A 139,787-nucleotide genomic window follows, 5' to 3' on the forward strand; every position below is an offset into this window, starting at 1 on the left:
ATGCGGGAGTCTGTCTGACTGTCTCTCCCCGTTTCCAGCTTCAGAAAAATACAAAAAAAAAAAAAAAAAAAAATCCCACTGGTTTGGGGCAAGACTTAGTCCTGACTGCCTCTTCCTAACCGGGCTGTCCTGTCCAAGTAGGACGCTCCCTTCCTCAGGCAGTTATGAGGGTGAAATGAGTTCATGGACAAGACAGTACTTTGTAAGTCATAAAATGCAATGCAAGCAAGATATAAAATAAAGCCTGCTTTTACTTCTCTCCTGCCACCCTTTTACATATATACTGCTGTCTACCCGAACCCCTGGTTTGGGAAAACGTGAATGCTACAGACACAAGCGCCAGAGACCAGAGGCGCCCAACAGGTCATGAGAACGAGTGGGAAACAGCAGAGGGAGAGGGCCAGCTCGGCCAGAGACACGGCCCAGCCATGAGCGCCGGCTCCTGCTGCTCAGGAGCAGATGAGGAGAGGCGACAACGCGGACTCCAGCTCCATCCAAAGGGGACAGCTTCTTCCAGCTCCCGCCAGCTGTGATTTTGTGGGAGTTTAGGTAGTTGCCAAATCTTTGGCTTTCTCAAGGGAAGTCAGAAACCTATGGTTTTGTGTGAAATCTTAACCAATAATTTGTAACATTTTAAAATTCTGATTAGGCCCCCAAAATAAGAGAGCTGCAGGCCCGATTCAGTACATGGCCATCAGTTATTAACTTCCGCAGTAAAAAGACAACGGGTAAAATAAGGTTCCCTTCTACCTCAATCCTCTTAACACACCTAAGCTGCGAAACAGCTTTTTCTTCTCACAGCAGACATCTACTGGGAGTTCTGACCTCAGCCCTAACTCAGCAAAGAGGGCTTCTAGAGTCTAGGACAGGAGAAAGTGAGGTGTCAGCATATCAAGCTAGTAATGGCCTAAAATAAGATGGCCTCGTCCCCCTGGTCCAACTCTTACAAAGAATTCTCGGGCCTCCCTGGAGCCCCCAGAGGCTCGGCACTGATGTCAGCCTGGGCCCCGGGGAATGTTCAGACCTGCACCCTTTGTCGTTTCTCCTTTGAGGCGTCACCCACACTCCTGGAATATCTCTGGGTAGTGCTGGAAGCCCACAGGGGGGTCCAGGCCTCCTCGGCTAGGGGCCAGCGGCACAGGCGACGCACTGCCACCTTGGCCCTTGCGTCCCCCGGCACCAGGCCTATGGACCCACTGGTGCTTGGCCATGGCTGACTTCTGGCCAAAGCACCTGCCGCACTGAGGGCAGGGGTAGGGGCGTTCCCCGCTGTGAGTGCGCCGGTGGGCTGCCATTTCGGAGCTCTGTCGGAAGCAGCGCCCGCAGTCTGGGCACGGGTAGGGCTTCTCGCCTGTGTGGGTGCGCACGTGGCGCCGTAGGTCCGAGGCATGGGCAAAGGCGCGGCCGCAGTCGGGGCAGGGGAAGGGGGTCTCGCCGCTGTGCACCCGCTGGTGCTGGTAGAGGGCGGAGCTCTGGCTGAAGCAGTGGCCGCAGGCAGCACAGCGGTAAGGCTTCTCACCCGTGTGGACCCGCAGGTGGGTGGTGAGGGCAGAGCGCTGGGTGAAGGCGCGGCCACAGTCGGGGCAGCGGTGGGGCCGCTCCCCACGGTGGATGGCGCGGTGCTTGCTCAGGGAGGAGGCCTGGCCGAAGCCCTTGCCACAGTCAGGGCAAGAGAAGGGCTTCTCACCCGTGTGGGTATACAGGTGCTCCACCAGCGTGGAGCGCCAGGCAAAACTCTTCCCACACAGGTAGCAACCGTGACGCTGGTCTGCCCTTGGGACAGGCGGGTGGGCAAAGAGTGGGGGGCGACCCCGGCGGGGCACCTTGGACTGCTGCTCCAAACTGTAAAGGGTCCCAGCAGAAGGGGGTCTGAGAGCCTTCGGCCCAAGAGGCTGAGCAGCCCAAGAAAGGATCTTCTCCAGTGCCCCCGGGCCTTCTCTTTGTCCTTTCCCTTCCTTGTTTCTGGAATCTGCTGGGAAATAAGGGAAGAGCTCAGACCCTGGCTTAGTATCCTGGTCCTTGAATTCCACACCCCATATGGTGACAGAGAAGCCACTTCTGGACCCACAGCTGCCTCTGGGACTCAGCTCAGTACACACAGGGTCCCAGCAGGGAAGCCTGGAGCGACACCTCTTCTTCAGCTGCGAAGGACAGAAAGAAAAGCGACAGGGAGAGTACGAAGCAACAGTAGACTCTAGCTCGGGGCTGGGGAAATGCAGAGGGTGGGGTAGGCGGAAAAGATTCTAGCTGGATAAGTGGATGCTTCAGGATGATGCCTCAGGCAGCAGGAGCAGCATCAGCAGAGACCTGACCCGGGCTGAACCAAGTTCAGGGGGCTGGGATGGTGCAACACGTTGCCAGGATGAAGTACTAGAAACAGTGAAAGCCAAGAGCAAGGGAGCTGCTGTGAAAATAGCACAAAAGAAAGCGAACTAAAACACAGGAGGGGCCGAGGAGCCAGATGCAGGCAAACAGGAGGGATGAGGTGGAACTGGACAGAGCTCAGCGACCAGCTGGATGAGAGGGCTCAGATCTGCGCCGAGGCCCCACGCCCCAGCGGAGCCTGGTCACACTCAGCCCCTTTCCAGGCTGAATCCTGAAGCTAGGCGGCGGCCAGGCCTAACCTCCTTAGCTGGGAAAGCACTTCAGGGAAGAAACTAAAGCGCAGGATAAGGAGTTGGCAGAGGGTAGCAGGATGGGTCAGGTCCCAAGCAGGTCCCCGGGAGACGGAGTCCCCAGTACTTCACCTGGGTCTTCTGTCAGACACTCTCCCGACACTGGATCTCGGGCATCTGGACCCCAGAGTTCGGCCTCTTCCTCCACCCAGGAGATGAGGGCGGGTTTGGTGCCTCGAAATCCTGGGGGAGAAGAACGCAAACCCACGCTGCCGGTTGGCCGCCGCCCAGCCCGCGGTCCCGACGTCGGGGCCTAGGATCTCACACTCCCGCGCGGGGCCCGGAGGCTGGGCCGGGCGCCCGAGGATGCGAGGCCCCGAGGCTGGGCCGGGCGCACGAGGATGCGGGGGCCGGGCGAGCGGTGGGGCTCTCACCGAGCGCGCCCAGGTGGCCGTAGGTCTCCCGCATCACGTCCCGGTACAGGGCCCTCTGCGCGGGCCGCAGACACCCCCACTCCTCGGGGGAGAAGTACACGGCCACGTCCGCGAAGCTCACGGGCTCGGGGCTTCTCCCCTCGCGCGCGGCCTCCCCTTGTTCCCGGGCGCAGAGCGGGGCCGGAGGCGGCGCCATGGGAAGCGCCGGCCCCCGGGTCCGCGGGGCCCCACGTGCTCGGGAGCGCCGGTCCGAAGGTCGGGCCGCGGGCCGCAGGAAGCGGCCTCCCCGGGGACCACCAGGGTGGCTAGAAGCTAAGAGGTGGTGACTGAAGGGACACAATCAGGACCGGAGGACGCCTTCCTGAGAAATGGCGGAATCGCGGCCTCGCAGACCTGGCTCCAACGCAGTTTGGTCCAGATGACGCCATCCCGGGGCCTCCGGGTGGCTCGGTCGCCAGCCCTCCACCGAAACGGCCGTCGGCTACCAGTGCGGGAGCAGGCGCCACGCCACGCCCGGGAGCCACCGGGCCACCATGTCCCCGCGCCGCTCCCCGCCCCGCCGCGCGGGGAAGCGCAGCCTGGGCGGGGTTGGAGGACTGACCCGGCGAGGCGGGTGGTCGGAGCTGGGCCACCGCCGGTTCCAAGCCCTGACCCAGCCCGCCCTGCCTTTGGGAACTCGGACGTGATTTCTCCTGGCTGGGCCGTTTATAATTGGGCTTTGGCCCATCACTGGGTGACAGCAGCCTTTTCCCAAATGTTGAGGATAAAAAAAAAAAAAAAAAAAAAAAAGTGGGTAAAAGAGAACGTTCTCTATTGGAAGGTTGTTCCAGCCTGAAATTCTGGGAGCTTTTATTTCAGGAGATGGAGAGGGCAGCTAGGGGAGAGGAGGGTGAGATCTGAATAAAGGTCCGAAGGACCCTCTGCGATCTTCCCCTCCCCCAGAGGCCGCCTCCCCAACATAGCTACACCATTTGCCTCTAGCCTGGCTCTTTACTGCTCTTGACCAGGGAACTATCTGCCCCTTCGTCTCTGCATGGATGTCCCACAGGGACTTCAGACTTGACGTGGCTCAGAATGCACTCACCCCTTTCTTCAACCTCCCCCATTTGAGGGTCTTTAACTCAGCAAATGGCACCGACTCCCCCCATCATTTCCATCTCTAGATCTCCCTCTCAAAATAAACAAGCTAACCAACCTCTCTCATTGTGCATATTTATTGACTGTGCCCCCACATCGCTCCATAAACACCCTGCCCTAAGAAGGCTTGATCCTTTTCCTTGGCCCAGCCTCATCAGTCACGGCACGTCACACATTTCTTGGAAATTTCTTGCACATCATCTTGAGCAGGCTCAGGCTGGTCTGGATGTAGTAGGGTTAGGCGTGAGCAGAATAGGGACGATTATCCAGGGGCAGAGCATACCCAGGGCAAGAGTCCCAGGTGCCTAGCAATGGGCAAAATTAAGCATTAACCCCCGGAGATGACATCTAGGCCTCAGCTGTGTTTCTGCTCCAGGCCCAGAGAAGCAGCAAAATCAGACAGAGCAACTGGTACGGCTGGCATCGGGACCAGCTGCACTGACTACTGATTCCCTGCCCTGGCGCCAACCAATAGGTGGAGACCATGACCCTGAGGGGCCCACCCGAAAAGCTGATAGTCTATTGGGGTCCTCTTTGGAGACCTTGTGATAAAAGCCCTTACGACAGGGACCCTGTGTGTGTTCTCTTCCCAGAAAGGAGCACACCTGCACCTTTCCGCCCTCTTTCCCATTTCTCAAGGCGTTTCTCTCTCTTTCTCCCCCTACCTCCCCTAAGCTCCGAGGGCCCTTCTTCTGTGTCTGTAACTCATTTCCTGAGCCCATTTCTCCTACGGCTCCCTTCTAACTCTATGACTTTCTAAAGAAACTTTCTCTTGTAGTTTGAATCTTGACTCCGAATTCTTTCTTAGCTAGAACTCAAGTACCAAGGTTGCTGAACTGATGTCTAACACCTGGTGTCATTTTGCCACCAACACTTCCAAAGGCCTTCCTGAGGCTTCTGCCTGACACCCTGGATCTAGTGCGTGCTTCCCCCACAGCAGCAGGCTGGCGGGCCTCTGGCCGAAGCCCCCCCCCCCCAGCAGGGACAGGGGTTAGGGTCGCTTGCCTGAGTCAGCATGTAGCATGAAAGGTACTAGCTGAGGTGGAGGCAAGTGTCACACTAGCTGCAAAGGGTCCCTCTCCATAGCGTGCACTGGGCAGAGGGGATGGCAGAGCACGACTGCACTTGGGACAGGGACGAGGGTGCTGCATTAGTGCCAGGCGATAAGGCTGGGTGCAGATAGGGTGGGCTGGGGCACTGGGAAAGTCTTGGTCACAGGTTTATAGACCAGGTGTTTCTGATTCCAGGGGCTCCTGACAACTACTAGACTCCTTCTCCTGACCCTTCCCAAATATATATATATATTTTTAAATTTTATTTACTGGCCCTGGCTGGTTAGCTCAGCGGTAGAGCGTCGGCTTGGCGTGCGGGGGACCCGGGTTCGATTCCCGGCCAGGGCACATAGGAGAAGCGCCCATTTGCTTCTCCACCCCCCCTCCTTCCTCTCTGTCTCTCTCTTCCCCTCCCGCAGCTGAGGCTCCATTGGAGCAAAGATGGCCCGGGCGCTGGGGATGGCTCCTTGGCCTCTGCCCCAGGCACTAGAGTGGCTCTGGTCGCGGCAGAGCATCGCCCCTGGTGGGCGTGCCGGGTGGATCCCGGTCGGGCGCATGCGGGAGTCTGTCTGTCTCTCCCCGTTTCCAGCTTCAGAAAAATACAAAAAAAAAATTTATTTACTGATTTTAGACTGAGAAGGGAGGGAAGCGGGATGCATCAACTTGTAGTAGTTGCTTCTCATACGTGCTTTGACTAGGCGAGTCCAGGTTTTCGAACCTGCAACCTCAGCATTCCAGGTAAATGCTCTATCCACTGCGCCACCACAGGTCAAGCCAAACGTATTGTTTTTCTGAGTGGCTTCTGTGAAACATAGCAGATTCAAAACTTGCCAGTTACTTCTCCAAGGTCTACTTATGTTCAGGTGACAGAACCAACCTTCCCAATGGCAGCATTCAGATGGATACCTAGCCCCTGGAAGCTCCCCCTAGACTGTGCTGGCCAATTGAAGGGCTCATGAGTCAGGAATATTCCCACCTACCTCAGGATCAACCAGAGGAGTAGCTGTTACAGGGCCCAGGCACCTGGAGACAGAAAGGTGAACTGCCTTCATCCTAAGCTTGAATTCACACTGCAACTGACAGAGTTTTGACTCATACAGCATGACCTGATCATGGGACCATTAGATGCCTCAAAGTCAACTGAGAAAGAGGTTAAGATGGTTGGTTTGTTCACTGGATAGAGCATTGGCCCAGCAGGAAGATGTCCTGGGTTCAATCCCTAGCCAGGGCACACATGAGAAGCAACCATCTGCTTCTCTTCCCCTTTCTCAGCCAGTGGCTTGATTAGTTTGGGCATTGGCCCCAGGCACTGAGGATGGGTTGGGTGGTCTGAGTGTGTCATCCTAAAAATAGCTTGGTGGATTCAAGCACTGGCCACAGACAGGTTGCCAGGTAGATCCTGGTCAGGGTGCATGCGGGAGTCTGTCTCACTACCTCCCCTCCTCTCACATTATAAAAAAAAAAAAAAATTCAGTCTCCAGTGGGTATGATAAATTCGGGTCAAGCCCTGGCCAAATAGCTCAGTTGGTTCGAGTATCATCCCGAAGCACAGAGGTGGAGGTTCAATCCACTGTCAGGACACAAACAGGTACAGACCGATGTTCCTGTCTCTCTCTCCCCCCTTCCTTTCTCTTTGCTAAGATCAATCAACAAAAGCCATTTTTTAATTACTAAGGAACATGTAGATGATGTTTCTTGTGAACAAAACATTTTCCCGTCCAGCTTCTCACCTTGGCCCCCACTTCTCACCTTTCAGTCTTTCCCAGGCTTCCTCCCTCCTGGGGGTCTTGAGCATCTGCACCCCACAGCTGGGTCTCCTGCTCTATCCAGGAGGGCTGTTTTAGGGCTGGGAATCCTGGGGAAGAACCCTAACCACTCAGGAAATTTTTTCTTGCCAGGCACCAAGATCTTCCAGGTGTTGGAGGCATTGATAAACCAAGATCACGTTCCTGCCCTAAGTTATACACTAAACCCCACCTGACCTGTGGTGGCGCAGTGTATAGAATGTCGACCGGGAATGCTGAGGTCGCTGGTTGAGACCCTGGGCTTGCCTGGTCAAGGCACATATGGGAGCTGATACTTCCTGCTCCTCTCCTACTTCTCTCTCTCTCTCTCTGCCTCCTCTTTCTCTAAAAATGAATTTTTAAAAAAATCTAAGTTTTACACTAAACTCTACATTTACACTGAGGGAGAGCGATGTCAAGTAAGAGCTCTGCTGGCACAGGTATGGGGACATTTGGGCCGACGCTGCTAAGGTTTATACAGCCACAGAGCCACAATTCTACTTTCAGCATGGGGCAGAAGAGCTCCAGGAGGAATCTCTTGGAAACAGCATATGAGAAGGGCATTGAGGGATATTAGACTTGGAGGTGTAGTGTATAGAGAGCAGAACAGCAAGAGCATAGGCTCACTGAGCTAACAGCACGTCCAAAAACCAAAGATCCAATTTAGCTGGAGCCAACTGGGACCGCTTTGCCTGTAGGAAGAAATTTGGTTTGAACTGGAAGTTAGCGTGCCATGGGCCTTCGCGTCGTGGCACAGGTTCTGAATTCTTTTGCAGAAAATCCTGGAGAAGTGTGTCGGGGCGCTCGGTTATGAATTTCAGTTTAGGGTGATCTGGGGGGAATCACAGGAGCAGTCTCCTGGGGCAGCAGTGGAGGCAAGTCAGGCACCTGCCCATCCCACCCGCCCCCTTCCCTTTTCAAAGACCAGGGTCGGCCGGCTCTCACGGAGCGCGCCCAGGTGCATCACGTCCGGGGCCCGGGAACTCTAGGCGGGCAGCAGACAACCCCACTCCTCGGAGAAGAAACACACGGCCTCCTCCACGTAGCTCACGGCTTCTGGTTTTTCCACCCTCGTCTTCCTTCCGGCCGGGCCTTCGCGGGCGCCTCTGCGGAAAGCCAGGAGCAGGCGCCGGGAGAGAGCCCGGCCCGGCCCGGCCCCACTCCATGGAGGAATACTGCTGGAAATCCGGTTTCCGGAGACCCTGTGCCTCTGAACCTAGGAGACCGGAACTATCTCTGGATGGGGCCGCTCTAGGACGCTGAGCACTGGTTACGCGAACTCGGTGGTCTTCGGACCGAGAAACTCTGGGCGCCCTTAGAAAAGATAGTGGTACTCTAGCGTCTTTCCCTTTTACAGAAAGACATTTAACAGTTTCACTGTCGGCCGGCTGTTGATGACCTGGTTTATTAACCCCTTCGGGTTAGAACGCTTCCTGTTCCGGAAGCAGCCTTGACAACACTCTTGCCCATAGTTAAGATGGCCGCAGCCACTTCGCCCTCCCTTGTCCGGCGCGCGAAAGGTGGGCCTGGGGTGCGTGAGTGAGGGAGGCGACAGGGGTCTAGCGGAGAGAGAAACGCGGCCACCGTTCTGGGGGTTGCTGGCCAGACGTCCACTTCCTAATCCCCGCAAGGGGAACCACTCCTTGGCCGGCGTTCATAAAATATATATATATTATTATATATATTTTTGGCCCTGGCCGGTTGGCTCAGCGGTAGAGCGTCGGCCTGGAGTGAGGGGGACCCGGGTTCGTATTCCCGGCCAGGGCACATAGGAGAAGCGCCCATCTGTTTCTCCACCCCCCACCCCCCCTTCCTCTCTGTCTCTCTCTTCCCCTCCCGCAGCCAAGGCTCCACTGGAGCAAAGATGGCCCGGGCGCTGGGGATGGCTCCTTGGCCTCTGCCCCAGGCGCTAGAGTGGCTCTGGTCGCGGCAGAGCGACGCCCAGGATGGGCAGAGCATCGCCCCCTGGTGGGCAGAGCGTCGCCCCTGGTGGGCGTGCCGGGTGGATCCCGGTCGGGCGCATGCGGGAGTCTGACTGTCTCTCCCCGTTTTCAGCTTCAGAAAAATACAAAAAAAAAAAAAAAAATTTTTTTTTAGCAAACCGTTTCTCAGCTTTTTTTATTTAATAGGTATGAATAATATTCTGTGAAGTCTTACTCCTCTTTTAAGTTTCCTAAATATCCCTCCAGAAATTGTCAGTTGATGTTTCTATGTATCTCTGTACATGTCTATTACCTAGATCTGGAATTTCCACAGGTTGACTAGATCTTTGAGGATACTGGGCCCAATACCTCTCTGCTGTCCAGTCCATTTTTCTCAGAGGACGAAACGAAGACTCCGTTGTTACCCAAGGTCAGGCAGCCCATTAGAGACTCCAGGTCTTCACACCTAAATTCGGGCCTTTTCCACCACCTCCCGCCTCTTCCTCCAGGCCGATTGCAGAAAAGCAACATTAATATTTTGAATTTACTAGAGCCCTGGCTGGGTAGCTCAGTTGATTAGCGTCGTCCTGATAACATCAAGGTTGCAGGTTCAATCCCCAGTCAAGGGCACATATAAGAATCAGCCAGTGAATATATAAATAAGTGGAACAACAAATCAATGTTTTTCTCTCAAATCAATAAAGAAAACTTTTTAAAAAATATTTTTACTTGCCTGACCAGGTGGTGGCGCAGTGGGTAGAGGGTCGGACTGGGACATGGAGGACCCAGGTTCGAGACCCCGAGGTCGCCAGCTTGAGCGCAGACACATCTGGTTTGAGCAAAGCTCACCAGCTTGGACCCAAGGTCTCTGGCTCGAGCAAGGGGTTACTCGGACTGCGGCGGCCCCTGGGTCAAGGCACATATGAGAAAGCAATCAATGAACAACTAAGGTGTTGCAATGAAAAACTAATGATTGATGCTTCTCATCTCTCTCCCTTCCTGTCTGTCCCTATCTATTCCTCTCTCTGACTCTGTCTCTGTAAAAAAAAAAATTAATTACTTTACTGACCACTGTTGACCTTAAAGTTAGCTGAATTCTTAATTCATTAAAATATGATTGCATAAACATTTTTTTCTTGTTTTCCAAATTTTAATGGCTGATTGCATTAAAAAATTAGATGAGTTACGGATGACAGGACTCATTGTTTTAATATTCCACTTATATGTGCACCCTGATTTCCCAGTTCTAAGCTCTCCTGACAGAACAATGGCTGACTATGCAAGAGCTGTAATTGGTTCCTTGCTATGACGGAGACTAATGATCATCGCTCACCTTGCTTGATCACTTACTATATGCCAGACTCTGTTCTAAGTGTTTTTGCTTGTTAACTCATCTAAGCGTCATGACACTTCAGGAAGTGGAATGGTCGTTGCCAGGAGCTGGGGGAGAGGACAAGGGGCATTATTGTTTAATGGCTGCAAAGTTTCAGCTGGGGAAGATGAAAAGTCCTGGAGAGGGATGGTGGTGATGGTTGCACAACAGTGTGAATGTACTTAATGCCACTAAACTGTACACCTAAAAATATTTAAAATGGTTCTATTATGTATATATTTTACTGCAAAACAAAACAACCTAGTGACCTCCCAATATATATATGTATATATGTATATATATATATATATTTTTTTTTTTTTTAATTGTATTTTTCTGAAGTTGGAAATGGTGAGGCAGTCAGACTCCCGCATGCGCCCCACCGGGATCCACCCGGCATGCCCACCAGGGGGCGATGCTCTGCCCATCTGGGCCGTTGCTCTGTTGCAACCAGAGCCATTCTAGCGCCTGAGGCAGAGGCCACGGAGCCGTCCCCAGTGCCCGGGCCAACTTTGCTCCAGTGGAGCCTCGGCTGCAGGAGGGGAAGAGAGAGACAGAGAGGAAGGAGAGGGGGAGGGGTGGAGAAGCAGATGGGTGCTCCTCCTGTGTGCCCTGGCCGAGAATCGAACCTGGGACTCCCGCACGCCAGGCTGACGCTCTACCACTGAGCCAACCGGCCAGGGCCACCTCCCAATATATTTAGAACTAAATTCAAATTTTGCATATGACAAATAAGAGTTCTATGACCCATACCCTCCCCTCACTCCACGCTCATCTGTAAATCTCTGCTCAGTTCCTCAACCCGCCACCGGTGTCCTTTCTGCACCTCACCCACACTCATCCTTACCTAAGGGCCTGGCAGCTGCTGTCTCCTCTGTTCAGAAAGCCCGCCCCGCCCTTCACCCCAGCCTCTGAAACTCTGCCCTCCCCAACTCCCACATCTTGCCTGGCTGACTCGTTTCCCCTCGGCTCCTGTTCATCATTTGTTTTGTTGTTTTCTTAATTCTTTTTAAAGGCTTTATTCACTTTAGAGGGAAGAGAGAGAAAGGGAGAGGAGCAGGAAGCATCAAGTCCCATATGTGCCTTCACCGGGTAAGCCCAGGGGTTCGAACTTGGAATCTCAGCATTCCAGGTCGACGCTTTTATCCACTGCACCACCACAGGCCAGGCCTGTTCATCATTTGGAATTCTGTTCAAACATCTCCTCTGCACCAAGTCCAGCCTAGGTATCCGACTGCAGCAGGCACTTTCAGCACAGTTTCTGTTTTAGTTCCTCTGTAGTGCTTATTATTTGCAATAGAGTACCTTCTCTTATTTATACATATATTGGCTTGTCACCTGTCTCCTCACCCTACTAAAATGTAAGTTCCAAGAGGATTTCTATGTCTGTCTTCCCTGCTATATCATGGCACACAGAATAGTTCCCAGTACATAGTAAATGCTTCCTAGATGTCTGTTAAATACATAAATGAGAAAGAAAGAGCGTACAGCACGCGTCCTGCGCCTCATGCTGACCTTGGTGGGCAGTGCTGTGCTTGACACACTGTGCCTGGTTCCGCTCCCCCTCCTTTCCCCAGCTCTCCTTCTCTCTGCCTCGCCCCTCTCCAGGCCTGGTCAGCCCTTGGCCTCCACACCCTCCCACTCCTGACTGCCCCTTGCCCAGCAGTCAGGCTCCCTGGTCCAGCTCTCCATGCTTGAAACCTCTGGGTCTCCCTTGTTCACAGCTCGTATTGTCCGTGGCTGAGCCGTAGATTCTGTGGCAGAAGTCTCACGGGTATCTTTCTTCCCAGTTCCAAGGTCAGGAAGCAACAACTGCAAGAAAAGGTCTTGCTCTTTAGCTTGGTCCCAGCTCCTGACCAGCTGTCTGGGAGCAGGTGCCCAGCAGGCCTCTAGTGTTGTCTCTTCCCACAGGTCACACTCCAAACTGTTGACATTTCCTGACAGTACCTGTCAAACAGTCCTGCTCCTGCTCAAGAACTTTCTATGGCTCCTCAGTGCCTGACAGTAACCTTTAAGCTCCTCTGCTGGTATCTGTGGCCCTTCCAGCGTGGCACCCACCTCCCTGAGGCATCTGTCCTCCACTATTCATTACATAGTTCCTTATGTTTCAGTCAAGTAGAACTACTGTCATTCCTTATTCCTGTCGTGCCTATCCTGGTTGAAGTCTTTCTCATCATTCCAAGGCCAGCTTGAACCACTTCTTGTTTCAGAAGACCTGCCTAGGTCTCCTCTTGGTCTTCCTCACATCCTGTTTTGTATTGGTTAGAATAATAACAATAACTGGTGCTTATTAAACACTGATGTACAAGGTGCTCTTCCATATTCTCATTTCATCTTTGCAGCAATTTTATGAGGAGGATGCTGTTATTATTCAGGTTTTACAGATGAAGAAACTAAGGCACAGAGAGGTGACTTGGGGTAAGAAGTGACTTGCCTAAGATTGGATAGCTAAAAAGTGACTCAGGATCTTAACCCCGATAGTCTGACTCCAGAGACCACATTTTTACCTCAACACGGGGTCAGTTTTGGGGTGAGGGGGTTGAGAACTATCAGCTTGTAACTGCAGCACTTTAGTTGTTCATTGATTGCTTCTCATATGTGCCCTGACCGGGAGGCTCCAGCAGAGTGAGTGACACCTTGTTCAAGCCAGCGATCTTGGGCTCAAGCCAGTGACCACGGGGTCATGTCACTGATCCCATGTTCAAGCCAGCCACCCCATGCTCAAGCCCCTGTGCTTAAGCAGGATGAGCCCACGCCCAAGCCAGCAACCTCGGGGTTTTGAACCTAGGACCAGTGTCCCAGGTTGATGCTCTGTCCACTGTGCCACCACCAGTCAGGCACACTGTGTCCATTTTTATCCTTTTTATGAGACAAGGATCCCTTGCTGCTCCCTTTGCCTGACAATCTCCCCACACACCAGTTACTACCTACTATTCTCTGGGAGGCGCAACCCTCTCCTGTTCCAAGATGCATCTCCTGGTATATCACCAACCAGGACAGGTTGGCGGTGCCTCTGGACACCTTTGTTTTTTCTTTTCTTTTTTCAAAGACTTTATTCATTTGAGAGAGAAAAGAGAGAGAGGAGAGGGAGGAGCAGGAAGCATCAACTCCCATATGTGCCTTGATCGGGCAAGCCCAGGGTTTTGAACCAGAGACCTCAGCATCCCAGGTCAACACTTTATCCACTGCGCCACCACAGGTCAAGCTGGGCACCCTTCATCACAGCCCCAATCACTCTTTCCTGAGTCAGCATGTCCCCCAGAGGCCTCAGATGTTGTTTGTCGAGTGACAGACCGAAGTCAGCCCTCCTCAGCCTGAAATCCCCTTATTTCCAACAGAAGGTCATTGAATAGTGACGGTCCTTTTCTTAGTGAAGGTCACTGGCTTTGGCGGGGCTCTCAGCTTTCCTGCCGACTCTCCGGGCGGCCGCGCTGAGCCCTGAGCCCAGAGGAGCCACCCTTAGCTCCAAAGGAAGGCCACTCTCTGCTGGGAACTAAGGGCCGGAACCCTGGTTTGGTAGGTGCTGCTGTCTGCTGTCCTGCTGGTTCCTGTCAGCTCCCCGCTCTCGCCTCTCGCCCGCCCGAGCCCCTGACTGTTCTGCTCAGACAGAATGGGAGAAGTATCTGGGCTCTGTGTCAGCTTCCAGCTTTGCTGCTTTAAAGCAGTGAGATGTTGAAAAAAATCACCTCGCCTGACCAGGCGGTAGCGCAGTGGATAGAGTGTCAACTTGGGACACTGTGGACCCAGGTTCAAAGTCCCGAGGTCTCTGGCTTGAGCGCAGGCTCACCAGCTTGAGCTCAGGGTCGCTGGCTTTAGCATGGGATCATAGACATGGCCCCATGGTCATCAGCTTGAAGCCCAAGGTCACCGGCTTGAGCCCAAACGTTGCTGGCTTGAGCCCATGGTTGCTGGCTTGAGCAAGGGGTCACTGGCTCGGCTGGAGCCCCCAGTCAAGGTACATATGAGAAGCAATCAATGAACATCTAAGGTGCCGCAACAACAAGTTAATACTTTTCATCTCTCTTCCTTCATGTCTGTCTGTCTGTCTCTCTCACTTGCTTAAAAAAAAAAGAAAGAAAATCACCTCATCTCTCTGAGCCTCAGTTTACTCGTCTGCAAAACATGGCCACTGCTATCCGCGCCCTGTCTCCTTTGCCTTTCTGAAGTGTAAAATGTCAATAATTCACTCTTTCAACACACGTTTATTGCACATTTGCTAAGTCGTACATACTATTTTGTTAAAGTTTCAGTCTTCACAGTAACCCTTTCTTTTGAGGTAGGTATTAGGAATCCCCACTGTATAGACGAGGGAGTTAGGCTGGGAGGACGCGGGCTTCCCAGCGGTACCCTGTGTAGGCAGACACTAGCTCTGAGCTGGGGCTTCTGTGCTCTGTCCGCCTACTCCACTTCCGGGGCTTCCTGCTGCAGTCCGCCAGCCGGGCTTGCCCACGCCCTCCACCTAGGCCCCTTCCCCAGGCCTTAGTCCTCTCCGCATTTACTTCTCAAGTAGGTAAGCAGCAAGGGAGGGTTTTTTGAGACAGTGGAAAAGATCTTGGTTGCACCTGCTACTGAAATAACATTGAGAAAAGTCTAGCCTCTCACTATCCTCATTTTTTTAGAAAGACTGGGGAGAGGGGTGTCAAGGTTCATCTCTTTGAATCTTTACAGGCACTTTCCTTTTTACATGTTTGAAAACTGGAGGGATCCTCGAGGGAAGCCCAAGGGGTGAATTTGGGTTCCCAAGTCCGTGAGTGAGGAGCCTCCCGCAGGGCCCAGTGGGTCCTTATCGCCGAGGTCAGGCTCTGCCCCACACATGGGAGCCACTCACCCGCACTCCTCAAAGATGTCCGGGTAGTGCCGGAACAGCACGGGCGGGTCGCGGTCACCCCGCACCGGGGCTCGAGGCACAGCCCGGATTCCAGGCCTCCTGCCCCGCCGGCCCCCAGAGCAGGAGCGGTGGATCCACTGGTGCGCTTCCACCGCAAACTTCCTCTTGAAGCGCATGCCACACTCAGGGCAGGGGAAGGGCCGCTCTCCCGAGTGCATGCGCCGGTGGCTGACCAGCAGCGAGGGGTAGGTGAAGCGGCGACCACAGTCCGCGCACACGTGGCGCCGCTGGCTGGCCTGAGAGCCCACGGTGGGCACCGGGACCAGGGGCTGCGCACCTGTGCTCTGGTCCCAGGCAGCGTTCGTCGGGAGCTGTGCTCTGGCTGAGGCCTTGCTGATGGCCGAGTCAGGGTTGTATTTAACCAGCTCCGCAGGCCGAGCCTTCCCAGGAGGTTTTCTGGGTCCCTTGGTTCCTGGTACTTCTTCGGGTTCCTCTTCCTTCTTATTGGGGGCATCTCCTGGGAAACAGGAATCAAGATACATTGGAAAACACCTTTGTTTACACTGTCTCGGGTTTGGGATGCTTTTATTTAAAGAAGTGCCACAAAAGTACTGCCCAGTGATTAAGACACAGGCTTTGAAGGACAGTAAACAAGTTCAAATCTCTTAAGACAACTTGAGTAACTCATCTGGGCCTGGTTCTTCATGTGTCAAATGGGAATTATAACGGTTTCTTTATAGGGTTGTTGCACTAAAATCAGTAGAAGCATGTTAAGCACCTAGTATATGCTCAATAAGCAGTATTATTAGTGTGATTTTTTTCCTTAATTTTCTATAGAGTAAGATGTTTAAAGAGGAGAAAACTTATTTGCTGGAGATCTTTCTGCTAGGGCAGGGGTCCCCAAACTTTTTACACAGGGGGCCAGTTCACTGTCCCTCAGACCATTGGAGGGCCAGACTATAAAAAAAACTATGAACAAATCCCTATGCACACTGCACATATCTTATTTTAAAGTAAAAAAACAAAACGGGAACAAATACAATATTTAAAATAAAGAACAAGTAAATTTAAATCAACAAACTGACCAGTATTTCAATGGGAACTATGTTCCTCTCACTGACCACCAATGAAAGAGGTGCCCCTTCCAGAAGTGTGGCGGCGGAATAAATGGCCTCAGGGGGCCGCATGCGGCCGTGGGCCGTAGTTTGGGGACCCCTGTGCTAGAGGGTGACTAGGGGAGAAGAGCCAAATTGTCAACTATTGGGCATTTTCTCATGTTTTACTGGGCATTTGCTTTGCTTGAGGAATGTGAAAGGCAGATTTGAGGTCACTTCCATTCACAGGGGGTTTTAGTTCTTGAAAAGGGGAGAATGAGTGGTGTTTTCTACAGCCGGGACCTGGAAACCTGTGTGTTGTTGGACTCGGGCTCCTGCTTTTCCTGCTCCGGTCTCAAGTTCTGAAAACTTCGGACCAGGTCTGCCTCCTTTCCTCTACTATCCCACATTGGGTGGCTCTCTCTCACTCCTTCAGGGAAGCTGGGAGTGGGGATCTGAGAAAAAAACACTGCTAGACAGGAAGCCCGGGAGCGCCAGGTGCTAGGTGCGAGGAGAACTGGGACAGTCCCTCACCTCTCCGAGCTCCTCCCACGCTTTCCCCCTCCTCAGGATCCTGGGCGGCTGGGCTCCAAGCCTCATTCTCCTGTTCCATCCAAGAGATGAGGTCTGGTTTGGGGCCTGGGAATCCTGGGAGAGAACAGGGATCACAGTGCTAGCCCCAGAGGCTGCCCTGGGAAGATGGCACCCCTGGCTAGGGTGAGGGCACTTCCTCAGAACTAACGTTCAACGTGGGTCGAGTCTCAATGCTCCCTGCCTGAAGGAAGTGGGTTCCGATGGAAGAACTCCCCAGGGGGTACCTGAAGCCCTGGGAATTGGAGGTGGCTGGTGCTGTTGGAATTAGGGCTCACAGTCCTCGGAGTCCCTCTCTACCATCTCCTCCGTGAACCCCAGTGGAGGAGGGGGGAGCTCTGACCGGGCCTCACCGAGCGCGCCCAGGTGGCCGTAGGTCTCCCGCATCACGTCCCGGTACAGGGCCCTCTGCGAGGGCCGCAGACACCCCCACTCGTCGGGGGAGAAGTACACGGCCACGTCCGCGAAGCTCACGGACCCAGGCTTCTCGCAACCAGGGCGGGTCTCCCCAGCTGTCAGCGCCTGGAGTGGGGCTGGGGGCGGCGCCATGGGGCCTCCCAGCCCCGAGCTGTGGCCGCCTTGTCCCCGGGGCCACCGCCTCCCCGCTCCCGGCTGAGCTTTCGTCGTCCGCGGGAACGGCTTCCCAGGCCGCGGTCCCTGCCAGCCCTGCCGTCCGTACGCAGCCGCAGGGACTGAAGCAGCGGGGACCAGCTGCGAGGGTAGGGATTCGAGGGTTCTGACGGGGACAAACCAACCCCCTGGGTGTTTATTCACTTCTTGGCAGCTTGGCCATAGACACCCGGGTTGAGGGACCCGGAAGGTGCCTTCAGAAAATATGGCGACATCCTGGCTTCAGTTGGCACTGACTGCTCTTTAGGGCGCCGTCCTTGGATCATATCAAACATGGCGCCCGTCTGGCTTCCCGGGTCTCATCGTCCACTTGCCCTCAAATAAAATGGCTGCTGAAGGTGCGTTTTTAGGGGGAAGAAGGAACGCAGGGGAGATCGTGGGGTGCCTTCTTGCCTTCAAAAAAGGTGGGTGGGCCGGCGGTGTCCAGCGCCTCCCTTTGCGGGCACCGCGCAGCGGCCGGTGATTGGCCCCGAGCGCAGGAAGCGGCTGCGCCGCGAGGTCGGGGACGGGCTGGGCGTTGGAGAGGGCGCCCGCGCTGGGTCAGCAACCCGTGGGGGACCTTGGCGTGTGTGTCCGGGATTGTGTTCCTGACGGTCTTCCCTCCAAACCTCCTGACGGCGGAATCCGATCTCCGGTCCCTGCGGGAAGACGCTCGCACTCTGGCCAAACTCTGGCGACAGCCGAGGTAGAAAGCAAGTACGCGTTTCCAGTCGCGACCGCAGCTGTGGAGCCCACCCGACCCCTTGCACACCCCGCTCGGCTCGCTCAGCTTCTGGACTGGAGCAGCGGGCGGAGGAATGTGTTTGGTGAGGTTCGAATTGGAACGGGAAATTTTAAATTACATTTTTTCCTAATTAATTAATTGTGTATGAGTTTTAAAAAGTGCTACAGAAGTTTTGTAATGAATAAAGCAGTCCCCTCTACCCTTTCCCCTGTTCCAAAGGCAACTACATATTTAACCCTTTTTATTAACTTGAATTATATTGTACATACAATAAAAAGCACAGATCTTCATTGTAAAATTCGCCAAGTTTTGACATGTATACAACCGTATTATCAAACAAAATACAGGGCACTGACATTATCCAGAATGTTTCCTTATGCACACTTTCCAGTCAGTACACAATTTTTTATTGTGGTAAAATACACATTCCATAAACCATTACGTACACATCATTTATATTACTATACAACTCAGTGGCAGTTAGTGCATTTACCTTGTACAACCGTCACTACTTTCACCCCCTAAAGGAAACTCCCTACCCACTGAACAGCCACTCCCATTCTTCCCTTTCTGCAGCCCACCGGCAATCACTAATCTGCTTTCTGTCTCTGTGGATTTGCTTCTGGATATTTCATATAAACGGAGTCGTACACTATGTGGCCTTTCCTGTCTGGCTTGTCTTTTTTTTTTTTTTTTTTTTTTTTGAGAGGGAGAGAGAGGGCAGGGCGAAGGGAAGCATTCATTTGTTGTTCCACTCAGTCGTGCGTTTTTTCGTTGCTTCCCGTGTGTGCCCTGACCATTGTGGGTGGGAGGTGGTATCAAACCTTATTTCAGGAGGAGGCTCTTAACCAACCGCGCTAAGGAGAGGGCCTGGTTTGTCATTAATGTAGCGTTTTCAGGGTTTATCCATATAGTGTCAGTTCTTCATTCCTTTCTTTCCTTTTTTTTTTTTTTTAAGCGGAAGAAAAAGGAGACAGACACAGACAGGAAGGGAGAAGGGTAATGAGAAGCATCAACTTGTAGTTGAGTCACTTTGTCATTGATTACACGTGCCTGGTTGGGGGGCCTCCAGCCAAGCCAGGAACCCATTGCTCAAGCCAGCAACCCTGGGATCATGTATATGACCCCATGCTCAAGCAAAGACCCCACACTCAAGCCGCATTCAAAACCTTAGGGTTTTGAACCTGGGTCCTCAGCGTCCCAGGGCAACGCTCTGTCCACTGTGCCATCACCGGTCAGGCACTCTGTTCATTTCTTAACACAGAGCTTTGTTTCCCTTAAATACTCATTTGCTTTCCTTAACCCCAAACACGTAAATCTTGCCTCTTTCCAGAGAAAACTCGACTCATCTCCTGTGAGCTCTATCACCACACTCTTAAAATATGGCCGTAAATTACCAGAAATAAACTGAAGGATCCTGGTCTCCCAAACAGGGAGTGGTTCTGAAAACCCCACTGCAGGCTGCTGCCACCTTGCCAGAGCGACAAGCCCACTGTTGAAGCCTTTCCCACACCTGGGGCAGGAAGGGCCAGCTGTTAGAGTGGATATGCTGATGACTGAGGAGAGGAGTAGGTAAAGCAGAGGCCACATCAGGACAGGCTTCTGGCCAGTGTGTGTGCACACCTGTGGATAGCCAGCAGAAAGGTGTAGGCAGAACGGAGGCAGCGGGGACAGCTGTAAGGCTTCTCACCTGCGTGCTTGTGCTGGTGGAGAGCCGGCAGGTAGGGATAAGTGAAGTAACTTGCAGTCTGGACACTGAGAGGGCTTCCCCCCAGCGTGAGCCTGCCTGTGTATAGCCAGGAATCCCTCGTACTTGTGCTGGGTGAAATGAACTTGATTCTGGTCACAGGGGAAGGGCTACTTGTGGCTGGCCAGGAGGGAGAGATAGCTGAAGCTGCAGCCACAATCCGGGCAAGAGTAGGGTGGTCTGCTGGTTCAGTCTTTATTTTATTTTATTTTTTACAGAAACAGAGAGAGAGTCAAGGAGGGATAAACAGGGATGGAGAGATGAGAAGCATCAATCATTAGTTTTTCATTGCACATTGCGACACCTTAGTTGTTCATTGATTGCTTTCTCATATGTGCCTTGACCATGGGCCTTCAACAGACTGAGCAACCCCTTGCTTGAGCCAGCGACCTTGGGTCCAAGCTGGTGAATTTTTGCTCAAACCAGATGAGCCCACGCTCAAGCTGGTGACCTCGGGGTCTCGAACCTGGGTCTTCCGACGCTCTATCCACTGCGCCACCACCTGGTCAGGTGAGCCCAGTCTTAATGGAGCTCCACCTAGAGTTCTAATAAAGCTCTGGGCAGGCAGCGTTGTGATGGCAGCCCCTCTGAGAGCCACTCCCATGTTCCATCTCTTTGTTTTGACCTCCCAAGGTGCCGCCAAAGTCCATTATCAAGAAGTCTACGCTTGGACTGCTCTCTAGCTTCCACCAAACACCTTCTGGGAATACACATTTATGATACTATAGCTGCCGGAAAAACCAATATTCTTTTTTAAAACGCCTGTGATGAATAGCATTATTCATTACCCTGTGACCCACATAATTAATAACCAAAAGGAATATCTGTCTTCATTATATCAAAGCAAAAATCAAATCACATGTACTTCCCCTTTTCCTTAGCTGCCTTGGAACTCATGCACTATTTTGCATTAAGCTGGGGTTGTCCAGCATGATTAAGTGGCACTGTAAATCCCAGTTTAGTTGGTCCGTTGAGCCATTTTGCAGAGATAGGAACTTTTCTAGAGATGAGGTGCAGGGAGACACGCTGGGGCTTTGTAGGGGACAGTGTGTGTTGAGGATCCGAGTGGAGAAGGGAGAAAGGGTTTTCAAGGTGAAGTATGTGCGACCTTTCCCTCGCCTCTGCTGACAGTTGCCCGGCTGTCACACTCTGGATCCTGGGCCCGTGGCTCCACGCCTCCACCTCATCTTCCACCCAACAGATATAAGCGGGTGTGGGGCCTGAAAACCCTGCGATGGGAAACAGTGGGCTCGGCTGAGAGCCGCGGAGGGGAGGGTGCGGCTGCTTTCTCGGCGCCCCACACTTCCAGGCCACCCGTCTCTAGGTCCATCCACCCTCCTGCCGTAGGTCTCCCGCAGCACGTCCCGGCCCAGGCCGTCTGGACGGGCCGCAGACACCCCCACTCTTCGGGGGAGAAGTGCACGGCCACGAGCTCGGGGCCCCTGGGCTGCTCTCCCTACGCCGCGCCCGGCCTCCCCGGCACATCTGCCGGGCGGCGCCGTGGGAAGCCCCTCGGTACTTCGCAGAGAGAGGCTTCCAGGGTTGTGGAAACGCTAGAGCTTCCCTGACTTCCCTCAGAAAAAGTCCACGAGGGCTTCCAGTCCGGCCCTAAGCCAAGGCGGCACCGCTCCGACCGACACGCCCACTGCTCACCCGCCCTTCCGTACCCGGGCACGCGGACGAGCGGCTGGCCCCGCCCCCGGCCAAGACACCCTAGATGGCGCGCGCTGATTGGACAGCGGGCGGCAAGAAGGGAGGCTGTGATTGGTGCGGCCGGGGCGGCCTGTTTGAAAGCTGACTGTGGAGGAGCGACGGGTCTGCCGGCGACGGGCATTGAGGGCCGGCCGGGTCTCTCAATTTGGCTTTCCTGGACTGGAGATCAGAGAGGGGTTTTTGACTGGTTGAGGCTACTCCCTTCAGCTATTTCCATGAGTCCTCTTACAGGCAGGTCTGGATGTCCGGGGCTTGGAGGGGAAAACTCGGGCGGATGTAGGGGCGGGCGGGCGTTGTGTGGGTGTGTGGCTGGGTGGGTCTGTTCCAGCACCCCGCTCTGGGTGCTCGCGGAGGGCTAACCTCACCCCGGTGGCGGGAGCAGGTCCCCACTGGGTACTGGATTTGACCCATGCCCGGAGGCCACAGATGTCTTCCCCTTTTCAGACGCAGAACCCGGAGGGACAAAAAACTAGGTGTAAATTTGAAGATCTAATTGGCTTTATTAAGCGAGTCATACATCTGGACAGCATCCCGTCCAGTGACTAGAAGGGCGCTCCAAGGGGATGTACAAATGGAAAGATTTTATAAGAAAAAGGTTGGGGCAAGGATTCTATTAGCAAGAAAAGGAAGGATTATTTTGGGGACAGGACACCGCGCGCGCACCTGTGTATGTGTGAAGGGGAAAGTTTTTATTTCCTAGATTGCCTCTGTAGGAGGTGGGAAGGGAAGTGAAGGGATGGAGAGGGGCCCATCTGGTAGATTACCTTACTGGTGGTTGATCAGAAAATTTCGTTTTGGTTGATTGAGATTATGTTTCTGGGAAAGGTTGAAACTGCAATTAGATCAAGTATCAATATTAAAGCTAGGTTTGGCCTGACCTGTGGTGGCGCAGTGGATAAAGCGTCAACCTGGAACGCTGAGGTCGCCTGTTTGAAACCCTGCACTTGTCTGGTCAAGAAACATATGGGAGTTGATGCTTCCTGCCCCAACCCCACTTCTCTCTCCCTCTCTCTCTCTCTCTCTCTCTCTCCTATCTAAAGTGAATTTAAAACGCTAAAAAAAAAAAGCTAGGTTTGGCCCTGGCCGGTCGGCCCAGTGAGTGGAAGTCCTGGGTTCAGTTCCCCGCCAGGGCACACAGGAGAAGCGCCCATCTGCTTCTCCACCCTTCCCCCTCTCCTTCCTCTCTATCTCTCTCTTCCCCTCCTGCAGCCAAGGTTCCATTGGAGCAAAGTTGGCCTGGGCGCTGAGAACGTCTCCATGGCCTCCGCCTCAGGCACTAGAATGGCTCTCGTTGCATCAGAACAAGGGCCAGATGGGCAAAACATCGCCCCCTGGTGGGCATGCCAGGTGTATCCCGGTCGGGCACATGCGGGAGTCTGTCTGACTGCCTCCCAGCTTCTACCTTCGGAAAAATACAAAAATAAAAAATTTTAAAAATTAAAAAAAAAAAGCTAGGTTTGGTATCATGGACTTTTGGCATGAGTATCACCATTTGAGGCCTGTGTTATTTTCTTTAACAAAAGGCATCTTCTGGCCTCCAAATTTAGCTAAGTGCTTAGTGTAGAACCCCGCACGAAGTAAGTACTTAATAAATGTTTTCTTTTTTAGATTTTATTTATTGCTTGACCAGGTGGTGGCGCAGTGGACGCAGGTTAGAAACCCCAAGGTCACTGGCTTGAGCGCTGGATCAATCCGCTTGAGCTCGGGTTCACCAACTTGAGTATAGGGTTGCTGGCCTGAAGCCCAAGGTCGTGGCTGGCTTGAGCAAGCGGTCACTGGCTGAGCTGGAGGCCCCACCCCCATCTAGGCACAAATGAGAAGCAATCAATGAACAACTAACTGCTGCAACTACTAGTTGATGCTTCCCATCTCGCTCCCTTTCTGTCTGTCTGTCTGTCTCTCTCTCTCTCTCTCACACACACACACACACAAATAAATAAATAAATAAATAATCTTTAATAAAAAAATAATAATGCCCTGGCCAGTTGGCTCAGTGGTAGAGCGTCGGCCTGGCGTGCGGAAGTCCCGGGTTTGATTCCCGGCCAGGGCACACAGGAGAAGCGCCCATCTGCTTCTCCACCCCTTCCCCTCTCCTTCCTCTCTGTCTCTCTTCCCCTCCCGTAGCTAAGACTGCATTGGAGCAAAGTTGACCCGGGCGTTGAGAATGGCTCCATGGCCTCTGCCTCAGGCACTAGACTGGCTCTGGTCGCAACAGAGCGACACCCGGATGGGCAGAGCATTGCCCCCTGGTGGGCATGCAGGGTGGATCCTGGTCAGGCACATGCGGGAGTCTGTCTGACTGCCTCCCTGTTTCCAGCTTCAGAAAAATAAAAATTAAAACAAACAAACAAAAAAACAAAATAAAAAAATAATAACGTTAAAATATAAAACATGTATTACAATCCATTCATTTCCTACCACTCATGTTCATGGTTGCAGGTGGCTGGAGCCAATTACAGCTGTCCTCCCGACAACACCAAATTTTTTTTTTTTTTAAAGATTTTATTTATTCATTATAGAGAGGAGAGAGAGAGAGAGAGAGAAGGGGGAGGAGCAGGAAGCATCAACTCCCATATATGCCTTGACTAGGCAAGCCCAGGGTTTTGAACCGGCAACCTCAGTGTTTCCAGGTTGACGCTTTATCCACTGCGCCACCACAGGTCAGGCCAACACCAAATTTTTATTGGATAATGCGTAATGTACACGGGTCGTATGGCTCTCACGGAATTACATTTTAAAGTATGTGGCGTTCATGGCTCTCTCAGCCAAAAAGGTTCCCGACCCCTGTTGTAGACAAATGAGAAAAAGGAGACAGACACAAAATATACTGCTCACAAAAATTAGGGGATATTTCAAAATGAATATGAAGCTATAAAAAGAAGCATTTGATTTTTTTAATTAAACAAGAACATCAGAAAAGCAAACAAGTCAAAGGAAGTTGATTATGCAAATTAGATGCAAAACCAACTTTTATTTCATTGGTGAAAATGCACTACAAAAGGCTGAAAGTACTGGAGTATCTGCACGTTCCCTGATCCCCTAATTTTTGTGAGTATTGTAGTATAGTATATGACTTCATTTAAAGTATAAAAACAAAACTAATCTAAGCTATTCAGAATCAGGGTAACGCATTCCCGTTTGCTTCTAGGGTGTTTGCTAGTGATATTCTGTTTCTTGATCTAGGTGCTGGTTACTCAGATGTGTTCGGTTTTGTTAAAGTTAATTGAGCTGTACACTTAAGATATGTGAACATATCCATGTGTATACATATTATTCTTCAATTAATAAAAATGTCTCCCTCCTCTAGTCCCCTTCCCCTCACTAAACGCAACTTCTGTTACCAGTTTCTTTTGTCCTACTGAGATAGTTCCGTATATAAAAGTATCTTATGTTTTTTCTTTTCACAAGTAGTGTACTAAACACTATCCATATTGTTCCAGTTCAGCACATAGAGACTGCTTCTTTTTTTAATGACTGCGAGTGTTCCATTGTGTGGATGGAACAATTTATTTAGGCTGTGAAAGTGAATAAAGGAAACCTGATCCAAAATGGAGCCAGGAAGCAGTGAAAGGAGGGCGGGTTCTCATTCACGTCCCAACTCACTTTACATACACCAGAAGGAAGCGAGTTTCTCCTTGTCCAGCATCAACCCTGCCACTCAAGCTGCCACAAAAAACTAAGTTTCCTTCTCATGCATATATTAATATATAGCCAGAGACAGACCAACAGACAGGAAGGGAGAGAGATGAGCAATATCAACTCGTAGTTGCAGCGCTTTAGTTGTTCATTAATTGCTTTCTCATATGTGCCTTGACTAGAGGGCTCCAGCCAAGTCAGTGACCCCTTGCTCAATCCAGAGACCTTGGGCTCAGGCTCGTGAGCTTTGCTCAAACCAGATGAGCCCTCGCTCAAGCCGGCAACCTTGGGGTTTCGAACCTGGGTCCTCCGCATCCCAGTCCGATTCTCTATCCACTGCATCACCGCCTGGTCAGGCTAGAGTTACCTCTTTACCAAATACCATTTGTAAAGCCAGAAGCCACGGCCACTATCAAAGCAGCCTGGCCCATGCAGGTTCGCATTGGATTCGGACAGTCGGTAAAGAAACCATGGAGCCAAAAACTGGTGGGCCATAACCTTTAATCCTACCTTGCACCCAGCGGGCAAGTAAAAATACACACTGGGCTCCAAAACCCAGTCACACTCAGTGCTCACAAAGCCACTGACTTATCCGAGTTTCCTAGAATCAAAGGTTTCTAGCTCACCAACCTTATTCTCCTCAGTTCCCCATCTCCTTCCTTATCCCAGATACAAACTCTACACAGACTGGCATCTCACTCAGTACTCCGCCATCTTGGCTGCTTCTCCTGGCCTACTCCACGTGGCCTTTCTCTGCTCTCCTCTGCTCTCTCTTCTAATGATAATCTCAGGAACCAAGAGCCAAGTCCCGTTCTGCCCCTATTTTATAGTGTAGCTTCACAACCTTTAATCCAATATACAAAATAGGGTAGTCTCTAATACAAAGTCACTTCTCTGAGGCATGATTGGATTGTACCGCCCTACAGCAAAAAGGGTGGGAAAAGCTTAATCCCGAAACCAAGCCCCAGGCTAAAGGATTCTGCCTGCCATTAGCCCACCCCAACACACATTAATATCACCTGAGCGACGGCCTCCTCCTGTTATCTTTAACAAAGTGAGCATAATACATTTTATCTGCCCAACACCATTTATAATTTTTTTTAAAAAAATTCATTTTAGAGAGGAGAGAGAGAGAGAGAAGGAAGGAGCAGGAAGCATCAACTCCCATTTGTGCCTTGACCAGACAAGTTCAGGGTTTTGAACCGGCGACCTCAGCATCCCAGGTCGACACTTTATCCACTGCGCCAGCACAGGTCAGGCTCCATTTATAAATTAACTGATGCCAACAAATAATTGAAAGAAAACAGAACAGCTTCTGATGCCTCTTTTCCCCATTCCTCATCCTCTTTATCTCTAGTGCCATCTTCCTCTTTCCTTTCTGTACCGTTTCCTCTCCCTGTCCTGTCTCCTGGTATGCGGCAGCCATCTGTGCTTAGGTCTCCTTACTGCACCACTCACCCTCCCTCTGCCCTCCACTTCCTCATTCTGTTACTTTCACTGGACTTCCCTTTTTCTCTGTCCTCTCGGCACTACTTCCAACCCTGACCCTGTCTGGAGTCAGACCCCCTAAGCCAAAATGCTAAGCCTCTAATATTTTACGTTGCCTGGACTAAATAAAGCTGAGTTGGGAGCCATAGTTAGGGATTTTTCCAAAGTTACTGAGGAGCCCTACAGAATTGCTGAGAAATTTACTGTAGTAATTAATTCAAATTTATCAACCTCTCCTGACCTGTGGTGGCGCAGTGGATAAAGCATCGACCTGGAACGCTGAGGTTGCTGGTTTGAAACCCTGGGCTTGCCTGGTCAAGGCACATATGGAAATTGATGCTTCCTGCTCCTCCCCCCTTTCTCTCTCACTCTCCTCTCTAAAATGAATAAATAAAAATTAAGAAAAAAAAAGAAAGACTATCCATTTCATTAAAAAAAAATTACCGCCTGACTGGGCGGTTGTGCAGTGGATAGAGCATCGGACTGGGATGCGGAAGGACCCAGGTTCGAGACCCCAGGGTTGCCAGCTTGAGCGCGGGCTCATCTGGTTTGGGCAAAGGCTCACTCGCTTGGACCCAGGGCCCCTGGCTCAAGCAGGGGGTTACTCGGTCTGCTGAAGGCCCGCGGTCAAGGCACATATGAGAGGGCAATCAATGAACAACTAAGGTGTCGCGGCAAAAACTGATGATTGATGCTTCTCATCTCTTTCCGTTCCTGTCTGTCTGTCCCTATCTATCCCTCTCTCTCTGACTCTCTCTCTCTGTCTCTGTAGAAAAAATAATAAATAAATAAATAAAAAATTACCAGCCTCATTTCTCTGACTTACATCAGCTGGTTCACATGCCTGCTGCTGAAAGCAGGCCCAGCACTGGATGAAACCTGCGAACTGGTATGATCCCAAGAAGTGTCTTGAGTTACAACCTGGGATAAAAGAAACCACCATTGCCTTATTCGATTTCAGGCGACTTCATTTGGCAATTCCTGGGGCTCTCCTTAAAGCCAGTCAGTTGGGCCTGACCGGTGGTGGCGCAGTGGATAAAGCGTCGACCTGGAAATGCGGAGGTCGCCGGTTCGAAACCCTGGGCTTGCCTGGCACATATGGGAGTTGATGCTTCCAGCTCCTCCCCTCCTTCTCTCTGTCTCTCTCTCCTCTTTAAAATGAATTAAAAAAAAAAAAAAAAAGCCAGTCAGTTGGAATAAGATTCAGGCATGTGTCCAGAAGACCAGTTAGCCTTTGCATGATTATCATAACTGACTCCAAATTATCTTTTTTTTTTTTTTTGTATTTTTTCGAAGCTGGAAACGGGGAGAGACAGTCAGACTCCCGCATGCGCCGGACCGGGATCCACCCGGCACGCCCACCAGGGGGTGATGCTCTGCCCCTCCCAGGCGTAGCTCTGTTGCGACCAGAGCCACTCTAGCGCCTGGGCAGAGGCCAAGGAGCCATCCCCAGCGCCCGGGCCATCTTTGCTCCAATGGAGCCTCTGCTGCGGGAGGGGAAGAGAGAGACAGAGAGGAAGGAGGGGGGGGGTGGAGAAGCAGATGGGCGCCTTTCCTGTGTGCCCTGGCCGGGAATCGAACCCGGGACTTCTGCACGCCAGGCCGACGCTCTACCACTGAGCCAACCGGCCAGGGCAAAATTATCTTTAAGGAAAATTCTGGTCTTTGTTTTTTTGGGTGGTGGGGGGTTGTTTGCTTTTAAGTGAGAGGAGGGGAGATAGTGAGAGACTCCCACACGTGCCCCAACCAGGATCCCCCTGGCAAACCCGGTCTGAGGCTGATGCGCTGTGACCAACGAGCCATTGTTAGTCCCTGGGGTGACACGAGAACCAAATGAGCCACCGGCTGCGGGAGGGAAAGAGGGAGAGAAGGGGAAGAGGGAAAGGAAGAGAAGCAGATGTCTGTTTCTCTTGTGTTCCCTGACTAGGGATTGAACCCAAGACATCCATATGCCAGGCCAACGCTCTATTTACTGAGCCACCCTCCAGGGCCAAACTCTGGTCTTTAAATGTAATGTTGACTCCAACATTCTTTGGATTCAAATAATACCGTCTTTTTTTTTTTTTTTTTGTATTTTTCTGAAGCTGGAAACGGGGAGAGACTATCAGACAGACTCCCGCATGCGCCCGACCGGGATCCACCCGGCATGCCCACTAGGGGCGACGCTCTGCCCCTCCGGGGCGTCGCTCTGCCTCGACCAGAGCCACTCTAGCACCTGGGGCAGAGGCCAAGGAGCCATCCCCAGTGCCCGGGCCATCTTTGCTCCAATGGAGCCTTGGCTGCGGGAGGGGAAGAGAGAGACAGAGAGGAAGGAGGGGGGGGGTGGGGGGTGGAGAAGCAAATGGGCGCCTCTCCCATGTGCCCTGGCCAGGAATCGAACCCGGGTCCCCCGCACGCCAGGCCGACGCTCTACCGCTGAGCCAACCGGCCAGGGCAATACCAAGTCTTTAACTCTGTGTTTATTAACGGGCTGACCTGGGATCTTTGTCCTCAAGCTAAAAGTACTAGAGTGGAATAGGAAACTATATCTACTTTGGATTTAGTTAATTTAGCAAACCAGCTAATTTGTATCCTACATGATGGTTCAACTAAAAGACCACTGGCCCTGGCCGGTTGGCTCAGTGGTAGAGCGTCGGCCTGGCGTGCAGGAGTCCCGGGTTCGATTCCCAGCCAGGGCACACAGGAGAAGCGCCCATCTGCTTCTCCACCCCTCTCCCTCTCCTTCCTCTCTGTCTCTCTCTTCTCCTCCTGCGGCCAAGGCTCCATTGGAGCAAAGTTGGCCCGGGCGCTGAGGATGGCTCCATGGCCTCTGCCTCAGGCGCTAAAATGGCTCTGGTCACAACAGAGCAACGCCCCAGATGGGCAGAGCATCGCCCCCTGGTGGGCATGCAGGTGGATCCCGGTCAGGCGCATGCAGGAATCTGACTGCCTCCCCGTTTCCAACTTCAGAAAATACAAAAAAATAAATAAATAAAAGAAAGACCACTAAAATCCTTGATTTTTTTTTTTTTTTTTTTAAGATTTTACTTATAGATTTGAGAGGAAAGAGAGAGAGAAAGGGAGGGGGAGGAGTGGGAAGCATTAACTCATAGAGTTGCGTCTCTGTGCCTTAACAGGGCAAGCCTGAGGTTTTGAACCAGCGACCTCAGCATTCCAGGTCAACAGTCCATTCAGTACGCCACCACAGGTCAGGCTTGATTTTTTAAAAAAATATTTTATTTATTCATTTTCGAGAAGAGAGAGAGAAATAGAGAGAGAAGGTGGGGAGGAGCAGGAAGCATCAACTCCCATATGTGCCTTGACTGGGCAAGCCCAGGGTTTTGAACTGGCGACCTTAGCATTCCAGGTCGACGCTTGATCCACTGCGCCACCACAGATCAGGCCTTGATTTTTTTTAAAGATGTTATTAATTGATTTTACAGAGAGAGTGACAGGGAGCGAGAAGTATCAAACCATAGTTGCTTCACTTTAGTTGTTCATTGATTGATCACTTTTCGTATGTGCCTTGACTGGGAAAGCCCAGAGTTTCAAACCAAACTGGTGACCTAGCATTCTAGGCCGACACTCTATCCACTGTGCCACCACAGTGGGTTTTCAACTCCAACAAATGGAAGCCCCTAAACAAGACCAAAACCCCCAAGATCTGCCATTATTGCAAAAAGCCCAGACACTGGAAGAAAGACTGTTAACAAGTTTAAGCACTCTAGGCATCTTTAACCCTCCACCTCACTTTTCCAATGCCCTCCTAACCCCTAGTGATGGGATTCCCAAGGAACTCGTTTTTCCCCCCAAATCCTTCCTTTTAATTGACTTGGAATAACCCCTCTCCAGATTGGGAATGCCTGTCCCTCTTTCTCTCCTGACACCAGAGCACACTCTCAGTGCTGAGCCCCAATGTCATTAACTAACCCCTGTCTTGGAGTACTAAAACAGCTCAAATAGGGCTCTCAGATAACCCTTACAGGTCTCTGTCTCTAAATTTCCCCTCTTGGTAAGGCCCTCTAAAAGCTACCTATCCTTTTTTTTTTTTTTTTTTCAGAGAGAGAGAGGGATAGACAGGGACAGACAGACAGGAACGGAGAGAGATGAGAAGCATCAATCATCAGTTTTTCATTGTGTGACACCTTAGTTGTTCATTGATTGCTTTCTCATATGTGCCTTGACCGCGGGCCTTCAGCAGACCAAGTAACCCCCTGCTTGAGCCAGCGCGACCTTGGGTCCAAGCTGGTGAGCTTTTGCTCAAACCAGATGAGCCCACGCTCAAGCTGGCGACCTCGGGGTCTCAAACCTGGATCCTCCACAACCCAGTCCAATGCTCTATCCACTGCGCCACCGCCTGGTCAGGCTACCCTTTTTTTCTTAATTCCTCAGTATTGATTGATTAATTTTAGAGAGAGAGAAAGGGAAAGAGATCATAGTTGCTTCACTTTAGTTGTTCATTGATTGCTTCTCGTGTGTGTCTTGATCGGGACAAGCCCCAGGTTTTGAACCAGCAACCTCAGCATTCCAGGTCGACGCTTATCCATTGCACCACCACAGGTCAGGCTAGCAATTGACTGATTGGGCTATTTCTTAGAAAAATATCTGGCTAGAAATTTTTTCTCCCAAAAGGGGAAAATAATCGTAAAATTTGGTGGCAGTGGCTAGTGTCCAGCTGGATAGATCAGACAGCCCTTCTACAGTTTTTGTTTGCTTCTCTGATAAAAGTGGAGCTGATTCTAAGGCCAACTTTTTTCATGTATAGGGAGAGAGTACCCTCGGCCTGTTGAGTTAGCCCTTTTCTGCTCACACCTGATCTTCAAGAATTAGAATCAGCCCTGGCCTATTAGCTCAGTTGGTTAAAAGCATCATTCTGAAACAAGGTTGGAGATCAGTCCCCATCAGGGCACAAACAGGAAGCAACCAAGAAATGTAGGACTGAGTGGAACAACAAATGCTTCCCTTCCCACTCCCCTCTCTCTCTGTAAAAATCAGTAACTTAAGCCCTGGCTGAATAGCCCTGGAGTGTAATCTTGGAGCATGGAGGTTGCCAGTTCAGTTCTCCGGTCAGGGCACATACAGAAGCAGCTCGATGTTCTTCTCAATCTCTCTCTCTCAAAAAATAATAATAATTAGAATCAATTTAGATCCAGCCTGACCATGCGGTGGCGCAGTAGATAGAGCGTCGGACTGGATGCAGAGGACCAGGTTCAAGACCCCGAGGTTGGCCCTGGCCGGTTGGCTCAGCGGTAGAGCGTCGGCCTGGCGTGCAGGGGACCCGGGTTCGATTCCCGGCCAGGGCACATAGGAGAAGCGCCCATTTGCTTCTCCACCCCCCCCCCCTTCCTCTCTGTCTCTCTCTTCCCCTCCCTCAGCCAAGGCTCCATTGGAGCAGAGATGGCCTGGGCGCTGGGGATGGCTCCTTGGCCTCTGCCGCAGGCGCTAGAGTGGCTCTGGTCGCGGCAGAGCGATGCCCCGGAGGGGCAGAGCATCGCCCCCTGGTGGGCAGAGCTTCGCCCCTGGTGGGCGTGCCAGGTGGATCCCGGTCGGGCGGATGCGGGAGTCTGTCTGACTGTCTCTCCCCGTTTCCAGCTTCAGAAAAATACAAAAAAAAAAAAAAAAAAGACCCCAAGGTCGCCAACTTAAGCGCAGGCTCATCTGGTTTGAGCAAAAGCTCACCAGGTTGGACCCAAGGTCGCTGGCTTGAGCAAGGGGTTACTCGGTCTGCTGAAGGCCCACAGTCAAGGCACATATGAGAAAGCAATCAATGAATACCTAAAGTGTCTCAGCGAAAAACTGATGATTGCTGCTTCTCATCTCTCTCCATTCCTATCTATCTGTCCCTATCTATCTTTCTCTCTTGACTGTGGGCCTTCAGCAGACCGAGTAACCCCCTGCTGGAGCCAGCGACCTTGGGTCCAAGCTGGTGAGCTCTCTGCTCAAGCCAGATGAGCCTGCACTCAAGTTGGCGACCTCGGGGTCCCGAACCTGGGTCCTTCCGCATCCCAGTCCGACGCTCTATCCACTGCGCCACCACCTGGTCAGGCTAGACTTATATTTTACAAATAGTAATTCCACAAGGAACAAAATTCATTCCACAGACATTTTAATGAGACCCAATCTGGTGTGACCCCTCCCTTGGGTAGCTCATCATCCAAGGGAAAACAGTCACAATGCAACTTGCTAAACACCAGAACAGAGGTAATTACAAAAGCTGTGTCCCCAGCTGCTTCCCACTCTGCGGTTGAGATCAGGACCTCTGACGGAAGCCACGGGACTAGGATGACCCCTTCCAGCTGCTGGAATGAGACGAGTCAGGTTTGGAAATTCTGACTGGGTGCATCTCCCCAAGGCAGAGCGGTAGGCCTGTGCATTCAACTCAGTCAGGCTGTACTGAGCACCTGCCTACTTGGTGGGTGGTGCCACGGAGGCATATCGAACACTAGGACACATTGCTGCCTCTGGAGCTCACGTAAGGGCAGGCAGGAACACAACTTGGTTACTGTATACTTTCTCCTTTGTATGCAATGACCTAACTTTCTACCCTTCTTGCATGGCGTCACCTCATTTTATGTAAATAAATTTTGACTCATGGAAGGTTCTGTACTGATGTGGGACATAGGACTTTCCAGCCACTGGCTGCCAGGAACCAATCCAAATCCACCAGATAAAGTACAAACCAGTCCGGTTTTCACTTCTTGCTGGTAGCCCGTAACTCGCTTTTCCTTAAGATCGATCTTTTCCCAAAGTTCACTGACTTAAGTCCCAGACCCTACCAGAACCCACTGCCCAGAGTGCAGAAGACTCAGCTTCACAGCATGTGGCTAAAAAACAAACAAAACCTTAGGTATTTGGGTGTCTGCAACCCAAGAACCCTCTGCTACAGTCTGCCACTCGTCCCAAGTCCAGTGCAACCTAGAACTGTCAGAACAAGTACGGACCAAGGAGGAATACAGTACACAGTGTGATGCTGTCTTATTTTTGTATGACCCTTTAAAAGGAACATTGGAAAAACAGCACCTGTTTGGCGCTCACATCTGGGAACTGAAACCTTACCTTTAAGGAATGATTAACCAAATTAATGCTGTTTAACCTGAAAACATGGGGGCCAACGTAGTTGTGATTAAGTTATTTGAAAGGCTGCCATGTAGAAAAAGTGTTAAACACATTCTGGGCAAGGGAAGGAGAATGTGGCACTTAACCACCTTCTAAAGATCACAGCTATCCCACGATGAAATGACCTGCCTTGTGAGGTAGTGAGCTCCCTGTCACGGGAGGTTTTAAAGCAAGGGTAGGACACCACTTGGCAGGAGTGTTGTAAAAAGGGGGCTGCACCAGGTTTCCCCTGGTGTGGAGGAAGCAGTGTAGGGGAATATCCTGACTGCATGCCAGGGGACAGGGAATCCCGCCACGCAAATCAGTAAGGCAGACAGCCCCTAAAACGTGAACTTTTACCCCGCTGGCTGCACACAGAAATCCTTTTAGGACAGGGTAGCCTGTTAAGCTTTAACCGAATGATGTCACCCCTCCTAGTGGGACTCTGTTCTAGACAGAGGAAAGCAGCCAGTTTGACAAACACACTGAAGCTCAGGTCTGTGTAGCAGGAGACCTGGGTTTTGGTTCTGCATCTGCCTGGGGCTTCTCTTTCCCCTCTATGGGCCCCTCCATGGAATAAAGTGAACTTAAGACAGTCCTTCCCATTCTAAAGAGCTGTGCCCTTCTGACTGGGCCCCTCTGTCGCAGATCTCGGGCTGCGGTTTTGGACCCTGGGGCTACACTTGTGGACAGCCAGAGACCACCTCTGGCGAAAGCAGCGGCCACACTGCAGGCAGGGGAAAGGCTTCTCCCCTGTGTGCAGGAGCTGGTGCTGGGCCAGGTGGCTCCACTGGGCGAAGCGCTTGGAGCACAGGTCGCAAGCATAGGGCCGCTCCCCAGAGTGGACCCGCCGGTGACTGGCCAGGAGGGAGGGGTAGGCAAAGCGGCGGCCACAGTCCTCGCACGCGTGCAGCTTCTCCTCGGTGTGCGTGCTGCGATGGATGGCCAGGGAGCCGCTCCGACGGAAGGCACGGCCGCAGTCCGGGCAGGGGTAGGGCTTCTCCCCCGTGTGCAGGAGCTGGTGCTGGAGCAGCGTGCTGCGCTGGGAGAAGCGAGCCTCGCAGTGCTCGCAGGCGTAGGGCCGCTCCCCTGAGTGGACTCGCCGGTGGCTCACCAGGCGCGAGGAGGAGGAGAAGCGGCGCTCGCAGTCTGGGCATGGGTAGGGCTTCTCGCCCGTGTGGATGCGCTGGTGGATGACAAGGGCCGTGCGCTGGCGGAAGCGGCGGCTGCATTCGAGGCAGGTGTAGGGCTTCTCGCCCGTGTGTGTGCGCTGGTGGATGGCAAGCAGGGACGGGTAGGCAAAGCGCCGCCCACAGCTGGGGCACTGATGGGGCTTTTCGCCTGTATGTGTGGTCCGGTGATTGGCCAAGGACCGGCTCCTACGGAAGCAGCGGCCGCAGTCCGGGCAATGGTAGGGCTTCTCACCTGTATGGATAACCTGGTGCTGGGAGAGGTTCTTACGCTGGGAGAAACGTTTGCCACATTGGTCACAAACGTAGGGACATTCACCAGAGTGTGCCCGCCGGTGACTGACCAAGAGGGATGGGTAGGAAAAGCGGCGTCCACAGTCTGGGCACGGGTAAGGCTTTTTGAGATTCTGGGCACACTTGTGGCTTTTCAGGGCTGGGTGATCAGGAAAGATACAACCACAGTCAGGGCAGATGGGACCCCCAGATGTCTGTCTGGGAATCAGTCGTGGCCTGCTGGGCCTCCGCCCTCTCTTCCCCTTTCGGGGTGCCTCCTTAGGTGGGAATACTTCCTTCTCTCCAGTCTTCTTTCTGGTTCTGGTTTCTACAGGGACACAGGAGAAATTCATTTAACAAATACTGGGTTCCCACTCTTGCCAAACAGTGTTTCAAGTTGTAAGACAAACTCAGCCAGTCTTCAAGGAGAATCAGTGAAACAGACAACCCAGTGTGACACACTGTTCTAAGTGTGAGGGGAGTTACAGGAGCCCCTGGCCCAGCTTGGAGAAGGCTTCTTGGAGGTCAAGCTGACTTTAAAAATTAAAAGTTTCTGAAGAAGTCAGTGTAAGGCAGAGGTGGAAACCAGGTATGAGCTGGCAGTGACAGGTCACAGGGCCCTCCAAGCCAATGGTTCTCAAGTTTTATTGTGATCAGAATCACTTGGAGGGCTTATAGAAACAGACCGTTGGGCCCTACGAATCGGCATTTTTAACATCAGCAGTGATGCTGCTACTGGTCTGAGGGCCACACTGACAACCACTGCTGTAAGGGGACCTTGGCCCATATTTTACCCAATGGTTCTTAAACCTAAATATACATCCAAATCAACTGGGACTATTAAAACACACAAATTCCTAGACAGCTATAAGAGTAAATAAACCACCCTAACTGTGAACTTAAGACAGTCCTAACAGGTGGTGGCACAATGGATATAGCGGCGACCTGGGACACTGAGGTCCCAGGTTCGAAACCCCAAGGTTGCCAGCCTAAGTGCAATCTCATTCGGCTTGAGTGTAGGATCACTGACATGACCCCATCATCGCTGGCTTAGGCCCAAAGACAGCTTGAAGCCCAAGGTCACTTTCTTGCAAGGAGGGGTAACTGACTTGGCTGGGGTCCCCAGTCAAGGCATGTAAAAAAAGCAATCAATGGGCCCTGACCAGTTAGCTCAGTGGACAGACAGCATGCGGACATCCTGGGTTCTATTCCCAGTCAGGACACACATGAGAAGCACCCATCTACTTCTCTTCCCCTCACACTTCCCCTTCTCCCTCTTCCCCTCTTGAAGCCAGTAGCTGGACTAGTTTAAGCGTCAGCCTCAGGCGCTGAGGATGGCTCGGTTGATTCAAGCATTGGCCCCAGGCAGAGGTCTGGGTGGATCCTGGTCTGGGCGCATGCAGGAGTCTTTCTACCCCTCCCCTCCACTTAAAGGGGGGGGGGGGAAGCAATCAATGAACAACTAAAGTGCCCAATAACGAGTTGATGCCTCTCGTCTCTTGCCCTGTCTGTATGTTTGTCTCTCACTTAAAAAAAAAAAAAAGAAATAAAATTGTTCTGGGATAGGGTCCAAGAATCTATTTTTGCCAAGTTCCCCAAGTGACTAGATATAACTGAAGGCCATCTGACAACCCACCTTGGCAAAAACTGAATGGTTTTAAGCAAGGAAATGTCATGGTCAGATCGAAATCTTAGAAAGAAAATCCTGGTTTTAGAGACTCTGGCATAGAAAGTCCAGTCCAGGCCCTGGATAGGTAGCTCAGTTAGTTAGAACTTCATTGGGGAAACAAGGTTGCAGGTTTCATCCCAGAACCAGGCACAAACAAGAATCAACCAATGAATGCATAAATAAACGGAACAACAAACCCATGTTTTTCTCTCTCTCTCTCTCTCTCAAATCAATAAATTAAACAAACACACAAACCCTTCTTTAAGAAACTCCAGCCCAGACAGTTCCATCTGGTTCTGTGGGTGGATCTGGTGGGGCCCTTCTTCCTGAATGGCATTAATCAGAGCCTTGCTTGATCCTGAGGAAAGTGCAGTATGTCCTGCACTGATCTGGGTCCTGCCAGAAGGGCAGAAAGAGGCCGCTGCACCCCAGACAGCTGTTCTCCAGGAGGTCACCTTCCAACCAAAACACAGAAAACTCGGGAGGTAGAGGCTCTCTCAATCAGAGGCCAATTCAAAGGAGGCTGGGATAGGAATCCTGGGGAGGAGGCTGGAGGGTGTAGCTTCTTTTAAAGGCTCAGTTTCATTCATACAGGAGAGAACTGCAGGTGATTGGTCTGCAAACTGATGTGCGAATCTCTGTGGGGTGGACCCACCGAACAACACCATAAAAAGTACCCTGAGATTATGAAAATGAACTCAGGAAATGGAGCACTACAAAATGAGTTAAGAACACCCCTAGCCACCATAACTCTGGACTGAGTCATTAGAAACAGCAGGCCCTCCAAGGGCATTTTTTCCACTCACTTCTTTGGACTGTTAACCCCCTTGGGCACTCCTGTGGATCCAGGGCAGCTGGTTCCCAATCATCGGTATTTCTTTCCAACCAGGAGATGAGGGCTGGTTTGGGACCTGCGCACCCTGGGGAAGGAGAACCAGTCAGAGGTCCAGCGCATACATAACTCTGGGTAAATATTCACCCGGTGACAAATGCTGCACAGCCCCCATCCACCTTCCTTGACACAACCTCCTTGCAGGCCAGGACCCTGGACACTCTACCCCCCAATCGCCAAGCTCCTCCGTCCCTCCAGCCCCGCGGAAGCAGACTGGGCCGGACCTCACCGAGCGCGCCCAGGTGGCTGTAGGTCTCCCGCATCACGTCCCGGTACAGGGCCCTCTGCGCGGGCCGCAGACTCCCCCACTCCTCGGGGGAGAAGTACACGGCCACGTCCGCGAACTTCACCGCCCTTGGCTTCCTTCCCCTTCTCCTGGCAGGTCTGGCTTCTCCTGGTCCCCGTGCGGTCAGCGGAGCCGAAGGCGGTGCCATTGGACCCGAGAAGCCGGCGCCACGACCTTGCCGGTCCCGGCCTCGGACCCCGGGATCTGGGAGCCCCCGCGGGACCGAGACTGAGTTGCCCAGGGCAGGCCAGGAGGGAATCGGGATCAGCTGCCTGCGGGTATAACGGAAACCTCTCGCTGTTATTCAGGAAACTCCTGCACGAACTTGGGGGAAAGGCACCGGAAGATGCCTTCGGGGAAAATGGCGGCGCTACTACTGCGCTGCCTTTGCCTGGAACACGGGCTGCTTCCAGCTATCGATTTTATTGACCAGAGCGCCATGCCGGCTTCCTACCCTCTTTGCCCTTAAGTGTAATGGCGCTGCGATTGGGCTTCACGCCCTTTTTCCTCCCATTCTACGCGCTCATTGGGCGGCGGCCGAAGATTGGGCGTTCTGATTGGGTACTGGCGGAAGCGGCCTGTTTGAACGAAGCCAACGGAAACGTAAGGGCAGGAAGCTGGCCCCCTGATGTCGGGTGACTGAGTGTGCGGCGGGAAGCCGCGACGTGGCCTGGGATTAGTAGTCGGCCCCGGTTTTAGAGCAGGCTCTGCCTACCTGAGGGAGGGACGGATTTGAGCGTGGGAGGCACCGCGGCCAACCCAGGCTGAGATGCCACTGGGTTCCCTCACGTGACTTTCTCAAGCGTAACCTTCGCTTTGGATAATGGGCAAGTTCCTTGTTGCTCGTTTGGGAAGGGAATTAACGTTAGCATTAACTCTCTGCAGGCACCGTCCCTGACATGTTACACATTCTATCTTATTTATTCTTTGCCACCACTGTCTGAGGTGATGGTTATCATTCCAGTTCCACTAATGAGAAAAGATCTCGGAGGGATACTGCTAGTAAACCGAGCGACAGATTTAAACGTGAGGCTGACGGTCTGTCTTTAAGCCCCTGAACTGGGCACTCTTCCCTCCCACTATCTTAATTTGCTTGGTACCTCAAACGACAAATACTGAGGTCGCAGGTTCCAAACCCTGGCCTTGCCCTTGAATACTGAGGTCGCAGGTTCCAAACCCTGGGCTTGCCCATCCAAGGCACGTACAATGAGCAAACAATGAACAATTAAAGTGACACAACAAGAAGTTGGTGCTTCTCATCTCTCTCCCTTTCTCTCTCTAAAAAAAAAGAAAGAAAGAAAGAAAGAAAAATAAAGCCTACATACTATATGATTCTTACTATATTACATTCTAGAAAAGGCAAAACCATGGAGACAGTGAAAAGATCAGTGATTGCCAGAGGTTGGGGATAAGAGAGTAGGTGGCAACTGGATTTTTAGGGTATTGTATATGATGATGGATACTGTGATAGTGTATACATGTCTTTAAACATTTGTCAAAACTCATGGAGCGTGACCAGGTGGTGGCGCAGTGGATAGAGCGTCGGACTGGGATGTGAAGGACCCAGGTTCGAAACCCCGAGGTCGCCAGCTTGAGCGCTGGCTCATCTGGTTTGAGCAAGGCTCACCAGCTTGAGCCCAAGGTAGCTGGCTTGAGTAAGGGGTCACTCAGTCTTCTGTAGCCCCCTCGGTTGGGGCACATATGAGAAAGCAATCAATGAACAACTGGGGTACTGCCACGAAGAATTGATGCTTCTCATCTCCCTTCCTGTCTGTCCTCTCTGTTCCTCTCTCTGTCTCTCTCACGCAAAAAAAAAAAAAAAAGCCTCTCATGGAATGTACACCACCAAAAAAGAACTCTAATGAACACTATGGATTTGGGGTAATAATACTGTTTTAATGTAGGTTTGTGGACTGATGTTGGTAGTGGAGGAGGCTGTGTATGTGTGAAGGCACAGGGAACTTTCTGTACTTTTAGCTCATGTTTACTGCCAACCCTAAAATACTCTAAAAATGAAATCTATTCTACCCTATTTTAAAATACTACATTAAATGAAAGGAGCCATATTCAAAAGACCACATATTTTTTGATTCCACTTATATGAAATATCCAAAATAGGCAAATCTAGAGAGACAGAAAGTAGGTTAGTGGTTGCCAGGGCTGGAGGAGGGGAGAATGAGGGAGTGATGGCTAAAGGGTTTCTTTCTGGGGAGAGTGTTGTAAAGTAGTGTACTTTAATCCGCGAGTTACATAGAGACACCAAGGCAGGTTACAGAAGAAATTTTGAAGAGTTTGTTAATTAGCCAGCTAGCTACACAGGGCACAGTCCCAAATCATGTAGGGCCTCATACAGTTCTGGGCCCGCTTTTATACAGAATCAAGTACTGGTTGGGGTGAGTAAGGAGGGGCTTGTGATCTCTTTGTCCAGAGGTATAAATTACTCTTATAATTTTGGGATGGGAGAGTGAGTCCGAGTATAGGAATTCTTGATTAAGGTACATAAACATTGTTTTCTAAGGTTTTCAGATAAGTTCTATCTTCTTTGCTCTGTGTGACACATGGCCCCAGGCAGCCTTTCAGAGAATTCTAGGAATCAACTAAACTATGACTAGGTGACCCAGTTGTCCTTGTAAGCCAGGAAGCTCCTGCATTCTTCTCTTTTCATTCTCTACAGAAAAGAAGGATAAAGGGACCTGACTTTTCCTTTTAAAAATACTAATTTAGCCTGACCAGGCGGTGGCACAGTGGATAGAGCGTCAGACTGAGATGCAGAGGACCCAGTTTTGAGACCCTGAGGTTGCCAGCTTGAGTGTGGGCTCATCTGGTTTGAGCAAAAGCTCACCAGCTTGGACCCAAGGTCTCTGGCTTGAGCAAGGAGTTACTCGGTGTGCTGAAGGCCCGTGGTCAAGGCACGTATGAGAAGGCAATCAATGAACAACTAAGGTGTCGCAGCGAAAAACTAATAATTGATGCTTCTCATCTCTCTGTTCCTGTCTGTTTATCCCTCTCTCTGACTCTCTGTCTCTGTAAAAAAAATAAATAAAAAATACTAATTTAACAATTTTTGCAATTCCTTGGCACCTTATCACAAGATGAAAATATGCTAGAATTGATTGTAGTAATGATTTCATAACTAAATATACTAAGAATATTTAATTGTACACTTAAAATGGGTGAATTATATAGTTTGTGAATAACATCTCAATAAAGCTGTTAAAATAACTATGCTGTAGTTGTAGAGATGGAAAGATGGTTATGGTAAATTATTAGCGTGCGTGTGCACATGCATACACACATGCGCGCGCGCACACTCACACCCACACACCCACACACACCCACACATACACACACACACAAAACTCCAAAATATACCCAGACCCTCAAGGCTTCCAGGAGACTTTCTGCGACAGTCCTTCCCCAAGCCTCAGCCTGATACCTCCATTTGGTTTCTTCTTTCCCCATCCCTCTAGGCATTTTGCGCTCTGTGGGTAGTCTCAGCGTCTGCAGCTCTCGCCCAAGAATTGGTTTGAGTAGGTTGTGAATGAAGGAATAAATAAATAAATGAGTGAATGAATGAGCCAAACGGGCGGCGCGAGGAGCCCTAAAAGGCTTCACCGAGCGCCCCCAGGTGGCCTTCGGTCTCTGACATCAAATCCCTCTACAGGCCTTCTGCGCCTTAGTTTTCGCCACTCCCCAGGAAGAGATACACAGCCCCTTCCTCCTCGACTCAGGTCCAAGCTCTGGAGTTCCGATGGGGCGCGGGCCCGGGGCGGCGCTTTGTTCTCTTTCAGTCCCCAGGTCTCGGATATTACACCTCCAAGGCCACTGTTTCTTCCGGGCTGAGGAGACACTGCTCCGCTGGATCGGCGCCTGAGCCCGCCTGGACCTGGCTCCGCGTGGAACCAAGCTGCGGCCGGAACAGAGGAATCACGGCGTCGCGTCCTGGGTCACTCTGACGCTCAGAGTAGAACAACGGTACCGGAAAATGCCCTAAGAGACTATGGTTTCGACTCGCCTTCACGATTCATCATTCAGATGCAGTTGGAAGCTTGTCATTCTTTTCCTTCAGTTCATCTTACCAAATAAGAGTCAGCTCCAAATCCCAGCTCCTGCTCTCACAATTCCTGACCCCTCAGGTGGTGCTTGCGGCGACTGGCCTGAGGACATGGCTTCTGACATCGCCAGGTGATCGGATTGCTCCCATCACTAAAATAACTTTGTCTGCGCTGATTGGCCTCTTGGGCATCAGGACGCTGTTGCTAGGTAACGCTTGACAGGAGGCTGGGTTCCGACCTGCAGGATAAAGCTTACCGAGGGGACTAAAGGTAATAATCCCAGTTTATTTAGCGTCATCTGTGCGATTTTACCTTGGCTCCTTCTGTTCCGCGGATCCACAAGGCCTGTGCGAGTGCGTCCTGGCTGCAAAATGAACTGGGTTCCTGTCCTGAGAGAAGCCAATTCTGGGAAGCTGAGTACATTTATGAAATTTCTACATTATGGAATCCTCTAACTCTGAGCAACGGTCCATGTGTAGGCAGTGCGGTCCCCATTTAAGGATAAGAAAATTGGCCCTGGCTGGTTGGCTCAGTGGTAGAGCGTTGGCCTGGTGTGTTCCATTCCTGGTCAGGACGCACAGGAGAAGCACCCATCTGCTTCCCCACACTCCCCCTATTGCTTCTCTCTCTCTCTCTTCCCCTCCCGCAGCCATTGCTCAGTTGGAGTGAGTTGTCTGTCCCCCGCTCCTCCTGCTGAGGATAGCTCCATGGCCTCTGCCTCAAGCGCTAAGAAGAGCTCGTTTGCTGAGCAAGGGAGCAACGCTCCAGATGGGCAGAGTATCGCTGCCTGGTGGGCTTTCCAGGTGCATCCGATCGTGCACATGTAGGAGTCTGTCTCTCTGCCTTGCCTCCTCTCACTGAATAATAATAAAAAAAAGATATACGCACCCTTATGTTTATTGCAGCATTACGTACAATAGCCAAGATATGGAAGCAATCTTAAGTGTCCATCGATAGATGACGAGATGAAGAAGTGGCCACACATAGAGTGGAATACTACACAGCCATAAAAAGAAGAATAAAGTCTTACCATTTGGGACAAAATGGATGGACCTAGTGCGTATATGCTAAGTGAAATAAGTCAGAGAGAGAAAGGCAAATACCATATGATTCCACTTATATGTGGAATATAAAAAACAAAAGAAGTAAACGAAACAGAAACAGACTCATAGATACAGAAAGCAAACTGATAGTTGCCAGAATGTAGGGGGTAAGGGTTGGGAGGCTGGGTGCTAACAGTGAGGGGATCATGAAGTACAAATTAGCAGTTACAAAATAGTCATGAGGACGTTAAAAGCACAGCCTAGGGAATACAGTCAACAATATTGTAATAACTATGTATGGTGTCAGGTGGGTACTAGGCTTATCTGAGAAATCACTTTATAAGTTATATGGATATTTGACCACTATGCTGTATGTCAACTAATTCAGTGGTCCCCAACCCCCGGGCCACAGACCGGTACTGGTCCGTGGGCCATTTGGTACCGGTCCGCAGAGAAAGAATAAATAACTTACATTATTTCCGTTTTATTTATATTTAAGTCTTAATGATGTTTTATTTTTAAAAAATGACCAGATTCCCTCTGTTACATCTAAGACTCACTCTTGACACTTGTCTCGGTCATGTGATACATTTATCCATCCCACCCTAAAGGCCAGTTTGTGACCCAAAAAAGGTTGGGGTTCACTGAACTAATTGATAAATTGAAAAAAAGTAAAAAGAAAAATTGTTCCTTGTCCTCCCCCATTTCTACAATGCCCCATGGACATTCATGGAGGTGAAAACGGGTATTTGAGTGCAGAACGTAAATTCATTTTATACATGAACACACCCTTGTAAATCCAGTTTTAAGCTTTAATCCTGACTTTCCCAGAAAGACAGACACCTGTATAAACTGAAGGAAGATTAGAACTTTACCAAGATTGTTTGGAATTTTACCAAGAATTGTTTGCCATTTTGTAAAATCGTGACACAGATGGCCACACTTGAATTTGAATCACCAAACACAAGCCATCTGTGTCAGTCTGCATTTGTAGCTGCTGTAATCACAAAAATCCTATATATAGGCAAAAAGCATATGACTAATTCCGTATGACCACTTCACTAAACATGATGGCATTTACATATTGAGATATACATTATTTAAATTAAAAAAATAAATGTGATACACAAAAGTGTACAAATTCTATGTGTAAGCTCAATGAATTTTCACAAAGTGAACACACCCACATGATCAGTATCCAAGCCAAGAAACCAAAACATTTCTGATACCCTCGGCTCTCCTCGTGTGCCTTCCAATAACTACCCTTCCCAAGGGTAAGCAATAGTCCAGTATCTAACATCATAGTTTTGCCTCTTTTTGAACATAATACAAATGGAATCACAAGGTATGGGTTTGAGTATGTGTACACTCTTTTGTGTCTGGCTTCTTTTGCTTTAAAATTCATTCATATTGTTGCCTGTAGTTTTAATTTTTATTTATTTTTTATTTTTTACAGAGACAGAGAGTGAGTCAGAGAGAGGGATACACAGGGACAGACAGACAGGAACGGAGAGAGATGAAAAGCATCAATCATTAGTTTTTCATTGCACATTGCAACACCTTAGTCGTTCATTGATTGCTTTCTCATATGTGCCTTGACCGTGGGCCTTCAGCAGACCGAGTAACCCCTTGCTTGAGCCAGCGACCTTGGGTTCAAGCTGGTGGGATTTTGCTCAAACCAGATGAGCCCGCGCTCAAGCTGGTGACCTCGAGGTCTCGAACCTGGGTCCTCTGCATCCCAGTCTGATGCTCTATCCACTGCGTCACCGCCTGGTCAGGCTGTAGTTTTAATTTTTATTCTAAGTTATCTACAGTATACTATTGGATACACACTTTAAAATAAATTTCTTTGTCCTTATAGTAAGAATTATATTGATTAAAAATTTTTTTGATTAAGTTTTAGAAAGAGAGAGAGGAAGGAAGGAGAGAGATGAAAGCATCAACTTGTTGCTTCACTTTAACTATTCTTTGATTTCTTCTTGTAAGTGCCTTGACCAGGGGACTCCAACCATCCAGTGACCCCTTGCTCAAGCCAGAGACCTTAGGCTTCAAGCCAGTGACTGTGGGGTCGTGTCAATGAACCCATGCTCAATATGATGACCCTGAGCCTGCACTCAAGCTGGTGAGCCTGCACTCAAGCCGGCAACCTCGAGGTTTGAACCTGGGACCTCAGCATTCTATCCACTACCCTATCACTGGTCAGGCTATATTGATTTTTAAAAATAGGACTGTAATTGGGTTATTTCTCTATTCATTTATTTCATAATAGTAAAAGTAGCATTCAAAATATTTATTATGAAAGGCAGGAATTAGTTCTGATGGATCAACGGCCAAATTATTTGAAGCCTCCTGAATTCTGCCCTCCGAAGTTTTGCAGTTGTGATGACCTATGCAGTTCCCCTTCTTCACCCCTTTCCCTCAATTCTCAGATGATTCATCACTTTCTCTGGGAAGTCTTCCTCTCTAGCTCTGCTTATGTGCTCTTTTGGGAACCCGTATATATGTTGAGGTTAGCATTTATCTCACTATGTACTTGTCTATCTCTGAAAACACAGACTCTTTTTTTTATTTTAATGGGGTGACATTGATAAATCAGGGTACATATGTTCAGAGAAAACATCTCTAGGTTATTTTGACATCTGATTATGCTGCATTCCCATCACCCAAAGTCCAATTGTCTTCCGTCACCCTCTAACTGGTTATCTTTGTGCCCCTCCCCTCCCCCCCACCCTGTGAAAACAAGGACTTTTTTTTTTTTTTTTTTGTATTTTTCTGAAGCTGGAAACACAGACTCCCGCATGCGCCCGACCGGGATCCACCCGGCACGACCACCAGGGGGCAACGCTCTGCCCACCAGGGGGCGATGCTCTGCCCCTCCGGGGTGTCGCTCTGCCATGACCAGAGCCACTCTAGCACCTGGGGCAGAGGCCAAGGAGCCATCCCCAGTGCCTGGGCCATCTTTGCTCCAATGGAGCCTTGGCTGCGGGAGGGGAAGAGAGAGACAGAGAGGAAGGAGGAGGGGGGTGGAGAAGCAAATGGGTGCTTCTCCTATGTGCCCTGGCTGGGAATCAAACCTGGGTCCCAGGCACACCAGGCCGACGCTCTACTGCTGAGCCAACCGGCCAGGGCCGAAAACAAGGACTCTTAATGTCTTGTTCACCAGAGTACTTTGTGTCTGTCACACGACTGGAGTTCAATAACTGTTGAATAAATAAAATGGACACCTCAGCCTTCTTGAGCACCTGGGGCCTTTGCCATCCACATCTAGGCCTCTGTCTCTGGACAAAAGGTATCTGTGCGTGTGTCGTGGGCCTCCCTGCCCCAGCATTGCCACACTAGCCATGAGTACCCCTGTCCCTCTGCCTTCCCAGCCTATAACATCAGACCAGACACTCCCAGAAACTTCTCCTGGAATTGCTTTCTGAGTGTTATCTAGAGCTGGCCTCCACCTGAAACCATAGGGTGTCAGAATTTGCCTTTGGACAGCATGGCATCTGGGTCCAGCTCAACTTTTTCCACTTCAGTCAAGCCAGCTGTCCTCGTGGGCACCTTCTGCACTTACTTTTTATTATTTTCACAGGTGTGACAGGAGCATTCAAATGCCTTTCAAAAAATATGTCTGTAGTGCAGACTTCATGCCTCTTTCAAAAATGGCCTCTTCTGAAATATCTGCCTAGCAAGTGCGGTAGGGACTTTAAAGATTTAGATATTCCATTTTATTTAATGCTGAAACGCTAAGGTTTTTGTTGTGATGGTATAAGTCTGGGTCCAGTCAGAAGAGAGAGAAACCATGGAGTAATTTCAACAAGGAAAAGTTTAATATAAAGAATTATCAGCCTAACCAGGCGGTGGCGCAGTGGATAGAGCGTCTGACTGGGATGCGGAGGATCCAGGTTCAAGACCCCAAGGTCGCCAGCTTGAGTGTGGGCTCATCTAGTTTGAGGAAAAGTTCACCAGCTTGGACCCAAGGTCGCTGGCTCGAGCAAGGGGTCACTCAGTCTGCTGAAGGCCCACAGTCAAGGCACATATGAGAAAGCAATCAATGAACAACTAAGGTGTCGCAACAAAAAACTGATAATTGATACTTCTCATCTCTCTCCCTTCATCTCTCTCCCTTCCTGTCTGTCTGTCCCTATCTATCCCTCTCTCTCTGTCTCTGTTAAAAAAAAAAAAAAGAATTATCAACTACAATAGAGCATTAGAAAAATGCGGGATTAGATTATGTATTAGTTTCTTAAGGCTGCCATAATAAATTACCACAAATTGGATGGTGCCTTAAGAAAACAAATTTAGCCTGACCAGGCGGTGGTGCAGTGGATAAAGCCTCAAACTCAGACACAGAGGACCCAGGTTTAAAACCCTGAGGTTTCCCACTGGAGTGTGGGCTTATCTGGTTTGAGCATGGCTCACCAGCTTGAACCCAAGGTCGCTGGCTTGAGCCCAAGGTTGCTGGTTTGAGCAAGGGGTCATTTGGTCTGATGTAGCCCCTATAGCCCCTGGTCAAGGCACATATGAGAAAGTAATTTATGAACAACTAAGGTGCTGCAACAAAGAATTGAGGCTTCTCATCTCTCCTTTCCTGTCTGTCTGCCCCTCTATCAGTCTTTCTTTCTGTTTCTATCACAACCCCACCCCACCCCCCGCCACATACAAATTTATATGCTTGCAGTTCTGCAGACTAGAAATCTGAAATCAAGGCATCAGCAGGGCCATGCTCCCTCTGAGGTCCTGGTAGAACTCTCCCTTGCCCCTTCCAGCTTCTGGCGGTTGCTGGCAATCTCTGGTAGTCTTTGGTTTATAGGTGCATCTGCCTTTGTTGCTACATGGCACTCTTCCTGCATGTATCTGTGCTTGTCTTCACATGGCAGTCTCCTTTCCATATGTCTGTGTACAAATTTCCTTTTCATTATAAGAACACCAGTCATTAGATTAAGGCTCATTCTAAACCCAATAACCTCATACATAAAATCTGAAAAGGCTCTCTTTCCAAATAAGGCCACAGTCACAGGAACTGGGGGTTAGGACTTGAACCTATCTTTTAGGGGGACACAATTCTGCCCACTACAGATAGTAAGAGAATTCTAAAGAATACAGGAATAGCAGATATTAAAGAGCAGCAACTACTCTTCCAGTTGAGATATAGCACCCAAGAAAAAGTCTCTGCTTGGGCCTCCCTGGGGCCGAGATTCAGAACGTTTTGGAGAGAGGACAGAAGTCACTGGGGTGCCAGTCCAGTGTAATATGCTGGAAATATTCCCTCGATGGTGTCAGGGAAAACTGTTCATGGGAAGGTGTCTTACTAGAGGTACTCCACTACAAAACTGTCGAAGGGGGCCCTGGCCGGTTGGCTCAGTGGTAGAGCGTCGGCCTGGTGTGCAGGAGTCCCAGGTTCGATTCCCGACCAGGGCACACAAGAGAGGTGCCCATCTGCTTCTCCACCCCTCCCCCTCTCCTTCCTCTTTGTCTCTCTCTTCCCCTCCCGCAGCCAGGGCTCCATTGGAGCAAAGATGGCCCGGGCGCTGAGGATGGCTCTGTGGCCTCTGCCCCCTGGTGGGCGTGCTGGGTGGATCCCGGTCGGGCGCATGTGGGAGTCTGTCTGACTGCCTCCCCGTTTCCAGCTTCGGAAAAATGCAAAAAAAAAAAAAAAGCCTGTCCAAGCAGCATACCAGGGGAAGCTGCAGGCCATCGGGTGCTCTTGTCCACTGCGCCCCGCAGGAGCCTGGCACCATCGGGTGCTCTTGTCCACTGCGCCCCGCAGGAGCCTGGCACCATCGGGTGCTCTTGGCCACTGCGCCCCGCAGGAGCCTGGCACCATCGGGTGCTCTTGGCCACTGCGTCCTGCAGGAGCCTGGCACTGGAGGAGCTGCCTGCACTGCAGGAGCCTGGCACTGGAGACACTGCCTGCACTGCAGGAGCCTGGCACTGGAGGAGCTGCCTGCACTGCAGGAGCCTGGCACTGGAGGAGCTGCCTGCACTGCAGGAGCCTGGCACTGGAGACACTGCCTGCACTGCAGGAGCCTGGCACTGGAGGAGCTGCCTGCACTGCAGGAGCCTGGCACTGGAGGAGCTGCCTGCACTGCAGAAGCTGGGAGCTGGGGAGCTGACTTGCACTGCAGGACCCTGCCAACACTGCTCACTGAAACCAGAAAGCAAAACCCCTTCTTTCTGCAATGTCTCCCCAGCTGACGAAACTTAATGATTCCAGCTGGCAAAGGAAAAACATTTAGTAAGTAAATCAGGAAAGGCTAAGACCTGTATCAGGGGTCGGGAACCTTTTTGGCTGAGAGAGCCATGAACGCCACATATTTTAAAATGTAATTTCGTGAGAGCCATACAATATGTTTAACACTAAATACAAGTAAATGTGTGCATTTTATGTAAGACCAACACTTTTTAAGTACAATAAGTCTCTGAATTCTTTTAATAATGTTGTTATGCTGTTGCTAACCAATGATGAAAAAAGTACTTCTTACCATTAATGTGACTTCTGGTGCTGCATGGTTTTGCTGATGGCTTTGTAGTCTGCTTGATACGTGGTGAGGTTAAGCTTCATCCAGGCGTTGAGACTTCCATCCGTTAAACGTGATCGTAGGTTGGTCTTAACGTTCTTTAGATGTGAGAAAGACTGCTCACATGCATACGTAGAGCCAAACATTGTCAGTACAGCAATACTCACACGCTGCAGTGTGGTATGTGATGGGAAGCACGTTCCAAGTTTTGACAATCAGCTGGTCCGCAGGTTGAATTTTTTTCATTTCTCCCCACTTGTGTTTGCTCGCCAACTCTGCTTGCTGTCGTGCAAGTCTTTCCAAATCTTCATTCAGTGACTTGAACTTATTTACCCACATGTCTGAGGCCTTCAGGTCAGCAGCTTGTAGCTCAAAATCTCTGATGGAGACACCGGGGATGCAACTCAGGTTGGCGCTGTCCACCGCACACTCGTGTGGATGGGTGATGAACTTAAAAAGACGAGTGTGCTCACAGAATTCTCCAAAGCGCGCTTTGAATGACTGCAGGAGATTAGATGTGAAGCCCTCTAGCTGCTGGAGATCAAGATGTTGAGCAGGGTCACTTGCTGTGCATGCATCTCTAAACTCTCCCAGGTTTTCAAAGTGTAGTAAACGACCTGTTTCAATGTCAGTGATGAAGAGTTTCAGCTTGTTTTCAAATGCAAACACTGCTTGTTGAAGGGATAAGACTGTATTTCCAATGCCTTTCATTTTCACATTGAGCTGGTTCAGATGTTCAGTCATGTTTACGAGATAGTAGAACTTCAGGAGCCACTCAGTGTTAGCTAACTCAGGATGCTCGACATTTTTCATTTCAAGAAAAGTCCGGATTTCGCTCAGACAAGCCGTGAAACGGCTGAGCACCTTCCCTCTTGACAACCAATGTATATTGCTGTGCAGAAGCAGACCAGGATAATTATTCCCAACTTCATCCAGCAGTGTTTTAAACTGGCGATCATTTAAAGCTCAGGCAACAATAAAATTGACCACCCGAATGACCAGTGACATCATCTCACCAAGCTGCTTGCCACACATCTGAGCACAAAGTGCCTCCTGATGTAGGATGCAGTGAAAACTTAGGATGGGTCTCTTTTCATGTTCACGAAGAAGCGCTACGAATCCTCTGTTTTTCCCCACCATGCACAGAGCACCATCAGTACACACCGAAATAAGTTTATCCATCGGTAGATTGTTTTCTTTAGCGAACTCAGTGAAAGACTTGAATAAATCCTCCCCTCTTGTTGTCTCTTTCATAGGCAAAATAGCAAGACTTTCCTCACGTGTCACCGACAGCATACCTTGCAATCACGCTGAACTGGGATAAATGGCTTACGTCTGTTGACTCATCCAAAGCGAGAGAAAAGAATGGTGCTGCATTTATGTCCTTCACTTGTTGCCTCAATTTGATTTTTCCTCAAGATAGTATGATCGTGAACAGTTCTTGCTGACAGAGGCATGTCTTTTATTCGTTTGATTATCTTGTCTTTATCTGAAAAGTTGTCAAAAAGTTCATTGGCAACATCAAGCATGAATGTTTTGGCATACTCCCCATCTGTGAATGGCTTTTTGTTTCTCACAATTGCTAAAGCACCAGCAAAGCTAGCTGAACTCCAGTCACCTTGTTGGGTCCAAACACGGAGTTGCTGCTGACTAGCTTGCACTCTGCACAGTAGCTCTTGACATGCTTTCTTCCTGCTGTCCCCCGCTGGATATTTCGATGCAAATGTAGTATGGCGTGTGTCGAAGTGTCGCTTTATTTATTTATTAATTTATTTATTTTTAAATTTTTTATTTATTCATTTTAGAGAGGAGAGGGAGAGACAGAGAGAGAGAGAGAGAGAGAGAGAGAGAGAGAGGAGGAGCTGGAAGCATCAACTCCCATATGTGCCTTGACCAGGCAAGCCCAGGGTTTCGAACCGGCAACCTCAGCATTTCCAGGTGGACGCTTTATCCACTGCACCACCACAGGTCAGGCAGAAGTGCCGCTTTATTTATTTTTTATTTTATTTTTATTTTTTTTGTATTTTTCTGAAGCTGGAAACGGGGAGAGACAGTCAGACAGACTCCCGCATGCGCCCGACCGGGATCCACCCGGCACGCCCACCAGGGGCGATGCTCTGCCCACCAGGGGGCGATGCTCTGCCCCTCCTGGGGCATCACTCTGCCGCGACCAGAGCCACTTCTAGCGCCTGGGGCAGAGGCCAAGGAGCCATCCCCAGAGCCCGGGCCATCTCTGCTCCAATGGAGCCTTGGCTGCGGGAGGGGAAGAGAGAGACAGAGAGGAAGGGGGGGGGGTGAAGAAGCAAATGGGCGCTTCTCCTGGCCAGGAATCGAACTCGGGTCCCCCGCATGCCAGGCCGACGCTCTACCGCTGAGCCAACCGGCCAGGGCCAGAAGTGCCGCTTTATATTTGACCGTTTCATCGATGCAATTTTATCATTGCATATTAGACACACTGCAGAACCTGCTCTCTCCACAACGGCGAATTCCTCTGTCCATTCCTGCTGAAAAGTACGATACTCCTCATCTTTTATTCTTTTAGCCATCTTCTTTGTCAAAAGGGTTTCTGCAATTAGCTAGCTGACTACTTGGTTAAAAGGAGGGAAGTTTACTTCCTGACCTCACAATGACCCGTGTACGTTATGCATTATCCAATAAAAATTTGGTGTTGTCCCAGAGGATAGTTGTGATTGGCTCCAGCCACCCGCAACCATGAACATGAGCGGTAGGAAATGAATGGATTGTAATACATGAGAATGTTTTATATTTTTAATGTTATTATTATTTTTATTAAAGATTTATCTGCGAGCCAGATGCAGCCATCAAAAGAGCCACATCTGGCTCACGAGCTATAGGTTCCTGACCCCTGACCTATATGATCTTACATATAGGTGGGATAGAAAACTGAAACTCACAAGGCCTTGCCTGTGGGGGCGCAGTGGATAAAGTGTCGACTTGGAATACTGAGGTTGCCGGTTCAAAACCCTGGGCTTGCCTGGTCAAGGCACATATGAGAGTTGATGCTTCCTGCTCCTCCCCCTTCTCTCTCTCTCTCTCTCTCTCTCTCTCCTCTCTCTCTCTCCTCTCTCAAATGAATAAATATAATCTTAAAATAGCAAACAAAAACAACTGAGACTCGTGACAGATAAAAGTGGTCACAGGGGGAGGGGAGTCAAGAGGGACAAATATATGGTGACAGATAATGATTTGACTTTGGGTGATGGACACACAACACAATCAACAGTTCAAATGCTTTCAACATGTTTACCTGAAACCTATGTACTCTTATTGGTCAATGTCACCCTATTAAATTGAATTTCTACCTAAAAAAAATAAAGGGCCCAGATCCATTTTCACAGAGCAGGCAAAAAGAATGAATTCAGAACTGTGAGATAATAAACTGATAACAGGCACAGTGGCAGAGCTGCAGATAGGCAGTTCCCTCTACTCTTCCTGACTCTCTCTCCAGTCCTTCAAACCTTCTCCCCTTCCTTGACATTCTCATCATAAGCGCTATTGCTTTATCATTCAGTTCCTCCAAACCTGATCCCTGCCTATTACCATCCCCCCACAATAAAAAAAGAAGGCAAAAATGGAACTGGAGGGGGGGCTCTCTAGACTGGGGAAGAGACAATGTTAGACCATGGGCAGTACTAGCTTTCTCAGATAAATAAAAACTCTAACAACTCATAGTAGCTGACAGAGCGGCAGAGCCCCAGAGGTAGGTCTTCCCCCAGGGGAGTTAAATCAGGCAGGAATGTGCTGACACCAGGCTGGACAGAGTACTTCCGGATGGAGAGGACTACAGCTAAGGGAATCGGCTGAGCCAACGGCACGTTTGTAGACAGGGATATAAACTCCAAACTCTTAGGGACAGGCACCTGCCTATCCCCAGGACACAGTATATAGGAGGCATCGAAATTTTGTTGAATGGTTGATGCAAACCAGAGCAGCAACCCAAACTCATCTCAATACCCTCAAGCCACATCCTAACCCAACCTACTCTGGCTGATCTGGAGCTTAGGCTAGATAGAGGCTTCTGCAGAGAAAGGCACTGAGCAGAGCAGCAGGCTTAGGAACCAGAAGGTACAGGACACTGTGAGAGGAATAAGAGGCAGTTTTTATCATCCTTTTTTTTTTTTTAACCTGTAGCCTGAGGCTTAAGTTATTTGTCAGGCGCATCAGATGTGTCTTCTGCCTTGATCTTGATCTTCCAAGTCTATTTGGAGATAGGCATGGCAGGGTTTATTGTTCTCATATTACAGAAGCCAGGGAACAGTGAAGCAGGTGGAAGACTCAGGGGCCCAGAGTTTCTGAAGAATGATACATTGATGTGTCCTAACAGCCAATCTCCAGCCACATCACCTGCCCTGCTGGAGAGTGTGGGGCCTCTAGCCACATCCTAGAGTGTGGACACAGCTCGGGGGTAAGGTAGTTGTTGAAATGGTAGTCACAAAGAGGGCAGAGGTAAGACCTTAAAGCTCGGAAGGCTTCCAGTTCCTGGCCTGGGCTAGGGACCAAGACACCAGTCTACCTGAGACTTCAATTTGATGAACCCCAATTAGGGGTGCAGGGCTAGGCCCCCTACCAGATTTCTCAGTTCGAGACCCTTTCTTTAAGACTACTTTTTTTGTCCTTGGTGTTGAGCTCTTCAGGAGACCTAGAGAATGAAAACTCAGATCTGGAAGTTTTTCTTGCTTTGGGGCTGGGGAAGCACCAGTGTTTTTCAGCAATTAAGTGAGAGCCTACAGAGGGCCTCTTAACTCACTAAGGTTGACAAGTGTCACTAAGCATCACCACACCCCGCCAGGAACAATCAAGCACTATGCAGCCAGCCCTGACCCATGGGGAGGGAACACTTCTCGCTGAACACTTCTTGCTGCCTACTTTCACCAGAAGCCTCATCACAGAGTTCCCGAGGACCAGCAGACCATTACAGAGTCACTGTAGTCCTGGGGTGAGTCCTTGACTATAGAGTTGGGAGTCTTCACTTTCCACGGCAGCTCTTACTCTGCTTCTCACATACCGTCTTTTCTGTGTCATTACTTTGACCATTTAATCCCACAAGAGAGAATTATGTTGGACTGGGTAGGCACCTTCATCTCAGGCCAAGAATTCTAGGCATAGGCTCTCTTGTATCAAGAAAATATGTGATGGTTTGGACCAGGTGTTGCAGTGCAACATGTGAGAAACTGAGTCAGAGCCCAAATTGACAAATTGATTAAGAATTTGAAGAGCCTTTATTAGCTGGCGTCTGTCCGCTGGCAATCCACACAGGGAAGCAACGAACAGCAGTGAGCTCAGGGGGAGAGAGGTATTTAAGGGCAAAACCCACAAGGTTACAGTTGTTTCAGCACGTCTGCACAATATCTTGCAAAAGTACACATTGTTCTAAAGGCTGAAGAACAAAGAACGCAGCCTGCCTCTGTTAGCAAGATTAGATCTGAGCCTAACTGCTGAGGCTTGTAAAAATTTTCTACTTGCAGCTGTAGCTATAAACTAGTTCCTCCTAAGGCGTTGAGCTAAATTGGGTCAGGGGTCCTTAGCATGGGCTGGCACGCCAGCACACCAGGGAATCCTGGGGAAGGAGAACTGGTGGAAAACGGGCTTTGGTTAGGCAGTGAGAGGGCCCCACAATGCAAGAAGCGGGGACTCACCCACTTTCTCCCTACCAATAGCCTGGCTCCTTAGAAATGTTCCATGATGCAGCTTCTCCAAGCAGCAAGAGTCCCTTCCCGACCCCTTACTACAGAGGACTATTTACACGCATGGGCCAGGCGCTCCTGAAAGAGAGAGAGCTCATGGGAGCCTGGAACAGAAAGGAAAGAGGCTGGACCCCAGCGAGCATGCCACATAGGTGACCAGTCTCTTGCGATGACGCCCCTACACTGAGCCCTGTCTGCCCGGGCGGAAGAAACCACCACTTTTCCTGGAAGAGGAGCACCAGGCTCGGGTAAAGTGAAGCTCAGCGCCCCCAGTCTCCTCCCCACGTTGGCCAAGCTCAGTCTCTCCAGGACACCGCGCGAGCAACGGAGCCGGAAGGGCACCTGCTCTAGTCTCTGGCCCTCGCCACCCACTCCCAAACTCTTCCCTGCGACATGGGAACCCGGCTGCGGTACCCAGGATGGTAACGAATCCAGCCTCAACAGGGCCTCACTAGGAAATTGGGAATTTCACTTATCGTTAGCATTTAGTTCTCGTTGATTGGTCTAAAGGCCAAAGAACCGGAAGATGCCCTTAAAAAACGTGGCGGCACTCTAGCTTCACTACAGTTGTGTCAGTATCTCAAGAAACTTGGCGTAGTCTTCCGCCACGGCCTGGCCATCAGACGGTGACAAAACCATTTCACTTTGGTTCCTGTCAGGCTGCGATATCTGCCCTCAACCACAATGGCGGCGCTGCCCAATTTGGCAGCATGCCCTTAGGGATGATGGCTTCCAGGTGGCTTCACTTAGTTTCTCAACAGCCAGGAAGACGCGGACCGGCGATTGGGCACTGCCGGAGGCTTCGAGAAGAAGGCCCTCCATGGTTGGGCAATGCTGGGTAAAGCTGATTTTAAAGGAGCCGCAGGTGGGAGCCGTCGAAGACCCGGGATCAGCGGGAGGCGGCGGTGAGCAGCGCGCGGTGCAGGGTACTGAGGAGCTGGAGCAAGGGCGGGAGGAGGGAGGAGGGAGGAGGGAGGGAAGGAAACATTTGAACTATCTATTCACCGCCTGGGGAGAATGCTGGGCCGGCACCCCAGGAGTTTGGAAGGGAGGTGGTCTGTGGGCGGGACCTCCCGGGATTGGAGTGGAGGGGTTGTCTGCTGCACATTGGATCCCCGGGGATCCTGCCTGAGTTTGTGATGCTCAAGCTTGGGCCGCCCTACTGTGGAGCTTTGCGGAGCCGAAGCTCGCAGGGAGAGGTGGGTCCTCCCGCCGCGTCTGATTGGAGGAAACGCGCTGTAGGATTCTTTCTGCTGGGATCCAGTCTAGGGGATCTGGTGGGAGGGGGAACCGTCGGTGTGTGAGAGTATTGCTTTGGAGTCCTCGGCCACTCGCTGGGAGTGGACAGGGATCGCGGCGGTATCGGATGGAAACTGAGCCTCTCAGGATCGGGATCCCAGCTGATCCCGGTGTTGGAGGGAGGTTCTCAGGGAGGAATCTACAGGAACAAAGGCCCCAGGAGGTCGTGGGAGAACTGGGGCCGCTGCAATCCAGCTTCCCGCGGCAAGTGTCAAGCTGGGCGCGAGTGACCCTGTGATCGCGGCGGCGGCGGCGGCACTGGGAAGACGCCCGCTGCGGACGGCCGACCGGGGGCGCCCTTTCGCGCCCAGGTCTCCGGCCCTTGGGCTACGGGGAGCAGCGGGCTATCATGAAGGGCGGAGCCCCCGGGAAAGGGCTGGCCTTCACTCCCCACTCCCCCGCTCCCCACCTCCCACCCCAGGCTGCAGCCTGGGATCCCCCAGGGACTCCCCGAAGCCGCCGCTTCCCCCATGGACTTGCCCGGGGACTCCAGGTGAGAGTGCACCCTGCCAGCTTGTCTTGAGCTCGGGAGACGGGGAACCTGGCGACCGTACTGGGGAAACCACAAAGCCAACGATAGGCTCAGGCTACCGTTCTCTGCTTCTGTCATCCCGCAGCCCGCCTGGCCAGCCACGTCTGTGCCGCCAGCCCCTGACTCGAGCATTATGGGGAGCCAGAAGCCCCAAACGGCCGAGGCTGCAGCCCCCTGTGACCCCCTCGTCCTTGGAAAAGGCCTCTCGGCGGGTCCTAGCCGTGATGCTGGAAGATGTCATGGCTGCCCAGATGGTGAGCCCCCTGACACGAGAGGCTCCCTTCTCCCTCAGGTCCCACTTCAGTACCAGTCAGGCCAGATCACGAGTGAGGATAATTGAGGTCCAAACACCTCAATCTCACACACATGGCTCAGTTAGCCTCCCTCTCCACAGTGCTGGGTTTCTGTTTGGCGCTTTCTAATGCCAATCTCAAATTGGGCAGGGTCTCCAGTGCCCATTTCCCACCACCAACCCTGTGTTGGGCTGGAACCACATAGGTACAACTCTTTTTTTTTTTTTAATTATTAATTTTAATGGGGTGACATTAATCAGGGTACATAGGTTCAGAGAAAACATCTCCAGGTTATTTTGACATTTGATTATGTTGCATACCCATCACCCAAAGTCATATAGTCTTCCATCACCTTCTATCTGGTTTTCTTTGTGCCCCTCCTCTCCCCCCACCCCCTCCTTTCCCCCACCCCTGGTAACCACCACACTCTTGTCCATGTCCCTGAGTCTCATTTTTATGTCCCACCTATGTATGAAATCATATAGTTCTTAGTTTTTCGCACTCTTTTTTTTTTTTTTTAATTTAAAAATTTTTTTTTTTTTTTTTTTACAGAGACAGAGTCAGAGAGAGGGATAGAAAGGGACAGACAGACAGGAATGGAGAGATGAGAAGCATCAATCATTAGTTTTTTGTTGCGCATTGCAACACCTTAGTTGTTCATTGATTGCCTTCTCATACATGCCTTGACCACAGGCACCTTCAGCAGACTGAGTAACCCCTTGCTCAAGCCAGCAACCTTGGGCTCAAGCTGGTGAGCTTTTGCTCAAATTAGATGAGCCCTCACTCAAACTGGTGACCTCGGGGCCTCGAACCTGGGTTCTCTGCATCCCAGTCCGATGCTCTATCCAGTGCGCCACCGCCCGGTCAGGCTCATACAACTCTTAAAGTATGAGAAACCCTTCTGCTTTCTTCCCAGCCTAACTTCTAGACCAGGGGTTGGGAACCTATGGCTCGCGAGCCAGATGTGGCTCTTTTGATGGCTGCATCTGGCTCGCAGACAAATCTTTAATAAAAAAAATAATGTTAAAAATATAAAACATTCTCATGTATTACAATCCATTCATTTCCTACCGCTCATGTTCATGGTTGCAGGTGGCTGGAGCCAATCACAGCTGTCCTCCGAGACACCACCAGATTTTTATTGGATAATGTTTAACGTACACAGGTCATTGTATGGCTCTCACGGAATTATATTTAAAAATATGTGGCGTTCATGGCTCTCTCAGCCAAAAAGGTTCCTGGCCCCTGTTCTAGGCAATTCTTAGGAAGTAGGCTGAGGTCATTGGCTCCATTGCACAGAGGAGAGAGGAGGCCCCACACAGGGCAGTAACTCACCCAGGGTCCTCCTCTTCTTCTCATTTCTTCAAATAGCCTGGGTGAGATTGCCCAGACCCCACACCAGCAGCTCAGAACACTGTAACCTGTGGCCTCTAATTCAGTTAGACTCACCTCTTTGGGGATCTTTTTTTTTCTTCTCTCGGGATCTTGAGTAAATCCTAGTTATGACCTCTGTCACTTTTGTGGCACAGGACACTGTTAGGCACAGGGAGGCCCTGTCCAGTCCAACTTCATTCCATCACCTTGCTTTTGACATCTCCTCTCCTAGGTCCCCCTGGTGCCCCAGGAGGAAACCTCCACACCATGGCATTGCAGCAACCATTGGGGTTCTCACCACGACCAGCCACCTGCCACGCCACCCTCACAGGCCATATGGTCATCAGAAGCCAGGTGAGCAAGGCAGGATGAGAGGTAAGCTGGAGACACAGCTGAGCCCCTCTGATCTTCGTGTGCCCTCTCTAGGACTCCCTACCCACTGCACTTATGCCGAGAGCCCTTGAGCCACACCCACCAGCCATCTTCCACCCTGAGATGTCCATCAAGAACAACTCCTGGCCCAGAGGAGGGCCCTTCACAAGAGGCGAACCGGGCCCCCCAGCCCACTCTGGTAGTGATGCTGGAAGACATTGCCCGTCCCAGACCCCCAACTGAGGTATGGAAACTTCCAGTAAAGGATGTCAAGGGTGCAGCTGGGGCAGGCACTCCAGTGGGGGTAGAAGACAGGGGTAGCAGAGTTGAGTCGGTGGTAAATTTTGCTCAGAGCAAAGAGGACAGCATTGTAGGTGGAAGACAGGAAGACACTGCTTGAGTAAAGACCCATCTGAAAAAGTCTTTGGAGTAAACCCAGACAGGCGTCTGGAGACTGAGAGAGTCGGGATGGAGAAGCTAAGGAATCCATAGGGGGCTTCCCTGCCTCACCACAAACATCCCCTGTTTATATCCAGGGCTTCACGGACGAGAGTCCCAACTTCATCATCCCGGCGAGAAGGTGAGAAGACTGGGGAAGGAATTATCAAGATGTCCAGGCAACACCCATTGTCCAGGAAGCCAGAGCTAGAGGCATTAGAATTTTTAAAAAATTGATTTTAGAGAGAGAAAAAGGGAGAGAGAGTAACATCGATTTGTTGTTCCACTTATTTATGCATTCATTTGTTGATTTCTTGTCTGTGCCCTGACTGGGGATTAAAGCCCACAACCTTAGTATGTCGGGACTATGCTCTAACCAACTAGCCACCCAGGCAGGGCTAGAACTTTCTTGTTCAGGAGAGCCATGTAGCACCGTCAGTAGCTTTAAGGGACGAGGGGGGTGCTGGCTCAGGTGGGATCTGGGTCTGAAAGCCCCCCAGTCCTGACCTTGCCTCTTCACCCCAGAGCTGAGTCCATGACGATGGCTGACCAGACAAGGCCTCCATCCAGGGACCTGGAGCCCCCATTCCAGCCATCTGCCCTGCCTGCAGACCCTCTGGAGAACCCACCGTCAGGTAAGGTCTGAGACAGAGGGATGAGCTTTGGGGCTCTGGAAAATCCGAGCTGAGCTTAGAAGGGTCAGATGCAGAGTTGGGGTGGGGCTTAACCCCCTTCTGGGGCAGAGTGTGTGAGATGGGATTTAGACTTCAGAGGCCTGACGCCCAACTCCTCAATTTAGGGCTTAGTTTTTTAAGGAATGGGCTTTTTCTGTGGACAGTTCAGTGTTTGGGGAGGGGCTGGAGCTATTGAAGAGAGGCACAGACACCTGCAGCTGAGGAAGGCCCACCATGCCCCTCTTTCCTCAGCCCCAGATCCGGCTCTGGAAGACCCTTCCACCCCACTGCTGTCCAGCCTTTTACGGCCCCGCCTCAGTCCCTGGAACTTGGCCCCTCTCTTCCGGTCCGTCCGCTCCAAGCTGGAGAGCTTTGCTGACATCTTCCTCACACCCCAGAAAGTCCCTCCGCCCCCGCCCCCATCACCTCCCATGAAGTTGGAGTTGAAGATTGCCATCGCAGAGGCTGAGCAGTTGAGGGCTACAGAGAGTATTGCGTCTGTCAGTCCCCGCCCCCCTATTCGCCAGTGGCGAGCCCAAGTCCACAACCCCCCAGCACCTGTCCCTAAGACATCTCTGGGCCGAAGCCACTCCTGCCCTGACCTGGGACCGCCTGGCTTGGATACCTACAGCTGGCCCCCTGCTCCACACCACTCAAGCCGGCCACGGCCTCGGCGACACACTGTGGGTGGTGGAGAGATGGCCCAAGCCCCACCACCCCCTCGGCCCTGTCTCCGGAAAGAGGTCTTCCCACTTGGAGGAGTGGGAGGCTCTCCTCCCCTTGTCGCATCTTGTTCGTCCACCGCATCCACGTCCTCCTTCTCTGAGCCTGCAGAACCCAGGTAGTGCTCTCAGTAAGCCCTGCATTCACTGGCTACAGTGTGGGCCTAGTCCCCTCCCCTGGTGTCCAGTGGGCAGGAGACTGCTCTGAATGTTGTTTGTCCTGAGCCTTGACCTTCTCTGTAGGTTGGGCTCAACCAAGGGGAAAAAGCCACAGGCCTCCGAGGACCAAGTGCTTTCAGACCCTGAGACCAAGGTAGGTGTACAGACGAGGGGAAGAAGGTAAGTGGGAGCCTGTTCCCACGCCACACTCTTACCCTCTGCCCCATTTCTTGCAGACCGTGGGGAAGGTTTCTCGATTTAGAATACGCAGGAGAGTGGCCCGTCCTCAACTAAACCTAACACCAATGGGGCTGCCTCGACCGATCAGGTGAACGCTTATTGTGTGTGACCTGCGTTGGCCACCAGACAGAGGCGCACGTTCTCTGAAGTGTGCCTTTTCCTCTCAGGGAGCACAGTTGTTTGGACGTGGTTTGTGCTTAGAACTATCCGTCCGCCTCAGGCAGTTCTCCTGGCACCTGGCATGTCCCAGAAACTGAAATGCAGACCAGGCTTTGCTTATCACTTCTCCAGGCACCACTGGCCCCAGGATTTTTCAGTGGCCTCTGCTCTTTGCTCCCAGGTTAAACAAGAAGGAGTTCAGCTTGGAAGAAATTTATACCAACAAGAATTATCAGTCACCTACAACCAGGAGGTGAGCATCTTTGAAGCCTGGGGTTATAGGGGGAAGGCTAGAACTAGGGGCATGCTGGTAACCAGCACCCCTCCCTGCCTGGTCCAGGACCTTTGAGACCATCTTCGAGGAGCCCCGGGAGCGCAATGGGACTCTGATTTTGACCAGCTCAAGGAAGCTGCGGCGGGCTATGGAATTTCGGGACAGCAGTCTACCTCGATCCCGGCGGCCATCTCGTGGGGTCCGGGCTGCGGCTGGCAGGACCCTTACTCCCAACCTGGCCCCGAGGCCAGATGTGGGAGCCCTGCTGCAACAGCGGCTGGAGGAGCTGGATGCCTTCCTGTTAGAAGAGGAGGAGGTGGATTAGGAGCAACCCCATTGGACCTACGAGCTCTAGCTGTTATTTGTACATACATTTTGGAGGAGGGGAAGCCTCTGAGGCTATTTTATTTTTTTCTTTATATTTCTAGTAAAGTTTTCAGTATGTTTCTGATTCTTTTGTATGTTCCTAGCTGAGTTTGAGATTGTCAGTATTGGCTATGTTTCTACTTTGGCCCTCAAAGACTGGGAAGCGGTGGAGGTGTTAGAAGACGATGAGGATTAGGTACACGGATGGAATAGGGGAATGGTCATTGGAGATACTTTATTTACTTGAGAATTTTCCTGTGTGGAGGAATATTTCTGAATCAGCTCTAATTTTTTTTTTAATTTTATTTATTTATTTTTCACAGAGACAGAGAGTGAGAGAGAGGGATAGACAGACAGGAACGGAGAGAGATGAGAAGCATCAATCATTAGTTTTTCATTGCGCATTGCAACACCTTAGTTGTTCACTGATTGCTTTCTCATACGTGCCTTGACCACGGGCCTCCAGCAGACTGAGTAACCCCTTGCTGGAGTCTCGAACCTGGGTCCTCTGCATCCCAGTTCGACGCTCTATCCACTGCGCCACCGCCTGGTCAGGCTGAATCAGCTCTAGAAGGTATACTATGATCCAGGACCCTGGTCAGGGCTCTCCCAATTCACTTAATTCAAAGAGGAGAGGAACTCCCACAGTGGGCCAAAGCCTTGATCAAGATGGCCCTGAATTCCTCCTGCTGCTGCTGGGTGCAAGCTCTATGAGTAATCAACAGTAATTGAACACCTACGACAAACTGTCACGGGTACTTCATTTGCATATAACCCAGTAAGAGGGAGTTATGCCCATTTTATACATAGGGAAGTTATGTGTTGAATGTTATCAGATGTCTACATTAAAAGGGTAACCCAGGCAAATAAATAAATAACCCAGGTGACCAGAGGTCAGAAGTGGCACTCGACAGCATCTTTCATAACTTAGCCGCTGCTCTATTTTGCCTCTAACAGCACAGATCCGAGAGCTAGGCTGGAGTCCAGAGCCTGGTTAGGAAACAGTATTTGCACGTCTACCCGCCGTCCCTCTGTAAAACGGGGCTAGAGCAGAACCTTCCTAAGAGAATTCCTACTCCCCAATGAGTCAACATGTGAGCAAATGCCCAACACACAAGAGCAAGGTGTGTTTTTTCTTGTTAGCACCCAGAGACCACAGGCCAGCACTCTCCTACTGAACAGAGAGGAAACGCGACGCAGCTTCCTGCCCGCGCTGCGTGGTCCGGCCATCCCACTCCGCGGAGCTCATCCTGCTGAGCTGCCCGCCGGGCGACGGCATTCCCACGCGCGTGCGCGAGAAGCCAGGCGGCGCAAAGGCCGAGACGACAGAACCAGTTGTCGACAGGCACCTTCCGTAGCCGCGCGCCGCCCAGCGGCCAACCGCCCCCCAGGACCCGGCGCCCCACATCCCGGCTCCTCGCCTTGACAGCGTCAGCAGATGGACAAGTGATCGAAGGACAGGAAAAGGCGGGGTCATCTGCGAAAACCGCCCAAACACCTACTTCTAACCAGTCGAGTCACGAGAGTTGATGAAGGACGGGGCTAACCTGACGTACACCCAATCCGGAGTTTGAGGGCGGTTACAAGTTAGCCACGCCCCGAGTTTGACCCCGCCCCCGTCCTGACGTACACTTTTCCGCCTATCAAACGACTAAACCTGTGGAGGGGTGAGGGAAAGGGGGCGAAGAGTGGGAGGAGGCAGAGAGAGGAAGGAGGCGTAGGCTGAGGAGGAAGAGGGAGGAGGGGCAGGGAAGTCCTGGCGGAGAAGAGGCCCAAGACTCCCAAGGAGACGACAAGAGGGTGCCCTGGAGCTCCCTCGCTGACCAACGCCGTTTCGGATCTCTTAAGGAGCGAGTCGCACAGAGACGAAGGAAGGAGGAAGAGACTTTTATGTCGGCAGACAGAGACTCTATCCGTCATCGTTGCCTCACATCCGGGGCTTTGGAGGGCTGGCCCCCGCGGCCCCGCCCCCACCTCGCGCCTTTCATGGCGACTGGAGGCGGAGGCTGGAAGAGCTGAGACTGGAGGAGGGCCCTTTAAATCTCCTTAAAGGGGTGGCTTCTGAATTCGGCACACTACAGCGCCAGCCTTAAAGGGGAAGCCACTGAACAGAAGCTGACAAATTGAGAACTGTGCTGTTGGGAGAATTGGAGCAAGTGAGGATTCTTACCTCTTCTCCCCCCCCCCCCCCCCCACTCCAGAAGTCCTTTAAATTCAGCTTAAAGGGGAAGTGGCCGCTTGTGGAGGACTGGAAGCAAGCTCCTGATTCTTGAAAGCTTCGGCCTGCTGTTTTGAGAACCCTGGACTCCTTAAAGGGGTGGCCTCTTTTAGCCGGAGGACTTGAGGCACTTTTAAAGGGGAGGTCTGCGTTTCGGGGCGAGCTTTCGGTCCCTTCTAAAGGGGTGGCCCTTCCTCTTCTTTGGGGAGACTAGTCTCGACCCCTGGCAGGGGGCGGCCACCGCACTAGGCCGGCAGGACATCGTCGGGTCGTCTTAAAGGAGCCAAGAGCTGGACAATTTAAGGTTTCGCCTTAAAGGGACGGCCGCCCCGTTTTCGCCGTATTGGCCCCGCCGGCCCCACTGGTGGGGGGGACCCTCGGGCTTGTCGCCCCGGGGGCGGCGCCGGCTGCCCGGGCCTTGGCGCTAGCTCAGGGCGAGCAGATCCGGCTTTAAAGAGGAATCGGCGGCCCTCTCGTCCCTGTGCCGTCGCCAGCGCCGCGCCTGCGACCCCGGGCCTGTGGACAGGCCGCTTCGGGCCCCGCCGCCTCCGGATGCGGCACTGAGGGCGGTCGCCATGGAGACGGCCGCGGCTCCGGGCCCAGGCTGGGCGGCCGAGGGAGAGCGGCGGCGGCGGCGCTGCTCGCGCCGAGACCGAGACCGGGAGCAGCGGCGCCGCCGCGGTCCTGGCGGCGACGCGCCCCGGGCCCTGCTGGCCGCCCCGCGCGGCTCTTCGTCCTCGTCGTCGCCGCCGCCCCCCGCCAGGCCCTGGTCGTCAGCGTCGTCGGGAGAGCGGCCCGGAGGCCCGAGACGGCGACGGCCCCGGCCCCGGCCTCGGCCGCCGCGGCCCCGAGCTCGGAAGCGCCCTGCCGGCTCCGGCAGTCGGGGAGAGGAAGAGGAGGAGGAGGAGGGGGGTGCCGACGACGGAGAGGCCGAGGAGGAGCCCGAGGAGGAGGAAGAAGAGGAAGAGGACTTGATCGATGGCTTTGCCATCGCCAGCTTCGCCAGCCTCGAGGCCTTGCAGGTGGGGCCTTATAGGGCTTGGGATCTTCACAGGGGCAGAGAGAGGGGTACAGCGCCTGGAGTGGGTGGAGTGGAGGGGGAGTGAGGGCTGGCACCCCAAACCAGAGCAACCGGCTCCTCTGGCCAGGCGCTGCCCCGCCCTGGGGTGGGAGGGGGCAGAGCTGGTCTCCGGGGACCGGCCAGGTTACCGGCCTAGAGCCACTTGGGCAGCCTGGTCACTCCAGTGAGGTCGGAGCCCTCCTTGCTCCATCTGCTTCAGTCCCACCTCCTCCTCCACAGAAGGACGCCTCTCTTCAGCCCCCAGAGAGACTGGAACACCGACTAAAGCATTCTGGGAAGCGAAAGAGGGGGGGCTCCAGTGGGGCCACTGGGGAGCCAGGGGACAGCTCTGATCGGGAGCCTGGCCGGCCCTCTGGAGATCGTGCCCGAAAATGGCCCAATAAGCGGAGAAGGAAAGAGGTGAGTTTGTCCTAGATCGCTGTCCTTTAGGCAGAGCGTCCTTCATGTAGACCCCTTTTCCATCAGCAGTGCCACTACCCATTTTCCACAGCGATCTTAATCTCTAAGAACAGAGACAACAAAGGCAAATTAGAGTTCCTCCTCCCCCAACCAGGTCTGACAAGGACGTGTCCATAGTCAGACTTGCCTGCTTCTAGCTGGCCTAACTCACCCTCAGACATGTCGGTAATTCAGAGAGGTATCAAAGGGACTTAGTGGAATCATGAATGAATTAGGTATGTCTCTGCCCTCCCCCTTGAGGTGTTGACAGTCTAGCAGGAAGGAAGCCATCTATGAGCAGATACCTGTACCCTAACCTGAGACTCTGCACGAGGCAGAGGTCTGGGAGAGATGCTGCAGAAACCCACAGGAGGAAGCCATTCATTCTGCCTGGGGGATGGGAGGAGGGTTGTGGTTAGGGAAAGCCCCCTAGGATATCTTAGTCACGTCTTGAAGAATAGTCATAAGTTTTGCTAAGAAGAGAAACGGGGCAAAGTTGTTTTGGACAAAAGCAGAGATATGAGAGTCTGGTATATTTGGAAAATGGCCAGAGCATTGGGACTAGGGGCAGTCCAGGAGCAGTAGAAGCAGCTGAAAGAGATTGAGAGTAGGTCATGAGGGGCCTTGAGTGCCTTGCTGGGGAGTTTAGACATCCAAAGGCCTCGCCAGTCAACCTCCCTTACTTCTGGACTCTGGTCTTTCTCAGGCCTCCTCCCGTCACTCTCTGGAAGCTGGATACATAGTAAGTGCGCTCCACTTGTACTGGTCCCTCTGCTTACACTCCCTCTCTGAAAGTCCCCTCTTGATTTTGGGCCCACTCCTCTTCCCTTTTGTGACACTTCTGTCTTTCCTTCTTCCCAGTGTGATGCGGAAAGCGATCTTGACGAGAGGGTGAGTGGGGCTAGCATTGTTGGGTGGGCAGCGTCCCAGCCTAGAAAATGCACTGAACTGTAGGGGCTCCTGTGTGCAGCAGACAGCCCCCTCCTGAGGTTGAGTCAGGATTAGATGTTTGCGAGGAGGGGTTGGATTGAGACATTAAATGACTTCTTTTCTCTGTGACTAGAACTAGTTGACCAAAGAATAGAAGGCTCCTGCCGTAGTGTGCCATCCCTTTTAAAGCCCTCAGAGATCCCAGCGTTCTCCATGAAAATTCAGAGTGGCTGTGGGACCAAGCTGGCTCTTTCTGCTGGCCATTAGTCTGTCGCCGATTAGAGTCTGAGCGGACACGTGGTCATGCCATTGATAGTACTAAGCCATTGGAGTCAGTGGAAGAGCAGACGTGTAAAGGTGTCTTTTAGTTTATTAATAGGGCTGATTTGTTTATTTTGAAGTAGTCCTAGCAGCTGGTGCTCTACCCCTGTGCCTAACTAAATTCACGCTCCCTGATGTGTGTCTTGTTTTAGTCTTAGAAGTTGGCTGTACGAGGACTGTGACGAACCATAGAGTTCTTACCCATTTAAAGAGGGTAGCCACCGTCAAGTATTAGCTCACTGTTGCCACGTGAGACGAGGGGCCCATTCTGAAGAGAAGCTGCAAGTCTGAGTTTTAGTGAGGAATCTGGATTTCTAAGAATCAGCCATCAGTTACAGTTTTTGCTAACAGCTGTGGACCAGACCAATGAGCCAGATAGGTCTCTTGGCCAGCAGATAGTGATAGCTGACGTTTTTGCTTTGATTTCCTTGTTCTCTGCTATTTAATGCTGCTGTGATGTAGGCCTCTTGGCCTATCAGGTTCTTAAGCTGAACCATTCCACCCTTTTCCCCCAAGTATAAGCAACCCTAGAGCAGCAGTCTTCGGTGTGCTTCAGCTTAGGTGACGGAATAGATTTGCCACCACTGCCAGTTCCTAGCAGGCTCCAGAGGTTGTTGGCCTTCCTGGGTAAGGGCCTGGCCTAACCGGAACCTGACCCTGTCCCTCCCCTTCTTCCCCAGGTCTCCGATGATGACCTCGACCCATCCTTTACTGTCTCAACCAGCAAAGGTTGGTCCCAAAGGCTGGGGCTGGAGACAAGGGAGGGAACTGGGGTGAGCATGGGTCTTAACTGAGAGTGTCTGCCGTCCTGCCTCCACAGCCTCGGGCCCTCACGGCGCCTTCAATGGGAACTGTGAAGCAAAACTCTCCATAGTCCCTAAAGTGTCGGGCCTGGAGCGGAGCCAGGAACAGCCCCCAGGGCCCGATCCGCTGCTAGTGCCTTTTCCTCCGAAGGAACCGCCACCTCCACCAGCCCCTCGGCCGCCCATCTCACCCCCTGCACCCCTGCCGGTCGCACCCAGTCTGCCTCCTCCGCCCCAGCTGCAGCTCCGGGTCTCGCCCTTTGGCCTCCGCACTTCTCCTTATGGCAGCAGCCTGGACCTCAGCACTGGCAGGTGAGCGGGCTAGGGCTTTGGTCTGATCCGGAAAGACCTGGTCATTGTGGCACTAACCCCTGAATTCTATGGCTGGGACGTGGGATACTACCTTTGCGATGTGACTTGAAAAAGGATTCTGAGACTAAACTGTTTGAAAGACGCTGGGTGAAAGAAATTTAGAGTTGACTGTAGAGCTCCTCAGCGCGCTCTGCATTCGTTCGCAGGGGGTCCAGTCTGTGCCACCCCCCAGTGTTGTTTGCTGGGTAAGACATTTTTGCACGGCACGTCTGCTAGGAGTAGTGGTTTTCAGAACACGCTTTGGGAAATGCTGTTGTGGTGACTAAGTGCTGGCTTTGGTGTCAGTCAGACCTGGATTCGGATTCTTGCTCTGCCACTTACTGGCCATGTGATTTTTGAGAAGTCATTTAGCCTCTCTGAGCCTCAATTGCCTCTTGACATAAAATGAAACAATAAGAGTACCTTCATTCTAGAGCTGTGGGTTGAGGCAGTATTTCCCAAAGTGTATACGTTCATCATTAGTGACATGTGAGATGTTATGTGGGTAAATTTTTTCCAGCCTTTACATGCTTTAGAAAAGTACGACTAGTTCTTCCACTCCTTGATCTCACATGTGATGGCTTGGGTGAGGCTAAGTAAAAAAAGAAAAACTGAGTTATGTTAAAGAAAGGAGTAAGTGAATGGTGCAGGTGGTTACATGGATGCGGCAGCAGTCAGGAAGGTGGTGTGAAATGTCAGCGACTTGGATTAGCATATAAAACAAGTGACAGCACTTGGCCTACAGTAAGTGCGCACTAAAGGGTAAGGATTATTGATACTATTACTATTGGTGCTACCTCTGTTGTTACTGTCATCATTGTCATTTTTTTCTTATTATTGAGAAAACTAAGGCTCAGAGAGGGACAGTGACTTGCTCAAGGTCACCCAGGATCTTAATGCCAAGATGGGTTTAGAACTCCTAGGCCAGGCCAGCGCGGTGCTGCTTCCACTGTCTTAGGGTAGGAACCCAGGTGGCCTGTTGTAAAGCGTCAAAGAGAATGAAACGTTTTGTGTTGTGGCTGAGTCAGAAAAGAGGAAGTCATCCGGCCAGAGACATCAGAGGCAGCTGTGTGGAGGATGAGATTTAGGGAGAGGGGCTTGTTGGGTATGGGCAGCACCTCAGTCTGAGATAGGGACCCCGGGCAGGGGGGGGGTCCTGGGGCCGGGTTCTGCCACCTTCCACATTGGAGACAGGGTCAGGGTAGCGCCTAGGCTTCTGACCCACTCCCGTCAGAGCTGGCACCTCCCAGCCCCTCACTCATCTCCCCACTTCTCTCCCCAGCTCTTCACGGCCGCCCCCCAAGGCCCCGGCCCCTCCCGTGGCTCAGCCTCCCCCCTCATCATCCTCTTCGTCCTCTTCCTCCTCATCTGCCTCCTCCTCGTCCGCGCAGCTCACCCACCGGCCCCCGACGCCCTCACTGGCCCTGCCTCTGTCCAACCACAGCTTCCCCCCCCCTGGGCTGCGGCCCCCACCGCCACCCCACCACCCCTCCTTGTTCTCCCCTGGCCCCACCCTGCCCCCACCCCCGCCCCTGCTGCAGGTGCCAGGGCACCCTGGGGCCTCAGCCGCTAACGCCCTTTCTGGTGAGTTTGGGGTCCTGGCCGGGCGGTGGGGGGCCATGGCCCTGGGCTTGGGCCCAGTTGGCTCTGGGGCATTTGGACCTTAGCAGACTGCAGGGCTTGAGGAGGGAGTGGCTCAAGGCCAGAAGGGAAGGCCAGTCACCCAGGCTCAAGGAGGCTGACATGGTGGCAACAGATATCAAAGCCTTCTCCCCCTCCCTCCCACAGAGCAGGACCTGATCGGCCAGGACCTGAACTCTCGCTACCCCGAGGTGGTAGGGGCAGGGGGCTCAGCCCGGCCCCTGGCCTTCCAGTTCCACCAGCACAACCACCAGCACCAGCATACCCACCAGCACACCCACCAGCACTTCACCCCTTATCCCCCGGGCCTGCTGCCACCCCACGGCCCCCACATGGTGAGCTCCTCATTGGGCCAGTGATGAGGCTCAGAGACTTGGAGGGAGGGTCTGGCTTCCAGGGGAAGGCCCTGCGTCTCTGGCCAGCAGCTTACTCTGCCCTTCTCTTCCCTAGTTTGAGAAATACCCAGGAAAGATGGAAGGCCTTTTCCGGCATAATGTGAGTGCATGTGTGTGGTGTATGGTGTGTGAGCATAGATGCATCAGTGTGTATAACCCTAAATTTTGGGGTCCAGTCTTTAGCTTCAAAAGCAAGAGCCTTGAGCCTGGGAGAGCTCCCTGGGGTGGATTCGGGTGGAGGCCAGAGGACTGATGGGCAGACATGGGCTGTACCACCACCCCCAGCTTGGACTAGTCCCCTTCTCTCCACAGCCGTACACGGCCTTCCCTCCCGCAGTGCCCGGCCTGCCTCCGGGCCTCCCACCGACTGTCTCCTTTGGCTCCTTGCAAGGGGCCTTCCAGCCCAAGGTGAGCTCCCAACTCAGACACCACCGCCACCTCCCGCCCCTTTAAAACCCAGACACCTCCAGGTCCACGCACCTTCTTCCTATTCCCCAAGCCATGCCCATCCTCCTGCCCTCCCGATGCAGACCCAGGTCTCCCTAGAGCCACACTCCCTCCCTGTCCCAGACCCCAGCTTGGTTCTAGACTCCTTTTATGCCTAGTGCCAGCTCTCCTTACTGATCCCTGCACTCCCCTTTCCCAGAGCACGAACCCTGAGCTGCCACCACGACTGGGGCCAGTCCCGAGTGGGCTTCCCCAAAAGGGGACACAGGTGAGGGGGCCAAGGCCGGTTCTGCTGGAGCTAAAAGATCTGCGTAGAGTGGGGTTGACTTGAGAATGAATCACTGCTCCCTCCTTCTGATGTATGTTCGGGGGTGCCCCTGAGAATTTGATGTCAGAGAACTTATATAAATGACAAGATTTCCTAGGCATGAAGAATGGGAATTTCATGAAGTTGCCCAAGAAATAAAAGTAGTAGGGCAGTGGTTTTAGTAGGGGCTTTTCTTTCAAATTTATTTTAAGTCACAAAACCTTTTTCCCCCCAAATGACATCATACCAGGAAGTCCTGTCCATAGAACAGTGAGAAGATAAGCTGTCCCTTTGTAAGTGGCACAGGAGGCCAAGCTTTCCCTCCCACTTAGAGCCCAGGGCTCAGGGAACAGCATGAGAAAACACAGGATGTATTTCCTAGAGGGTAGATTAGACCAGAGGTTTTCCAGCTTCTCTTAGCAGTTATAAAGGCTTTTCTCTAAAGAAGTCTTGAACAGACCCTCGGTATATAGAGCTGTTAATAGGATAGCCTCTCCTGTTGAGAAATGTATCCTGCCTGCCCACTAACCCACTCCCCAGCCTACCAAGCAAAGCATCTTCCTGGAACCTGGTTTAGGAACTCGATGCTGGAGGAGAGAGGCCCAGAGAGGAAGAGGTGGGGGGAGGAGTCTTAGCACAGAAGGATGGAGGGAGCCACACGGGGTCTCCAGGAGATGTTTGGGGGGGATTTGTGGGCTGTGGAGATGAGGTGTCCAGGTCAGTAAATGGTTCTCAATCGCCACCAATCTCTGCTTTGCCATCCCCAGATCCCTGACCATTTCCGGCCACCTTTGAGGGTGAGTGTGGTGAGGACCTCAGGCTGCATGAGGCTGGGGCTGGTGTCGGGATTGTGCTAAGGGGGGCGGGAGGGGGTCTTGCTTGAGAAGGAGTGAAAAGTCTGATGCATGGAGGCAGCCAGGTGCTGGAAGAGCACAAAGCTAAAGGGCAGTGAGCCAGGGACCTCGGTTCAGAGGGAACTGGCCACGGGCACCTTGGGCAAGACAGTTTGTCTCTCTGAGCCTCAGTTTCCTAGGCTATGACATGGACCCAGTCATCCCTCAGTTGTAGGGACGATAAAAGATGTGTGGCAAGTCTGGGCCCAGGCCCAGGCCCGGATTGGGTGACAAGTGAACATTCTTTCCTTCCCTTTCCCTTTGGTCCTCCTGCTGGGGCGGCAGAAACCAGGGAAGTGGTGTGCCATGCACGTGCGCGTGGCTTACATGATCCTGAGACACCAGGAAAAGATGAAGGTACTGGGGCCGGAGGGCTGGGGAGAGCGGGCCGGCCTGCCGAGCTCTGGGCACCCATGTTTATAGAGCTTGGCAGAATCCTGGCCAGAAATGTCCTGTCCCCGGCCACTGCCGGAGCAGTTCCCCAGCTAGCCCTGGGCTCTCTGGCTGTGGAGAGGAGGGCGGGTCTGGTCAGAGAAGGCACCCAGTCCCGATCTTGGCGCCAGGCAGCCCTCGGGGGGGTGTAAGGGTGGGAGAACGCGAGCAGGAGCAGACTGGCCCCTCACTCCCTGCCCCCCCCCCCCCCCCCCCCCGTCCCGTGCAGGGTGACTCCCACAAGCTTGACTTTCGGAGCGACCTCCTGCCCTGCCTTCCGGGGCCCTATGGGGCCCTGCCCACTGGCCAGGAGCTCTCCCACCCGGCCGCCTCCCTCTTCACTGCGACTGGTGAGTGTGGCCAGCCCTCTCGGGGCCTGAGTCTCCCCGTCTAGAACCCGAGGCCCATCTTGCACCCACTCAGCCTCATCAGACTCTCCCACCTCTTTGCCCAGGTGCCGTCCATGCTGCAGCCAACCCTTTCACGGCAGCTCCCGGGCCCCACGGACCCTTTCTGAGCCCCAGCACCCACATTGGTAAGAGCCAAGGACGTGTTGGGCAACTCAGGCCTTGTCTCTGACTTCCAGTAGTTGTCACGCTTGGGGTGGACGTGAGACCTGAGAGGCAGCTGAAACGGGGAGCAGACCTGATTCCACTTGCTTTGTGACCTTGGACAGGTTACCCTGCCCCTCTGAGCCTTGATTTCATTGTCTCTGAAATGGGATAGGAAAGGGCATTCAGAATGAATGCTAATCTCTGCCAGCTCAGACGGTGTCTGAAGTGGCCAGTGCTGAGGGGTAGTGTGCCACCTGGGAGAGGTAAGGGGGGGCGGCTGTGCAGCCCCGGAGAGCCCAGCCCATAGCTCCTCGCCGGCTTTCCTCCCCTCGGTGGGCTTTGGGGGGATCTAACCTGGGCTTGGGTGGACAAGGAGAATGTGAGCCTAATGGCATAGGCAAGGGGTCCCTGGAAGAGGAGATTGTGAGGTCCCACAGTGGAATAGGAGTTGTTCTGACTGGCTGGGACATGTGTCGGAAATGAGGTCAGGCTGGGAAGAGCCCTGCACATCAAGTGGGAAGAAGCCAGCAGTCTTCTGGTGACTGGCTTGCTGTAGAGCTGGTTTGAGTGGCTGGTGTGGGGTAAGAGCTTGACCTCTGGAGTGGGAGACCATGGGTTGGGGGTTCCACGCATTGGTTAGATGACTGTTGGCAAGTCACTTCTCTCTCTGAGCCTGTTTCATCATCTTTAAGCGGGAATGACCCTGTCTGCCTAGTGTGACTGGGGAGGTTAACAGCATGGTGCACGGCAGAGCTTAGCTCCTCCCTGGCCCATGGAGGTGCTCAGCGTCCGGTCACTAGGACAACGTGGCCGAGGGCTCAGCCGGCCTGCTTATCCGCCTCTTCCCTGTGAATCCTTGGTGGCTGCCCAGAGTGGCTGCCTGATGCCCTAACCGTACTCTTCTCTCCCACAGATCCCTTTGGGCGGCCTACAAGCTTCGCCTCCTTGGCCGCTCTTTCCAACGGGGCCTTTGGAGGCCTGGGCAGTCCCACATTCAGTAAGTGCTGAGCAGGGTGGTGGGGTGAGGGCTGTGGCAGTGGATTCATGTTCACGCGGGAGGCGGGAGGGCACCACCGTGAGGCCTTCCACTCTTGGCTCCTGTCACTCTCTACTTTGCCCTCTGTCTAGACTCCGGCGCCGTCTTTGCCCAGAAAGAAAGCCCAGGGGCCCCCCCAGCCTTCGCTTCCCCCCCAGACCCGTGGGGTCGCCTGCACCGCAGTCCTCTGGCCTTTCCTGCCTGGGTCCGGCCCCCTGAGGCCGCCCGGACACCAGGCTCAGACAAGGAGCGGCCTGTGGAGCGGAGGGAGTCTTCTCTCACCAAGGAGGAGAAAGACAGGTATGCCTCCTGCAGACTGCCCCCCGCTCTCCGCCTCCCCTGTCTGCATCTGACTGCTGGAGCACCTTCATTCTCTCCCACACCTGCCCCCAGGGACCTCCCCTTCTCACGGCCCCAGCCCCGAGTCTCTCCTGCTACTCCCAAGGCCCGGGCTGGCGAGGAAGGGGCCAGGCCAGCCAAGGAATCGGTGCGGGTAAAGGAAGAACGGAAAGAGGAGGCCGCCGCCGCCGCTGCTGCTGCTGCTGCTGCAGCCGCCGCCGCTGCTGCTGCCGCGGCAGCCACGGGGCCGCAGGGCCTCCACCTGCTGTTTGAGAGGCCCCGGCCACCCCCTTTCCTGGGCCCCGGGCCTCCAGAGCGCTGTGCTGGCTTCCTGGAGCCAGCCTGGCTGGCAGGGCCGCCTCGCCTCGCAAGGCCACCCCGCTTCTATGAGGCGGGCGAGGAGCTGACTGGGCCAGGGGCAGTGGCTGCTGCCCGCCTCTATGGTCTGGAGCCCGCCCACCCCCTGCTCTACAGCCGCTTGGCTCCTCCACCACCGCCCACTGCGGCCCCAGGGGCCCCACACCTTCTCAGCAAGACCCCACCGGGAGCCCTCTTAGGGGCACCCCCTCCGCTGGTGCCCGCCCCCCGACCCACTTCCCCACCTAGAGCCCCTGGCCCCGCCCGGGCTGATAGGTGAGGGGAGGGAAGGGGCAGGGGCAAAGCTCCATCCCCCTTCCTTTTGACAAGGTCCTTAGAGCTGAGGTTTTAAGCCAGGCTGGAGGGCAAAGGTCATGATCTCACTAGCCACCTCTGAGGTCATGGAACCTGAGAGCAGAGCCCTAACCCCTGTGAGATCAAGCATCAGATGAACCTTGGGGTCATTGGGAGGGCAGAGGTCACAAACCTCTAGAGAGGGGTGTGTGTGAGTGTGTGAGTGTGTGTGAGTGCATCTAGGAGAGTGGAGGTCATTTCCGAGGTCACAGCTCATGATCTCTGAGGTGCACCATCGCCCCTCTGAGGGCCCCTCGGCCTGCCTCCCCAAGGGCTCACTAAGCCAGAGGCCAAAGTGCCCCCTTTCTCGTCACCTACCACCCAAGTCCTCATGCCCTCAGGGCTGGGGGAGCAGGGGCTACAGGAAGGGGGGTTCCATGTACATATTTATCTCCCCTTCCACAGAGCCCCCCATACCTTTTGTACATTTTTACAGGGGCGCCCCGCCCAATAATCCCCCTTCCTGGTTAATTAAATCCTCAGACTGGTGCTGTGTTCCTAGCCTCTGGCCTCTCTGTGGGGGGAAGGGAGACTGCAGGGGGAGAAGCTGGCTGGGGACAGCAGGCCCAGGGTTCATCCCTCGGACTAGGGGGTCCTGCGGGAAGTGGACCAATGGGAAGGGACCTGGGTACCTGGGCTGGAAAGAAAGGCCAACCCTTCCTGCTTGGCTGACAGCCCAGGTTCTCCCCACTTGTTCCTGTTACCTCTTGTGTGTCCCCAGCCCCAGAAGGCCCAACCTTGAAGCTTCAGAGTCTACTTTTTAGTGGCTCAGTGCCCCTACTCCATTTCCAAGTGTCCCGGTACTACTGGGCCCTGCTCTCTGGAGCTCTGTCCCCAGAGCCCTGCCCCGGCTAGGGAGGGCCGGAGAAGGTCACCATGGACCACACACCAAAGAAGGGGGTCAGCTTGGGGGCGGGCCACACAGGCAGCTGCTGCAGCAGCCCCAGCCTTCCCAAAGCAGCAGGTGCCCCAGGCTAGGGCCCAGCCTAGAAGGCAGGGGGCAGTTTAACAAAAACATGTTGATTTTTTTCCCAGGTGGGGCTTATTCTGTAACATGACTTGCGGATATTTATATAAAAATGAGTGTTACAATGAGGCCCCTTGGCTCCTCTTTCAGTGTGTGTGGGTCTCCTGGGGCTGGGGATTGGGCTGGGTCCTGAGGTCAAGGAAGAAGGAAGACAGTCTGTCCATGTCCTGACAAAGGTTTTCCCCTCCCTCCCAACCTGGGAGAGTTGTTCAGCTGGATGAATGGATTGGAGTGTTGGGCGCTGGAGTTTTTCACATTTTTCTCCAACCCAGGAGTACTATAATATTCAAGCACCACAGAAAGACAGCAAAACTAAAATTTCTGTTCACCTACCAAACCACGCAAGCCCACACATCCTTCCCGGAGGTTACCCTTGCCAACCATTTGGTGTATGTTCTTCAGACCCTTGACTGTGCGTTTACCTGCAGTATATGAATGTGCAGTTATGTTAGAAGAGATTTATTAAAAACCTTGTGTTTTCTCTCATACATGATCATTATACAGACAGAAATATCTAGTACAAGGGGAAAGAGCCTCAATCCCACCCCTCAGAGATAACTTAGTTGTCAGCGATACATTCCTCCAGGTTTTTTTCCTAACTATATGCTTAAAATGTAAAAACATGGGATCCTGTGAAATGTACTATTTTGCAGCTATCTTTTTACATTAGCATTGTTCTTTGATGTGTAGTACTTTAGAAAGTGACTACAGTACTAAACTGAGCTAGAGTCTGGCTCCCGTTCAAGCCACCCATAATTGACTTGTTCCGAGGGGTGCCCGTGGCCTTAGGAAGGATATATCCAACCTTCTCTGCCACCTCTGCACATACCCAGGACTTCTAGGGGAGACTTGAGCCTAGATCGTTCCAACAGAAATCAGAAACAGGTGGCCAGGAGACAGACACTTGGTTTGCGGACAAGATTTCACATAACAGTCCTTGTTTGCAGTTTCTGAAAAATCAAAAATCTCTTAACACAGTACCTGCTTTCTTTATGACTATCCCTTGAGATGGGCCATGAACTCTCCAGATGGCCTCTGTCCTCTCTGTTCTGTTGTTTAGGGATGGGCAATTGTCACTATTCAGGGCACTCCCCTTGTTCCTTAAGCACTCCAAAATATTTCCTAGATATTGTGCCCCCCCCCCCCCCCAGGTCTCTCCCACGACTCTCAGAGGCCCCTTAGGCCTGATACTGTGCTCCTCCCACTCCCTTTCATCTCTGTCCCTGCACACAAGGCAGAGCCCTCCCTGTTCCTGCACTTGCTCACTGAACTGCCCTGTTATTCTAACCGCTGTTCATGTCAGGAACTGAACTGGTGGCCGGGGATCCAGAGGTAAACAAAGATCCCGGCTGTCCTGGAGCTTACCGACCACGGTGAGAAGGGCAGCACGTACTGGGAGAAGAAAAGAGGGCAAGGAGAGAATCCTGAGGGCTGCCTTCCTAGGGCCCGTCCTCACGGCCACTGGGCTCCATTGGTTTACTTCCACATGGTCTGAACCTAGCTCCTCGGGCAAAGGGCAAAGGGAAGTCTGGGAATGGCTGGCAACATCGGGGAAAACAAAACGGAACCAAAAGCATTCACCGTTGAGAGGCTGCTATTTGGAAATGCGTTTCTTTGCTCAGCAGAGTAGCTACGTAGTCTTAAGCAGTGTGCTTATTCTGTGCCGTGGTTTATTTGTAAAATGTTTTTATAAACAACTTGATTGAGATTTAATTCATTCACATACCATACAAATCACCAAGTCTTTTCTGACTGGCTTCTTGTACTTAGCTTAATGGTTTCAGAGCTCACCCATGTTGTAACTTGTATCAGTACTTCATTTCTTTTTATTGCTAAATAATATTCCATTATATGGATAGACCACATTGTGTTTATCCATTCTTCAGCTGATGGACACTTGGGTTGTTTCTTTTGACTATTAATATGTGCAAGTCTTTGTATGAATGCATGTTTTGGATTCTCTTAGGTAAATACCTTGGAGTGGCATGGCTGGGTCGTATGTTTAACATTTTGGGGAACTGCCAAACTATAATATTTTCCAAAGTGGCTGCATTCATTCCCACCAACAGTATGTGAAGATGGAGTTTAATGGTTTCTCCTAGCATTACTGTGTGAGTTGACTAAGTGAATAAGCATAAAGCTTTTAGAATAGTGCCTGGCCCAGAGTAAGTAAGTGCTCATAGAATGATCGCTGTCGTTGCTGGTGATGATGCCTTCCTCATCAGAAAGGCAGATGAGAAAATCTTTAGAGCTTGAGGAAGGAGAACACTTACAAGCAGGTTTTGGGGAGGCCTATCTTTCAAAACAGGCTTTGGGGTGGGCAACATCTGTCTATGGGCGTCAAAGGAAAGAGGAGCCTGAGCCAGTGAGAAACACAGGTTTAGAGCCTTTGACCTCAGACAGATGAGACTTTGAGTTTGGCCTTCACTAACCAGCTCTGTGACTTGGGTCTAATTGCAGCCTGTTTCTGTGGCACACCAACAGGGAAAATGCAATCCCAGCCCACAGAGTCGCCGTGATGGTTACAGGGGATAATGCATGTAACGGTGCTTGGCACAGAGTTGACTACACACGGATCAGTCACTAGAGTGTTGTTATTGATTGTAGTTGGAGACATTAGAATTCATCCCCCTATTTCAAAATAGGTAGATTGAAGTTTGGAAAAGTTAAATGACAAATGAAATCAGAAGAAAGGAGACATACTTATTTGGGGAGGAGGCTAAAAATTAACTCTGTTATTTAGAACAGTTTTATAGTTCCAGAAAAATGGCAGGGGTATTCCAGAGAGTTGCTGTATGCCCCACACTGTTTCCTCTGTTGACAGCTTGCGCATGTTAAAATGAACGACTCAGTATTGATACATAATTAAGTCCATACTTTATTTGGATTTCCTTAGTTTTTACCTAATGTCCTTTGTCTGTTCCAGGATGCTGCAAGGACACCACATTACATTTAGTCATCATGTCTCTTTAGGCTCCTCTTGACTGTGAGTTTTCCAGACTTTACTTGTTTTTGATCATCTTGACAGTTTTGAGGAGTACTGGTCAAGTAATTTTTAATTGAATGTATTGGGGTGACGCTGGTTCGCAAAACCATACAGGTGTCAAGTGTACAACTCAACAAAACATCATCTGCACACCGCATCGTGCACCCATCGTCCCAAACAAAGTCTCTTTCTAAGTGTTTTAGAAAATGTCCCTTACTTGGGATTTGTATGTTGTTTTTCTTAGGATTCGATGAGTTACGGGTCTGGGGAGGAAGCAGAGGTAAAGTGCTGTTTTGGTTGCATCATTCCAAGGGTACATGCCTTCAGGATGATCTGTCACTGTTGATGTTGACCTCAGTCACCTGGCTGAGGCAGCGCTTATCAGATGCTATTGCAGAATTACTCTCCCCCCCTTCTTTCCATATTTTATTCTCTGGAAGGCAGTCACTTTGTACCGCCCATACGAAAGGAGTGGGGAAATTATGCTCCATCTCTTTTTCTTTCTTTTTTTCAGCGAGATAGAGAGAGAGAGAGGGAGGAAGGGAGAGAGATGAGAAGCATCAACTCCTAGCTGCGGCACTTTAGTTCTTCATTGATTGTTTCTCATACGAGCCTTGACTGGGAGGGGGTGGGGGGCTCCAGCTGTACCAGTGACCCCTTGCTCAAGCCAGTGACCTTGGGCTTCAAGCCAGCAACCTTGGGCTCAAGCCAGCAATCATGGGCTCATGTCTATGACCCCACACTCAAGCTGGTGAGCCTGTGCTCAAGCTGGATGAGCCTGCTCTCAAGCGGTGACCTCAGGTTTCAAACCTGGGTCCTCAGTGTCCCAGGTCGACACTCTATCCACTGTGCTGCCACCTGGTCAGGCAGGAAGTTATGCTCCTTCTTTGAGGGTGGAGTATCTACATAAAGTTTTAGAATTCTTCCACACGGGAAATGTTTCTTCCCCATTTATTTATTCAATTGCTTATTTTTATTATGACGGATTCATGGATATTTCTTTTATACTTTAGGCTGTACCCCAGAACTACTTTATTACTCCCCAGTTTTCGTTTGGCTCCTGTGTCCGTTTGCCGTACCCCATTAGTGTTTGGTGGTTTTGTTTTAGCAGACTTTCTACTGCTCACCCTCTATCTCTGGGGGTTTTTCTTTCTCATCTGTATGTATTATCTTTTTTAAAATGTTAGAAATAGCAGCTAATGTAATTAGCATTAAAAGTTTCTAGCTTGTAAAAAAAACAGGTACAGTGAAAGTCTCCCTTGGCCACTCCTCCCCTGCTGGGTCCCCCTTCCCAGAGATACCATATTGATTTCTTGTTTGTTTCTCCAGAACAGTTCCTTTTTCTTCTTTTAAACAGCTGTTTACATATGGCACACACTGTTCTGTTTACTGCTTTTTCACGTAACTAGCTCTTGTGGGTCATACCATTTTATTTATTATTTTTATGAAAAGAAAATGTCTTCCTCCTTTTTTTATATTTAATTTTTTTATTTCTTTTTTTTCTATTTTTCTATTCTTTTATTTTTATTGAATCCAGAGAAAGGAAAGGGGGTAAGGGGTAGACAGAAGCATCAGTCTGTTTCTGTGTGTGCCCTGGCCAAGGACCGAACCAGCCACCTCTGCATTGCAGGACAATGCTTCAGCCAAGCGAGCCATCCAGCCAGGGCTTTATTTCTTGATTTTAGAGAAGGAGAGAGAGAGAAAAAACATTCATTTATTATTCCACTTAGTTGTGCATTCGCTGTTTGCTTCCTGAATATACCCTGACTGGGGATTGAACCCACAATCTTGGCACTTAAGGACAATGGTCTAAATGAGCTAACTGGCCAGGACCTTCCTCCAATTTTTTATTTATTGATTTTAGAAAGAGAGAAAAGAAGAAAAAGGGAGAGAGAGAGGAACATCAATTTTTTTAAGTGAGAAGGGGGAGATAGTGAGACAGACTCTCACATGCACCCCAACCAGGCTCCACTCACAGCCCCCATCTGGGCCCGATGCTCGAATCAACCGAGCTATTCTCAGCGCCCAAGGCCAATACTCAAACCAGTCAAACCACTGGCTATAGGAAGGGAAGAGGGAGAGAAGGGGGAGAGGGTGGGGAAGAGAAGCTGATGATTGCTTTTCTTGTGCGTCCTGACCAGAAGAAGCTCTATCCACTGAGCAAACCAGCCAGGGCAGGAACATCAATTTATTGTTCCACTTATTTATGCATTCAGTGGTTGCTTCTTGTATGTGTCCTGACCAGGATCAAACCTGCAACCTTGGCGTATCAGGTGACACTTTAACCAACTGAGATACTTGGCCAGGGTTGGTTATATGACTTTAGTAATAGAGACCTACTTCGTTCTTAGCCTCTGCTTACTATTCCACTGTAAAGCCATACCATAATATACTTAACCAATCTCTGTCGGTGGATATTTACATCCTTTCCTGTCTTGTATTGGAACACAGAGTGCTGCAGTGAATACCCACATTTTTGTATACTTGAGCAAGTAGATCTGTAGAATAAATGTATACATATGGGGCTGCTGAGTCAAAGAGTACACTTGTAAATTTTAGAGGCTGCCAAATTGTCCTGCACACACCTTTCCCCATTTTCACTCTCCTCAGCCATGTGTGAGAGGCCCTGTTCCCCCATACCCTGGCGAACACAGAGCAGTGACAGGGTTGTGTTTTTTATCAGTGTGATGCGTAAAAGAGGTTATTCATGGACGTTTCAACTTACACTTCTTTTATTATTACCATGAAGCTGGAACATCTTGCCTGATGTTTACAAATAATTCGTGTTTTCATTTTCTGTGAATTGTCTGTTCAGGTCCTTTGTCAATTCCTCCTACACCCACCTTTTGGGTTTTTTATATCCTTTGTTTTGTGTCTTTTTTTTTTTTTTTTTTTTTTTTTTTTACAGGGACAGAGAGAGAGAGAGTCAGAGAGAGGGAGAGACAGGGACAGACAGACAGGAATGGAGAGAGATGAGAAGCACCAATCATCAGTTTTTTGTTGTGACACCTTAGTTGTTCATTGATTGCTTTCTAATATGTGCCTTGATCACAGGCCTTCAGCAGACTGAGTGACCCCTTGCTCAAGCCAGCGACCTTGGGTCCAAGCTGGTGAGCCTTGCTCAAACCAGATGAGCCCACGCTGAAGCTGGCGACCTCGGGGTCTCAAACCTGGGTCTTCCGCATCCCAGTCCAATGCTCTATCCACTGCGCTACCGCCTGGTCAGGCTGTTTTGTGTCTTAATGAAAGTTATTTATTCATTCATTCCATCAACAAATATTATTGATCGCCTACAGTGTACCAGACTCTGTTTTAACAACATGGCAGTGAACAGAAAGGACAAAGGTATTTTCCTCCAGGAGATTCAAATTCTAGAGAGTTTTTTCTCTAGAGATGAAAACTCAGATGGAAAATGAAAAAATAAATATACCTTGATTGGAGCAAAAGGAGGCAATGGTCTGAGTTCTGGAGTGTTATTTCACATGGGGTGTTAGAGGCCTCTGAGGAATGCCAGGGCAGAGACAGAACGCGGTGAGGAAGGGAACCTGCAGTCCTGGGGAGAGGGGGCTTTAGGCGGGGGAGCAGCAGTGTGAAGCCCGGGAGGGGAGTGTGCGGGGTGAGCCGGGGCACCTGCCGGCCCGGCCGGTGGGGCTGGAGGAGAGTGAGGAGACGGGGAGGGGGTGGGAGATGCCGTCTGCCTTCCCGCCTTCTGAGCGGGGAGCAGGGAGCAGGGAGCAGATCAGGTAGGGCTTCCTGCGCCTTTGTAAGGACTTTGGCTTTTACTATGAGTGGGATGCTGGCCGTTGCGGAGTGTATTTATTTTGGCTGTACTTTTTTTTTTTTTTTTTTTGGAGACATTTGTAGCAGAAGAATGACATCCCCTGATTAAGTATCTTAAAGGACCACCCAAAAGCACTGTCTGAATTGAGGCCTTACACAGGTTAGGGGGGCACTCCCCATAACTAGCATGTTCTAACTGGAACAGTTAGGGTCCTGGCCGCTTAAGTAAATCTAATACGTGAAAATCCCCATGGACCTAAATCTTCTCTAAGGGACTGCACAGTCATCGCCGTGGGCATGTGCTCAGTGTGGTATGAGTAATGTGGTGGTTCCAAGCCTCTAGACCCAGGGCTTGGGCTTGTGGGAGATCCCAAGCCCCGCCTGTTTTCTCATTGGCAAGAGTCATCTCCCCAAAACTTATCAACCACACCTCGAGAAGTGCCTCCTACTGACAGTCATACAAGGCCATAAACTGTATGTTCAAGAACGTTCCCAGTCACTTCCCAGCCTCCTGGCTAAGGTCAAGTACCTTTTCTTATCAGTTTAATATCTGATATGTCCTCTTATCTGAGGACAATATATTAAATGAATTTTTGGAGCAGAGAGAGAGAAAAAAAGAATGTTCCCAGAATTCGATAGTGATAAAAGTTGTACAAATTTGTGAATACACTTTAACATCCCTGAATTATATTCTTTTTCTTTTCTTTCTTGTGTGTGTGTGTGTGTGTGTGTGTGTGTGTGTGTGTGTCAGAGACAGAGAGAGTCAGAGAGAGGGACAGATAGGGACAGACAGACAGGAAAGGAGAGAAATGAGAAGCATCAATTCTTTTTTGTGGCACCTTAGTAGTTCATTGATTCCTTTCTCATACGTGCCTTGACCGTGGGCCTTCAGCAGATAGGTGACCCTTTGCTCAAGCCAGCGACCTTGGGCTCAAGCTGGTGAGCCTTGCTCAAACCAGATTAGCGTGCACTCAAGCTGGTGACCTCAGAGATTTGAACTTGGGTCCTCTGCGTCTCAGTCTGATGCTCTATGCACGGCGCCACTGCCTGATCAGGCCTGAATTATAAAGGGGTAAATTTATGGTATATGAATCATAAGTAAATAATAATAATAATTATAAAGAATATCCCAAAATTCAATAGTGGTAATAGTTGTACAAGTTTGTGAGTACACTTTAAAAGCCCTGAATTGCATTCTTTCAAGGGGTAAATTTATGGACTATAAATCATAAGTAAATAATAATAGTAATTATTATAAAGAATGTTTCCAGAAACCCTGTTTGTCATAGCACAAAAACAGGAAAAAACCCAAGCATCTATCCACAGGGATCTTTCAACTAAACTTGTATAATCAATCATCAGTGTATAAACACCTTGGAACAGTTAAAAAGAATGAGGTGTGTCTGCATCTGCAGATGTGGAAGACAGAAAGCTCTCTGTATGTCGTGTTAAGTTAAAAAAGATTAAGATGAGCCTGACCTGTGGTGGCGCAGTGGATAAAGCCTCGACCTGCAATGCTGAGGTTGCCGGTTCGAAACCCTGGGCTTGCCTGGTCAAGGAACATATGGGAGTTGATGCTTCCTGCTCCTCCCCCCTTCTCTCTCTCTCTCTCTCTCTCTCTCTGTCTCTCCTCTCTGAAATGAATAAATCATAAAAAATAAAAATAATTTTAAAAGATGAAGATGAACTCTGTGTATAGTATGCTACCATTTGTATCGGAAGAGCATACGTACGTGCACATAGAATATTTCTAGAAAAATACCTGAGTTTCTTTTTTTTTAATTATTTTTATTTACTTATTCATTTTAGAGAAGAGAGACAGAGAGAGAGATAGAGAGAGGAGTGGGGGAGGAGCAGGAAGCATCAACTCCCACATGTGCCTTGACCAGGCAAGCCCAGGGTCTTGAACCGGCAACCTCAGCATTCCAGGTCGAGGCTTTATCCACTGCGCCACCACAGGTCAGGCTCTGAGAGTTTCTTAACAGGAACTTCTTGGGAATGGAGATAGGTTCTACCCTCTCTACTTTCAAAAACAAATATTTATATGTATAATTTTTATTAAAGCGTAATTTTAAATTATTGCAACAAAAATTAAAAATACCAAAACAAAACAGTTGGGTAGAGGAGTGCTTGAGGCAGACGGAGCAGCAGCCGCAGCCTGCCCCTGAGCAGAGCCCGGTGAGCCGGAGGGGCAGCCGGGGCCGGTGCGGCTGCTGCCGGTGGAGAGGGGAGGAGACTGTGGACAGTGTCTGTGGAGCGCTGTCTACCTGCCAGGCACTTTGTCAGGCTCTGCGGTGGGTGGTGGGCAGGGTGGAGAAGACTGGAAAAATTCCTTCACCACGCTCCTCGTTCCTCCCAGCTCCTCCCAGAGTTGGTGGGAGGCCCCGCTCTGGGTCTTGGAGGAAGTCCCCCCTTGTCTTCCTTCGTCCGCTCCCAGCTTATCTCCAGGACCCCTCAGATCCAGAGGTGGCAATGAACCTTGAGCAAGTGACCAGTTTTCTGAAACTTACTCCCCTCATCTGCAAAATGGGAGTAATAATAAGGTGACCAACTTTTTTACAATGAAAAGGAGGACAAAAATAAACTGAAGAAAACCATATCGTAAATAAAAGAAGCATTTTATTCATTGCAACAATACACTATAATATGATAAATGCATAATAAAAAACATTTGTAATATTTTATATTGTAATTATGCTTACATGCCTATTAATTTTTAATAATAATTGTAAGAAAAAAGTGCTCATTTGGATACAAATACGTCACATCCCACGCAATGGATCGACTCTGCATTGATCGAATACGGACATTGACAGATTAGTCTTCCAATATCAAAAAGGAGGACATGTAGGAGGACACTTTTTGAGGGAGGACAGAACTTAAAAAAGGACTGTCCTCCCTAAAGGAGGACGATTGGTCACCTTAATAATAACAAAGTCTATGCAGTGGAATTGGTATGAGAATTATTGGTGTTCTAAAAATGGTTAGAATTAATACAACTATTAGTCTGCCTCCAGTATTACTCATAGGAATATAATGCTCACGGTTACACAGCAAAGCAAGCAAAACAGGTAGGACAGTCCCCATTTTATACACGAGTACACCCAGGCACAAAGGTGGAAGGGCTCATCCAAATTGAGTGAAAAAATTCAAGATGGTCGGGGTTAAGGGTCAAACTGAATCCCTGACTTGCTAGCTAACTGCTTGGTGATTTTAGGCTAGTAACCTAAGCCTGAGAGTTAATCACACCTATTAATTAAAAAGGGACAAAGCCTTGTACTTCACAGGACTTTGAGGATTAAAAGCTCCTGGAAAAAAAAAAAAAAGTCCTCCCAAAGTGATTGGGACATGGTAGATGTACAGGAAATAGCACCTATTGGGGTCACTGAAGTTACCGTAATAACATAGGGAACCAGGTGTCAGACCCGTCCTTCATGGAGAGATGAGCGAGAATCAGGTTTCCAGAAGGGTTTCCTGGTCGCTTCACTCGGGCCCTCACCCCAGCTTCGCCCTCCCTAGCCCCGCAGTGAAAGGTGAGGGGAGGCCCTCAGTGATGCAAATCAGTGTTGACTTTTCATTAACAAAACAATGAGCCAGTTTGTTATTTTGACAGGAGAAAAATCAGTTAACAAGTGTTTGTTAATATACTCACACTCTGCTCTACCGGTCAATAAACATGTCCTGAAGCCAGCTGGGACAACCCCGGGGTGGAAGCCAGCAGAGGTCTCTTAGAATGCTGTGTGAACTAGAGCCCCACGGTGTCTCCCGCTGAAGTAGGAGGAACAAGAAGGCAAAGATGCTGACTAACCTCTCAGGCCTGCTGGGCGGCTTGGATAGCACGTGCGTGAAGAGCTTGGCACCCCTTAGAACAGGGGTCGGGAACCATTTTGGCTGAGAGAGCCATGAACGACCCGTGTACATTACACATTATCCAATAAAAATTTGGTGTTGTCCCAGAGGACAGCTGTGATTGGCTCCAGCCACCCGCAACCATGAACACACGAGGATGTTTTATATTTTTAACATTATTATTTTTATTAAAGATTTGTCTGCGAGCCAGATGCAGCCATCAAAAGAGCCACATCTGGCTCACGAGCCATAGGTTCCTGACCCCTGCCTTAGAAACAAAGCAATTTTTCCATATCTAAGGAAATCTGTTTATTTTTCCCCCAAACCTCCCTACCTTGCCCTACCCCTACTTCAGGAGAAGCAGTTGTAGACTCCTTATGGGACCCTGACCCTAACATTGGTGATCACAGGGGAAGATACGGGGGAGGAATACGCTGAGGCATAAGGCCTGAGGACACCGAGGGCCACTGTGCTGGGTGCAGAACAAACTAGTTAAGTAAGCAGTAGAGAGATTCATTCATTCATCCATTTTAGGTGAGAGGAAGGGAGATAGATAGTGAAGCAGACTCCTGCATGCGCTCCAACTGGGATCCACCCGGCAACTCCATCTGGGGCCAAAGCTCAAGTACCCAGCTATTTTTAGCACCTGAGAGGAGAAGCAGATGCTTGCTACTCCTGTGTACCCTGACTGGGAATTGAACCTGAGACATCCATACATCTGGCCAATGCTCTATTTACTGAGCCACAGGCCAGGTCCAAGAGATTATTTTAAAAAAATAAAATCTACTGCTGCCTGTGTAGCACTAAGATACTGTTTCTAGAGCTAGAGAATGGACACAATTCATGTGTCTAAAATAGGGGGTTTTACATTCACGCAATGGGACACTATGGCTTTTAAAAACATTAGGTAGGTCCCAATATGCAGATCTTCAAGATTTATTATTAATAAGTAAGTGGAGATAGCTTGTGTTCATAGATAAAGGATGACTCAATATTGTAAAGACAACAATTCTCTTCATATGGATCTGTCAGAGTCAATGAGATGTGAGTAAAACTTACCAACAGGGTTTTTCATGAAACTCAACAAGCCAATTAAAAAAGTAATAATAATAAGGAGCTGGACAAGGCGGTGGTGCAGTGGATAGAGCATCAGACTGGGACACGGAGGTCCCAGTTTCAAAACCCTGAGGTCGCTGGCTTGAATGTGGGCTCATCCAGCTTGAGTGCGGGCTCACCAGCTTGAGCGCGGGCTCACTGGCTTGAGTGTAGGATCATGGACATGACCCCACAGTCACTGGCTTGAGCCCAAAGGTCACTGGCTTGAAACCCAAGGTCACTGGCTTGAGCAAGGGGTCACTCGCTCTGCTGTAGCCCCCAGTCAAGGCACATATGAGAAAGCAATCAATGAACAGCTAAGGAGACTAAGGAGCCGCAATAAAGAATTGATGTTTCTCATCTCTCTCCTTTCCTGTTTGTCTTTATCTGTCCCTCTCTCTCTCTCTCTGTCTCTCTGTCACACATACACACACACACACACACACACACACACACACACACACACACAGAAATGCCTGACTTTGTGGTGGTGCAGTGGATAAAGCATCAACCTGGAAACGCTGAGGTTGCCAGTTTGAGACCCTGAGCTTGCCCAGTCAAGGCACATATGGGAGTTGATGCTTCCTGCTCCACCCCCCTTCTCTCTCTCTCTCTCTCTCTCTCTCTCTCTCTCTCCTATAAAATAATAAAGTCTTAAAAAATAAATTGGGAGAAATAAAGGGCTAAGAACAGGAAGAGAGGAGATTTGCTCTACCAGAATTATTAACAAGTTAGAGTAACAAAACAGGTGGTGTTGGTAACGATAGGAATTTGCCAAGATCAATTCATGAATATATGAAATTTTGATAAATGACAGGTGCTATGGCGGACCAAAGTTGGGACTAGCCCATCGATGGGGCTGTGGGGGGGGGGGCATGATCAGCTATATGAGAAAAAATAAAATCAGATCTTGGTTTCTCATTTCATACACACAAATCATGTCCAGATATATAAGGACTTAATTATCAAAAGCAAACCTTTAAAACATTTAGGAGAAAATATAAGGGAATTTTGTGGAAGGGAATGCAAAGGGAAAGGGAGGGACAGGAGAGGACAGGAGAGGGAAGGGATAAGGGGGAGGAGGAAAAGAGGAAGAGGGTAATGGCCGGAGGGGAGGGCATGGGGGAGAGGCAGGGAGAGGTGGCCAGCAGGGACGAGTGAGAGGGAAGAAGTGCTCGGGAGACAGGGACAGGGGCATTCATAACAGCAGTGGACAAATGGAACAACAGACAAACAGACAAACAGACAGAAAGAGCTGGAATGCCCTCCAATAAGAGAATGGGTAAGTGCGCTGGGATACCTTGACATAACGAAATACATATTACACAAGAGTGAAATTTGAATGAACCACAGTCACACTTAACAAAATGGGTGGATTTTATCAATATAGTATTGAGGGTAAAAAAAAGAAAGCAAGAACCCAAACACTACCTAAATTACTATACCCTTTTTCTAAAATTCAGAAACAACTAAAACTCAATCATCAGACAGGGAGTAAAACTACAGAACTAAAGGCAAGAAAACCAACACAGAGTTGAAGATAGCAGTTTCCTGGTTTGGGAAGAAAGGAGGCAGCTTGAATGGATAAAGGATGTGAATTATTGTCAATGGAATTGTAATATTAATAAGTAAATATATAAACAAATATAAACATAAAACTACAAGTAAATAAAAAGGGGACCATGAACAGAAAATAGCAAGATGCCACAGATTAAGGATTTTAATTAATGCAGCTCTTAGTACTGGAGGTCCGTTCTAAAAACAAATGAGCATCTATTATATGCTACTATTCGTGTAAAAAACACCAGTGGAGGAAATATCCCTTACCCATACCTATAAAACTCTATTTATAAAACAGCCTTTCACAGGGCAACTGGAAGCAGGGTGGGGTGGGACACCCCGAGTAGGGAGACATGGTTTTTACTGTATACTTTCGTGCACTGTTTGGAATTTTTGTCTTATTTTGTTTGACCTTGTGCATATGTAGACTATCTTTTCAATAATATTTTGTATCAAAATAAAATGTTTATTCAGTACAGTTGATTTTTTTACAGCAGATATACGAAGAGTTTGCTAATTGATGAAAGAGGGACAAACAGGCACTCTTCATACCTTGTAGGTGACATTATAATTGGTGCAGTCCCTTTGGAGAGCAATTTAAAAACATTTTTTTTCCCACCTGACCTGTGGGAACACAGTGGATGGAGCATTGGCCTGGAATGCTGAGGTTGCCAATTCGAAACCCTGGGCCTGCCTGGTCAAGACACACATGAGAGGCAGCTATAAGTTGATGCTTCCTGTTCTTCCCCCACACCTACCTCTCTCTCTCTCTCTCTCTCTCTCTCTTTCTCTCTCTCCCCCCTCCAAAAAAATCAATAAAAATTTAAAATACTTTTTATTGATTTGAGAGAGAGAGAAAGAGGAAGGAGGAGAGAGAGAGAGAGAGAGAGAGAGAGAGAGAGGCAGTGACTCCTTTCACTTGTCATTCCATTTAGTTATGTACTCACTGATTGCTTCTCCCATGTGTCCTGACCAGGGGGATTGAACCCGTGACCTCTGCTGTACGGGGTCAACATTTTTATCCACTGAGCCACCTGGCCGGGGCCTGGAAGGCAATTTTTTTAGTAATATCTATGAAAATCTTAAATGCACACACTCTTTTTTTTTAATCTATTGATTTGAGAGGGAGTGAGAGTGAGAAAGAGAGCAACATTGATCTGTTACTTCACTTATCATGAATTCACTGGTTGATTCTTGCATGTGCCTAGACTGGAGACCGACCTGCAACCTTGGCATATTGGGAGACGCTCCAACCAACTGATCTACCCAGCCAGGGCAAATGCACATGCTCTTTGACCCAGCAATTCTCTTCCACTTCCAGAATTTACCTTATAGATTTATTTTCCCAACTCAAGAGATAAATGTACAAAATATTCATCAAAGCATGGTACAAAGTTAGCTATACTCCATGGCATAGTCACACTATTGACTACTCAGCAGCCACTTGAAAGTAAGGGACCCTGACTGATGGTGACACAGTGGACAAAGCACGGGCTCATCTGGCACAGGGTCACTGGCTTGAGCATGAGATAATCAACACAATCCCGTGGTCGCTGACTTGAGCCCAGAGGTCACTGGCTTGAAGCCCAAGGTCGCTGGCTCAAGCAAAGGTCATGGCTCAGCTGAAACATCCCCAGTGAAGGCAAATATGAGAAGCAGTCAATGAACAAATAAAGTGACACACTATGAGTTGATGCTTCTCATCTCTCTTCCTTCCTGTCTGCCTGTCTGTCTCTCCCTCACTTTCTCTCCCTCTTTCTCCAAACAAACAAACAAACAAACAAATAAATGAACAGATAGCCTGGCCTGTGGTGGTGCGTTGGATAAAAGCATGGACTTGGAACACTGAGGTCGCCAGTTCGGAACCTTAGCTTTGCCCTGTCAAGGTACGTCAGTGAACAACTAAAGTGAAACAACTATGAGATACTTCTCGCTCCCCTGCACACCCTCTCCTCTCTCTCTGTAAAATCAATCAATAAAAAAATAATTAAATAATTATAAATTTTTCAAAAAAATGAAAGTAAGGTAAATCTATATGTGTTAACCTGGAAAGATGTTGCACATACAGTAAATGTAAAAAAGCAAGATGTAGACCAGGGGTTGGGAACCTATGGCTCGTGAGCCAGATGTGGCTCTTTTGATGGCTGCATCTGGCTCACAGACAAATCTTTAATAAAAAAATAATAACATTAAAAATATAAAACATTATCATGTATTACAATCCATTCATTTCCTATCGCTCATGTTCATGGTTGCGGGTGGCTGGAGCCAATCACAGCTGTCCTCCAGGACACCACCAAATTTTTATTGGATAATGCATAATGTACACGGGTCGTTGTAAGGTCAGGAAGTAAACTTCCCTCCTTTTAATCAAGTAGTCAGCTAGCTAATTGCAGAAACCCTTTTGACAAAGAAGATGGCTAAAAGAAAAAAATATGAGGAGTATTGTACTTTTCAGCAGGAATGGACAGAGGAATTTGCCTTTGTGGAGAGAGCAAGTTCTGCAGTGTCTAATATGCAATGATAAAATTGCATCAATGAAACGGTCAAATATAAAGCGGCACTTTGACACACGCCATACTATATTTGCATCGAAATATCCAGCGGGGGACAGCAGGAAGAAAGCATGTCAAGAGCTACTGTGCAGAGTGCAAGCTAGTCAGCAGCAACTCCGTGTTTGGACCCAACAAGGTGACTGGAGTTCAGCTAGCTTTGCTGGTGCTTTAGCAATTGTGAGAAACAGAAAGCCATTCACAGAAGGGGAGTATGCCAAAACATTCATGCTTGATGTTGCCAATGAACTTTTTGACAACTTTTCAGATAAAGACAAGATAATCAAACGAATAAAAGACATGCCTCTGTCGGCAAGAACTGTTCACGATTGTACCATCCTGATGGCAAATCAAATTGAGGCAACACCAGTGAAGGACATAAATGCAGCACCATTCTTTTCTCTCGCTTTGGATGAGTCAACAGACAGAAGCCATTTTATCCCTGTTCAGCGTGATTGCAAGGTATGCTGTCGGTGACACGCTACGTGAGGAAAGTCTTGCTGTTTTGCCTATGAAAGAGACAACAAGAGGGGAGGATTTATTCAAGTCTTTCACTGAGTTCACTAAAGAAAACAATCTACCGATGGATAAACTTATTTCGGTGTGTACTGATGGTGCTCTGTACATGGTGGGGAAAAACAGAGGATTCATAGCGCTTCTTCGTGAACATGAAAAGAGACCCATCCTAAGTTTTCACTGCATCCTACATCAGGAGGCGCTTTGTGCTCAGATGTGTGGCAAGCAGTTTGGTGAGTTGATGTCGCTGGTCATTCGGGTGATCAACTTTATTGTTGCCCAAGCTTTAAATGATTGCCAGTTTAAAACACTGCTGGATGAAGTTGGGAATAATTATCCTGGTCTGCTTCTGCACAGCAATGTGCGTTGGTTGTCAAGAGGGAAAGTGCTCAGCTGTTTCGCAGCTTGTCTGATCGAAATCCCGACTTTTCTTGAAATGAAAAACATCGAGCATCCTGAGTTAGCTAACACTGATTGGTTCCTAAAGTTCTACTATCTCGTAAACATGACTGGACATCTGAACCAGCTCAATGTGAAAATGCAAGGCGTTGGAAATACAGTCTTATCCCTTCAACAAGCAGTGTTTGCATTTAAAAACAAGCTGGAACTCTTCATCACCGACATTGAAACAGGTCACTTACTATACTTTGAAAAACTGGGAGAGTTTAGAGATGCATGCACAGCAAGTGACCCTGCTCAACATCTTGATCTCCAGCAGCTAGCGGGCTTCACATCTAATCTCCTGCAGTCATTCAAAGCGCGCTTTGGAGAATTTCGTGAGCGTGCTCGTCTTTTTAAGTTCATCACCCATTCACACGAGTGTGCAGTGGACAGCGCCGACCTGAGTTACATCCTTGGTGTCTCCATCAGAGATTTTGAGCTACAAGCTGCTGACCTGAAGGCCTCAGACATGTGGGTGAATAAGTTCAAGTCACTGAATGAAGATTTGGAAAGACTTGCACGACAGCAGGCAGAGTTGGCAAGCAAACAAACACAAGTGGAGAGAAATAAAAATACTTCAACCTGCCGACCAGCTGATTGTCAAAACTTGGAACGCGTTTCCCGTCACATACCACACACTGCAGTGTGTGAGTATTGCTGTACTGACAATGTTTGGCTCTACGTATGCATGTGAGAGGTCTTTCTCACATCTAAAGAACGTTAAGACCAACCTACGATCACGTTAAACGGATAGAAGTCTCAACGCCTGCATGAAGCTTAACCTCACCATGTATCAACCAGATTACAAAGCCATCAGCAAAACCATGCAGCACCAGAAGTTGCATTAATAGTAAGAAGTACTTTATTCATCATTGGTTAGCAACAGCATAACAATGTTATTAAAAGAATTCAGAGACTTATTGTACTTTAAAAGTGTTGCTCTTACATAAAATGCACACATTTACTTGTATTTAGTGTTAAACATATTGTATGGCTCTCACGGAATTACATTTTAAAATATGTGGTGTTCATGGCTCTCTCAGCCAAAAAGGTTCCCGACCCCTAATGTAGAACAATATATAGAGTGTATATACTTTATATGTATATGTACAGTCTATATATGGAGTATCATTTGTAGACACACATAATCATGGGAAAATTTTGAGGCAATGCAATTGACGGTTAACACTGGTTATTTCTGGGGAGTGGAATTGAGAAGGCAAAGGGAAGGACATAATTTTTGGTTTACAGGTTGTAATACTGAATTTTATTTTTTACAAAGAGAAAACACAGTGTCTCTATAATAAAAAAATTTTTAGGAGTTCAAAACACAATGTTACACATCAATTATACACCAATAAAGCTGGGGGGAGAGTTCAAAAAATTTTAAAATAAAACAGTGCATGCTCCCTGCAAAGAAACGTTGTTCAGAAAAAGTATGGAAGAAAATAAAGAAAAGATCACAGTTTTGCCTTCTCATCCTCAGTGAGATGATCACATTTCACAGTTTGAGGTATATTCTAAACTTTTTGTCTTCATTTTTGCTTGCTTATTTAGATAACGTATTTTTCTAATTTTATTTTTTAATTTATTGATTGATTTTAGAGAGACAGAGAGAAGAAATGAGAGAGAGAGAGAGAGAGAGAGAGAGAAAACCATTCATTTGTTGTTCCACTTAGTTGTGCATTCATTGTTTGCTTCTCATATGTGCCCCCAATGGGAATTGAACCTGCCACCTTGGCATTTTGGGAGATGCTCTCACCAACAGAGATAACTGGTCAGGGGTCAGATATACTTAGTTCTTAATGGAATTATATTATACATGTTATTAGTTTTTTCACATTTTATCATGTCAATAATATGTATCGACAACATCATTTATTTCCAGAACCAGAAATAATTGTACTTTTTTCTTATACCAGTGTGATTCATAAAGAAAATACTGTATTTCTTTTTTTTTTTTTTTTTCCCTCTGAAGCCGGAAACGGGGAGAGACAGTCAGACAGACTCCCGTATGCGCCCGACCGGGATCCACTCGGCACGCCCACCAGGGGTCGACGCTCTGCCCACCAGGGGGCGATGCTCTGCCCCTCCCGGGCGTCGCTCTGCCGCGACCAGAGCCACTCTAGCGCCTGGGGCAGAGGCCAAGGAGCCATCCCCAGCGTTCGGGCCATCTTTGCTCCAGTGGAGCCTCGGCTTCTGGAGGGGAAGAGAGAGACAGAGAGGAAGGAGAGGGGGAGGGGTGGAGAAGCAGATGGGCGCTTCTCCTGTGTGCCCTGGCCAGGAATCGAACCCGGGACTTCTGCACGCCAGGCCGACGCTCTACCACTGAGCCAACCGGCCAGGGCCAGAAAATACTGTATTTCTATAGCTATTGCTGAATAAGAAATGCAAGTTGTAGGACAATATATACGATATTATCTCATTTTTGTTAAAAGAACTATGTGTGTGTGTGTGTGTGTGTGTGTGTGTGTGTGTGTGTAAAGGTCTATGGAGATAGCAACCTCTATTCAGAGTTCAGTAAATTACATATGTGAGATTGGATTGAGGTGTTCTGTATTTTTCTAGTATGTTGCTTTTATAATAATGATACATATATGTGATCAAAAAATTTTTTTTAATTCAAACAAGCATACAAAAAATTGAAATTATCCCCAGGTCTTACCAACCACAGATAACTCCAGTTAACATACTGGTGAACACTCTTTCATATTTTCCTCCCTTCCTATTCAAACATATTCATCTTTTCAATTCATAACTGGAATCGTAACTACTCTGTGCCCTGCTGTTTTCAATATACTCCATGACGGCACATCATTTTCACATTATACAGCTCCGCGTTATTTAATCAAGTGATCCCTTGCTCTTTTGCTCAGTTAAAATTTTTTTAATTTTTTATTGATTTTAGAGAAAGAGGAAGGGGAAGGGGAAGAGAGAAACACGTACTCGTTGCTCGTTTCTGTACATTCACTGGCTGATTCTCGCCCGTGCCTGACCAGGCGGGGGGACGGACCCTGAAACCTCAGTGTGTGCAGGTGATGCTCCGCCGACCGTACCACCCGGCCGGGTGCTCTTTCTCAGTTAGAAATGTTTTAAATTATGAAATTTAACACACATCAGAATGTTTAAAATGTATGTACTTTTTAAAATGTTTATTTTATTCATTTTAGAGAGAGAGAGAGACAGGAACATGGATCTTTTCCTGTATGTGCCTTGACTGGGGATTGAACCAGCAACCTTTACACTTCAGGACGATATTCTAACCAACCAAGATATCTGGCCAGGACAAAATATATGTACTTTTTTTTTTTTTGAGAGAGAGAGAGAGAGAGAAGAAGGGAGAGAGATAAGAAACATCAACTCATAGTTGTGGCACCTTAGTTGTTCACTGACTGCTTTCTCCTATGTGCCTTGATGGTTGGGGGAGGGGGGCTCCAGCCAAGCCAGTGACCCTTTGCTCAAGCCAGCAACCTTGGGCTTCAAACTGATGACCTTTGGGCTCAACATGGCAATCAAGGGATCATGTTGACGATCCAGTGCTCAAGCTGGCATCCCCACACTCAAGCTGGTGAGCCTGCACTCAAGCAGGATGAGCCCATGCTCAAGCCAGTGACCTTGGGGTCTGAAACCTGGGGCCCATCCCAGGTCGATGCTCTGTCCACTGCGCCACCGCCAGCCAGGCAGACTGTATGTACTTTTATTTTTAATTTTTAATTTTAGGGAGAGGAGAGAGGGGGAGAGTAAGTGGGGGAGGCAGGAAGCATCAACTCACAGTAGTTGCTTTTCATATGTCCCGTGACCCAGCAAGTCTGGAGTTCTGAATTGGTGACCTCAGCATTCCAGGTCAACACTTTATCCACCACACCAACATAGGTCAGGCAAAATATATGTACTTTTTTTTTCAAGAGAGACAGAGACAGGGAGAGGGACAGACAGATAGGAAGGGAGAAAGATGAGAAGCATCAATTCTTTGTTGCAGCATCTTTGTTGTTCATTGATTACTTTCTCATATGTGCTCTGTTGGGGTGGGGGGAGCTACAGCCGAGCAAGTGACCCTTGTCAAGCCAGCAACCTTGGGCTCAAGCCAGGACCATGGGGTCATGTCTATGATCCCACACGCAAGCCAGTGACCCTGCACTCAAGCCAGTGAGCCCGCGCTCAAGCCGCTGGTGACCTCGGGATTTTGAACTTGGGTCCTCTGCATCCCAGGCCAATGCTCTTTCCCAGGGGTCAGGAACCTTTTTGACTGAGAGAGCCATGAACACCACATATTTTAAAATGTAATTCCGTGAGAGCCATACAAGGACATGTGTACCTTATGCATTATCCAATTAAAATTTGGTGTTGTCCCGGAGGACAGCTGTGATTGGCTCCAGCTACCCGCAACCATGAACATGAGTGGTAGGAAATGAATGAATTGTAATACATGAGAATGTTTTATATTTTTAATGTTTTTATTTTCTTAATTAAAGATTTGTCTGCGAGCTAGATGTAGCCATAAAAAAAGCCACATCTGGCTCGCGAGCCATAGGTTCCTGACCCCTGCTCTATCCACTGTGCCGCCACCTAGTGAGGCAAAAATATATGTACTTTTAAAATAATAATTATAGTCTTAGCCAGTTGGCTCAGTGGTAGAGTGTTGGCCTGGCAAGTGGATGTCCTGGGTTTGATTCCTGATCAGGGACACAGGAGAAGCAACCTTCTGCTTCTCCACCCCTTCGCCTCCCCTTGCTCTCTCTCTCTTCCTCTCCTGCAACCATGGCTCAACTGGTTTGAGCACATCCGCTCTGGGCACTGAGAATGGCTCTGTGGAGCCTTTGCCTCAGGCTCTAAAAATAGCTCAATTGCAAGCATGGCCCCAGATGGGCAGAGCATCAGTCCCAGAAGGCGGTTGCTAGGTGGATCCTGGTTGGGGCCCATGTGGGAGTCTGTCTCTCTATCTCCCCTCCTCTCACTGGGAAAAGAAGGGGAAAAAAAGAGTAATTATTAAACAAATATTTGTGTTACCTCTAATCTAGAAACATTTTAAATTATTTTAAGGTTAAAAAATAAGGAAAGTATTGCAAATACCTGTGTTCCCACTCTCCTAGAATTAACAAACACACCTTTTGGTTTTTCTTTTTTTGCTTCTTTTATTCAAAATAAGACAACAAAATAAGATACATCTTGCCTGACCAGGCAGTGGCGCAGTGGATAGAGCATCAGACTGGGATACGGAAAGACCCAGGTTCGAGACCCCGAGGTCGCCAGTTTGAGCGCGGGCTCATCTGGTTTGAGCAAAAGCTCACCAGCTTGGACCCAAGGTCGCTGGCTTGAGCAAGGGGTTACTCGGTCTGCTGAAGGCCCGTGGTCAACGCACTTATGAGAAAGCAATCAATGAACAACTAAGGTGTCGCAATGAAAAACTGATGATTGATGCTTCTCATGTCTCTTCGTCCCTGTCTGTCTGTCCCTATCTATCCCTCTCTCTGACTCTCCCTGTCTCTATAAAAAAAAAAAAGATACATCTTATGCAAATCACCTTTTTTTAGAGTCCAGTACTTTGTCTGCTCTTTTGTGAATCATTTAATGGACAAAGCCCAATATTGACCTCAACCCCTTTGAGGTTTCAATGGTCTTAGCGTTGACCAGTAAGAGCCCTTTGGGATGGTCCTTATGTCTTCCCAACAAGACTTTGTTAAGCTTTTAAAATGTCCTGGCTTCCTGGCTACACAAGGTGTTCTAGGCTCACCATGTTCCTTTCAGCTGTAAACACAGACTGCCTTTCCTGCGACCAGTCTTAGTTCCTTTTGGAGGCCACGATCTGGTTCTGAGGCACATTGTAGGAATGCAAATTGTTAAATAACATGCAGCTTCGCAGAGAATGGGAGTCCTCTTTGTACGGTTGTATCCGCACTTTTACCTTTCTTCCCCTGATTACTCCTGAGGGTGGCCATCACTTCAACAGCCGTTCGAGTTCCCTTGTCTCCGCCTATCTCTTCATATCTTTATTCATTTTTCTTTTGTTGAACCTTATGTCACATCCAATTATTTCGTTCCTATAGATAATGTTGTGATGAATATCACTTTTAAATTTTTATTTGTTGATTTCAGCAAGAGAGAGAGAGACAGACAGACAGACAGACAGACAGGAACATCAAGCTGCTCCTGTATATGCCCTGACTGGGGATCGAACCTGAAACCTCTGTGCTTCTGGTCAATGCTCTAACCAACTGAGCTATCCAGCCAGGGCATTTTTTTTCCTTGAGAGAGAGACAGGGAGAGAGATGAGAAACATTAACTCATAGTTGCGTCACTTTAGTTCATTGATTGCTTCTCATATGTGCCTTGACGGGGGGGGGGGGGGGGAGGGCTCCAGCCAAGCCCACGGCCCCTTGCTGAAGTCAGTGACGTTGGGCTCAAGCCAGTGACCTTGGTATCATGTCTGTGACCCCACACTCAAGCCTGTGACCCTGTGCTCAAGCTGGCGAGCCTGTACTCAAGCCAGTGACCTCAGGGTTTCAAATGGGGGACCTCAGCATTCTGGGTCGACACTGTAGCCGCTGTGCCACCAGTTGTCAGGTGCAAAGCAAATATATATGTGAATATATATATATACATATATATGTATTTTATATATATGTATATATATTTAAAAACTATTTCTTTTAAGAAAGAGTATTTTAAAAATCTAAATAAAAGAGATTGTGTACCTCTACACTTTCCCTAGCAGCATGTGAGAGCCTGTCTTCCATGTCTTTCCGAGAACTCGGTGTCGTTCTTTAGGCCCCTTCTTTCCGAGTCGCGATGTTCTGGATTGCTTGTTAGCTTCAGGTGCGCTGGGTCCGCCCTGCGAAGGCTCCACACGTGGCCGTGTTCTCACAAGTTCCCTGTCCGCCCAGCGCTGGGAGACGGATTGTAGCAGCTCCCCACCTTCTCTGAGCCTTCGGGGACCTACAGCCACCATCTAGAGGCTCCTCCCAGAGGTCCCCTAGAAGAGATATTTGCTCAATATGGCAACCCTACCCCCAGATTCCTGTCGAATTAAAGTTTTCAGTCTCTATCGCTTTTCACCTAAACTATAGCAATCACCTTCTAACCTCACCCCTCCAGTCATTCTCAACACTGGTCTCTGCTCAGAACCCTCCATCTAAACTTCTTAGCTTGACCGTCAAAGCCCTGCCGGAACTGGTCTCCCCTCAGACCTCACCTCTTACTGTTCCCCGCCCCCCGCAGCCTCCTGGCCTCGGGTGGTTTCCTGTCAGGATTAGCTGGGCCAGCCTCAAGGTCAGACTTATTTACCTCTGCTTTATTTTTTAGTTTTTAGATTTTACTTATTCCTTTTTTTTTCTTTTTTTAGAGAAAGAGAGGAGAGAGAGAGAGAAAGAGAGAGAAGGGAGGGAGAAGCAGGAAGCATCAACTCCCATAGGTGCCTTGACCAGGCAAGCCCAGGGTTTCAAACCGGTGACCTCAGTGTTCCAGGTCGACGCTTTTACCCACTGTGCCACCACGGGGCAGGCCTATATACCTCTACTGTAGACTGCTTCTCCCCCATGGACCAGACTTGGCGGCTGGATGCGGGCATGAGGGAAAAAGAAGGTGATGCCCGTATTTCTAGTCTGAGCAGCAACGTGGGTGGTGGTGCCATTGCCTCCGCGCAGATTTTATGGTCCAGACCATGAGTTCCGTTTGGGACATATGAGTCCAAGGTGCCTGGGATGCCCACAGAAGGAATCCAGGATTTGGACAGACAGGAACTCAAGTTCTAAGCTGGGTAGACCGTGGGAGCCCTTGGCTTAAGAAGTGGTAACTAGAATTGTGGACAGAAAAGGGGTGTGTGAAAAGAAGTTCAGTAACTCAAGGTCACTTCACAGGGTGGCCTGATCATCCATTCCTAGTTGGACAGATCACACCCCAGGCCTGTGCCTTCTGGAGGAAGAGGGTTCCAGCAAGCCTTGTCCATTGTTGTTGTGCATCCAGGTGATTCTGAAATGCCCAAGGCAACCCTCTTTTCCAGACCCCTCAAAACCGTACCCGCCCTCAAGGGAGCACATAACCCTGTTAACTGTCCTGTGCCTTGCTTTATCCCACCTCCACTGACCCTCCTCACATTCTCGCTTAATTCCAAGTGGAGGAAAGAAATGACACACTGTTAGTCTCTGAAGCATTTGAGATCCTGCTTTCCAGCAATGCCAGTTAGGTTCAAATAAACTCCTTTTTTTTAAAGACTTTATTTATTCATTTGTGTGTGTCAAAGAGAGAGAGAGAGAGAGAGAGAGAGAGAGAGAAGGGGGAGGAGCAGGAAGCATCAACTCCCATATGTGCCTTGACCGGGCAAGCCCAGGGTTTTGAACCGGTGATCTCAGCGTTCCAGGTCGACGCTTTATCCACTGCGCCACCACAGGTCAGGTCAGATAAACTCTTATAAAGGTTTTCTACAGGTTTGGATGTCTCTTTTCTTTTTAAAGAGTGAGGAACGGGGGGGGGGGGGGGGGGGGAGGGAGAAAGAGGGAGGAGCAATCTGTTCCTGTACGAACACTGACTGGGGATTCAACCCACAACCTTTTTGCCTCGGGACAATGCTCCAACCAACTGACCTAGCCAGCCAGGGCAGGACATTTCTTATGTCAACAGACTGACTGCACAATGAAATCATGACAAATTACTGGGGTTAATGCCTTCTCTTTCTGAGATCTCATTAGGCAAATTACCAGAAATGCTTACATGGAAATGTTCTCTGGCTGCAACCTTGCTTCCCTGTCCCATCTAGACTGTTCTTAAGGTGACCAACCTTTTTACAACAAAAAAGGAGGACAAAAACAAATTGAAGAAAACAATATTGTAAATAAAAGAAACATTTTATTCATTGCAACAATAATACACTATAAGATATATACATAATAAAAACATTTGTAATATTTTATATTGTAATTATGCTTACATGTCTATTAATTTTTAATAATCATTGTAAGAAAAAGTACTCATTTAGATAATACAGTGTGTCTGTAAAGTCATGGTGCACTTTTGACTGGTCACAGAAAAGCAACAAAAGACGATAGAAATGTGAAATCTGCACCAAATAAAAGGAAAACTCTCCCAGTTCCATAGCTATTCAGTGCAGTTCAATGTGGGCTCACACACAGATTTTTTAGGGCTCCTTAGGTAGCTATCCCGTATAGCCTCTACAGACTCGTCACTGACTGATGGCCTACCAGAACGGGGTTTCTCCACCAAACTGCCGGTTTCCTTCAACTGCTTATCCCACCAAGTAATGTTATTCCTATGTGGTGGCGCTTCGTTATAAACGCGCTGATATTCACGTGGCACTTTGGTCATGGATTCCAATTTAGCGAGCCACAGGACACACTGAACTTTCCTCTGTACCGTCCACATCTCGACTGGCATGGCCGTGGGCTGATCCGCTGTATACACGGTGTTACGTCATCATCTGCGCATGTGCACATGCTGCCCCATCATCCCACAGAAACTGGGAGGGTTTTCCTTTTATTTGGTGCAGATTTCACATTTCTATCGTCTTTTGTTGCTTTCCTGTGACCAGTCAAAAGTGCACCATGACTTTACAGACACACTGTATTATCTAAATGAGTACTTTTCCATTGAATGAATATTTTTTGTTGATGTATCATCTTGTAACAATATATTGGAAATATCTGAACAAGAAATATCCTTCATATTGAATTTTACGTGAATTGTGCTTATCTGTCTATGATTGAATATTCACTGAGAAAGAAATAATCGTTAAGGCACATATGGGAGTTGATGCTTCCAGCTCCTCCCCCCTTCTCTCTCTCTGTCTCTTCTCTCTCTGTCTCTCCCTTTCCTCTGTAAGATGAATAAATAAAATAAAAAATTAAAAAACAAAACAAAACAAAAAAAGAAATAATCGCGAGTCCACAATGTCGTATGTGCCGTGTCGTGTTTCAGTAAGAAGCATGCAAAGTTATTTGCACTCTCGGTATATCAGTATATTGCGCGCTCTCTCAGGGTCTCCCGGGCGGAGCGCATGCGTCTCATAATCGTGTCGTGTCTCGCCGCCGCACTGTACCGATCCTTGATGAATCGTCATGTCAAATACAAATACGTCACATCATATGCCATGGATCGACTCTGCATCGATCGAATACGGACATTTACAGATTAGTCTTCCAATATCAACGAGGAGGACATGTAGGAGGACACTTTTCGAGGGAGGATGGAACCTACAAAAGAAGGACTGTCCCCTCTAAAGGAGGACGATTGGTCACCTTACTGTTCTATAATCTGCAGATACTTCTAGCAATGACTACTAGGGAGAGGTCCTGAAGCTTAAGCTTTGTTAACGTCAGGATATCCGCCCTGCCCTTGGGAACCTCTTGGATGAAAGCAGGCAATTCACAGAAGAATCTGGAAGAACCCCTACAACTGATGGAGGGGTCCAGGAGAAGAGGCCTGTAAGGGACACTGAGCAGGAGCAGCCAGGAGGTAGGGGGAGCCTGGGAAAGGCTGGCTTCACAGAAAGCAAGATGGAGGCTGATTTAGAGGCTTGTTATCCCTACTGTTCTGCGACATCGTCCTCTGTAGTCCCTCCTTCAATCAATCTCCACTGCCACCTCCTGGCCAGTATCTCCCATTACGACCAAATAACTGCTCTGGCCTCTCTGTTGGCCTGAACTGCTGTCCTTGCAGCCCTCCCAGGTATCCCGTTAGGTCATTCTTTGGAAAGCGGAGCCTGCATCATTCCAGTCGTCGCTCAGAAACTTTTAATAGCTCCCTGTCATCTCCAAACTAATGTTTCACTGTCTAGTCTGGTAAGCAGGGCCTTGGGACACTTGTCTCTCAGTGACTGATCTCAATCTGCTCCTTCATAAAAAAGATACACTGCCTGCATCATTTACAATAGCCAAGATCTGGAAACAGCCCAGGTGTCCATCAGTGGACGAGTGGAGAAAACAGCTGTGGTACATATACACAGTGGAATACTACACAGCCATGAACAAGAAGGAAATCTTACCTTTTGTGATGGCATGGATGGACTTGGAGATTATTATACTAAGTGAAATAAGCCAGGCTGAGAAAGACAAATGTCATATGATCTCACTTATATGTGGATTTTAATGAACACAGTGAACTGAGGAATGGAATAGAGTCAGAGATGGGGTCTTGGGGAGCAGAGGGACAGCTGTCAGAGGGAAGGGGGGTGAGGGGACGGAATCAGAGAAGGCAAAGGGATTAGTGAAATCATATGCACATAACACAGAGATACAGATAACAGGACAGCAAATCCCAGAGGGAAGGGGTAGGGAGTTAAGGGGAGGAGGGCAAAGGGGGTGTAATGGGGCATGTTGTTGGGGGTTGAGGGTATTATATTGAGCAGGATACTTGAATCCATGTTAACATAATAAATTTAAATTTTTAATTGAAAAATTAAAAAAAAAGAAAATATAAGCTGCTTTACTGGTGTTGGCGCAGTGGATAAAGCATCAACCTGGAACGCCGGGGTCACTGGTTCGAAACCCTGGGCTTGCCTGGTCAAGGCTCATATGTGAAACAACTGCTACTGAGTTGATGTTTTCTGCTGCCCCCCCTTTTCTCTCTCTCTCCTCTCTCTAAAATCAATAACTAATTTTTTTAATTAATAAAAAAGACAAGGTGATCTATTTACTGTCCTTCTACCCTTCAACCTTTGTTGAGGTTGTGTCGTCTTGCTGAAAAGTCTGCCCTCATGCCTAAATTTTTCAAGGCCAGGCTCAAATGACACCTACTCTAGGAAGCCCTCCCTGATATGACCTCACCCTGACCACTTTCTCCTGTGGCATCAAAACAGTCTGCCCTAAAAGAATAATGTGTAGCTCAGTGTTTCCCCTGTTTTCATTGGTTTAGCCGTAAAGATGGTATCCCCAAACCTAATTAAAAATTCAGAATCTTGATAAATAGCTGCATTCTCATAAAACAAAACAAAACAAAAAGCCCCTTTGCCCTGATTTTTATCAAGCTCATAGATCATCCCCCAGTGAGACTAAATCTTGAGAGCAGGGACTATGTCATCCACCCCCACCCTCGTACCATCCCTCCCACTTTACACAGCCCAGGGCTTGAAGTTCAGGGGGCAGAAAACGCTGGTCAGGAGAGTGCCCACTACCCCTCATATAGTAACAAGAGGCTGCGGACTCGACTGGTTTCAGACACACGTGTGGAATTGCCAAGTGCAATACACCTTCGTATTTTTGGGTGGTTCCTTGGAGCTTTCAAAGCAATTTTACATCAGAAGCTCTATCCCCCTTCACAGATGGAGAAAGTCATGCTCAGAAAAGTGAAGCAGGCCCTGGCCGGTTGGCTCAACAGTAGAGCGTTGGTCTGGCGTGCAGAGGTCCCGGGTTCGATTCCCGGCCAGGGCACACAGGAGAGGCGCCCATCTGCTTCTCCACCCCTCCCCCTCTCCTTCCTCTCTGTCTCTCTCTTCCCCTCCTGCAGCCGAGGCTCCATTGGAGTAAAAGATGGCCCGGGCGCTGGGGATGGCTCCTTGGCCTCTGCCCCAGGTGCTAGAGTGGCTCTGGTCTCGACAGAGCGACGGCCCAGAGGGGCAGAGCGTTGCCCCCTGGTGGGCAGAGCGTCGCGCCCTGGTGGGTGTGCCGGGTGGATTCCGGTCGGGCGCATGCGGGAGTCTGTCTGACTGTCTCTCCCTGTTTCCAGCTTCAGAAAAATACAAAAAAAAAAAAAAAAAAAAAAAAGAAAAAAAAAAAGAAAAGTGAAGCAAATTGCTAGAGGTCACAGAGCAAGTACCACAAGGCTAGGTCCAACTCACGTCGACTCTGGCCTGACCTCTGGTTTTCTGAGGGTAATGGGAGGAGTGTCTAAAAGAGATGGGCGTCATTCACTTCTAAAACATCTTAGGACTGTTTTTTAGAGCAGATTTTGGTTTACAGCGTTGAGGGAAATGTACAGAGACGTCTTAGATCCCCCTGTCCTCAGACGTGTCTCCGCCATTATCAACATCCCCCCTGAGAGTGGTACATTTGTCACCACTGACAAACCTACACTGGCACATGACCATCACCCAAAGTCCCTACTTACAGTCCACTCGGAACCTTGTACATTTTACGGATTGTGTGTAACGATCAATAGCAAATGTATAATGACGTGTATCCACCATTACAGTACCATACAGAGTATTTTCTGCCCTAAAAATCCCCTGTGCTCCATCACTTCCTCCATCCTTCCTGCCTCACCAGCAAGCACTCATCTTTTTATTTTCTCCGTACTTTTTCCTCTTTCAAACGGGATATCATTGAAATCATACTTAGGTCACCTTTCCAGACTGGCTTCTTTAAGTTTCCTCCGTGTCTTTCCATGGCTAAATACCCCCCCATTTATTTATTTATTTATTTATTTATTTATTTATTTTAGCGCTGAATAATATTCTATTGTCTGGATGTTCCACAGCTCATTTTTTCCAGTTTTATTGAGAAGTGATTGACATACATCACTGTATAAGTTTAAGGCATACAGCATCATGGTTTCATTTATATATATTGTGAAATGATTACCACAATAGGTTCAACTAACATCATCATCTCATAGAGGTGCAATAAAGAGAAAAAAAAAAGAAAAAACTTTTCTCCTTGTGCAGAGAACTCGTAGGCTTTACTCTGCTAACAACGTTCCTCTTCTGTGCTGATAAGTACTGTATAGTCATCAAGGTGTACATTGCATCCTGAGTACTTGTTTACCTTGTAACTGGGAGTTTGTGCTTTTTGACCACCTTTCTCCAATTGCCACTCTTCTACTCTCCTCTCTGGTAACCACCAGTGCCATTTCTATTTCTAAGAGTTTGTTTTATTTTATTTATTTATTTATTTATTTATTTATTTATTTATTTTTGTGTGGCAGAGACAGAGAAAGTCAGAGAGAGGGACAGATAGGGACAGAGAGACTGGAAGGGAGAGATGAGAAACATCAATTCTTCATTGCGGCTCCTTAGTTGTTCATTGATTGATTTCTCATATGTGCCTTGACTGGGGGAGGGGCTACAACAGACCGAGTGACCCCTTGCTCAAACCAGATGAGCCCCGCGCTCAAGCTGACGACCTCGGGGTCTCCAATCTGGGTGCTCCACATCCCAGTCAGATGCTCTATCCACTGCTCCACTGCCTGGTCAGGCTATTTTTATTTTTTAAAGATTTAATCTATTGATTTTAGAGAGAGGAAGGAGAAGGGGGGAGGTGCAGGAAACATCAACTCATAGTAGTTGCTTCTCCTATGTGCCCTGACCCGGCACGCCCAGGGTTCCGAACCGGCAACCTCAGCATTCCAGGTCGACGCTTTATCCGCTGCGCCACCACAGGTCAGGCTCCCTTTTTCACCCATCGACCTAACCTCCCTCCCATGGCAACCATCAATATGTGCTCTGTGTCTGTGCATTTGTTTCTGTTTTGTTTGTTCATTAATTTTGTTATTTAGATTCCACATATAGGTGAAATCACATGGTATTTGTCTTTCTCTGTCTCAATTCACTTAGTATGATACCTTCCAGGTCAATCCATGTTGTCACAAAGAACAAAATTTTATTTTTTATGACTGAGCAATATTCCATTGTATATATGGGCCACATCTTCTTATCCATTTGTCTATTAATAGACACTTGGGTTACTTCATATCTTGGCTATTGTATATAATGCTACAATGAACATAAGGATGTATAAATATTTTCAAATGAATATTTTGGATTCCTTTGGATAAATAGCCAGAAGTGGAATTTTTGGGTCATACGTTATTTTTGTTTTCTATTTTTCTGAGGGAACTCCATACTGTTTTCACAATGGCTGCACCAATTTGCAATCGCACCAACAGCACAGAAGGGTTCCCTTTTCTCCACATCTTCACCAACACTCATTGTTTGTTGATTTATTGATGATAGCCACTGAGAGTTGTGAGATGATATCTCATGGTGGTTTTAATTTGCATTTCTCTGACGATTAGTGATGTTGGGCATCTTTTCATGTGTCTATCGGCCGTCTGTGTATAGTCTTTAAAGAAAGTCAGGCTCATTGTGGTTTTAGTTTGGATTTCTCTGACAATTAGTGATGTTGGGCATCTTTTCATGTGTGTATCGGCCGTCTGTGTATAGTCTTTAAAGAAAGGTCTATTTGAGGTTTCTGTCCATTTTTAAATCAGATTGAAAGATTTGGGGGGGCATTGTTAAGTTGTATTAGTTTCTTAGATATTTTGGATATTAACCCCTTATCCAGTGTATCATTTGCAAATATGTTCTCCCATTCAGTAAAGTCTTTTCATTTTGTTGACAGTTTTCTTTGCAGTGCAGAATCCTTTCAGTTTAGTATAATCTCATTTTTTTAACTTGTTACCCTTGCCCAAGGAGACACATCCAAAAAAAATATTAAGAGTGATGTCACAGCACTGGCCAGTTGGCTCCGTCGTAGAGTGTCAGGCCACTGTGTGGATATCCTAGGTTTGATTCCCAGTCAGGACCCACAGGAGAAGCAACCATCTGCTTCTCCACCTTCCCGCTGCTCTCTCTCTCTCTCTCTTTCTTCCCCTCCCACATCCATGGTTCAATTGGTTCAAGCACGTCGACCCTGGACACTAGGATGGCTCCGTGGACTCTCCACCTAAGGTGCTAAAAATAGCTCGGTTATGACCCGTAGTGGCGCAGTGGATAAAGCATCACCCTGGAATGCTGAGGTCGCCAGTTCAAAACCCTGGGCTTGCCTGGTCAAGGCACATATGGGTGTTGATGCTTCCTGCTCCTCCTCCTCTCTCTCTCCTCTCTAAAATGAATGAAGTCTTAGAAAATTAAAAAAAAAAATAAAGTCTATTAAAACTGAGCTGTTCCTTTAAAAAAAAAATAGCTCGGTTGTGAGCATGGCCCCAGCTGGGCAGAGCATCAGTCCCAGACAGGGGTTGCCGGTGGATCCCTGTCAGGGCACATGTGGGAGTCTGTCTCTCTATTTCCCCTCCTCTAACTTGGAAAAGAAAAAAAAGAGTGATGTTACAGAATTTACTGCCTATATTTTCTTCTAGCAGTTTTATGGTTTCAGGTCTTTAAGTCTTTCATTTAAGTCTTTAATCCATTTTGAGTTTATTCTTGTATATGGTAAGGAAGTAGTCTAGTTTGCCTGATCAGTAGTGGCTCAATGGATAGCCCATCAACCTGGGACACTGAAGTCCCAGGTTTGAAACCCCAAGGTCACCAGCTTGAGGATGGGCTCATCCTGCTTGAGTGCAGCAGGTTCACTGGCTTGAGCATGGAATCATCCACATGATCCCATTGTTGCTGGTTTGAGCCCAAAGGTTGTTAGCTTGAAGCCCAAGGTACCCAGCTTGAGGCCAAGGTCGCCGGCTTGAGCCCAAGGTCACCGGCTTGAGGCCAAGGTCGCCGGCTTGAGCAAGAGGTCACTGGCTTGGTTTGAGTGGCCCCCCCAGGTCAAGGCACATATGAGAAGCAACCAATGAACAACTACAGTGCTGCAACTACAAGTTGATGCTTCTCATCTTTCTTCCTTTCACTCTCTCTCTCGCTAAAAAAATTTTTTTAAAGAAAGTAGTCATTTCATTTTTTTTTCATATATCTGTCTAGATTTTCTAACACCATTTATTAAAGACACTGTCTTTGCCTCATTGTATATGGGTTTACTTCTGGGCTCTCTATATTTTCCCGACTGATCCATGTATGATGTTTTATTCCAGTATCGTGCTATTTTGATTACAATAGCCTTGCAGTGTTGTTTGATATTAGGTAGTGTGATAACTCCAACTTAGTTCTTCTTTCTCAAGATGGCTTTGGCTATTTGGAGTCTTTTGTGGTTCCTCATGCATTTTAGGATTATTTATTCTAGTTCTCTGAAAGATGCCATTGGTATTCTGATAGAAATTGCAGTGAATCTGTAGATTGCTTTGAATAGTATAGACATTTTAACAATGTTAATTTTTCTATCAATGAGCATAGTATAGTTTTCTATTTATTTTATCTTTTTTCTTCAATGTCTTATAGTTTTCTGAGTGCAGGTCTTTACCTCCTTAATTATTTATTCCTAAATATTTTATTCTTTTTCATACAACTGTAAATGGTATTGTTTTAATTTCTCTTTCTAATAGCTCATTATTGGTGTATAAAAGGCAACGGGTTTCTTTTTTTATTTTTTATTTAATTGATTTTAGGGAGGAGAGAGAAAGTAGGGAGAAGTGGGAAGCATCAACTCATAGTAGTTGCTTCTTGCATGTGCCTTCACCAGGCAAGCCCAGGGTTTTGAACCAACGCCTCAGCGTTCCAGGACAATGCACTATCCACTGCACCACCACAGGTCATGCGGAACAGATTTCTGAATATATTAGTTTTGTACTCTGCTATTTTACTGAATTCATTTATTCTAATAGTTTTTTGGTAGAATTTTTAAAAAACTTTTTTTTTTTTTATTTTTCTGAAGCTGGAAACGGGGAGAGACAGTCAGACAGACTCCCGCATGCGCCCGACCGGGATCCACCCGGCACGCCCACCAGGGGCAACGCTCTGCCCACCAGGGGGCGATGCTTTGCCCCTCCAGGGCGTCGCTCTGCCGCGACCAGAGCCACTCTAGCGCCTGGGGCAGAGGCCAAGGAGCCATCCCCAGCGCCCGGGCCATCTTTGCTCCAATGGAGCCTTGGCTGTGGGAGGGGAAGAGAGAGACAGAGGAAGGAGGGGGGCGTGGAGAAGCAAATGGGCGCTTCTCCTATGTGCCCTGGTCGGGAATCGAACCCGGGTCCCCCGCACGCCAGGCCGACGCTCTACCGCTGAGTCAACCGGCCAGGGCCAAAACTTTTAAATTTATTGATTTGAGAGAGAGAAAGAAAGAGAACCATCAATTTGTTGTTCCACTTATTTATGCATTCATTGGTTGCTTTTTTTTTTTTTTAGAGAGACAGAGAGACAGACAGATAGGGACAGACAGAAAGGGAGAGAGATGAGAAGCATCAATTCTTTGTGGCTGCATCTTAGTTGTTCATTGATTGCTTTCTCATATGTGCCTTGACCTGGGAGCTCCAGCCGAGCCAGCGAACCCCTTCTCAAGCCAGGGACTGGGGCTCAAGCCAGGGACAATGGGCTCATGTTAATGATCCTACTCTGAAGCCAGTAACCTCACACTCAAGCTGGTGAGCTTACACTCAAGCCAGAGACCTCGGGGTTTCAAACTTGGGTCCTCTGAGTCCCAGGCCAACGCACTATCCACTGTGCCACCACCTGGTCAGGTTGGTTGCTACTTGTATGTGCCCTGACTGGGGATCAAACCTACAACTTTTATGTATCAGGTTGATGCTCTAACCAACTCAGCTACCCAGCCAGGACCTTGGTGGAATCCTTAGGGTTTCTTCTATATAGTATCTTGTCTTTTTGATAATGGTCATTTTAACAGGTGTGAGGTGATATCTCATTCTGGTTTGTTTGTTTGTTTGTTTTGTATTTTTCTGAAGTTGGAAACGGGGAGGCAGTCAGACTCCCGCATGAGCCCGACAGGATCCACCCAGCATGCCCACCAGGGGGTGATGCTCTGCCCATCTGGGGCGTTGCTCTGTTGCAATCAGAGCCATTCTAGCGTCTGAGGCAGAGGCCATAGAGCTATCCTCAGCGCCCAGGCCAACTTTGCTCCAATGGAGCCTTGGCTGTGGGAGGGGAAGAGAGAGACAGAGAGGAAGGAGAGGGGGAGGGGTGGAGAAGCAGATGGGCACTTCTCCTGTGTGCCCTGGCCAGGAATCGAACCCGGGACTCCTGCACGCCAGGCCGACGCTCTACCACTGAGCCAACCGGCCAGGCCTCATTCTGGTTTTAACTTGCATTTTCCTAATGACTAATGATGTTGAGCATCTTTTCATGTTAGTTTTTCATATATCTTCTTTGAAAAAATGTCTATTCAGTTTCTTTGCCCATTTTTTTTTTTGCTATTGAATTATATGTTTCTTTTTTTCTTTTTAAATATTTTATTTATTGCCTGACCGATGGTGGCACAGTACATAGAACATCCCAGGTTTGAAACCCTGAGGTCACTGGCTTGAGCACAGGTTCATCCAGCTTGCGTGCAGGCTGACCAGCTTGAGTGTGGGGTCTCCAGCTTAAGTGTGGGGTCACCGGCTTGAGCATGGGATCATAGACATGATCCCATTGTCACAGGTTTGAGCCCAAAGCTCAAGGTCGCTGGCTTGAACCCCAAGGTTGCTGACTTGAGCCCAAAGTCACTGGCTTGAGCAAGGGGTCACTCGCTCTGCTGTAGCCCCCCAGTCAAGGCACATATGAGAAGCAATCAATGAATAACTAAAAAGTGCTGCAACTATGAGTTGATGGTTCTCATCTTTCTCCCTTCCTCTCATTCTCTCTCTTGCTTAAAAAAAAAAAAGTTATTTATTGGTTTTAGAGAGAGGAGGGGGGAGGAGTGAGAAGCATCAACTCTCAGCAGCCACCTCTCCTGTGTGCCTTTACCGGACAAGCCCAGGATCTCAAACCAGTGGCCTCGGCAGTCCAGGTTGAGGCTTCATCCACTGCACCACTACAGGGCAGGTGAGTTGTATGTTTCTCTATGTATTTTATATATTAACCCCTTATCAACTATGCCACAGCTTATTTATCTATTCATATAACGAAGGACATCTCGGTTACTTCCAAGTTTTGGCAATCATGAATAAAACTCCTATAAACATCTGTGTGTAGTTTTTGGATGGGCTTACGTGTTCAACTCTGTTGGGACTTAAAAGGAGTGTAATTGCCTGGCCTGTGGTGGCACAGTGGATAGAGCATCAAGCTGGAATGCTCAGGTCCCTAGGCCCAAATCCTGGGCTTGCTTGGTCAAGGCAATACAAGCAAGCAATGAACAGCTAAAGTGAAGCACCTATGAGTTGATACATCTCACTCTCCCACTTCTCTGTAAAATCAATAAATAAAATCTTAAAAAAGAGGCCGTGGTTGATTGGCTCAGTGGATAGAGCACTGGCCTGGTGTGCAGACATCCCAGGTTCAGTCCATGGTCAAGGCACACATGAGAAGTAACCATCTGCTTCTCTCCCCTTTCTCTCTCTCTTCCCTTCCCACAGCCAGTGGCTTGACTGGTTCGAGCATTGACCCTGGGCACTGAGGATAGCTCAGATGGTCTGAGTGTCAGTCTCAGGTGCTAAAAATAGCTCAGTTATGAGCATCAGCCTCCTACAGGGGTTGCCAGGTGGATTCCAGGTTGCCTGCGGGAATCTATCTCCTCTCCTCTCACTAAAAAAAAAAAAAAGATTTATTGATTTTATAGAAGGGGCGAGGGTACTGAGAAATATCAAGTCACAGTTGCTTCACTTTAGTTGTTCATTGATTGCTTATTTTATGTGCCTTGACTGAGCAAGCCCAGGGTTTTGAACCAGCGACTTCAGCGTTCTAGGTCGACACTATCCACTGCACTGCCACAGGCCAGACTATATTAAGTCCTTTTCATTCAATTTTTTTTTTTTTTTTACAGGGACTGAGAGAGAGTCAGAGAGAGGGATAGACAGGGAAAGACAGACAGGAACGGAGAGAGATGAGAAGCATCAATTCTTCGTTGCGGCACCTTAGTTGTTCATTGATTACTTTCTCATATATGCCTTGACCGTGGGACTACAGCAGACCGAGCAACCCCTTGCTTGAGCCAGGTGAGCTTTTCTTTTTTTTTGCTCAAGCCAGATGAGCCCACGCTCAAGCTGGCAACCCTGGGGTCTCGAACCTGGGTCTTCCGCATTCGAGTTCGATGCTCTATCCACTGCGCCACCACCCGGTCAGGCCATTCAATTTTTATTTAACCAAGATTTCATTTGTAAAATTGAACCAACATTCTCTTCTTCACAAGGTTGTTTGAAATATTTTTCGGTAATTCAGTAGTTATCTAGAGAGAACTTCAACCTCTGTGATAATGACCCTGCTCTCAGGGAGCTTATCTTTTATTGGGTAAGGGGCTAGAGAATGAACAAGTATACAAATAACTGAGTACTTTCAGGTAAGTGAAGAGAGCAAGTGTTAGAGCAACTGGCAGTGAAAGGGCTAATGTCAGGGAACGTCTCTAAGGAGGCAGTGTTTGAACTATGAACGTCACGAAAAGGGAGAGCTAGCCATGAGGAAAGAAATTCAGACGACAAAGACAAGGGACCTGGAAGCCCCAGAATTGAACTTGATGGCTGGTCTGGGGAAGGGGGTGGTGGCTATAGTATAGTGAGCAGGGGGGAAATGAGGTTTAAAAAAAAAGAAGCAGACAGGGGTCACAGCCCGTAGAGTTATTTTATTTACTATTTATTTTGAGGGGGAGGGAGGATAAGAAGCACCAACTCGCATTTGCTTTCACTTTAGCGGTGTAGTGATTGCTTCTCGTCTGTGCCTTGACTGGGGCCATGCCAGTGTCCCCATGTTCAAGCCAGTGACCTTTTGTGCTCATGCCAGTGAGCTTTGGGATCATGTGGACGATTCCTCCACTCTAGTCAGTGACGCCACGCTGACAAACTCGCACTCAGAGCAAGCTACCTCGGGGCTTCAAACCAGCCACTCATGTTCTGGGTCGATGCTTTCTCCACTGTGCAACCACTGGTCAGGTGACAGTTATTTTATTTTTTTTTAATTTAAGTATAAAATACATGCTGCATGGTACAGAAAGTGTATGAATTTTAAATGCACAGCACAGTGAATGCTTACATCTGTACATGCCCATGGATATAATGTCATCCAGAACAAGACATAGAACAGAGGTCAGGAAACCTTTCTGGCAAGGTGTCAGATAGAAAATAATTTAGGCTTTTTGGGCTTGTGATTTTATTTTATTTTTATTTTTTACAGAGATAGCGAGAGAGTCAGAGAGAGGGATAGATAGGGACAGACAGACAGGAACGGAGAGAGATGAGAAGCATCAATTATTAGTTTTTTGTTGTGACACCTTAGTTGTTCATTGATTGCTTTCTCATATGTGCCTTGACCGCGGGCCTTCAGCAGACTGAGTAACCCCTTGCTCGAGCCAGCGACCTTGGGTCCAAGCTGGTGAGCTTTGCTCAAACCAGATGAATCTGCACTCAAGCTGGGGACCTCGGGGTCTCGAACCTGGGTCCTCTGCATCCCAGTCCAATGCTCTATCCACTGCGCCACCGCCTGGTCAGTCTGGGCCTGTGATTTTAATTGTAACTACTCCGCTCTACTGTTGCAGCAGGACAGAAGCCAGAGATCTTGGTAGATGGACATGCTTGGGTTTCAATAAACCGTTAGTTATGAACACTGAAATGTGAATCACATAGAACTTTCATGTATTGCAAAATACTAGCCTAATTTTATTTTTCCTCAACCATTTGAAAATGTAAAAACCATTCTTAGGTTGTGGGCTATACAAAGACAGGTGGTGGGCACAACTTGCCCTTCAGGCCATAGTTTACTAACTCCTTTTATTTTTTAGATTTATTCATCTTTAGAGAGAGAGAGAAGTGGGGAAGGAGTAGGAAGCATCAACTTCCATTTGTGCCTTGACCGGGCAAGCCTGGAGCTTTGAACTGGAGATCTTGTGTTAAGGTACCAAGGAATTGCAAAAATTGTTAAAATTAGTACTTAACAAAGGAAAAGTCAGGCTCCCTTACTCCTCCTTTCTATAGAGAATGGAAAGAAAAGAATGCAGGAGCTTCCTGGCTTACAAGGACAACTGGGTCATCTGATCATCTAGTTTAGCTGATTCCTAGAATTCTCTGAAAGGGTGCCTGGGGCCACTTGCCACACAGAACAAAAAAGATAAAAGTTATCTGAAAACCTTAGAAAACAACGTTTATGTACCTTAATGAAGAATTCCTATATTCGACTCACCCTAAAGTCATGAGAGTAACATATACCTCTAAACAAAAAGATCACAAGCCCCTCCTTACCCCCCCCAACCAGCACTTGATTCTGTATAAAAGCAGGCTGAGAACAGTATGAGGCCCTACATGATTTGGGACTGTGCCCCATGCAGCTAGCCAGCTAATGAATAAACTCCTCTGAATTTCTTCTGTAACCTGCCTTGGTGTCTCTATGTAACCCACGGATTAAAGTACACTACTTTACAACATTTGGAGGCTCGTCCGGTATTCCAGTGTTCTGCGTCACCGGGTGGAGACACCTGGACCAGCTGGTCTCTCCAGAAGGTTGCTTGACCCCACTGGATCTCTAGGAGGGGTGCCCCCTGAGACGTTCCAGGGCTCCAGTTTTCCTGTGGGTCTTGGACAACTTCATGGCAGACAACCCCGGTACCTAAAATTCAATGATTTGACAGAGAAATTGAGGAGTGTAAATTCTGACCTCTGGAGGTAAGGTAAATCTTTTGCTTTACTGAATTCTAGCTTTCTGTCTGTTTTGAATTGTAGCTTTTCTGTTTGTGACTAGTCAATCTGGAACTATTGCGAAAAAGGATCGGATGCGATATGACTTACACAATAGGCTCTCCAGGGCCAAAACATTGGTGGAGAGTTTGTCCTGCCTCGGACTTTCCGAGACACATTTGTTTGTGCTCTCAGGGAATACATTAGTGGGGACTGAGTAAGTCCTGCATGAGACTTCCAGGACACGTCTGTTTGTGCTCTCAGGGAAGACAATAAGTGGGGACTAAGTTAATCAGTCCTGCCTCGGACTTCCAGGGACACCTTTGTGCTGTCTGTCCATGTTGAGATCTCATTCTTTGCTTTCATTGTTTCTGTCTGAAAACCCCTGAGTGATTGGTGTGTGAATGGGGATCTCTGGTGCCTGACCCTGAGTTTCCAGTTTGTGACTCCACAGTGAAGAACTATTGAGTCCGAGTGGGCTCCAACCTGTGGTTCCGTAGCAATCCTCATACGGCTTAGGGTGGTATCAGACACTCTCTGATCCTAGTGGGGCTTTATACTGACCCACCGATGCTAAGAGGCATCTAAGCTCCTGTGAGGGACGCAGCCAGGCAAGTACCTGAGAGGCTTCTGATGGGGGCACCCCCTTCCCTTGTCCATTGAACTGTGCCTAAAAGTGTAAATGTAAATAGTAAATTGTCTGTTTTGTAGGTTCTCTTTGTCAGGAAAATCTCTGGTGTAATTGCAATCGGAAATTTCTGGCTTAACACTAGAGGGCAAAAGTAAAGGGAAAGGCCCTGGCTAGTTGGCTCAGTGGTAGAGCGTCAGCCTGGCGTGCAGGAATCCTGGGTTCGATTCCCGGCCAGGCACACAGGAGAAGCGCCCATCTGCTTCTCTACCCCTCCCCCTCTCCTTCCTCTGTGTCTCTCTCTTCCCCTCCTGCAGCCAAGGCTCCATTGGAGCAAAGTTTGCCCGGGCGCTGAGGATGGCTCTGTGGCCTCTGCCTCAGGCACTAGAATGGCTCTGATTGCGGCAGAGCAATGCCCCAGATGGGCAGAGCATCGCCCCCTGGTGGGCATGCTGGGTGGATCCCGGTCAGGCGCATGCAGGAGTCTGTCTGACTGCCTCCCTGTTTCCAACTTCAGAAAAATACCAATAAATAAATAAATAAAAAAGTAAAGGGAAATTTGTAAACTCCATATGGTTTAGTGGCCGTCCGCCGGAAGCTGAGGGAAACTCTTCCATCTCCAGGTCTGACGTAGTCAGGGGTGTATACTGACCGGCCTACACTACGGAGAGCGAGTACCCCAAGGTGGACTCAGCAGATGGCTGTCACTTCTGAAAGGCAACTCTGAGAAAACTGTTCTAAATCCCACAAATTATAAAACTAGCAAAATTCACAGAAATATTATATTGCTTAAAGATAAAACTAAACCAAAGGCCAGAGACTATCGCCCTTATTCATTGCCCAGGACACCAGAAAAGGGGACTCAATAGAGAAAAAAGGAAATTGGGCAAAAAGCCAAAAATGTAGCCCTAAAATCAGTGGGGCCTTTAGAGATTTTAGTAGCTAAAAGGGACAGCTAAGAATAAAAGGGATAGTTAGAAATACCAGACAAGAGACTTTTCTTACCTGAAGCCCTAAGTAAAGAAATTAGCAACCAGCCTTAGAACCTATTATAATACAAAAGGCATAGTGCCCGAGTGTTTAGTCTGTGCCCAAATAAATACTAAGCAAAGTAAGGAAATTATAAAGAGAAACAGGGAGAGAGGAACTTTTCCAGGTGAACATTTAGAAATAGGTTTTACTGAAGGATAAGTAGAAGCTTTCCCTACTAGAAATGGGACCGTAGTAACAGTTGTTAAGAAATTACTATCAATATATGTTGCCCATTAATATGGGCCTGCATTTGTATCCAAGATCTCACAGCTAGTAGGAAAGGCACTCAATATTAATTGGAAATTACATTGTGCCTACAGGCCCCAAAGTCCAGGGCAGGTAGAATGCATTAATTGAATCTTAAAGGAAACTGTAACCAAATTTGTTTTTGAAACCGGTGAAAAGTGTCCCACCTTACTCCCTTTAGCTTTCCTTAGGGCAAGGTGCACCCCCCCTACAGGGAAGGATTCACTCTTTTTGAAATAATGTTTGGAAGACCCCATCCCTTACTACCAAAACTCAGAGAAGAAATAAAAACTGAATTGGTAACCACTCCTTCCTTAAGTACTTACAGGGTCTGCAGATGACTCACCAGGTTGTCCAAAAGATTGTCCGAGCGGTGCTTCCAGCACTGCCAGGAGATCTGGTACATCCCTTCCATCCTGGGGACTCAGTCTGGGCAAAGAAGTACACCACCCAAGAACCGACTCCTACGTGGATGGGTCCACACACCGTGATCCCGACCACTCCCACTGAGGCCAAGGTAGAAGGCATACCCACCTGGGTCCACCACAGCCGGTTGAAGCCTGCAGCCCCAGCAGAGACGACCTTCTGGACAGCAGAGACTGACCCCGACTACCCTTGTAAGCTGACCCTGAAAAGGACAATATGCCCTGCTGCAACCACAAACTGGAAGCTGACTGGTCCATGCATGACTGAACCCTGAGGAAGCTCCCTGAGGAGCTCCTTTAATTAGACTTTGAGGAAGGAGGGAAACTGAGGTCAAAGGAAAGCCAGAATAAGTCGTCTTAAGTATTTTTTTTTTTTTTTTTTTTTTTTTTACAGAGAGAGGGATAGATAGGGACAGACAGACAGGAACGGAGAGAGATGAGAAGCATCAATCATCAGTTTTTCGTTGCGACACCTTAGTTGTTCATTGATTGCTTTCTCATATGTGTTTTGACCGTGGGCCTTCAGCAGACCGAGGACCACTTGCTCAAGCCAGCGACCTTGGGTCCAAGCTTTGCTCAAACCAGATGAGCCTGTGCTCAAGCTGGCCACCTCGGGGTCTTGAACCTGGGTCCTCTGTGTCCCAGTCCGATGCTCTATCCACTGCGCCACCACCTAGTCAGGCAGTGGCCTTAAGTTTTGATGCATGTACTGCTATGAGTCATAGAGAAGGGAGATATAAGTCCCTTTGCTAGAAAGGAAGCTACAAGATAAATGAAAAATATATATTGCTTATAGCTACCCCTATAAAGTAACCTATAAATACCAGCTACTTAGAGGGAGGACACCTCCAAAAAGAAGTGTACTTTAAAGAAAAATTACTTATTGCCAGCTTGGTTGTCACTAAAGGTTAAGATTTTTAAAATGAAGAGTTTTGACTGGAAAGGAATTGTATGGTTTTGATAATGAAAGGTGTAAGGTATAGAAATACTTTTATTTTTTTTTATTTTTATTTTTTTCTGTATTTTTCTGAAGCCGGAAACAGGGAGAGACAGTCAGACAGACTCCCGCATGCGCCCGACCCGGATCCACCCGGCACACCCACCAGAGGGCGACGCTCTGCCCACCAGGGGGCGACGCTCTGCCCACCAGGGGGCGATGCTCTGATGCGACCAGAGCCACTCTAGCGCCTGGGGCAGAGGCCGAGGAGCCATCCCCAGCGCCAGGGCCACCTTTGCTCCAGTGGAGCCTCGGCTGTGGGAGGGGAAGAGAGAGACAGGGAGGAAGGAGAGGGGGAGGGGTGGAGAAGCAGATGGGCGCTTCTCCTGTGTGCCCTGGCAGGGAATCGAACCTGGGACTTCTGCACGCCAGGCCGACGCTCTACCACTGAGCCAACCGGCCAGGGCCTATTTTTTATTTTATTTTATTTTTTTACAGAGACAGAGAGAGAGTCAGAGTGAGGGATAGACAGGGACAGACAGACAGGAATGGAGAGATGAGAAGCATCAATCATTAGTTTTTCGTTGTGCACTGCAACACCTTAGTTGTTTCATGGTGGGTGGTAGCAGAATAACCAAACGTCACCGCAATTGGCCCACCATGAAAGCTGGAATGCCAACTAATGGACAGGAGGGACCAGGTGGGCCAGCACTGCAAAAATGGGGGCTTTTTATAAAAAGATTCGCCATCACGGTTATAGGCTGATGTTCCTACTTACAGGATCTGCAGATCACTAATCCTAGCTTTAACTTTAGGCCCCTGCCTACTCAACAGCCTCATGCACCTCGTTAAAATGAGTCAAGGATTCAACTCATGATATAAAACCAGTGGGGAATGTGATAAGGTGCCAAGGAATTGCAAAAATTGTTAAACTTAGACCCTGGCCAGTTGGCTCAGCGGTAGAGCGTCGGCCTGACGTGCAGGAGTCCCGGGTTTGATTCCCGGCCAGGGCACACAGGAGAAGTGCCCATCTGCTTCTCCACCCCTCCTCCTCTCCTTCCTCTCTGTCTCTCTCTTCCCCTCCCGCAGCCGAGGCTCCATTGGAGCAAAGATGGCCCAGGCGCTGGGGATGGCTCTGTGGCCTCTGCCTCAGGTGCTAGAATGGCTCTGGATGCAACAGAGCGACGCCCCAGAGGGGCAGAACATCGCCCCTTGGTGGGCATGCTGGGTGGATCCCGGTCGGGCGCATGCGAGAGTCTGTCTGACTGCCTCCCCGTTTCCAGCTTCGGAAAAATGCAAAAGGAAAAAAAAAATTGTTAAACTTAGTATTTTAAAAAGGAAAAGTCAGGACCCTTACCCTTCCTTTCTGTAGAGAATGGAAAGAGAAGAATGCAGGAGCTTCCTGGCTTATAAGGACAACTGGGTCATCTGATCATCTAGTTTAGCTGATTCCTAGAATTCTCTGAAAGGGTGCCTGGGGCCACTTGCCACACAAAGCAAAGAAGATAGAACTTATCTGAAAACCATAGAAAACAATATTTATGTACCTTAATCAAGAATTCCTGTACTCGACTCACCCTAAAGTCATGAGAGTAATGTATAGCTCTAGACCAGTGGTAGTCAACCTGGTTCCTATTGCCCACTAGTGGGCATTCCAGCTTTCATGCTGGGCGGTAGCGGAGCAACCAAAGTACAAATAAAAAGATAGATTTAAGTATAGTAAGTTGTTTTATAAAGATTTATTCTGCAAAACTTAGTGAAAGTCCGACATAAAGTACTTGGTAAGTAATTATTATTATATTCTTTAACTTACTGTAACTCTTCTTTATAAATTTTATAAAGTAAAGTTATTTCCCTACTCTATAAATCACCATTACTGTGGAACCGGTGGGTGGTTAGAAAATTGTACTACTAACAGAGATACAAAAGTGTGCGGTAGGTATAAAAAGGTTGACGACCCCTGCTCTAAACAAAGGGATCACAAGCCCCTCCTTACCCACCCTAACCAGTACTTGATTCTGTATAAAAGCAGGCTGAGAACTGTATGAGGACCTACATGATTTGGGACTGTGCCCCATGTAGCTAGCCGGTTAATTAATAAACTCCTCAAAAATTTCTTCTGTAACCTGCCTTGGTGTCTCTATATAACCCGTGGATTAAAATACACTACTTTACAACAATCTCAGTGCTTCAGGTTGATGCTCTATCCACTACACCACCATAGGTCAGGCACCAACTTCTGATATAATTCATCTCTCTCCCCCATAATTGTTGCTATGATTTTTATCACCATCAATTAATTTTGCTTGTTCTTGAACTTTAAACAAATGGAATCATAGGCATATACTTTTTAAAAATTGATTTGAGAAAGGGGGGAGAAACATCAATCTGTTGTTCCACTTATTTATACAATCATTGCTTGATTCTTGTATGTGCCCTGACTAGGGAATCGAACCCAGAACCGTGGCATATTGTGATGATGCTCTAACCAACTGAGCTACCTGACCAGGGCCTATATGTATATATTCTTTAAAATTAAATTTTTTTATTTTTTTTACAGAGACAAAGAGTCAGTGTGAGGGATAGATAGGGACAGACAGACAGGAATGGAGAGAGATGAGAAGCATCAATCATTAGTTTTTCATTGCTACACCTTAGTTGTTCATTGATTGCTTTCTCATATGTGCCTTGACCCGGGGACTACAGCAGACCGAGTAACCCCTTGCTCAAGCCAGTAACCTTGGGTCCAAGCTGGTGAGCTTTGCTCAAACTAGATGAGCCTGCGCTCAAGCTGGCGACCTCGGAGTCTTGAACCGGGGTCCTCCGCATCCCAGTCCGATGCTCTATCCAATGCGCCACCACCTGGTCAGGCAATATATTCTTAAGTTGGCTTCTTCAGCTTATCATAATGTCTGTCCTGTGATGATTGAAATGGACTTAGATGCCATTTGAAGGTCTTAAGTTTGAGAACATGATCAGATTTATATGAAAAGGACACACTGGTTACTGTATGAATAATGGAGTAAAGGGAAACAGGAGTGCAAGTGGGATGCCCAGTTAGGAGTAATCCAAGCAAGAGGTGATGATGACTCCACCAGGGTGATAGTTGCAGAAATAGAAGAAAGATTTGGATTTGAGTGTGAGATCATGTATCCAATGCCAGTTATTTTTTTTAAAGTATTATAATGCAAGTAGGTCACACTAATACATTTTATGAATAAACTTTCTGTGACTGGCATAGTAAATTTTCATGCATAAACTTATGTTCCTACTCTCAAGGGGTTAATAATACTTTTTGGCGTGGTGCAGACCGACCATGATTCCAGATACAATGGAACCGCTGCTTTAAGATAGAGCCTAGGAAGGTAGAGTAGCCAGAAGGGGTATTACACCGGCCTGGGGGTGGTCAAGAGAGATCTCCTGAGGGTTGTGGCCCTTAAGCTAAATTTTAAGGAATAGCTGAAATAGGATGAAAAGGTATATGGGAAAGCCAAGAGATGTGCGATCTCTTGGATGCTAAGTGTGGTTCTATGATGAGATCTCATAAATATATGAGCCTGGCCTGGAAGAGGACTTTGAACTGGGCCTAAATGGATGGGTATTCATCCACTTATTCAATCAAACAACCAATCCTGAGAGCTTCTGTATGCACTGATGCTCCAGGAGAGGCCAGAGGCAGCAAAATGACAGGCTGTGGGCGGAGTCTAATCCTTACCTGTATTTTGGCCCACATTCCTGTAGGTCCACTGCAGTAGAGGTTTGTACAGTAGCTGTTCCTTTAGGACAGAAAATATGGTCTGTTGTTTACATTCCTCACTTGCTTCTCTTTGTATTTATATTACTTCCTGGCCCTTTTAGGTCTTTTGAGTTTTTGTTGTTTTTTTACAGAGACAGAGAGAGAGTCAGAGAGAGGGATAGACAGGGACAGACAGACAGGAATGGAGAGATGAGAAGCATCAATCATTAGTTTTTTGTTGCGCATTGCAACACCTTAGTTGTTCATTGATTGCTTTCTCATATATGCCTTGACTGCGGGCCTTCAGCAGACTGAGTAACTCCTTGCTTGAGGCATCGACCCTGGGTCCATGCTGGTGAGCTTTTTACTCAAACCAGATGAGCCCACGTTCAAGCTGGCGACCTCGGGGTCTCGAACCTGAGTCCTCGGCATCCCAGTTTGACGCTCTATCCACTGCGCCACCGCCGGGTCAGGCAGGTCTTTGAGTTTTTAACACCTGGTTTTTGTTGTAAGAAAAATAGGACTTTAAGTCAATGACAAAGAATGATTAACATTTGAGTAGAATAGGGAAGAGCTAACCTAAGTGGATGAAGGGGTGAGAGCTTTATCAGGGCTTGCTAAACTGGCTCCTTCTTTGGGCTTTGGGTGTTACAATTTGTGAGAATGTGATCATCCTTGTGACTTAGACTGCTTGGCTGTGAATCTTGGCTTTGTGTTCCGTCACTGGTTAATCTATGAGCCTCAATTCATTAGAGATAATCAGCACACAAAGTGGCCTCAGAAGAAAGTAACTGTTATTATTCTATTCCGGAGCTAGGGGTATCGATTATAAAACTGGTTCTTAACCTAGAAGTTGGCGAACAGACGGCACAAGTGCTTGGGAGCTATTCGTAATACCACCCTTCTGTAAAACGAAGCAGCTCTGGGGTAAGTGGACTGCAGTGGGGATCCAGAGGCCCATGCTCCACTGCAGACTGGCTAAAAGTACCTAACACATTGCTTCAGTTTTTTGGGTATCCTCTCAAAAAGGGGGGGAACTAGTCCGACTTGGCGGACGCAATGCAGCCCCGTTTCAGTTTCCGTGCTGGAAAGTAAAGACGTTCTGTCTTCGGGCAAGCGCGGAACCTACAGGTGGACTACATCTCCCAGCCTGCCTTGCGCTCCCGACAGCGCCCTACGCTAGCACGCGAGCATCTCCGCATTCTCAACCACCAGTTACTGTCTCGCGAGAGGACGGGCCGCGCCGACGATAGCGATAGTTGTGGTGCTGGTGCTGGTGCTGGTGGTGGCGGCCGAGACGGCGGCGGCCATTTTGGTGAGGCCTCGGAAGCGGCGGCGGCGGCGGCGGCGGATCGCTGGGACTACTGTCTTATTTTCCCCACCTACCGCCCGCACTTCTGTGGCGTGAGAGGAGGTAGTGGAAGCAAGGTGGTGGCAGTAGCTGCGGGCCCCAGGGGAATTTAAAAGCCGTGAAGGCGGCGGCCAAGAGGGGGCCCTCCCCCCTCCTTTTCCGCGGGAGGGGGGGTGGTGCGTACGCCCCCGAGGACGCAGGTAAGGAGAGGGAGACAAGATGGCGGATGTCCCACAGTCCCCCCTCCCCTGACAGGTGACTGCGCGCGCATCTTTCCGCCACCGCCTTCCCTCCCTCCTTCCCGGGCGGCTGCGCGCGCACCTCCGGCTGGGGCCCCGAGTCCGGTACGCGAGGCTGTCGGCGCGCGCCCATAGAGAAACAGACTGAAGGGGGGCCAGGCCGGCCAGCACTGGGCCTGGGCGCGCCTCCTCTCCTTTCCCGCCCGTCTGCGCACGCGTGCCTGAGCGAGCGAGCGAGCCCGGAGAGGACGGACCCAGGTGTGCTCCTGCCCGCCCACCAACCTCGGCCCCCCTCGGGCGCGCGGGAAAAGGAAGGGGGTGTGGGACGAGGAGTCGGGGCGTGTGCCCACCATATCCAGTGAGGGACCAGGAACTGGCAGCTCGAACCCTTCCTTATCTCAGCCTTTCGCGGTCTAGTAGTGGGGGGGCTTCCTGACGGGCAGGGATGAGAGGCTGCCCAACCCCGCGACCCTTATGTGTGTGGGTTTGGGTTCTGGCGGGAGCCCCCGGGCGATGCGCGCAGCCGACTCACTCCGCCTCCAGCCGCGCACGCGCGGGCCCCTCCCCCACTCTCGCGCACGTTGGGTGGGGTGGGAGTCTTGGAGGGGGCGGGGCTACCTTAGGGCTAGTGGCAACTTGGGGCAGAGGTCAGGGGTCATGCTGGGTCAGAGTATTGGGAGGGGTGAGAGGCGGTCATGATGCCTTGGGTTAAGAGTTCAAGCATCTTGGATTGCAGTTAGCTTGGGTCCTTGAATCTGCGGTGGAGGAGGGAGTGAGTCAAAGGCAGAACCGTGGTGAAGGAATTTCCTTCAACACGGGGGAAACACTTCCGGGCCTTGTGTGGGTTTACCCTGCCGTTTCCGGGCCATGGTTCTCAGGGCGGCCTTCCTCACGTCGGATCGTCTCTCTCCTGTTTCCCGCTGTAGTTCTTGTGTTTCGGGAAGTGTCTCCTGGTGCAGGTATGGGAGCCAGGGGGCCCTGCCCTGAGCAAGGGTAGGTTCTGCGACTGCTCTGCCCGCACTGGCAGAACAGGTTGCCAGGCAGCCAGCACGTTTTGGAGCTAGATGTGACAGTTTTTTTTTTCTTTGTTATTCTCCATTCAGTTGTTGGAAACTTACAGTTAGGCTTTATAAACTTTTTATTTTTTTAGTTCCGTGCTCTTTCTACTGTCCAGTTTCTTGATTGCATTTATTTTTCTGAAATGTGAGCTTTTCTTCCTACTGTAACTTTTTTTTCCAGCCTTTGAACTGATTTGGGAACATTTAAAAGCCTCAAAGCTGGTGTAAAGAAGGTTTTTACGGATGTTGGTAAATGTGAATTGTCTCACTGCTGTTTTCTTCCCCTCCATTTGTTTCAGTTGTGATTCCCCTCAGTACGGCGGCACCGTGGAAGTACAGACTCTCACAGGGGGTGTGGTCTCAGCTCACACAGGTGAGGGTTCAGATACTATTTGTGTACTGATGCTAATGGGAGGGAAGCTTGAGGTATTTGGGGTTTTTTTTTGTTGTTTATTTTACAGAGACAGAGAGAGGAGGAATGGAGAGATGAGAAGCATCAATCATTAGTTTTTTGTTGCTCGTTGTGACACCTTAGTTGTTCATTGATTACTTTCTCATATGTGCCTTGACCGCGGACCTTCAGCAGACCGAGTAACCCCTTGCTCAAGCCAGCGACCTTGGGTTCAAGCTGGTGGGCTTTTTCTCAAACCAGATGAGCACGTGCTCAAGCTGGCGACCTCGGGATCTCGAACCTGAGTCCTCCACATCCCAGTCGACGCTGTATCCACTGTGCCACCGTCTGGTCAGGCTTGAGGTGTTTAATGAGAGAAATTGTAGGTTAATATATCTGGGTTGAGGATAGCATTGCAACAATAGAACTGGTGTTATGGAGAAAGATGTGATCACCCTGACTACCAAAGAGAATAGCACATCCTTCATGGTTTTGTTATAGGACTACTTAGGTTTAGTTGTCCTCCTACCACTTCCTTACTGTATGATCTTATGCAGGTCATTTGGTCTCTGTATCCTGGTTTCTTCCTACCTTGTAAAATAGAGGAAATGTTAAAATGTAAGCTCCATTTAGGTCAGGGATCTTTTCTGCATGGCTCTGTCCTCGGTATGTAGAAGGAACTAAGTGGACATTTATTATGACATGAAAAGTACCTGGTTTATAAGGTAAATGTGAGGGTGAAGAATACATCAAATAAGTATAAAGTATTTGACACATAGTAGATGCTCAAGAAATACAGGCTGTAATCACCATTCACTTATCTTTTTTAATGTTATTTTTGGTTATTTAAAGGATTCTTTAATATTTTAAAATCCCATTTCTTTTCTTTTTACGCTACTTTAGGTGCTCCAGAGGCCGGTGGACCTGAGCGGAGGCTGGGACGCCCTAGTGGGCCCCGGGCCCTGGAAGGCGGGTCCCGGTGGCCTGTGGCCCAGAATGAGGCCGGCTCCCAGCATGCCCTGCAGCCGGACGCCAGCCCCTCGGCCAGCAGCAGTGGTAACAACGACCCAGTCGTTCTTCAGGCATCCAAAGAGGAGCCTGGGAGTGGGACCATGCAGAGCAGCCCCTCCCCTGCTCACCCTCAGCTCCCAATCCTGCAGACACAGGTTCGAAAGTGGGGAAAGTTTCTTCTCTCCTGCTGTGTTGGCTGCTGGCTCTGAGGCAGAAGAAATACATGGCAGGTCTTAGCCATATTTCTGTGATTCTGGCTACCTGGATACTGAGTTTCACGAATCTTTGAGCGGACTATTAAGCCTGTTGAGTACTTATATTGTACTTGATATTAGTGTAGCATTGATGTCTGAGAGTGTGGAAACTCCTGTTACTTGAAGAAGTTGAATTGGGCCAGGTTGGAAATGAAGGTTGGGACAATGTGCTTCTAAGACTGTGTGAACAGCTCCGTTTCTCATAGAACTGTTAAGCCATATGGATGCTCCATGTTTGTGTGTTTGTGTAGCGCTCCTTTTTTTTTCATACCAAATAAGGGAGTAGTGGGGCAATCATGGCTTTTTACACTAGACAGACCCAGGTGTGTGTACAGTAGGACTTTTTTTTTTTTGTAGGTGAAGTAACTTTTTTTTTTTTTTTTAATATTTATTGATTTTAGGGGGGGGCAAGGAATGAGAAGTATCAACTCATAGTTGCTTCACTTTATATGTTCATTGATTGCTTGAATTATGTGCCTTGATACTGGACAAGCCTTGGGTTTCTTTTTTTTTTCTTTTTCTTTTTTTTTTTTTTTGTATTTATCTGAAGTGAGAAGCTGGGAGGCAGAGACAGACTCCTGCATGCGCCCGACCAGGATCCACCCAGCAAGCCCACCAGGGGACGATGCTCCCAGAACTATTCTAGCACCTGAGGTGGAAGCCATGGAGCCATCCTCAGCACCCGGGCCAAATTTGCTCCAGTGGAGCCTTGGCTGTGGGAGGGAAAGAGAGATAGAGAGAAAGGAGAGGAGGAATAGTGGAGAAGTAGATGGGCACTTCCGTGTGCCCTGGCAAGGAATTGAACCTGGGACTTCCACACGCCAGGCCGATGCTCTACTGCTGAGCCAACGGCCAGGGCCAAACCTAGACTTTCAAAACTGGTAACTTCAGTGTTCCAGGTCAACTCTATCCACTGTGCCACCACAGGCTGGGCATGCAGTAGGCCTTTGATGGTTATGGATTTGATATTTGTAATTTTCCTGAGCAGCTGGGAAATTTTGTGACGTAGTCTTTTGTCGTTTAGCTGAGTAGGAATTATAATGGCACACTGAAAAGCTTGGTGAGGTGAATTTCATGAATTTACTACTATCCACATTTAAGTAGGGCTTTATTCTCTGCTTCTTACTGCTTTTGCAGAACCTTTTAAAATAATAGGTGGATATTTGAGGACAGTGACCAAACTGTCTCCTTTTCCCTACTCTTTCCCTAATACCTCCCTAGTAAAGGAAACTACCAAGACTGGTAATGAATATAAAAAGGTTGTGACACAATGCAGTCAATAGTTCAGATGCTAAATAGATGTTTACCTGAAACCTATGTACTCTTTTTTTTTTCCCCCCTAAGATTTTATTTATTGATTTTACTGAGATAAGAGAAAGAGGAGAGAGGGAGTGAGAAGTATCAACTTATAGTTGCTTCACTTTAGTTCATTAATTGCTTGTTGTATATGCCTTGACTAGGCAAGCCCACAGCTTTGAACCAGCAACCTCAGCATCCAGGTCAATGCTTTATCCACCAAGCCACCACGGGCCAACCAAAACCTATGTACTATTATTGATCAGTGTCACCCATGTAATTTAATTTCCAAATTACAAAAAAATGTCAAAGGTTTAGGTTATTTTGGTTTTTTGTTCTTTGAGGCATTTGGTGCTAGCTCAAATTTATTTGCATAAGTAAATTTGCCATAGTTGCTGTGAAAAGGAGGAAAAAACTTCTTAAAGCTTCATTGAAATTTGAAATCATATGCTGTAGTATGCCTGAACACTGTAACTGTTAGAGTACTATGTAGTATTCTTTAATACTGTCAGGCTGTAATTCCTCTTGCATGCCACCCTTCTACTATAAGGTTGGATCTTCCCTGTTAAACACTTTATTAAAATTTACTCCAAAGGTTTGTGTTTATGAAATGAGGTTGATACCTTACTTTAGGGGTTTTTTTTTCCTTGTGATGATAGAGTGAAATAATGTACTTTAAACTCCTGGTACCATGCTAAGAATTTATTTTATCTTTCATTTTCCAATTTTCTAGATGGTGTCGGACGGCATGACAGGCAGCAACCCTGTGTCCCCTGCCTCATCCAGTTCTCCAGCCTCTAGTGGGGCAGGTGGCATCTCCCCCCAGCATATAGCTCAAGATTCCTCTCTAGATGGACCTCCAGGGCCCCCAGATGGCGCCACCGTGTCGCTGGAGGGGCTCAGTTTACTCCAGGCTGCTGACCTGACTAACAAGGGTCCAAAGTGGGAGAAGAGCCATGCTGAGATTGCAGAGCAGGCCAAGCATGTAGGTATTGGGAAGGCTTGTGAGGATTCTTGAGAATGTTCTTCCTGGACTTCTGTATTCCATGGGTATTTTACATTTCTCGTTGTGTAGAGGTTCTGCCTTAACATACGTGATCTTGAGCAAGTTGCTCACACTCTAAGCCTCATTTCCTTTTCTGTAAAATAAGGGTGGTGTAATAGTCTGTAGGCTGTTAGGAGGCTTAAATTAAAGACATAAAAGTGCTTTGTTACCTGGCCAGATAGTTAAATTGGTTAGAGCATCATCCCAAAATGCAGGGGTTGTGGGTTCGATTCCCAGTCAGGGCCCATACAGAAACAGATTGATGTTTCTGTTTCTCTCTAGAATCAATAAGTATATTAAAAATTAGAAGTGCTTGGTAGGTTGTAAGGCTCTTAAGATTTACTGGTTTCTACTTCTTTCTTATCCAGTGGTAAGTGTGGTCCATGGGCCTGTAGCATCAGCATCACCTGGAAACAAGTTAGAATTGCAAATTCTGCCCTGGCAGAGTAGCTCAGTCAGTTAGAGCAGTGGTCCCCAACCCCCTGGCCGCGGACCGGTAGCGGTCTGCAGAGAAAGAATAAATAACTTGCATTATTTCCATTTTATTTATATTTAAGTCTGAATGATGTTTTATTTTTTAAAAATGACCAGATTCCCTCTGTTAAATCCGTCTAAGACTCACTCTTGATGCTTGTCTCGTAAGTTCGACAATTATATTTAAAAATACCACAGTTATTACGCCGATTGCATAATTTTAATTTGTGCATTTATCCGTCCCACCCTAAAGGCTGGTCCATGAAAATATTTTCTGACATTAAACTGGTCCGTGGCCCAAAAAAGGTTGGGGACCATTGGGTTAGAGCATCATCCCAACATGCCATGGTTGTGGTTTCGATCCCAGGTCAGGGTACATAGAAGAATCAACCAGTGAATGGGTGAAACAACAAATATGTTTTTCTCTCCTTCTCCCTCACTTTCCCTCTTTCCTGTCTCTCCCCCCCCCCCTTCTACTCTCCTCAAAACAACAAGAATTTTTTTAAAAATTAGATCTTTTTTTTTTTTTTAATGCAAATTCTAAGTATCCTTCCATCTACCTATTTAAAACTAAAGGGTAGGGCCCTGCAATTTGTCTTAAAAAAGACTTCTGGTGATTCTGATGCATGCTCAAATTTGAGAGCCATGTCCTTGATATTTAGCATCAGGCCATTTTTAGTTCCCTGATTCATCTCGCTATTATTTCCTCTGGATTAGTTTTTGTGTAGAGAGGACAAGAATAAGGGCAGTTGTCTTTTAATTTTATTTGTTGATTTTAGAGAGAGGAAGGGAGACAGAGGAAAACATCAATTTGTTGTTCCATTTAGTTGTGCATTCATTGGTTGATTCTTTGTGTGTGCCCTGACTGGGGATCAAACCCTTAACCATGGCTTATAGGGATGGTGCTCTAACCAACTGATCTACCTGGCCAGGGCCCACAAGGGCAGTTGTCTTAAGTTTTGAAATCACCTCTATTAAGTGATTTTTTTGTTTTTAAGTGAGCGGAGGAGAGGTTAACAGACTCTCACATGTGCCTGGACTTGTACTCACCTGGCTACCCCCATTTGGCGCTAATGTTTGAATCAGCCGAGTTATCCTCAGCGCTGGGGGCTGATTCTCAAACCAGCTGAGCCACTGGTTGCAAAGGGGAAGAGAGAGAGGTGGGGGAGAGGGAGGGGAACAGAAGCAGATGGTCGCATTTCCAGTGTGCCCTAACCGAATATTGATCCTGGGATGTCTGCATACCAGGCTGACACTCCATCCACTGAGCCAACTAGCCAGAGCTGAATAAAAATTTTAAAAGCTTTTATTTATTTATTTTTTATGAAATTCAGGGTAGAGAAAAAGTAAGCTTACAGTTCATGTGGAAAATAATATAACTAATAAAAATATAAGAATAAATTCTGTTTTATATGACTGTCAACTTACTTTTGTGTTATGCTGTATAATCAATGTAGAAACTTATTTTTTGGTTATAGTAACCACTATTAATCTTTTGGTATTTTAACTTTTTAGTATTTTCACCCAATGAGTACATTTTTCTAACAAGTGTTTTCCAAAAACAAAAAATATATATATAAATTGGGCTTTATACCATACTTCTAGATATGAACATGCTCTTGTTTAAGTAGATTCTATAGTGATAAAAAACTTCATTCATATTCAGAGTCAAAGAAACTTTTGGTCCTTTCTTCTCTGGATAGTTGCCTTGGAATATAATTTCCTGAGGCTTGCTTATATTCATGGGGAGTAGAGATTGTGGGAAATAATGGAAAGAGCATGAAATTTGGTGTTTGGAGTCATTAGGCATTTTTTTTTTTTCTGAAGCTGGAAACGGGGGGAGACAGACAGACTCCCGCATGCGCCCGACCGGGGATCCACCCGGCACCCACCCGGCACGCTCACCAGGGGTGACGCTCTGCCCACCAGGGGGTGATGCTCTGCCCCTCTGGGGCGTCGCTCTGCCGCAACCAGAGCCACTCTAGCGCCTGGGGCAGAGGTCAAGGAGCCATCCCCAGCGCCCGGGCCATCTTTGCTCCAATGGAGCCTTGGCTGCGGGAGGGGAAGAGAGAGACAGAGAGGAAGGGGGGGGGGGAGAAGCAAATGGGCGCTTCTCCTATGTGCCCTGGTCGGGAATCGAACCCGGGTCCCCCGCACGCCAGGCCGACGCTCTACCGCTGAGCCAACCGGCCAGGGCCATTAGACATATTTTTAATTCTCAGTTTGTTAATACTTCCTGGCTATGTGATCTCATGTAAATCACATAACTTCATCTTTTTTTTACTGCTCTGAAGAGAGTATAATACCTACTTTATTTGTAGGATTGATTTGTGGACTTAATCACAAAACTGAGTTCCGCCGGTCCCTATAGCATATACAGTCTGTACTCAGGAGTTTAGCCATGGCCACGACACGGAGTATATATCCAGTCACTTGATTGACCTGGCTCTCCCTCAATAGGAGGCAGAGATTGAGACCCGGATTGCTGAGCTGCGGAAGGAGGGGTTCTGGTCCCTGAAGAGGCTGCCCAAGGTGCCGGAGCCCCCCCGCCCCAAAGGCCACTGGGACTATCTGTGTGAGGAGATGCAGTGGCTGTCTGCTGACTTCGCTCAGGAGCGCCGTTGGAAACGGGGTGTGGCCCGTAGGGTATGTCTTCAGCGGGACCTACTTTCCATTTTTCCGGTTTGCTTCTTTGTTGGGTGGGTTGATTGGAAGGAAAGGAACCAGTACAATGTAGGATGATTGTTAGTGTCCATAGTCTCAGGAAGCAAGCTGACTTGCCAGGTTTCTTGGTCTTGATTATTTTCTTTGCTTTTTGACTTGGGGAGAGGACAAGGTTCTGGCCTTGGAGTGTTTTTATGCTGGTTCCGCATTCCCACAGGTAGTGCGGATGGTGATCCGGCACCATGAGGAGCAGCGGCAGAAAGAGGAACGGGCCCGGAGGGAGGAGCAGGCCAAGCTGCGCCGAATTGCCGCCGCCATGGCCAAGGATGTCAGGCAGTTCTGGAGCAATGTGGAGAAGGTAGGCAGCAGGGGATTGGGAAAGGTAGGTGCCTTGGGTTCGGTTGGTGGGTAGCATGGTAGCAGGGATGATCAAAACTTTGTGAGAGTGAGCCCTGGCCGGTTGGTTGACTCAGTGGTAGAGCGTTGGCCTGGCGTGCAGGAGTCCCGGGTTCGATTCCTGGCCAGGGCACACAGGAAAAGCGCCCATCTGCTTCTCCACCCCTCCCCCTCTCCTTCCTCTCACTTCCCCTCCCGCAGCCAAGGCTCCATTGGAGCAAAGTTGGCCCAGGCGCTGAGGATGGCTCCATGGCCTCTGCCTCAGGTGCTAGAATGGCCTTCTCCTTCCTCTCTGTCTCTTACTTCCCCTCCGGCAGCCAAGGCTCCATTGGAGCAAAGTTGGCCCAGGCGCTGAGGATGGTCCATGGCCTCTGCCTCAGGCGCTAGAATGGCCCTGGTTGCAATAGAGCAACGCCCCAGATGGGCTGAGCATCGCCCCCTGGTGGGCATGCCGGGTGGATCCCGGTCAGGCGCATGCGGGGGAGTCTGTCTGACTGCCTCCCCGTTTCCAACTTCAGAAAAAATACAAAAAAAAAAAACACTTTGTGAGAGTGAATATTATTTCAAGCAACTTTAATGACATTTCTATTGTGCATTGGACCTTCCTTGCAGCAAGTGCTGTGAAGATGAAAGAAGTACAGTGGAAAATGAACCCTGCCTTTGTGGATAGTTTGAACTATTTATTTTTAAAATTTATTTATTGATTGTAGAGAGAGGAAATGAGAGAAAAAGACAAACATCGACCTGTTCCTGTATGTGCCCTATCTGGGAATAGAACTTGCAACCTTAGGATATTATGATGATGTTCTAACTGAGCCACCCGACAAGGGCAAATTTTTATTTTTTAATTACAGTTGACATTCAATATTATATTATTAGTTTCAGGTATAGAACATAGTGGTCAGACATCCATATAACTTATGAAGTGATACCTTGATAAGTCCAGCACCCTCTTGACACCATACATAGATACTACAACGTTATTGTCCATAGTTTCTATGCTGTGCTTTACATCCCTGTGACTGTTTTGTAACTGCCAATTTGTACTTCCTAATCCTTTCACCTTTAACACCCAGCTCCCCTAACCTCCTCCCTTCTGGCAACTCAGTTCTCTGTATCTGTGAGTCTGTTTCTGTTTTGTTTGCTTGCAGTTTTGTTTTTTCAGATTCCACATATAAGTGAAATCATAAGCTATTTGTCTTTCTCTGTCTCACTTAATTCACTTAGCATAATCCCCTGTGTTGCCTGGCCTGTGGTGGCGCAGTGGATGGAGAACCGATCTGGAACCCTGAGATCGCTGGTTCAAAACCCTGGGCTTTCCCGGTCATGGCACATATGACAAGCTGCCGGTGAACAACTAGAGTAAAGCAACTATTTCTGGTCCCCCCACCCTCCCCTCTCTCTGTAAAATCAATGAATGAAATCTTTAAAAACAAACACAAAAAAAACCCCTCTGTGTCCATGCTATTGCAAATGGCAAGATTCATTCTTTTTTCCAGTTGAGTAATATTACATTGTATGTATGGGCCACATCTCTTTTTATCCATTTGTCAATCAGTGGACATTTGGGTTGGTGTGTATCTTGGCCTTTGTAAGTAATGCAGTGAACATAGAGATGCAGATATCTATTCAAATTAGTATTTTGGATTTCTTCAGATATATACCCAGAAGTGAAATTCCTGAGTTATATGCCATTAATTTTGTGATTTTTATTGATTTGAATGAGACAAAGGGAGGGGGGAGAGACAGGAACATCAAGCTGTTCCTGTACGTGCACTGATCAGGGATTGAACCAGCAACCTCTGCGTTTTGAGATGATGCTCTAACCAACTGACCCATCGGCCAAGGGTTTTTAATTTTTTGAGGAATCCACATAGTTTTCTTAGTGGATGCACCATTTTGCAATCTCACTAACAGTGCAGAAAGGTTCTTTTTTCTTAGCATCCACATCAGTACTTACTGTTTGTTGACTTTTTTTTTTTTTTTTGTATTTTTCCGATGATGGAAATGGGAGGCAGTCAGACAGACTCCTGCATGCGCCCGACCAGGATCCACCCAGCACGCCCACCATGGGGAGATGCTCTGCCCATCTGGGGCGTCGCTCTGTTGCAACCAGAGCCATTCTAGCGCCTGAGGTGGAGGTCATGGGGCCGTCCTCAGCACCCGGGCCAACTTGGCTCCAATGGAGCCTTGGCTGCGGGAGGGGAAGAGAGAGACAGAGAGGAAGGAGAGGGGGAGGGGTGGAGAAGCAGATGGGCGCTTCTCCTGTGTGCCCTGGCCGGGAATCGAACCCGGGACTCCTGCACACCAGGCCGATGCTCTACCACTGAGCCAACCAGCCAGGGCGTTGACTTATTGATGATAGCCATTCTGACAGGTGTGAGGTGATAATCTCATTGTGGTTTTAATTTGCACTGCTCTGATGACTAGTGGCTATCTTTATGTCCTCTTTGGATAAATGTCTAATCAGGTTCTCTGATCTTTTTTTTTATCATGTGTCCACCACATTTAAAAAATTGATTCTAGAGAGGGGGGTAGGAGAGAGAAACATTGATTTGTTGTTTCACTTGTTTATGCATTAATTGGTTGATTCTTGTGTGTGCCCTGAACAAGAATCAAACCTGCAACCTTGGCTTATTGGGATGATGATCCAATCAACTGAACCACCTGGCCAGTGCTCTTCCCATTTTTTAATTGGATTAGGGATTAATAGGACTTAGTGACTCTTCTAGGCCATCTGTCCTTTGCAGGGCATTCAGCATGCTTTTTCTGTGTCAGTTACCTGCTTAAATACCATCAAAGTTCTCATTTTATAAGTTGTTCACATGATTTGTCATTGTTTCTCAAGCAGTACTTGGCCCTGCCAGTTCCTTTTCTTCTCCTTTCCACTTTGAAGTCATCTTTCTTTTGCACATCCCTGGCCATTAATACTCTTTCTGCTGCTGGGAACGCCTTTCTCCTCATTTCCTCTTAGGGAAGAGCTACTTAGGCTTTAAGATTTAGCTCTAGATACCTTCGCAGATTTTTCTTGGTTGCCTGAAGCTGAGCTGGTTTTGTCTCCCCTATACTCCCTTTAGTTTTCCTCTGAGGCACCCTTAAGGTCACTTAGTTCTTTCTCCTAAAAAGCCAGTCCAGGGCCTGTCATTGAAGAGGCATCCCTAAATGTTGAGTGAAAGAATACATGAGTTAAAGATTATCTATTAACCATTTATGTCATGCTTGTGGCAGGTGGTACAATTCAAGCAACAGTCCCGGCTGGAGGAAAAGCGCAAGAAAGCTCTCGACCTGCACCTGGACTTCATTGTGGGGCAAACTGAAAAGTACTCAGACCTACTGTCTCAGAGCCTCAACCAGCCACTCGCCCCCAGCAAAGCCGGCTCCTCCCCTTGTCGCGGCTCCTCCTCAGCGGCCTCGAGTCCTCCACCTCCCGTTTCCCAGCTGGATGATGAAGGTGTGTGTCCTCTTTGGCTCTGTTTATCTTCCTTGTGTACCCTGACAAGAGCTGAAAACCCACCCTGTGGCTTGCAGGGCCCCGTGGACTTTGTGACCTTGTTCTCCTGCTATAGATGGGGACTTCCAACCCCAAGAGGAGGAGGAAGAGGATGACGAGGAGACGATTGAGGTTGAAGAACAGCAGGAAGGCAATGATGCGGAGACCCAGAGGCGTGAGATTGAGCTGCTTAGACGTGAGGGAGAGCTGCCACTGGAAGAGCTGCTGCGCTCCCTTCCCCCGCAGCTGCTCGGGGGGCCATCCAGCCCTGCGGGAACCCCATCATCTCATGATAGTGATACCCGAGATGGGCCTGAAGATGGCGAAGATGAGCCCCCTCAGATGTTGAAGGTATGGGCCGAGGGGTGGAGCGAGGGCTCAGGGGAGCCGGAGGATGGGTTATGACTGAGTTCTGGTCTGTAAGGTTGGCTGTGGCTTTCAGGAGTTCTTGCTGGTGAAAGGTCATTTTGGGGCTCTCATTTGGGGATGGATAGGGAAGAATCTGGGTTTGGGGCAAGTTGCAATCTGAGATGGATGGAGTGTGTGATGCTGTCATGGAAGAGTGCCCTGTACTCTATTTTTAAATTGCTATAGGACTTTGAAAAGTACTTATTCTGGCTCTTGTCACGTCTTTGTGGTGACCCTGATACTACTTTGTTGGTTTGTAGATTGGGAGCTGGGATGATAACCTTGAAGTCTCCCTTGGACCTAAGTTCTGTTTCTCTGTGTGTCTGGGTGGGGATGGCGCCAGGGCTGCGTTTCCTACCTAGCACTTTCACAGGTCCTCCTCGAGACTGTGGGGCCAGGACTTGGTAGCTGGTGCTGAAAGAAAAGCCTTGATTGCATCCTTGCCCTGAGCCTGTGCCAGTGGCAGCTGTCACTCAACGGAACAGAGACACTGTTCTGTGGCATCTTATTCAACACTGTCCCTTTCTCCTGTTGTGCTAACCTTAGGCCTTCTTCCTTTTCATCCCTTGACATACATACAGGTGAAACCCACACCCTCCTCAGTTACGCAGCGCAACAAAAAACCTTGGCATCCAGATGAGGACGATGAAGAGTTCACTGCCAATGAGGATGAAGGTCAGCCCTGTTCTTTTAATTTTTTTTAAATTTTTATATTTTCAAAGCCCTTATTTTTTTTATCCTGTTGCCCCGTAATTCTTGAATAGTTTGAACCTAATGCTTCAGGCTTTTTCACCTCTTTGACTTGGCCTATGCCTGTGCCTCTGTCCCCATTGATCTTGCTGTGTTCTTCTTCTAGCGGAGGACGAAGAGGAGACCATAGCAGCTGAAGAGCAGTTGGAAGGGGAGGTGGATCATGCCATGGAGCTGAGCGAGTTGGCTCAAGAAGGTGACATTCACTGGACACTTTAATAAGCATCCACTTTGGTGTCTCCTGCAGAGTGGCAGGAATAAAGAGATGAATAAGACATGTTTTTGTCCCTACTGGAGAGACTCTAGGTTTAATGAGAAAGATTTATAAATGAATGATTGTAAGTAGAACGTAGTGACTAGCATTTTGTACAGAGTGATGTGAGAGCTCATGGAGGGATGAGCTCTTATCAGAGAGGTCGTTGGTTACGTTTGCCTGAACCTTAGAAAGAGGTTCATCAGCCTGACCCTGTCCTGCCCAGTGGAAGGCAGCACCGTTGATGGTTGCAGCCCATGCTGTAGGGCTTGGCTTCAGCCGCCAGTGCTGAACAAAAGCTGTTTGGCCTTCCCTCGGTCCTCTGCAGCAGTGTCTACAGAGACCTGGGTGAGGTGGATCAGCCCCCGCAGGCCTGCTTCCTTCTCTTCCGAGCACCTGCAGCGTGCCCTTCGCTTCCCGCAGGGGCGCTGTCCGTGGAGGAGCTGCTGCGGCGCTACACAGGAGCCTGTGCCTCCGATGCCTCTGCTGCTGGCTCTGCGAGCAGTGACGAGGGCGGTGACGACGAGGGCGGCAACGACGAGGGCGGCGTCCACAGCTCTGACTGTGAGGCCGAGGAGGGCCCTCGAGAGGACAGCAGCAGTCAGTCAGGTCGGCATGCGTCCTGGGGTGGTAGCTGGGGGGCCAGCGTCGGCGTTGGAGTCAGACTGGTGACGAACCCTGGTGCTGTGCTTCAGACTCTGCTGAGGAGCCGAGCGAGGACGCGGAGGACGGGGAGGATGAGCATTCCGAGGAGGAGGAAGAGGAGGAGGAGACGAGCGTGAGTTCCGAGTCAGAGGGCTCCGAGTCAGAGGGCTCCGAGGAGTCCCAGTCGCAGAGCCAGGCAGAAGAGGAGGAGGAGGAGGAGGAAGAGGAGGACGACTTCGGGGTGGAGTACTTGCTTGCTGGGGACGAAGCGCAGAGTGAGGCCGACGCTGGCAGTGGCCCCCCCACCCCAGGGCCCGCCACCGCTCGGGGCCCCAAGAAAGAAATCACAGATATTGCTGCCGCAGCTGAAAGTCTCCAGCCCAAGGGTTACACCTTGGCCACGACCCAGGTACCCCCAGGCCCCACCTTTGCTTTCTTGTATCTTGATTTTCCTATCTCCTAGTGACAGGTGCCTGGGTTCCACCATGCCACCTCTCTTCCTCCTGCTAGGTGAAGACGCCCATTCCCTTGCTGCTGCGGGGCCAGCTGCGGGAGTACCAGCACATTGGGTTGGACTGGCTGGTTACTATGTATGAGAAGAAACTTAACGGCATTCTTGCTGATGAGATGGGGCTAGGCAAGACGATCCAGACCATCTCCCTGCTTGCCCACTTGGCTTGTGACAAAGGTATCTAGTCAGG

The 139,787-nt window shown here is 49.1% G+C and overlaps 6 protein-coding genes and 2 non-coding genes across 12 annotated transcripts in view; 5 read left to right on the plus strand and 3 right to left on the minus strand.

Moving 5' to 3' along the window:
• Window positions 1-210: 210 nt before the first annotated feature.
• LOC136404354 (zinc finger protein 764-like) lies at window positions 211-18,918 on the minus strand. The gene is made up of 7 exons (XM_066383672.1): window positions 17,183-18,918; window positions 16,773-16,886; window positions 15,142-15,661; window positions 3,535-3,627; window positions 3,050-3,375; window positions 2,748-2,858; window positions 211-1,969 (listed from the first exon to the last, which is right to left on the minus strand). The coding sequence occupies exons 1-7, from the start codon at window positions 17,376-17,378 to the stop codon at window positions 1,056-1,058; spliced, it is 2,274 nt and encodes a 757-aa protein (XP_066239769.1). The 5' UTR covers window positions 17,379-18,918; the 3' UTR covers window positions 211-1,055.
• ZNF785 (zinc finger protein 785) lies at window positions 17,855-22,054 on the minus strand. The gene is given in 8 exon segments (XM_066383673.1): window positions 17,855-18,236; window positions 19,581-19,614; window positions 19,617-19,705; window positions 19,707-19,748; window positions 19,750-19,923; window positions 19,925-20,110; window positions 21,060-21,159; window positions 22,009-22,054. Coding segments are annotated over 8 exon segments (1,053 nt in total).
• A 10,771-nt stretch (window positions 22,055-32,825) lies between these two features.
• ZNF689 (zinc finger protein 689) lies at window positions 32,826-40,169 on the minus strand. Its single transcript, XM_066383301.1, has 3 exons — window positions 38,095-40,169; window positions 37,780-37,893; window positions 32,826-35,632 (listed from the first exon to the last, which is right to left on the minus strand). The coding sequence occupies exons 1-3, from the start codon at window positions 38,297-38,299 to the stop codon at window positions 34,449-34,451; spliced, it is 1,503 nt and encodes a 500-aa protein (XP_066239398.1). The 5' UTR covers window positions 38,300-40,169; the 3' UTR covers window positions 32,826-34,448.
• A 15,956-nt stretch (window positions 40,170-56,125) lies between these two features.
• On the plus strand, window positions 56,126-62,442 carry PRR14 (proline rich 14). Of its 4 annotated transcripts, none has more exons than XM_066383282.1 (12): window positions 56,128-56,368; window positions 57,184-57,255; window positions 57,380-57,548; window positions 59,194-59,315; window positions 59,388-59,577; window positions 59,870-59,913; window positions 60,297-60,406; window positions 60,698-61,286; window positions 61,411-61,480; window positions 61,563-61,654; window positions 61,907-61,978; window positions 62,066-62,441. In XM_066383282.1, exons 1-12 carry the CDS (start codon window positions 56,295-56,297, stop codon window positions 62,322-62,324), a joined length of 1,863 nt encoding a protein of 620 aa, XP_066239379.1. In that variant the 5' UTR covers window positions 56,128-56,294; the 3' UTR covers window positions 62,325-62,441. The 4 variants fall into 4 exon arrangements, with proteins under 4 accessions (XP_066239380.1, XP_066239379.1, XP_066239381.1 ...); XM_066383284.1 differs by having other exon boundaries at window positions 56,365-56,389; XM_066383285.1 differs by lacking the exon at window positions 56,128-56,368 and adding an exon at window positions 56,460-56,662.
• A 1,575-nt stretch (window positions 62,443-64,017) lies between these two features.
• FBRS (fibrosin) lies at window positions 64,018-76,358 on the plus strand. Of its 2 annotated transcripts, none has more exons than XM_066383288.1 (18): window positions 64,018-65,605; window positions 65,887-66,063; window positions 66,809-66,844; window positions 66,964-66,993; window positions 68,034-68,082; window positions 68,174-68,468; window positions 69,790-70,091; window positions 70,296-70,483; window positions 70,599-70,643; window positions 70,856-70,951; window positions 71,190-71,258; window positions 72,065-72,094; window positions 72,476-72,547; window positions 72,852-72,972; window positions 73,077-73,157; window positions 74,090-74,173; window positions 74,305-74,512; window positions 74,606-76,358. In XM_066383288.1, the coding sequence occupies exons 1-18, from the start codon at window positions 65,159-65,161 to the stop codon at window positions 75,186-75,188; spliced, it is 2,913 nt and encodes a 970-aa protein (XP_066239385.1). In that variant the 5' UTR covers window positions 64,018-65,158; the 3' UTR covers window positions 75,189-76,358. The 2 variants fall into 2 exon arrangements, with proteins under 2 accessions (XP_066239385.1, XP_066239384.1); XM_066383287.1 differs by having other exon boundaries at window positions 64,019-65,605; window positions 65,884-66,063.
• A 7,192-nt stretch (window positions 76,359-83,550) lies between these two features.
• Window positions 83,551-83,735, plus strand: LOC136404530 (U2 spliceosomal RNA). Its single transcript, XR_010751293.1, has one exon. It is a non-coding gene; the product is annotated as a U2 spliceosomal RNA (small nuclear RNA).
• Window positions 83,736-125,634: 41,899 nt separating this feature from the next.
• SRCAP (Snf2 related CREBBP activator protein) overlaps window positions 125,635-139,787 on the plus strand; it is a 42,968-nt gene continuing 28,815 nt past the window's right edge. The window contains 13 exon segments of the mRNA XM_066383298.1: window positions 125,635-125,910; window positions 126,309-126,382; window positions 127,304-127,566; window positions 129,695-129,946; window positions 132,941-133,126; window positions 133,362-133,502; window positions 136,769-136,991; window positions 137,107-137,381; window positions 138,020-138,113; window positions 138,295-138,384; window positions 138,865-139,050; window positions 139,137-139,495; window positions 139,597-139,774. Of these exon segments, the coding sequence (XP_066239395.1) occupies window positions 125,819-125,910; window positions 126,309-126,382; window positions 127,304-127,566; window positions 129,695-129,946; window positions 132,941-133,126; window positions 133,362-133,502; window positions 136,769-136,991; window positions 137,107-137,381; window positions 138,020-138,113; window positions 138,295-138,384; window positions 138,865-139,050; window positions 139,137-139,495; window positions 139,597-139,774 (2,413 nt within the window). The 5' untranslated portion in view covers window positions 125,635-125,818.
• On the plus strand, window positions 137,797-137,925 carry LOC136404715 (small nucleolar RNA SNORA30/SNORA37 family). Its single transcript, XR_010751420.1, has one exon. It is a non-coding gene; the product is annotated as a small nucleolar RNA SNORA30/SNORA37 family (small nucleolar RNA).

The sequence above is a fragment of the Saccopteryx leptura genome, chromosome 4, assembly GCF_036850995.1.
Source record: "Saccopteryx leptura isolate mSacLep1 chromosome 4, mSacLep1_pri_phased_curated, whole genome shotgun sequence".
Classification (NCBI taxonomy): Eukaryota; Metazoa; Chordata; class Mammalia; order Chiroptera; family Emballonuridae; genus Saccopteryx; species Saccopteryx leptura.

Bases quoted from the DNA above. Each gene is read 5' to 3' on its own strand.
- LOC136404354 (XM_066383672.1), bottom strand. From the start codon at position 17,378: ATGGCGCCGCCCCCAGCCCCACTCCAGGCGCTGACAGCTGGGGAGACC. The intron at 16,887-17,182 runs GTGAGGCCCGGT...GTTCTCTCCCAG, and splicing joins CGGCCACCTGGGCGCGCTCG to GATTCCCAGGCCCCAAACCA. The intron at 3,376-3,534 runs GTAGCCGACGGC...GTGTCCCTTCAG, and splicing joins TGGCGCCTGCTCCCGCACTG to TCACCACCTCTTAGCTTCTA.
- PRR14 (XM_066383282.1), top strand. From the start codon at position 56,295: ATGCTGGGTAAAGCTGATTTTAAAGGAGCCGCAGGTGGGAGCCGTCGA. The intron at 57,256-57,379 runs GTGAGAGTGCAC...GTCATCCCGCAG, and splicing joins GACTTGCCCGGGGACTCCAG to CCCGCCTGGCCAGCCACGTC. The intron at 61,287-61,410 runs GTAGTGCTCTCA...CCTTCTCTGTAG, and splicing joins TCTGAGCCTGCAGAACCCAG to GTTGGGCTCAACCAAGGGGA.
- FBRS (XM_066383287.1), top strand. From the start codon at position 65,159: ATGGAGACGGCCGCGGCTCCGGGCCCAGGCTGGGCGGCCGAGGGAGAG. The intron at 65,606-65,883 runs GTGGGGCCTTAT...CCTCCTCCACAG, and splicing joins CCAGCCTCGAGGCCTTGCAG to AAGGACGCCTCTCTTCAGCC. The intron at 74,174-74,304 runs GTAAGTGCTGAG...CCCTCTGTCTAG, and splicing joins CCTGGGCAGTCCCACATTCA to ACTCCGGCGCCGTCTTTGCC.
- ZNF689 (XM_066383301.1), bottom strand. From the start codon at position 38,299: ATGGCACCGCCTTCGGCTCCGCTGACCGCACGGGGACCAGGAGAAGCC. The intron at 37,894-38,094 runs GTGAGGTCCGGC...CTCCTTCCCCAG, and splicing joins CAGCCACCTGGGCGCGCTCG to GGTGCGCAGGTCCCAAACCA. The intron at 35,633-37,779 runs GTGAGTGGAAAA...GTGTCCCTGTAG, and splicing joins GGGGTTAACAGTCCAAAGAA to AAACCAGAACCAGAAAGAAG.